The sequence below is a fragment of the Ictalurus furcatus genome, chromosome 10 (genome assembly GCF_023375685.1).
Source record: "Ictalurus furcatus strain D&B chromosome 10, Billie_1.0, whole genome shotgun sequence".
NCBI lineage: Eukaryota > Metazoa > Chordata > Actinopteri > Siluriformes > Ictaluridae > Ictalurus > Ictalurus furcatus.
This window is the reverse complement of record NC_071264.1, coordinates 30,680,847-30,825,025: the sequence shown is the minus strand read 5'-3', so window position 1 is coordinate 30,825,025 and position 144,179 is coordinate 30,680,847. Positions and strand designations below refer to the sequence as shown.

Here is a 144,179-nt window from a genome sequence, read left to right as displayed (position 1 = left end):
ATTTGTAAGTCGCTTTGGATAAAAGCATCTGCTAAGTGAATAAATGTAAATGTAAATGTAAAGCGTAGGAGTAAGTCAACCTCTGAATTCAAAGCAGAAGTGTCAGTGAATAATCCAACACTTTGAGAAGAACATTCCCCAAAGACAAATCGGTAGGATTTTGGGCATTTCAGCTTCTACAGTGTACAATATAATTAAAAGATTCAGAGAATCCGATCAAATCTCGGTACGTAAAGGGCGAGGCCGAAAACCACTTCTGAAAGCGCGTGATCTCCGATCCGTCAGACGTCACTGTCTTAAAAACCCTCATGAGTCTGTAATGGAGATCCTGACATGGGCTCGGGAATACTTTGGTAAACCTTTGTCAGTCGACACCATTCGCCGCTGCATCCACAGATGCAAGTTAAGGCTTTACTATGCAAAGCAGAAGCCGTACATCAACACTGTCCAGAAGCTCCACCCACTTCTCTGGGCTTGGTCTCATCTGAGATGGACAGTAGCACAGTGGAATCGTGTTTTGTGGTCCGATGAGTCGACATTTCAAATAGTTTTTGGACAAAAGAGCCATCGTGTTCTCCGGGTCAAAGAGGAAAAGGACCATCCGAGCTGTTATCAGCGTCAGCGTCCAAACGTTTAATAATGTTATTAAAAGAAAAGATGATGTTACACAGCGGTAAACAGTCGACTGTCCCAACTTTTTTGGAGTGTGCTGCAGTCATCAGATTAGAAATGAGTGTATATAATACAACAGCTACCAAATCAGGAAGGAGAAAGGCTGTCACATACCTCCTCTGAGACACATGAAGCAACCAACTTTTGCTCACGCTCTGACACGGGGCAGCGTAACGCACTAGGAGGAAATCGCTATGTACCCCCTTCTGCATACATGAGCACACAGACGCCCACGATTGATTAGTGATTGATAGGGGAGAGAGAGCAAGAGAGTGTATGCCCCTCCCACCCTGAGAGCACGATCGCTTTTGCTCTCTTGGAACTCTCGGAGATCGAACTTGCGATCTCCGGACGATAGGGTCAACGCTTTTCTGTTGTACCACACAGGACTCCATCGTTTTTAGTTTAAACTTTCACACTGGTTAACGGTTTCCTACGTTACTCACAATGCCATTCAACTACCCATCTCGATATATAAACAGATCGATGCAGCAGCGCTTTAGTCTTTTAGTCTGCACCTTTTATCAGTACACTCTGCTCAAACAGATCATCTTCAAAAGGCACAAGTTTCACACTAATACTACCCGCCGTCAAGACCATCGCTCTCGTCACCTCGTAAGTCGCTAACTAGCTGAGGCGAATTCGGTGCCTTCGTATAGCCACACTGCATTCTGGGGCATTTGAATCAGTCCGACATTTGCGTCAGTCAGTACGTTTACATGGACAACAATAATCCCATATTAACCCGATTAAGACGATACTCTGATTAAGAATCTAGCATGTAAACAGAGATTATTGATGACCTTAATCCGATTAAAGTCATACTCGAAGTAAACACAAATGGAATTAAGACAGGTGGAGTATTCCTGTTTTAGTCGCATTATGGACGTGTATTACAGACATGTACACACCTTAATCACACTATTAACGTCGTGTGGGAGTTTTCACCGCATTTTGCGACAGGACACGTACACACACAGCAGCGCTCAACCGAGAGCACGGCTGTGTCCCAAACCACGTACTTACCCACTGTATAGTAGGTGAAATACATGCATTTCGGTAAAAATGTGGTTTGGGACGCAGTCCACGGCTTCAAGCAGTCGTCTATTTGCACGTATAGCATGACAAATAATTAACTGAACATGAAGCCTCTGTAAAAATTGTAAACAAAACCGTATACGGTACCATAACGAAGACAAAGTGTATGTTGATATGTGAAATTCTGGAGGGAACGTCGGACGGCGTGGCGTGGGGATGTAATGACGTGTGCCGTTGATCCATCTACGTCCTATAACATGTAAAACGGGAACATGTAAGGAGTATTCTAAAAGCGACTCATGTAAACACCTTAATCAGAATATTGTCTTATTCAGAATAAGGTTAGTAACTAGATTACTGCTGTCCATGTAAACGTACTGATTGTCTCCTCCAGACTCCGTTGTAACTGCACTAGCAATAACAAGGTCTCCCTGTGACATCAGAGCGACACACAAACCGCTAACCTTTTACACAAATACACAAATGCATCATTAACCCATAAACACACATGTTTTTATCCACATGGGTGGATTCTTTATTTCTTTTTTCTTTGACGCCTGTCCCTGGGATTGAAGTTCTTTGAGCTGAGCTGTGTGTAGGCAAGTTATGTAATGTGTCATAAGTCATGTACTGTGCCGTTGAAGTCCCCTCCGTTTCCGGTGTAGGGGGTTCACGGTTAAAGCGTGAGCAGGTGTCGGATCAACTCGTGCGAGCGCGCGTGTGATGACTTCCTACGCTTCCGTGACGACCATCAACCGCTTGGTGGAGAGCGCGAGCGCTTAGTTCGTGGGTTAGTGAGTTGAGTTCAGCGGACTGCCACATTGTGCATGCGTGTGTTGGTGTGTGAGGGAGTGTGTAAGAGTGTGTGAGAGTGTGCGAGTGTTCAGTAGTCACCCAACAACACGCTACTTCCCAAGGCTGGTTACAGCGCGCGACTGACAGCTGTTGGACTCTTCTCTAATTTTCTTTCATCTGCAGCAACAACAAAAAAAAACAACCGACACCCCCCCCCCAAAAAAATATAGGTGAGTATCACAAACAGTCTGAGACAACAGAAAAAAAATGGAGGATTTGTTTGTACTTTCGGAAAGCTTTTTGTTTTCAGCTCGTGCATCTCTGACGTAGAAAATCGTATCCTGTTGTGTCGCACGCGCTTCGTTTTCGTACCGCAGATGCGTCCTCGTGAAGTTGTGTGTGTGTGTGTGTGTGTGCGCGCGCGCGCGCGCGTGTGTTGGAGAGAGAGAGAGAGAGACGCTGATGTGGCGCGAGCTGCGCTCGAGGCGCTGAGTGATCTCTGAGGTAAAAAAAATAACGACGGAATTTTTCTGACTGAAAACTAATCTGGAGCTCGACGTGGAGCTCGTCTTCCACAACGTGGACTTTTTTAATAGACACAGAAGACTAGAATATCAAACAGTAACCTAGTTTTGTGGAGCTTTATTTTCATTTGTATTAGTTTTATGTCAGAGACGACCCCAAATTCGTGCTGAAGTGGATGCGAGTGGGTTCGTCAGTTTCCCTCAGTTAAAACACACACACACACAAAACTAATCTTCTGTGTGAAACTACCAATTTTTCATTAACATTTGTACTAAAGTTGTTAGACGATATCATTTGAGCTGTCGGTTATCGATTATAACCATGAAAACCATCCCACTGTAAGCAATGCTAGGATTTAGCTGATATTTTGCCCTGGCTGATCATATCGCGATACTCTGAGTCTTCAATACATGGTATGGATCACGATATTCGGTTTCCTAACATGATTTAGCTTCTGTGTTGAAAACTGTAGCTAAGTCCAGAGGTTTTATTCAGCCGTATTAAAAAGAAAGTAAAAAAAGGAACGGATTGAAAATGAAACAACTGGTACAAAGACAAACAACAAGTTTTTAGTCAACGTCGCTTGAGATGACTGTTATGGATTACAGCTTTCAGATTCTTCTGAGGTAATTTACCTTATGTCCTTAACAGGCGAGGGGCCAGCTGGTATTCGTTGTACTTTTCTTACGTGGATATCATAAAGATCATATCACAATACTTTGAGTCATCGGTACATGATACGAATCGTGATATTTGGTTTTGCTAGCATTGTTAGCGTTTATGGGGGAAAAAATGTATTCAAAAATGAAAATAATGCTAGATGTGTATCATTAACGTTTCTACGTTGTTCGTTCGAAGTTATAAAATCTCTGACGATACTTTTTTAAAAATATTGTTAACGTTTTAACGGATTAAAACCTGACCTAAAAAAATAAGTATTTAACTGTTTAATTTTAACCCCCCCCCCGCAAAGAAAAGTTTGATAATTCATTTGTAGTAATGTTTTTTTAAATTAACATTTATTCGTTATAAATTTAATAATAAAATCTATGAATTGTAATAATTGAATTTTATATAATGAATTGTATTTTTTGTTGTTGTTTTTTTTTGTGTGAAATTTTGCACTGAGTTTTTCTTTACCGCCATTGTGCCTCAGTTTCTTGACTCCTTGTTAAGGTTTATTTGTGGTCCATCGGGGGTCGTAAATATAAATTGTGCTAGCTACTGAACTACAAAACTAGCTCTATTTTCTATTTGTGAGCTTGACAAGCTTTTGATTTAATCAACACCGCAGCTAAATTCCGGCTCTGTGTGTCAGCTTCTTTTTTTTTTCCCAGTGAATTAATGGGACATCTGTCACTGGGGGTTAATGCCCTCCTTATGAGGTGGTGGTGGAGGGAATGTTTTTCTGAAATGTAGGTCAGATCCGACTTTCCAGCCGAATCTGGTGTTGGTTTTGCTGTGAAGTTCTAACGTGAAACACATGTTTCGCTGTTGAACATGGTTAGTGGTATTTTAAGGCTGCGCTCTCCATTGGCCTGATGTAAACTGTGTACGTTTCAGTAAATGTTTCCTAAAATGGTGTACACTTTAAGCTTGTGTTGTCATCTTTCAATAGAAGTTGACAAGGCTATCAACAAGCTTTCAACAGCGAGTGATCCAGTTCGACTGCATTCCGTGTTTGCCTTTATTCCCACAGGAAGTTTAGTTTGAGCGCCTCTTTTATTCAGTGTAACTGCAATCTTCTTTGGAAAGACTTTTTTTTTTTTCTCTTTTATGATTATGCAACAAAACAAAGTGCAAAAAAAAAAACAACATACTTTTTTCGGTTAAACCTTTCTCCATACACTTGACTAAAATGAGGAGCTACAGTATTTAAAACCTCATTTAATGATGTCACTAAATAAACCCTTCAGCTTGGACCAACCGTGTCCGAGATTAAAGTATGACGACGTGGTGCTCACAAAACCTACACGCTAAGCTTGCTAGCTAGCTGAGCTAACGTCGTTACATTGCACGTGATCATCTAAATACTGAAATGTTTACTCGAGATTAAGGTGAGCTAGTTCACTAGCAGTTAGCTAACCGGCTAGGTATGCTAGGTAATGGTAGTGACATTAGGCTATTAGGGAACGCAGTTTCTTATTTGCATATTCATAGAATGTGACTTAAAATATGATGCAGTTTATTATTCTGCAAATATTATGCTTAATGGTTTAAACGGCGTGTTCCTGGGTACGTGACTAGCTTGACTACAACTAGCTCTGTCCCGTGTTCACGTTCGCACACGAGAAAGCGCCAGGCAAATAATGTATGTTCACTGCGATTTCAGCGACAAGCTGTTTCAATCGTATGCAAATTAGGTATGATGCTGTAAAGCAACAAATCCAAACGATTGGCTCGAGCGATTCCTCGGAGCGATCCTGTGGAGCGTGTGGCGCGACTTTTCTTTACTTCTACACTTAGGTCTTATTCTTTATTTACTATCCGGAATTAATCGCCACAAAAATGCAAGGAAAATGTGTAACTGCAGGTTCACGTTATCCTGCCGTGTAACATTATCTCACGTTAAATGTGTATAGAAATGTCGCGTTTAGAAGGAAGTAGTAGCGGAGATCGTTAGCGCCTCTGGTGCGCGAACGTAGCTAGTACGGATAGCTTGCTAATCTGAGAACAAAGCTAGAACGTGACCTGCAAACCCAAACATCGATTTTCATACTCGTCCATGCATGAGATAATTCGCGTCTAGATAATTAGCTTTAGAAACACTCATTTATATGTTGGAATAAAAAAAAAAACGTCGGACGGTGCACGTCCACACACAACAAACCACAAGTGGCTTGTCGCTCGCTGGTATGAACGGATGCAGGGTTAAGCTTTTCCTCTTGGCCTTTTTAAGGACCGCTTCGAGGACCCCACTTCATCTGAGTGATTATGAGTCGTTGTGTTCAGGTGCCAGATTTAACCCTGTGGATCCCCCCCCCCCTCACCCCCTGCTCCTGTTTACATGCCATGGAGCGTGAGAGTGTTTGCTTTCTCAAGAGGATCCACTTGTGCGCCTCGTTCTTTACCCTCCCGTTCCTATGGTTGCCATAGGAACCCGTCTGGCATTCACGAGACTGAATTAAGTCGTCTGGGATGGAAATAAAGAATGGGCAGGCTTTATTTAAACGGCCATGCGGTCGCATGGCTTTCACCAGGAGTCCGGTCGGGTCGGGACGGGACAGGTCGGGACATCTGCGACGCCGTTTGCTGTCAGGTTTAGCAACCGTTATAAAGCGGTCTCGTTTGGCTCGATGGAGAAGCTTGTTTTCTGGATCCTTGAACGATTTCACGCTGCTCGTTTTGGAAGGGGGGGGTAAGGGGGGAAAAGCAGAACTTATTGTGTGGCATGGTACATTTCAGCCAGTGTGGGTCTTTAGTGTGTGTAGAGTTTCTCCTTTTGTAAGCTGTGAAAAGCGTCGCTGAAAGCTGCCTTTGTTGTTGTGGGAAATCAAAGCTGGCCTTGTCTCTCAGCGGGGTGTGCGTACATGTGTGCGTGCGTATGGTGTGTGTGTGTGTGTGTGTGTGTGTGTGTGGAGGGGGGTTGGAAAGAGGAAAGGCCTTGGGGTGTTAACCAGCGCCTCTGTGTACGTCGCATGCAGATGAACTTCAGTTCTTCTACCCCCCCTTTGGGATCTTCTAACTCTCTTTCCAGATGTTTTTAAAAGTCCAGATGTTCTGACAGGCGCACCTGAAACATATCACACATGCTTTAAGTGGCTTCATTAGTCCTTCCTTAATGAACACCTGTCTAACTACTATGACAATATCCAAGAAGAGAAACATGAACTTCTCTCGCTCTCTCTCTCTCTGTCTGTCTCTCTTTCTGTTTGTCTCTCTCTGTCTGTCGCCCTCTCTCTCTATCTCTCTTTCTGTCTATCTCTCTCTGTCTCTCTCTTTCTGTCTGTCTCTCTTTCTCTCTCTGTCTCTCTTTCTGTCTGTCTCTCTCTCTGTCGCCCTCTCTCGCTGTCTCTCTTTCTCTGTCTGTGTGTGTGCGTCTGTGTGTGTGCGTCTGTGTGTGTGCCTGCGTGTGTGTGCCTGCGTGTGTGTGCCTGCGTGTGTGTGCCTGCGTGTGTGTGCCTGCGTGTGTGTGTGTCTGCGTGTGTGTGTGTCTGCGTGTGTGTGTGCCTGCGTGTGTGTGTGCCTGCGTGTGTGTGCCTGCGTGTGTGTGCCTGCGTGTGTGTGCCTGCGTGTGTGTGCCTGCGTGTGTGTGTGTCTGCGTGTGTGTGTGTCTGCGTGTGTGTGTGTCTGCGTGTGTGTGTGTCTGCGTGTGTGTGTGTCTGCGTGTGTGTGTGTCTGCGTGTGTGTGCCTGCGTGCGTGCCTGCGTGCGTGCCTGCGTGTGTGCCTGTGTGTGTGCCTGTGATTAACCTGATTAATTTTGTTCCTCTCGTTCTTTTTCTTTTTTTTTAATGAACTGATGCTGACACACTTTTCAGAGCGTGTCTTCCCCAGAGGTTGGTTCAGTTTCAGTTGCGTGTCTGGTTTATTCGCTCACAGAAGAATAACGTTCAGGATTTCAGATCCGTTTCATTCAGTACGGGATTAGACCTGGTCACGTGTGGTGTTTTTTTTTTTTTTTTTGCTTTGTCTTTCCTCTTTTGTGTAGTTTTCTTCTTGTTGTGACTGGTGTGGAAGAGTACAGTATGATAAGGAGTAAGGAAAGTGTCCTACTTCTTCTGCAGGAGTGTCCAAGATAAGCGAAAGCCGAATTTCAGGCGGTAACGTGATACTTCAGACCTTCGCTCTTCCCTCGCTCAGCATATGGATAAAAATAGCAGCGCCGTTAAAATTCTGACATCGCTGTGGAAACGAGCCAATGAGGTTTTTACGAGGTTGGAGTGAACCGGTGCGGAGTCTGTTAACTCGACATTTTCACTTGCGCTGCTGTTTGCTACATCAGAACAGAATTTTTCGCACTTTGTGGGAATTTTGAGCTTCAAAGAAGGAAATCTTCCACAGGACGACCTAAACACGCGATAATAATTATTACTGATGGCCTACTTTTTATATTCTCAAACTGTCTTTGCTACTATAACCCCTCCCCCATCATCATCATCATCATCATCATCATCGTCTCCACTCTTTCTAACTCTTTAAAATGTGTTCATCAGAAGCATTTATAAGAAACATCCACAGACGAGCCCTGATCGTTCATCGTCTTTCGGAACAAGACGAGGATTTTAGCTGTCCATCAAACGAGGGGGCGGGCAAACAGGAAGGACTGATGTGTGTCGTGTTGTTCTTTCTGTAGCCGATATACTGCAAGATGTGTTAATTATTCGTTTTTTAACCGGTTAACATACTGCATTAGTCGTAAGGTACTGGTTCTGTAAAAAACAAAAAAAAACAAAAACGACTTCCTACGAAATTTTGTTTGTTCGAAAATGTACAGGCTACTCGATTTAAAGGCGACGTTTCCACTTTCACCTGATCAGACTCTAAAATAAACTCTGCGAAGAAACGAAATGACTTTTGTATTTCTCTACAGTACGCACTTGTGATTGTATTAAATGCTCTTTTTAGTCACAGATTAGACACCATTAGACTTTTAAACCGCTTTCAGCACACACGTTGGAGTTTGTTTACTGGGACTTGAACGTTCGATGTGAAAGCGTGCATCCCAGTAAAATCCCAGTAAAATCCCAGTGTCTCATAGATAAAAGGTAAAATGCTTATAACGTCGCAGGCTTTGAGTGTGAACTCTTCTGCGCTCTGACCCTTCCTAGTGTTTGACTTTGCTCTGTCCGTGCCTCATACCCAAATCTTTCTACAACGTTAAAATATAAAATACAATGTCCTGAAACTATTTGTTTTTCTTTCTCTCTCTCCATTTTAGAGTCGGCAAAATGGGCAAAGGTTGCATCTCCGCCACCAAGTACTTTCTGTTTCTCTTCAACCTCCTGTTCTTCGTGAGTACGGCTCTCTTTATCTTTGAGACTCCACGATCTGTTGACTTTGACTTCAGTAAATAAATAAGGAAATGCTGTAGCTGTGGGTTGGCGTGAGGATAAACGTGTTGATAGTAGGAATGAATAATGAATGTTTAATGAATGCAAACACTTTTTTGATTTCTTTTTTAAGTTTAGTATGATTAGTAGTAACGAGTCATTCGATTCAAAAAGACTGAACTAGCGTTATTATTATGAATCGTTATTAGCTTTCGGTTATTTCTGGACATTTTTGTGTATTTAAACTGGTTTCGGGTGGGCGGGGCTTTATCGTGACTGGGTGATGTCATGTAATAGCGTGTATGAATCAGAGTTAATGTGTTTGCATCAGCTTCACAAACTGATTTGACCTCTTCCTTTCTCTCAACTCCACCTTTTTGGACTGGCCGTGACTTTCTAACAACTTAGTGCTTCTAGTCCTTTATTTATTTATTTATTTATTTATTTACCAGGAGCAGGATATAGTAGCCAGGCTAGATTATAAACTGTGTTAATGCTAGTCTTAATCAGTGTAGGTTTTTAAAAACCAGCTGAAGTTTGCACCCACCTTGTTGCGTTTTGGTTTTTTTTATTTTGGTTTCACCCTGTCACTTTGTTTTTCTAACTTGCGCTTCCAGAGAAACGCCAACAGCTTCTATATAATCCGACATGCCCCGACATGCCCGGACCTTGTGGGTACTGTAGGAAAGTCAGAGCTGAATTATTAAATAAATCTTGGACGCCGTTGAAGATCACACGTTAATTATGCAGATTAATATGCAAATATTTCCGGGTGGATTTTTCCTTTCTTTTTTTTTGTCTCATACGAGTCGCTCGTATGATTTGCAAAAAGAACAAACTGGTTTTTTGTTTTTTTGTTTATTTTTTTTGGGGGGGTTCTCCAGTTTGCGTAACTGTTGTATTTTGAGGAACTGCTCTTTTTTTCTTTTCTTTTTTTCCCTCCAGCTTTTAGGCAATATTTATGGTTTTAACATAAGTGTTCTCTTTATCAGACTCATCTAGCCATCTCTATCTCTCTCTCTCTCGCTCTCTCGCAAGACATTCCTGTAATTACAGAGATGATAAGCGCCCGGTTCTCTGTGGGTCCCTGCGTCTGCCCCCGCCCTGAGTAAATGAAATCTCTTACCCAGGCGTACGCCCTCCAAATCACAGGCCTCCATCATCAGGTCCAAACAAATTCTGCAGGAGCTGTAGCATTATACACGTACAGTATGTTCGGATCAAAGCTGTGCCACCGGAGGACGATAAAAGCCTCGAGCAGTTTAGGCTTGAAGTCGTACCGGGAACGAAGGCGCGGAAAAGTGATGGATTACAGCCTTCGTTACTACGAGGTGTAGCACCAGTTTTTTCAGGAGCGGCCATTTTATTTTCACCGACCGGGATCTGATGGTAAATATAACGGGGCCGAGTCTCTCCTGGATCGGTACCGTATCAGTCTCAGCGTAGCGTCCCTGACCCGACCCGATCCTGCTCACTATGTTTACCCAGCATGTATTTATTTATTTACGCATTTATTTTTTTACTGGTAACACGTCCCATAAATGCTTATCAGCATCTTATTCCATTTACACCACGGCTCTCTTGAACTCTGCGTTCTGATTGGTCTGTAGTTTCTATAGTAACGGCTCATTCATACGGACGACACGCGTCATAGCCGTAATAATATACGTATAAGAAAGTGCTTTGTTTTATTTAATAGTAGGAAGGAAAGCGTGTGTAATCGTTGATGTGCTGAAGTTTTCTGTATGGAGAGAGCGCTCTGGCGTCGGCGCTTTGGAACAGGAACACGTCGAACTTTAAGCGAGAACAGGAACGAGCATAAAGAGCGCGACATATCGTTCAGCAGTGAAGGAAAAATGTTCATCGGTGGGGAAGTGCTGTGGTGTAATTGGAATAAAACACTCCGAGATACGCCGTTATTGAAAAAGGCTGAAACAGGAAGTGCTCAGCGCAGGCCCGGGTTCTCAGCTGAACTATGAACCAAATGTTAAGATTGATGGCGTGCGTTTAGGCCAGGTTATGGTGTACTCGAAACAGAGGCCACATCCGCTGCAACCTCCTCCTCCTCCTCCTCCTGCTGCTGCTGCTGCTGCTGCTGCTGCCACGCAGAACCATGGCTCGATCAATCCCAGATGTTTTAGTGTTGTACTACAGAAGAGAGAGAGAGAGAGAGAGAGAGACTGCTCTTGGAAAAAGAAAAAAAAAAAACTATGGTTAGAACTTCTTAGTGTCTCCAGTACACTCTGGCACACACACACACAGACACACACACACACACACTTTCCTTATCTCGTCCTGTCCAAGTGATTTGGAGCGACCAGCTTGCAAATTTAAAACGTGAGGCCCTGCTTTACCCTCTTTCTCTCCAGTTTGTGATTAATTTCTCTCTCTCTCTCTCTGTCGTTTCTCTCTCTCTCTCTCACTCTGCAGATCTTCGGAGCCCTGATTATGGGCTTTGGACTCTGGATCCTCCTGGACAATCAGAGCTTCATTGCAGTCCTGCGTAAGTATTTCCGTTCCTCGGGATCTTCTCCGTGTGCGAAACAGAATCTATCGTTTTGAATAAGCTGGTGTTTTGTTAACCCGAATAAAACGAGCCCCTTTTCATTTGCTCTGCGCGTCCTTGTAATTTCATTCTCGTCAAGAAGTGATGAGAGGACCCACTCCTTTTTTTCCCCTTTTTTCTCTTCCATCTTTCTTTTTTTCTTTACTCTTTCATTAGCGGCAGCTCCCGTTAGCTCTCGTCCTGCCTCTCTGACTCACGATGTTGTGACTCGGCCTTGTGTAGGACCGTTTTACACGACCATCTGTGTCTGATTTTTTGTTTGTTTGTTTGATGAGTACCGTTGCTTGCGACGTCATGTGATGTAGGCTGCAGGAGTTTCTCATCACCCCCTTTGTGCAATAACACACAAGCACACACACACACACGCTGATCTGTTTTCCATCCTGAAAGCTGTTGCAGAGAGGTCAGTGGGTCTGTGTTCTAAGGAGGCTGTGAACTAGAGCCTGGGTTCACGAGTGGCGCGGATAACTGGGCCGGCAGCACAAGTGTGACGTAACGCTACAGTTACAATCAAAATTATTCACCCCCCCCCCCCATCACAAATCAGGTTTATTGTGAAAATGTACAGATTTTCAGATGTTTGCGATGAACAAATCAAACAAAAGCGAGTGAAATAGTTCGACACGACGAACGCTTCAAGCGGTTTCCCCAAATTCAACCGAAAATACAACTTATAATGACTTCTCCAGTTTCATAATTATTTACCCCCCTGAATAGAATCCCTCACAACAGCACAACTATGCGGAACAGGTGTTGTCTGAAGCACACCTGATATAAACTGATCAAGAGCTTCATTAGCTGCAGCAGGGGTGCTTGAGCTGGAACACATGAAACACCTGAACTGGCTCGGGGCAGAAAATGTATGGAATACCTGGACGGGGCAGAAAAAGGAAGCTACCGACGGCTGCAAGCAGATTTGTGAAGGCAGGTTGTGAAAAACCTGTTACTTGGTGTAACAGGCGCTGAGGTTTCAGTGAGCACAGTAAGGCGCGTACTAAACGCAGAAGGTTCCCATGCCAGAACTCTACCCGAGGCAGTGCGCAGGTGCTCTGGCCGCGCCACACTGGTCTCATTTAACCGCTCGCTCATTAGCATGCGTCACGTCAGCTCTCGGATCCATGTTAGTCATCGGCGTGAACGAGTTTGGTGAGCGACTCTGTCTGAGCAGGAGAAGAACAGAGCCGTCTCTTTTCCACACATCAGCTAGAGTACGGCTGAAGGCTCGGTTGGCACGGTCGACGTTACGCTTTTGATGATGGCTCTGGACTCAAACTGAAGTTAATGCAGAACATCTCAGAGATCGAAGCACACTTATGAAAAAAAAAAACAACGTTCATGTTCTTTCATTCTGAACAGAACTGCAGCGTAACTGAGGCTGCGTCCACGTTAATCCGGATCGATCCAGAAACAGCATTTTTGTTTTAATACGCTCGCCGTCTATCCGTAAATCCATAAAAAAAACGTTATTTTATTTTATGTAAATGTAATAATTCATGCAGTAGAGGGTTACGTCAGGTTCCTCTCAAAAAATTTTCCACATGTCCTCACGGCTTCAGTTCTTACCTGCCGTTAGTTATATAGTTATAACCCTGGTTTATCTTACAGTACAATATGTGATTAAATGTCTACAGAGGCATTACGAAGAAGTTTCGAAAGTTTGTGCACCCCTGAACTTTACACACGTACTATGCGCTTGTTGAACATCTCATTCCAGATTTATCCTACCCTCCCCCCCATCCCCTTTGCTTTCCCACTCTTGTGGGAAGGCTTTCCACTAGATTTAGGAGCGTGGCTGTGAGGTAAAGAGCATTAGTGAGGTCGGGCGCTGATGTCGGGGGTTCAGTCGGTGTTCCAGTCCATCCCAAAAGTGTTCAGTGGGGTTGAGGTCAGGGCTCTGTGCAGGAGTTCTTCCTTGTGAAGGTCAGGTGCCAACATACTTCATATAGTGTATTTATAGCTGTTCACCATCACAACTTCAAATATACTCTGAACAGGCCACGGTTATGAGCGGCAAACTACAAGTGACGCGACCGAACATACGGTACACGTTGTAATCTTTCTCCTTATTAATCGACGAGCAGTGATTAAACCGACGTGAGTGATTTCCTCCACTGTCATGATTGGAGCAAAAACGCCTCCGTGTCTCCACGCGCCAGACAGACACATTGCTGCAGTCAGCGATAGCTACCGGACGTTTGTTGGTTCTCTCAGGGATCCCTTGTCTGTTCTCTCAGAGCACCCCCCCTCTCTTTCTCTCTCTCTTTCTCTCGCTCTCTCTCTCTCTCTTTCTGTCTCTCTTTCCATGAGAGGAAAAGAAAGCAAGTTTACAGAACGCTATTGTTTCTCTGATCCAGCCGCTAGCAGCCTTCGCAGTCCTACTGATCCCCAGAGAATCGCCACGTTTCCGCTACACACCGAGCGACCGAGGCTGAACACACACAAACGCAAAGAACACGTGTGTGAAACTGCGGACAGCATGGGAACATGGTCACGTCTGCAGATTTCCCTCTACAGATTCAGATTCTCTCAGCCATAAATCTGAGAAAGAGCCCTGCGAACAATTTTTCCACTAAAGCTCGTTTCCCGAATGCTCCGAGGTCGTGGCGTTGAATTCGGCGGTTAAGCTTGCAGAAAGCAAATTGCTTTGTTGAACGAGTTCTCAGAAGGCTTTAACAGTTATTTGGCTCTTGTTGCTGGAATTTTATGGAGACAAACTCTTGAGAATAATTAGTACCACATGTTTTTGGGGTCCCCTGCCCCTCCCCTCCATGAAACGTTGTTTAGACCAGACAGTAACACGTTCTGTCATCTGTAACGAACTGATCTAGAGCTGGACGATATAATATCGATATCATGATAAATTATATCACAATACGACTCTAACATGTTAAAACACATCCCTAAGTGCAATTACATGAGTGGGAAATGCCTTATAAAGGCTCCATAACATGTTGAGCATATAACATTAAGGCTATAACAGTACATCTAGCAATCTTTTATTCCTCTTACACCACAGCGGTTTTCCCAAGGATTACAATTTGTAACTTATTAATAGCTAACACATTGTACTTTTTATCCATTTATGGTTACTTATAATGTCTGTAAAACAAGTTCATTTCTGTCTCTCTCTTCTCGGAAAATCAGACACCAGAGACTCCTTACCGAAAACGTCACCATGGCAACAATTACGGGTTTGTCTTTGTTAAACAGTGGTACTTTAAATAAATAAATAAATAAATAAATAAATAAATAAATAAATAAATAAATAAATAAATAGGAGTTTATTATTAGCTTTAGTTTACGTCGATCCCTGTGAATGAGCTGTTACTATAGAAACTGTTAGAAAGCGCGCAGTGTGATTTGCAGCTGCGGAACTACAAATGAATCAACACCACCTGACCAATCAGAATTGAGTATTTAACTATATATATATATATGGCTGGCGATCTTTGTCGTCTTTTTAATTACAAAGTACATTTAGTCAACGTTTTTTAACGTGCTGACCGACTGGCGCGGAGTTCCACGAGGCTCTTCAGACCCGTCGCCGTGCTCGATCGAATGCATCATTAACGCCTCCTCGGTGTTTGCACTCTCGTCGGTGAGATAACCGGATAAGAGACGCACTTTGGACTGGTACTGCAGATTACATCAGGTGGTTATGTCACACTGTTGTGTCGTAGCTCTTTTATAGAGCGACTGTACACTGCGCTATTGTTCAGAGAGGCAGCGGTGGAGATGGTGCTGATGTTCTCACCACGGAGCAGGCGTACAGGAAGGCGAGTAGGAGTGACCGCTAACTGAATGCGAAAGTGTGACGTCATCGGGGTTTAGCAGTGAGGTTTAGGGGCAGCCCCACACTTCCTGCTTCTTTGCCGTGGAACCACCGTCATGTCCTCAGCTGTTTGTTTGTTTGTTTGAGTCATACACAGAGATATCTGGAGCTCTGACGTCCCTTTGTGGACCTGACTGGATGATTACCTCACCACTGACAGTCTACTGGTTCTCATCTCCTTTGTGTCCAGTTTTCGACTTTCTTGGCCAAACACCATGTTTCCTCGCAGCCTCTGTTTGTAATCCCCAGGTGATTCATGCTGACGGTTCGCGACGGCACTACACAGACTTTTCCTTACAGATAATGAAACTGAAACCTTCAGAATCAGCCGGAAGCGATTGTTTTCTTTAAAAGGGGTCTTTTGGGGTTGTTTGGTTTGTTTTTGGTAACTTTACAGTTAAACTCTTTCACTTGCACACACAAATCACTTACTGTGCAAATATAAGAAAATATAAAGTGTAAATATGATTAAAAATCAATCCCAACAACAACACAAACAGTCAAGTCTCTTTGTATGTAAACATTTCCAGTTCCAAAAACACATTTTCCAAATTCAATTCCAAGTTTGCAGTTTGTTACAGGAATTGATATCTGATATGTTTGGGGGTTTTCCCCTCACAATATCCAATCTAATCCAATCCAATCCAGTTTTTTTCCCAATATCCGATAGAGTATCCGATCAGTTCCATCTCTACTAACAATTTTAAAACTTTTTTTTATTTTCTAAATTTTTTTTTAAAAGAGATGAGAAGGTCATTCCCAGAAAACTCTTTTTAAGAAAGAAAGAACAAATTGTGTTTCCTTTTGTTTTTGTTTATATATAAATATAATATAATATATAAACACACAGATACTCGGAGATATCGTTTTAATAAATAAATCGTTCCCTTGAGTGTTTTTTCATCAGTCAGTACCCTGGTGTCAGGAAATTGTTCAGCTAGGTTATCGTACATTAGAAAAAAATAAATAAGAAGAATTAAACCAAGAATTAAACCATAAACAATATGTTTAATATTCTTAATAAAGGATCGAAAAAGAATTTAAGTGAAACTAGGACTCGCTGTGAAGATGCATGGTACAGTACGGCTGGGGATTTCAGTAACATTTCATAACACAATCCAGAATTAGTCAAATAAATATTTCTATGAAAAATTTTGAAAGATTTTTCTGAGTAGCGGCCGACTGAGCCGCCATTAATCCTGTTTATTGATGATAAACCTGTCACCGGTTAAATCCTCACAACACACTAAGCTCAGATTAAACTCGGATTAGGAACCTCAGCCGTCGGTATCTCCTCAGAGCGTACAGTTTAATTTAACGCACGATCCGTGTCCCTAGAAGGCGGCCGTGACCTCCTGATCCGGACCCCCCGAGCGCGGTTTGTATTCTAACCGTACCAGATGTGGACAACAGAACAAAATAACGTATCCACAATAAAATAGTGGCTGTAATAAGATCGTCTGGAACTTCAGGAACGTCACATGGAAACAGATTTCATTTCCACAGTTGCTCCAAAGGGCCTATGGCCTCGCTTTTTGTTGGTCGGTCAGAGAAAAATCCAACCACAGCGGTTAAAATAGTGACACATCTGGGGCGTTAGTCACTTCAAACATTAATATTCAAACGCGTTCAATTATTAATCCGGTTTAAAATTTGTATGGATTTTATGCTAGCGTCGGACGAGCGAACTTTCACGTTTGTGTCGTAACGTATGGGAGGCCAAAACTACACGTGTATATTCTGTTTCTGTAAATTTACATAAATTTGAACATCATTCAAATCACGAACGTCATAGAACTGTCTAACACTAACCTACCCACGCTAGCTTAATGCGTAATATTCGACTGCATTCGAAAATTAATTACGTGTCAAATTTGCATAAATCTTGTACTAGCCTCAGTGGAGTACACGATCACAACACGGGAGGTGAAACTCACCCGTTTAAACGGCGGAAACACGCACGCCACTTTTCAGCTGTTCAGCTGGGAGTTGCGATGTCATCGCGTTGGTTAGTAAAACGGCAAAGGGGCGTGTCTCCAAAACTTTGACTAGAAGTCTAGTCAGACAAATTCGAATTTGGATTTTCACGTTCGATTATGTAAATAAAATAGATCAAATAAATAAAACAAAACTTTTCTGTAACTTTTAACTGGTGTATAGAAACGCGCGAATCTGAAACAATTCGAATATGCATTTCATACCTACCTTTTGAATGCGTAGATATCCAAGAAAACTCTGACATTTTGTATGGTGTAAAACGTATGAAGTGAAAATTGCTTGTTTAGACAACGATCCGAATATTTCATGAATAGTTTGCTACTTACGTGGTCACGTTTATTTTTTAATTTGCTTGCAATAACAACAACTGGAACATGTCCGTGGGCTTCTGTGGTTGTCTTGTGACCGATACTGCCCCCTGTTGACCGGCCACTATAAGTACATCAAGTGACAAGGGGGCATTTTGCTAAAACCTTTGTTGTTCTAGACATGTGTTAGTCAAGTAGAAGTAAAACATTTGAACGTGATATTTTTTGAATAAATTTGCATATTGTTTGAATATGGAAATGAGTTTGAACAGCCCTGTTGTCTGTTCCCCGCTCATTTACACCTTTGTACTGTTTTGTTGTTTTTGTAGAAGATTCCTCTACAGAACTGAAGGTGGGCTCATACATTGTGGTTGGTGTCGGTGGCTTCACCATGCTGATGGGATTCCTGGGCTGTCTGGGAGCAATCTACGAGATCCGTTGTCTGCTTGGACTGGTAACACACACACACACACACACACTCACTCACTCACTCATATAAACAATATACAAATGTTTCATAATGTTAAAGAAATCTCTTACTATGAATACGAAGAGATTTAGTGACTTTTTTGAATATGAACTCTACTGAGAGAACGATTCGACTCTGAATCGACTCCTTGCAGGAAGTGAATCACTTTTGGTTTGCTGCTACTTTTTTTTGTGTGTGGACTCATTATTTATAAAATAATTTATTGAGCGCAGACTCCATCTTTTGTATTCTGTTGATTTAAAAAAAATAAAAAATTTGATCCCTTTTTGTTTCGCTTGCTAATGTGCATTGTGAAAGCAAACCAACCTAAATAGCAAACAAATCAAAATAATCAAATTCTCTCTGAAAGTGCTGTTCGTGCTTATCGGACCAGTTTATATACAGAAATTGCATGAATTAATTATCAAATGTGGTCTGCGTAGTGTGACGCAACTTTGAAAAGACCTGTAGAACCTTGTTTAGCAGCGATACCATCCACCAGGTGATGCCTACAGCAGCTAGTCAGACTTGTACGTCGGTGTGGGGGAATTTTAGACCTTTCCTGCCTTAAAAAAAAAACCAAAGCATTTTTCACTTCATCAGTGTGGAATTAAACGTTACTTATTAACGAGCGTATCATAAAAACGCAGGTCACACACAGGCGCGAGCTGTTCGTAATCTAAACCTGAGCGGATCAGATTACACGCGAGACTTTCTGTTTGGGACTTCATACACAGACACGCATCGTTAATCTCCTGATGTGTCTCTGATCCGCAGTACTTCACTCTCCTGCTCCTCATACTCCTCGCTCAGGTGATTACTGCTGTCCTCATCTTTCTCCAGCGTGACCAGGTGAGTGACCTCATCGCCCAGGCAGCCATTTTCTGCCTTGTTTGTTTGTTTGTTTATTTATTTTTATACCCAGAATAAAAAATGCTCCACGTGGACAGATGCTTCACATGTGCCTCAGCTGGAGATGTTAGAGTCTCAGGACTGGATTTTCCAGTATGGCTTTCATTGCTTGGCTTTGTTTATTCAGGTTACAAGAACAATGGAGGGGAGGAGGGAGGAAAGCGCTCGAGGGAAAACTTGCTTTTGTCCTTGCTCAGAACTTATAAACACGCTGCCCCCTATTGCACACATGGGGTAATTACACTAGCACTCCATGCCAGCGAGTTGGACGTTATGGTTTTGCAAACAGATCTCCGATCTCTGACATTATCAGCATAAATTTCCCCACTTTGGACTTTCTTCAAACTTTCCACTCAAGTGTTTAAGTATGGGATTTAAAAAAAACCCATCATCACCACCATTGTTTTCTTCCCCCCCCCTTTTCAGAATGCCACAATACCTCGTTATCTTTTCGATATTGATAACCGATACTACAGCCTTGAGTCTCGGGTGATATCGATATCCTGTGTGATGTGTGTTTTTTTTAACTTCAAAAACTATTAATACAGGAACAATACCTAGCTAAAAACACTAGGATTGATAATCAACAAGACTGCTTCCTGTTTCCTGTTATAAATTGGCTTCCGTTCATACTTGAGCTCCCCAGTAATCGTCTGGGAATTGTACTTTGCTTCGGTTTCATCTTCTTGGCATTTCAGTTCCTTCTACTTGATGAATTAGTCAGCACTGAGGTTTCAGGAACATCTCTCTCTCTCTCACACACACACACTCACACTCTCTCTCACACACACACACACACACACACACGTAGTGATGGTGGGATTCTGCCAACTTCATGTCTTTCCTCGTCCATGAAGGGAAACATGTGGCCAGGATCTCCAGTAAGGCGAGTATTCATCTTAGAGACAGATATTATTCCAGATTTATTTAGCTATTAAAGAAGGATTTGGATTCAAATGTAAGAGTTTCTGCCAGCTGGAGACGCGTAACTGCAGAGCAGGAGATTTTCCAGTGTAAATATCCTTCCAATATGCTTATTTTCTCTCATGTTCACATCGCACAGAGGTTTACGTGGTTCAGACCGAGTTCATGTTAGGTCAGATTTTTTTTCTTTCTTTCTTTTTCTGAGTTTCGTCTACAGTCAACTTTCTTTGGAAACTGTAAAAGAATGGAAAGTTTTTTTTTTTTTTGTTAAAAAAAAAAACCCCCAAAGTTTTTCATATCTAACTAGGAAAAAAAAGTTCTCATAATCACTTTTAATACACTAATTTTATAGTATTTTCTCTCAGAGGTATAAAATGAGTCAAAATCAGTGGTCACTCTCTAAAAAAAAAAAAAAAAAATATATATATATATATATATATATATGAGCTGCACCGATGTATCGGCCGATAAAGGTTATTTTATAGTTTAAAAAAGTCTGACGATCAGGGCCGATTATATCCTGTCAATCAAAAGAAGGCGAGAAAACCCGTGGATTTGGTGCTGTGTGTGAAGATGATGTCTCGTGTGGAATGACGATAAATCTGCAGTGTGTAATCTCTGCACTGATAACATTTTACACCGGAGGGGAGCAGCAGTGAAGCGAAGTTTCAGCGTTGAGTCTAAATTTTTACATATTTATTTATTTATTTATTTTTACTCTATCTGTGTGTGTGTAATGCTTGTAAACGTTCATTCATTTAAAAGAAAAACAGCTTACTACTTTAAAACTTTGTCTGAGAATCCAATTTTAAACCTGTATTGTGCAAACAAACAGATAGATAGATGACAACACTATAAACACATTTTTAATGTTCTGAGTGGGATTCGTTTACTTTATGTATTAATTGTTCTGCTCATTTTCATCACGGGTGCCAATAATTCTGGAGTTGGCTCTATTTAAGCTCGCAGTTTATTTCGGATTTATATTTAAAACATTGTTCTGTTTTAGTTTTGTTTTCTTGCTTCATAATAAAATCATTTTCCTCGTGTTCAGGACGTTAAATTCTGCAGGACTTGAACTTGATTCTTTTAGCACACTCGTAGTTTTGAATGTGAACTAAAAGGTGAAGTAAAAGTCGATGGAGCTTCTGAAAGGAACGCAGCTGGTCTGGTGCGGGTCTGGTGAAGTCACTTCTGGTTTTTTTCCCCGTTCTTACAGCTGAGGCACACGACGTCCGACATAGTCAACAAACTTGTGGAGAACTACCAGGGACAGAACAAGACCGCAGAGCACGCCTGGGACTACATCCAGAGGAATGTGAGTAAAGAAGAAACAAAGAGGAAATGTCCGTTTCAACGACGGGCAACGACGTGGCGATACCTTTCAGTCGAAGTTGAAGGCTAAGTTAGCGTTCTCTTATAAATAAGAGATTAATAAAATTAGTGATGTGCAGAGAACGTAACGCACTGAAAAGTAAAGCCGTTGCGCTGCTCTTTCAGAGAACGGTGTCTATGATGAAAAAGAATCAGCAAGGGATGGTTTTTTAAAAAAAATTTTTAAAGAAATAAAAGCTGACTTTTTGTCTGAAGTGAATGTATTTCCCTGTTTCATTATCGCATTGTAGTTGTGCTACACTGAAATGCGATTGCTCTCCTAATCACAGCACTAAGGACCGCAAAAGCCCTGATATACAAGCTGTGAAATGTTTTTTAAAGGGCTGTATAATTGGTTTGACTTAGTAACTTGTTATTTCAAGATATTACCTTGTTATTTTGACTTTAAATCGTTATTTTGACTTAGTAACTCGTTCAGTTATATTCTATACAATTATTATTATAAGTCAAAATAAAGTGAAATAGCTTGTGAAATTTGTTAGTAACGACTTAGCAAGTTAAAATAATGAGTTAAAAAATGTTAGTAAGTTAAAATAATGAGAGCGTAATTTAAAATGACTTGGTACGTCAAAATTACAAAAGCCAGAACCTTTCTAAGCCAAAATTATGAAATACTTAGTAAGTAAAAATTAGACACTAAAATTTAGATACTTAGTAAGTTAAAAGCGAGGTACTAAGTCAAAATTATGAGATCTGTGTTAAGTAAAAACAAATACTAATGTTATGAGCTACTTAATAGGTTAAAAGCAAGATACTAAGTCAAAATGATGAAATACATATTAAGTAAAAACAGATACTAAAAGTGAGATACTTAGTAAGTTAAAAGCAAGATACTAAGTGAACATTTTGAGATACTTAAGTAAAAAGATACCAAATTGAGATATTTAGTAAGTGAAAAGCAAGATACTCAGTCAGAATTACGAAGCACATATTAAGTAAAAACAGATACTAAAAGTGAGATACTTAGTGTCTTGCTTTTAATTTACTATCTCGTAATTTTGACTTGGTAAGTTAAAAGCAAGATACTAAGTCAAAACTATGACATACTTCTTAAACTTAAAGAAATGCGATATTAAGTCAAAATATTGAGATACTAGTAAGTTAAAATTGCGAGATAATATCTTGAAATAACGAGTTACTAAGTCAAAATAATGCCAGCAGTGTATATATATATAAAAAAAACTTGCAGTCCAGTGCTTCCATAAAGAAGAGTCTTGTAGAATATTATGTTTGGTTTTATCTGGAAGTCTAGTTACTGGGTTTAAAGCTTTTTTTTGTTTGTTTGTTTAAACTTTTGTTGTTGTGGTTGTTTTATATGAAATAGCTGTTTTAAAAACACCCGAGATCCCAGTTATAAAAAAGGAAGCAAGTTTGAGAGCTTCACAGCTTTGATGAATTATGACTGATGATAGAAGTTGACTTTTTTTGTCTAAGCCTTTACTCTATTTTCTTTGTATTTCTGTCTTCATCCTGTGTGTGTGTGTGTGTGTGTGTGTGTGTGTGTGTGTGTGTGTGTGTGTGTGTGTGTCCCAGATGCACTGCTGTGGCTGGAATAGCCCTAAAGACTGGAACAGCAACCCTGTGATCACCAACAGCTCTCTGATGTTGTACCCCTGCTCATGTCAGAACAACTCCGTCATGGGAGAGAACACCACGGACGGCAGCTTCTGCAAGGCTCAGTCTCCTGATTGGCCCGTTTACGACTCGGTATCTTCCTCACACACATGCCATAGACGCGCACGCACACCATAACACTACATTCAGTTATTCATTAATAATAATAATAATAATAATAAAGTTACAGTAGTAATAAATTACAAACAACACAACTTTTTAATACAATTTTTAATGTTTAAAATATCACTACTCAATCAACATTTCATGACAGGTGCCAATAATTCTGGAGTTGATGGTATTTCAGCTCACGCTTTAATGCGGCGTTTCTGATTTCCTGCTCCCCTTAAAGTTACGGCTTTTACCTCTGACACTGGAGACTCCTTCCGTAAACGTCTCCGTACGGAATCATATCAACATGCACGTCACCACGAAAGAGCTGTTACTATAGAAACGGTAACGCGTTAATATAAACCTGTGATGTGCAGCTGCACTAGTCAGAGCCGCTGTTATAGAAAATGAATCCACAGCTTCTGACCAATCAGAATCCGGAACTCAACAGTGATGTTAATTTATCAAACCCTTTATACCTGCCTTCATGAACTTTGTTTACTTAACCTGTGACAAGTCTATAGTTCAGGATCATTGAGAGATTTTTTTTTTTGCATTTACTTTGTTGTTTGTTTGTTTGTTTGTTTGTTTGTTGTTGTTGTCATCATAGTCATGTTGAATGTCTGCTCATCTTTGTGCTCCACTCAGGGTTGCGTGGACCAGGTGGAGAGCTGGCTCGTCACCAACTACGGAGTCATTCTGGGAATCTGCCTCGGGGTGGCTGTTATTGAGGTATTGCTTACGTCCTGTTCTCTCTCACACACACACACACACACACACACACACACACACACACACACACCCTATTCAGATCAACTTTATTGTCGTTATAATTTAGCTAGCCTAACTGTAATTGTAAGTGTAATTTAGCTGTATAACTAACACGGGATAGGACATTAAGTGAGTAGTTTTTAACATTTAGCTCAGTTTTAGGGGATTAGTGGGATCTGATCATCATTCACTGTGTTCAATAATGTGTGACTGTGTTAAATAATAACCGAAATTGTAAATGGTCTGCACTTATAGCACTTATATAGCTCTTTTATCCAAACCGCTTTACACCGTGTCTCATTCACACACACCAATGGTAGCAGATATACCATGCAAGGCGCTAACTTACCATCAGGAGAAACTTGGGGTTCAGTGTCTTGCCCAGGGACACTTCGGCATGTGGAGTCACGTGGGCCGGGAATCGAACCGCCAACCCTACGATTAGTGGACACCCCGCTCTACCACCTGAGCAGGAAACGCACGGAAACAGTTCATTAATTCACTTTGTCCTGGGTGAAAATGATCATAGAACCATTCTGTGTGCCTGCGTGAGTGTGTGAGAGTCTGCGCGAGTGTGAGTGTGTGTGCGAGTGTGAGTGTGTGCGCCGTCCTCGTTTCTTCTCGGCTCGGTGAATAACGATCGTTTCTCCCGCAGCTCCTCGCCATGATCCTGTCCATGGGCCTGTGTAAGAGCGTACACCAAGAAGACTACACCAAAGTGCCGAAGTATTAAAGAAGAAAGATACACACACACACACACCCTTTAGATTTAAAATATATTGACCTTCTCTGCGTAGTTTTTTTTTGTTTGTTTCTTGTTGTTTTTTGTTTTTTTTTAAAGAAACTTGCCCCAAACAAACCCAAACGAAGCTCTAGAAATTGTGGAAAAATCCTAAACGTGTGCAGAGCACGGTGACGTGTGTAACGTGTTCTGCTTTGTTTATTTCACTACGTTAGCCTCCAGTAAGTTAAAACGTGCACCTTCTGTCATGAGCTTGTGTTCACAACATCGTCACCTAAAACTTCCTGGACGAAGGAAGGAAAAGCGTTGGAGCCTTTCTCTCAGCGCTCCTCTTCACACGCGCTCCAAGCTAACGACGTCGACTGCATGACACGTCTTTTCTTTTTTTCCATTTCTACATCAGTAGTGGTGTTGTTATTGTTGTTGTTCATGTGTATATAATTTTGCGATGCTTTAATTAGCATGTTTCGTGGTTAGGACGGGCTGTCACTCTTTAAAAATCTTTTCTCCAGTTATAGTTGTTGTTTTGTTGTTGGATTTTTTATGTACAGATTACGTATTTTTTACATTTTGGATTTTTTTTGGCCTTATTATTATTATTATTATTATTATTATTATTATTATTATATATTTTTTCTGATTTCCTGATTTTATCTGTGATTTCATCGCCTTGTTTCTAATCCTGTTGCTTTCGTGTCGCTCGCTTTCGCTTGTGACTCCTTTTGGTGTTTTATGAAAGAAGACGTTTTGAAGATTAATCTCTTAAATTGTAACCCGTACACTAGGACTCCTATGTATGCACTCTGTTTTGAGGGAAAGAAAATATAAGCAAACAACAAAAAAAACCTGATGAACCTTAAAATGAAGTCTTATTATTATTAGTATTATTGTTTGAGATTTTTCCTTTTTTTCTAGACTTTTTTTGTATATTTGAAGAAAGGAAATGGATGGAAATACAGTCGGAACATCTCGTGTTTTGTTGAGAAATTATCCTAAGAAGTAAATCCTTCGAATTTTTTATGGCAAAGGAAATATAATCATCTTTTTTTTTTTTTTTATAAACCTCGAATACAGTTTTGACCGAGTGTGACTGTTAAACAAGAATAAAATAAAAATCTGTTACAATAAAGTGAACTCACCCAGATTTTGTTGTGTTTATTGTGTTTGTGATGATGGATGTTGTGTAGGTGATTCCACTGACACACACTAGATGGCAGTACTGGATATTCAGGGACATTTAAGCAAACGTACAGTACGTCTCTTTACTGAAATGTATTTATTTATTCCTCTTAATTTTAACCACTTTGTCCTGATTTAAAGTTGTTTACACAGTACAGAGAAACCTCACTGAAATGATCTGAAGCACTAACTGTCTCCGGGTTTTATTTCTAAAAATGAAACCATGACTTCACACAGTACCATGTGAAACTGCGAGATGAGCTAATGGAGATTTAAATAAAAACACACATTACAATTTCTAGACACAGCTTTATGAAGCAATGAGTTTATTTATTTCAGAACTAAAAAGTTTTCCTCCAGTCAAGGCCATTGTTAAATCACTGATCTTTATACATTTGATCATTAAACTATGTTAAAATGTGTTAAATACTTCTCTATGTCATATATATATATTTGTCAGAATTCTCACATCGTCTAATTATTTATCAATATGTAGCTATTATTATTATCATTATTATTATTAAAGTGGACGATGTGCTTGAGGTTAATATCAACCAGGGTTTACGGATTTCAGCAAAATTTCCAGCCCAATTACATCTGGGGAAAAAAAACACACCCAAAAGACCTGAAACTAGTCCAATCATTTGGTGGGAGTCTCTTTGCCCTTGCATGAAAAAGTATTTCATTAACCACTCCATAATCCCCCTTACTCTCTCTTAATATTTGCAATATAACTTACAATAGAAATGTTTCTCTACATCACAGACACACTGTCTGAACTTACGCTTTACCAGTTTGTGTGAGATTTATTACATTTAATTCAGATTATTGGCTATAAAACAAGATCTTAGTGGGAGATGAGTGGTTTTAAACTTGCTCAATCTGGCAACCCGGTCATTAAAGTTCCAGTCAGCGTTGGGCAGGAAATATCCTGCCCCTATGGATCGTTATTAGCACTTGTTGCAGTTCCACATTTGACCACTAGGTGCAATGATGATAATCGTCTTATATCTGTCAAATAGCAACATTTATTACATCACTGGTGACTCAAAGCAGGTAATTATTATTGTAATAGAATGTAGAATGTATGGAGTTGTGAATCCGGACTTTATGAAGATTAATAATTGTTGAATGGCGAAACACGTAAATGTTGACGCTCTGCATGTCTCTATGGTCGAGACGCCACTGGACAACGTGTTTAGTTTTTTTTTTTTTCTTTGTGGTTTGTATTTTAATGCCTCTGATGGGACGGAACTCTTCCCCTCGTCCTGCTGCAACTATAAAAGTAATATTTCCAGTGGTGCTGGCACACTTCACCCCTGTCCTGCACACTTCCACATCCTGTTTTCAGACAAGAGTGACCTTGCACACACACACACACACACACACACACACACACACACACACTCACACTGTGTTAGTTGACAGTCTTGGTGTATTGCAAGTTTGACAAGAATATTTTTTTACAGATTTTTTAAAAAATGGCGTTTTAAAATAAAAATTGAGATAAAATTGTTTATTAAGAAAATCTTTTCCACACTCCATCATCAGGATTCGAGTTAACTCTTTTGTGTCACTTTTTCGGGGGGATGGAATGGGATTAGAATTTTTCTCTGGTGTGTTTTTTTTTTTTTTTAGAAATAAAAGAAAAGAAATGTCAACGGATGAAAAAGAAAAATTTGGTTTAGAAAAAAAACAAAAAACCTCGAGTGATACTCAAGATTTAAATATCGTATCGAGTGATAAGGTTTCAGTATCGTATCGAGTGATACTCAAGATTTAAATATCGTATCGAGTGATAAGGTTTCAGTATCGTATCGAGTGATACTCAAGATTTAAATATCGTATCGAGTGATAAGGTTTCAGTATCGTATCGAGTGATACTCAAGATTTAAATATCGTATCGAGTGATAAGGTTTCAGTATCGTATCGAGTGATCCTCAAAGTTTCAGTATCGTATCGAGTGATACTCAAGGTTTCAGTATCGTATCGAGTGATAAGGTTTCAGTATCGTATCGAGTGATAAGGTTTCAGTATCGTATCGAGTGATACTCAAGGTTTCAGTATCGTATCGAGTGATAAGGTTTCAGTATCGTATTGAGTGATAAGGTTTCAGTATCGTATCGAGTGATACTCAAGGTTTCAGTATCGTATCGAGTGATAAGGTTTCAGTATCGTATCGAGTGATAAGGTTTCAGTATCGTATCGAGTGATACTCAAGGTTTCAGTATCGTATCGAGTGATAAGGTTTCAGTATCGTATCGAGTGATACTCAAGGTTTCAGTATCGTATCGAGTGATAAGGTTTCAGTATCGTATCGAGTGATAAGGTTTCAGTATCGTATCGAGTGATAAGGTTTCAGTATCGTATCGAGTGATACTCAAGGTTTCAGTATCGTATCGAGTGATAAGGTTTCAGTATCGTATTGAGTGATACTCAAGGTTTCAGTATCATATCGAGTGATAAGGTTTCAGTATCATATCGAGTGATAAGGTTTCAGTATCGTATCGAGTGATAAGGTTTCAGTATTGTATTGAGTGATACTCAAGGTTTCAGTATCATATCGAGTGATAAGGTTTCAGTATCGTATCGAGTGATAAGGTTTCAGTATCGTATCGAGTGATACTCAAGGTTTCAGTATCGTATCGAGTGATAAGGTTTCAGTATCGTATCGAGTGATACTCAAGGTTTCAGTATCGTATCGAGTGATAAGGTTTCAGTATCGTATCGAGTGATAAGGTTTCAGTATCGTATCGAGTGATACTCAAGGTTTCAGTATCGTATCGAGTGATAAGGTTTCAGTATCGTATCGAGTGATAAGGTTTCAGTATCGTATCGAGTGATAAGGTTTCAGTATTGTATTGAGTGATACTCAAGGTTTCAGTATCATATCGAGTGATAAGGTTTCAGTATCGTATCGAGTGATAAGGTTTCAGTATCGTATCGAGTGATACTCAAGGTTTCAGTATCGTATCGAGTGATAAGGTTTCAGTATCGTATCGAGTGATACTCAAGGTTTCAGTATCGTATCGAGTGATAAGGTTTCAGTATCGTATCGAGTGATAAGGTTTCAGTATCGTATCGAGTGATACTCAAGGTTTCAGTATCGTATCGAGTGATAAGGTTTCAGTATCGTATCGAGTGATAAGGTTTCAGTATCGTATCGAGTGATACTCAAGGTTTCAGTATCGTATCGAGTGATAAGGTTTCAGTATCGTATCGAGTGATAAGGTTTCAGTATCGTATCGAGTGATACTCAAGGTTTCAGTATCGTATCGAGTGATAAGGTTTCAGTATCGTATCGAGTGATAAGGTTTCAGAATCGTATCGAGTGATACTCAAGGTTTCAGTATCGTATCGAGTGATACTCAAGGTTTCAGTATCGTATCGAGTGATACGCAAGGTTTCAGTATCGTATCGAGTGATACGCAAGGTTTCAGTATCGTATCGGAAGAAAAAGTGTTATAAAGCCATTTTTTAGATTTATTACGGTATGCAGTGACAGTGATGTTTGAAGGCCGAGCTTTAACGAGCGCTGTGAGAAACTGTAGTCGACAGGAAGGAACAGACACACACATGACTACAGAACAAGGCTGTCCCACACACACACACACACACACACACACACACACACACACACACATAGCGGTTATCCTGTCTGAGTTAATCTAATTTCTCTGCACAGACATGACTAATGAAGGAGAAGAGGAAGGTGAGTAATAGAAGAGAAAGTGAAGAACAGAAGAGCTGATTAGAGGAACTACATTAAAGACGATATTATTCTTGGAATAATTTCAGTCTCAGTCTATTACACACACAAATCCAGTAATGGCCAATTTCAGTACAAATGTTTTAGACATGAGAAGTTTTTGTCAGTACCTAAGCGATCCACTCTGTGTTTCTGCTCTCAGGCACCGACGCGTAGGTTGCACCGCATGAACACGTGGATCTGTAGGGACTGGAGATGTTTATCTCATGGAGAGAGTGTGAAAGGTGAGCGGGAAGATGTCCAGCAACAGAAAACCCCTCCCACCAATTTCACTCCTTAAAGCGACACTTATAGTCCATGAAAAGTGTTTTATTCCTCTTAAACGACAGCAAATGACCAATCATTACAATATCTTTCATTTATTAAGGAATGACAACATCATACTTTTTATCCATTTATAGTAACATTTAATGTTGTGGAACGTCCACGGGACAATTTCTCACGCCAGCCTCTCTTGAAGTCGACAACACTTTGTGACGTTACCAAGAAACTGCAAAGAGTAAAATCTGTGTATAGAATCCTCGTCCATTAGATGCACTCTGGATCTTTAGATCTACTCAGAAGGTTGTGAGTTTGAATCCCAGCAAGTTCTCTTTATCATAGAGATTCATATCGCTCTGACCTCAGCTTTCTAACAAGCTGGAAAATGTGAAGAAAATTAAAAAGTACATTGTACTAACAGGTATCTATACTATACGGCCAAAAGTATGTGGACACCTGGCCATCACACTCTTATGTGGTTCTTCCCCAAACTGTTCCCACAAAGTCAGAAGCACACAATGGTGTAGAAAGCCTTCGTACGCTGTAGCATTACAGTTCCCCTTCACTGGAACTAAGAGACCCGAACCTGTTCCAGCACGACACAAAGCGCACAAAGAGTGCGAGCTCCATGAAGACGTGGTGTGTGAAGGTTGGAAGAAGGTAGAAGAACTTGAGTGTCCTGCACAGACCCCTGACCTCAACCCTACTGAACACCTTTGGGATGAACTGGAACTGGAGTCTCCTTACATCAACATCAGCGCCTGACCTCAACCTCACTAACGCTCCTGTAGCTGAATGAACACACATCCCCACGGCCACGCCCCAAAATCTAGTGGAAAGCCTTCCCAGAAGAGAAGACTGGAGCGCGTATAACAGTAAAGGGGGGATAAATCTGGAATGGGACGTTCAACAAGGACATATGTCTGTGATGGTCAGGGTGCACAAACTTTTCGCTATATACTGTAGTGTATTACTGGAAAGGAAGTTAGTTAGTTAGTTTACTCAGACTACGACAAACTTACGACAGAACTGAAAGACCATACACTTTAAGACCTGCCTTTAAGGAAGCTAAGAACCATTAACGAGCCCTCGAAGAACCATTTTTCCTAAAAGTCTACCGAGATAGCTTAATGTTAAACGGACAGGTTCTAGGTGTTCAGAAGAAGATAACGAGAAAGAATTTGGACTGGATTTTGTACGGCAAGTTGATAAATACACTCTTTGGATTCTTTAAGGGTTCTTTAAGGATTTGTTGGATGATTACAGATATTCACTCGGAACCCTTTCTGGTAGGAAAACAGTTTACTCTACAGGCCACTGAGGTTTAAGATCTAGAAGCCTTAAGTTTCTTCAGTTGTCCCTCTGGGGGAACTCTTTTAGAAACGGTTTAAAGTAGAATCATTTTTAAATGCTAAGAACCTTTCATTGGTCAACAAACCTAATGGAGAAGCCTTCGTTTCTGTGGTTGTGCCGGATTATAGGGTAATTAACTGCTTTTAGCTTATGTTCTTACCTTGCATGTAGCATCACTATACTTAATGGGGACAAAATGTAAACAATCAGTGAACTCATTGCGTGTTTTTAGTCAATTTTATGCATTTTTTATATCACTGAATACTACTACTACTACTACTAATACTACTACTACTACTACTAATAATAATCCCAAACCCAGCTAGTTCTCCTCTATTTATCTCCATGCTCTTCCTCGCCTTCATGTCAGGGTTATTATAGTAAAAAATTAAAAATATATATTGCTAGTTTGTATTTTTATTTGGTTTTGTATTTTGGTTGATCAATTTCAGTTTCATTTCAGTTAGTTTTAATGGTGTGTAAATAGTTTTGCTTGATTTATTATCCTTCAAAAATCATTACTTTTAGTTTGGATTTAATTTTAGTATCGTTTCAGTTTTTAGTATCAGGGTAAGATCGTACAAAAAAAATTGTACTGACGCCATTTCACGCTGGGTTATTATTTGGTGTATTTGTACTTGTGTGTGAGATGTGAGGGATTTCTGTGTGTGTGTGTGTGTGTGTGTGTGTGTGTGTGTTTTGGCTGAGTTCAGAGACAGTACTGGTGCTTCACGGCTGCTGTAAAGTTTAACACGAGCGTCAGTGGCACGTCTGGAATTCTCATCTCCATATGCACTTAGCAGCAGGACAAGGGTTTGGCCCAAAGCCAGGAGCTCCAGCACCAGCTCAACCCCACCCTTCGAACCTCCTCCACTTTCCAAATCTCCTCCACACACACACACACACACACACACACATCCTCCAGTTAACCTCTTCAGGCGTTTTTTCCCTGTTTCACTGCATGCCTTTGCCTTGTTAAAGCTCTCACACTGAGCGCTGAGAGGAAATAGACAGACCGTTAAAGGAAAAATAAAAGAGGCCTCAGACGTCGTAGCTAGTCATACTTTTCTGTTCTCATTCAAAAGCTGCCGCTGCATAAAAGATAAACGATTATTTACTATTTGATATTCATTTTTAAGACGCATCTGATAAATAACAAAGAAAAGAAAAGAACTCTAAGACGTCTTTTGGGGATGGGTTATGGGGGGAAACAACCTTCCGAAGGTTTTCCGGAACTGTGGTCACTGTACGTATTTATAAACATGTATTCATAATAGGATGTGTTTATCAGAATTATTCTATCAGTATTAATCTGTATAAATTCATTACTGGGTGGTGCAGCAGGTATCACTGCTCCACACTGCTCACAGCTCCAGGAGGTCTATTCCGGTTGACTTTTGGAGTTCTCCATGTATCCATGTCTGGGTTCTCCCTGTGTGGGTTTCCTCCGGGTTCTCTGGTTTCCTCCAACCTCCCAAAAACATGGTGGTATGTTGATTAATGACTCTAAATTGCCCCGAGTGTGAACGAGTGTGTACGTGATGAACCGGCGTCTCATTCCAGGGTGTATTCCCGCTTCACGCCCGGTGTTCCCGGGATTCCGGATCCACCGCCACCCTGCCCATGATTCGCCACGGTAACATCTCATTTCTCTTTGAGGGAACACAGTTTACAAGTCGGCCATCTTGTGAAAATCAGTAACAGTTTTTGTTGCCATTGAAACGCACCTACACAAGCTTTTACACAGAAAATAATACAGTACACATACTTGAGTGTATTTTTACTGTAAGGTTAAGGTTACTATAAGTGCATTAGGTATTTAGGATTTACGACATTTACAGGAACAACATGGAGGATTATGGGTAATTTGCAGACACTACAACCGTCCAGTAGAAAAGTTCTATAACGATTAATTTCGCACCAAGTGTACTTAAATAAAGAAGATAAACTCTAAGTATACTTGAGACTGTCGTGTATCTAAACACGCGTACGAGGAAATGAGGGCCACTGTATGAGCGATGCTTTAAAAACAGACACGTTTAAAGCCCACTGATGAGACGCCTCAGTCTGTGTATGTACGCACTTCATCTCCAAGCTGTATTTCTCCGCTCGTGTTAGGAATGCAGGATTAAAATATCAAGTCGAAAGTTCATCTGATCCCAAACACGGAGACTCAGAAACATCCAATTCACATCACTGATTTCAATCCAAGTGTGAGCTGGTGAAAGAAGCGTTTAAAAAGTCCTTAGCGGGGAGAAGACAACGAAGACGTCTTTGAAAAAGTTTTACAACTAAGAGTATTTTGGGCATTTTTTAAATTTATTTTAAACGATGATGATGATGATGATGGTATTTTTTTTTTGGGTACTAATACAGCGGTGTACATTCCAGGTTCAGCTCCAGTGCTCCGCTTTCAGAGCTTCATGCTGTGACGCTCTGAGGAACACGTGTGCAGGTATGTGAGGACCAAATGGACTGTGAAGAGCCATAGTGAAAGACGTGCCAGAGGTTAATGCAGTGCCTTTACACACACACACACACACACACACACACACACACACACACACATCGCCAGACAGGATGAGAGTGATCATGCTTTTCACACCCTCTACAAAGTTCTCACAGTTTCCTCACAAGTCTGGACTTGTTAGAACTTTCAGGCAGAGCTTTAATTCAGCTCCAGTCTCAGGTTTACACAGTAGGATATCATTATATGAACATTATAACACCTGTACAAGCTCGAGAGTCATGCTGAAGTACACACCTTAACCCTCCTATTACTGTGTGCTGTAAAGAAAAAGTTGCATCCATTATATTACAGGTCAAAACGCCTTCCACGGTATACACACAACAAACAGCAAAGAACAGCTTACAACTGTAAACCGTTATTATGGCTCGTCCGAGACGGACCACATGAGTATTTGCGTACAAGTTCATGATCCTGAATGAGGAAACGTCAAAAACATTTCAAAGAGAACTAGAGAGATTAACCAGAACTTCAGACGTCTCAAATTTGGAAACAGGCCAAATCGACCCGTAACATAAACAGTTTCATCTATTGTATATCTGCGTGGAATGAGTCCACAGTTAAAAAGAACAACTTACACGTTCTGAATGGTTGACACTTTTTGAGATGTGTTCAGAAAACGGCATCATCTCAAGAACAGCGTTCTACGATTCAGAACCCTGAAGCGTTCTTCAGTTCCTCTGGATTTCATTTGGCACCATTTTCGGAAGCTCAGAACCCAAAATTACCCAAAGAGGCCTTTAAGAACCTGTTGAAGAACCCTTTTTCCGCCCTAATCATTTGATTTAAAGGTGTAATGCAGTTTGTAATGTTGGTAACACTTTATTTGAAGGGGGCGTAACTGGGCGTTTTTAACACATTCGTAAGAAATGCATAAATATTTTAATGATGCAAGATTATTATTATTTTTTAAAGTGTATCACTTTGTTTTTACACAAAAGAGAGAAGAACCTGAATTATCATTATGGGTCGGCTGTTTGAGATCTGGATCAGTAATCTCTTCTTTACTGACAGCATGTGAATGAATTTTTGAGAAATCTTCTATTGAGTGTCTACCTGGTGTATGTATATATATATATATATATATATAACTTTTTTTTTTTTTTTTTAGAGCTGTAGTTAGTGTTTCTGCTTGTTATAGAAAGCACATGTATAAAGTCCATTTTCAAAACAGTGTCACTTATGTTTGAAGCCCATATTCCACCAAAAGGAATGCTTTTCATTCCCCAATTTTGCATTTACAGTCCCCTCCGAAACTATTGGAACGACAAGGTGACGATTCATTGTTTTTGCTGTAGACTGAAGACATTTGGGTTTGAGATCAAAAGATGAACATGAGAAAATTACTTTATAATTTCAGCTTTTATTTCCTGGTATTTCTCTGTAGGCGTGTTAAACGACATAGAACATACGCAATCTTGTATCAGACCACCCGATTTATAGGTGAGCAAAAATATTTGGACATGTGACTACAGGTGTTTCTTTTTACCCAGGTGTGTTCTGTTAGATAAATAGCCCAGAACGTCTCCTCGGGGTTTTAGACTTCAGTTTCATCTTTGTTGTTAAAAAGGATAAACCAACGTGAAGATCAGAGAGCTGTCTATGGGAGAAAAGCAAGCTGTTTTAAAGCTGAGAAAATGGGAAAATCAATAGGAGGCAGAAAAAAAGAGAGAGAGAAATGAGAGAGGGTTTTTTTAATGTCAAAATGGCAAAACTACTTTACTGGATCCATATAAGAAGTGTCTGAATGGCAGAGGTAGCTCAGTGGTTAAGAAGGTGGACTACCAATTGGAAGGTCGTGAGGTCAAACCCCAGCACTGCCAAGCAGCCACTGTTGGGCCCTTGGGCAAGGCCCTTAACCCTCAACTGCTCAGATGTATAGATGAGATAAATGTTACTCGCTCTGGATAAGGGCGTCTGCCAAATGTCTAAATGACCTCTGAAAGAATGATTTTAATGGGATATTTAAATTTGTTCACAATGTTTAACCTCTCAGAGAGATGAAATACAGGAGCTGCCCGTGTTCGCTGTTTGTCTCGGACATGTCTGACCAAAACTCTTCATCACACAGAGACCGTGAGCAGTCGAGCTCAGATCTTCACTGCAGTTTGTTCAGGACTCTTACAGGCTGCCAGGGAATTCCTCTCCCCCACAAAAACCCAGATTCCTCTTTTTATAGACGTTCCTCTTTCATAGCCATGTCTGGATATCTGATCTTTTTCTGTGCTCTCTCTCTCTCTCTCTCTCTCTCTCTCTCTCGCTCTCAGAGGCTCTGTGAATTTTCTTCCTCCTTCACGTCACGGTTTTGTCTTTGAGAACTGGCAGAGCTGCAAACGTTTTATCATTTCTTCAGGGAAAAAAAAGGATAAGAAGTTTGCTTTCCAGATTGTAGAGAAGAGAAGCGTCCTGGCTGGCGTTCTGTAAGACGTGTGAGCAGGTCAGGTCCTGGAGAGAGAAGCTGAAGCGTTCGGTTTCTGGCTCGTCCTCTGGGCCGCACCGAGGGAACGGAGGATGAGCTGGAGAGGGACGCAGGAAGGAAAGAGGAGAGTCGAGCCAGAGCTGTTTAAACAGCTGTACTGAATCAGAGAACCTGGCGCCATGGCCTGAGAGCTCCAGAGGTGGAGTGTGGATCCAACAGCATCTAATCTAACAACCATCATGAACCAATCTGCGTTCGTATCTAGTGGACAATGTGGATTACATAAAATTACGAGAAATACATAAAATAAATGATACATGCAATGAGTGATGTAATATTATTATTATTATTAATATTATTATTATTATTATTAAATATGAACATACCACTATGCCCTCCATGTAGAAATGGTGTGTGAATTCTGAAAGTCTCTGACAGTTCCTCAGCCTCAGCTACATCACTCTATTTCATGATTAGACTCAACTCGAAATATCTGCGAGACTATTTTAAAAATTCTTTTTGTAACTGGTTATTATTTTGATTGTACTTGCCTGCCATATTGTCCAGTGACGTCTGGTCCATAAGGGGCAGGTGATGCATTTTAAGTGCCGTTAAAATACTAATGACCTCTTTTGAGTCAGCGATGACTGAAAATGTTTTTCTTTAACAGGTATAAAACGATTTCTCATTGATATGATCGTGTTTCTAAATGTCGCACAGACCTGCCCCACTTCGCTTCCTTCGAGTCGTTATCAAACCTAGTGGTCAAAAGTGGGTACTGCGACAAGTTCTGATAGAGATCCATAGCTACACTTCCATCCACCCATCCATCTTCTATACCGCTTATCCTCTTCAGGGTCACGGGGAAACCTGGAGCCTATCCCAGGGAGCATGGGGCACAGGGCGGGGTACACCCTGGACAGGGTCATATGTACACTTACATGTGCATTTTCAGTGGAGTGCTTATATTCCTTACACGCACCTCTATAGTTACAACACAATCATCTGTGTGTATTTGGGATCATTAAGTTGTCGAAAGGTTGAAATATTGATTTTATTTGATTCATAACATTTTTTTACTTTACGTAACCCATTTCTACCTGACCTGATGAGAAATTTGCCTGGAATTGGAAAGGGTCATCGGTTATATTTTGCTGGATTTCATGTACAAATGATTTTTGGAAGAAAACGAGACTTTAATACAGAAGTGTGAAATTTCCTGTCTTTTGTCGCAGGGCTGCTTGTGCACAGATGAGCTGCATACTCAGTTTGTTTTCCTCCTTCGCATTAATACAGTCGTTCATTATCTCAGCACACCACACCACACCACACGAGAACATCCAATTTGTTCCTGCGCTCAGCAGCAGCTGTTCAGCTACTCAGTTTGATTAAATAAAGATCGCTGGACTGTTCAATCATTTCCGGCGACGCTAGTGCACGAGCAAGCACTAGGACCCAATCTGGCCTGCCAGGATGATGTATGTGTGAGCTGAATTTTTCATAAATTGTTCAATTTTCATGCAAAATACATGCAGTACGCATGCAGTGTGTTATTAAACGCCGTTTCAGTGTTGGAGACGTGGTACAGGTGGAGAAAATCTGGCGTTTGTGTAATCATTGAATCCATTTTATTGGAACCTGCTCACATAAATATGACTACATTGCATTGAAAAAAAAGTTCCTTTATGTCTCTGCAGTATGTCGAGATGCTGAAAGCGTTAAGAAAATATCTCAGTGAGCTCTTTCCAACACGGGCAGCTGTGTGAACGAAACACACTGCGTGTGGTGCTGTTACAGTAAAATAATCAGTGACTGGATGGTGTGATGAAGTGGTGTTACCGTTAGCACAACCGAACGTTGATTACTTTTCAATAACTGCACGTCCCCAGGTCTTTCATTCCTGTGACACCACAACAATTACTAAAGAATGATTCGTTGTACTTTTTATCCATTTATAGATACGTTTAATGTTGTGGAACATCCGCAAAAACAACCGGTTCCTGCTCTCACTTACACTATAGCAGCACATTATCGGCCTTTCTTTCTCTCTCTCTCTCTCTTCTCTATATAAATGTCTCCTCGCAGATCAACGACTGCGCCGCTCTTGTAATCCGAAGCATCCTCTGCGTGCGTCCCTCTGAACGAGCCGTTACTATAGAAACGATAACGTATTAGAAAGAGTGCATTCACGTATACGGTCCTGTGATTTGCGGCTGCGCTACTGTCAGAGCCGCTGCTATAGAAGTTTAACCCTTTCATGCATCAATAAGAAAACTCCAGGTTTTCTTTTTCTTTTTCTTTCTTTTTTTTTTTTTACTTAAAATGGTACGATATATGAATTTTGACTCTGTGTAAATATCGAGTCTTAAAAAGTGAAAGTTCCATGAGTTGAAAAGGTTAAAAACAGTTAGAAACAGTACGCCAGAAAAACACACACACACACACACACACACACACACACACAAAACATAATCTACCAAAAATTTACCAAAATGTCCAAAACATTTTAACATTAAATGTAATGCTGAAGACAAATTTTTAGACGATATCATTTCTGAACATACACAATTCACACAGAGGTAAAAATATATTAATAATAATAATAACAAGAAGAAGAAGAAGAAGAAAAAGAAGGGTAAGAAGAAGAAGAAGAATACATTGGACTCCAGACTCCCAGTAGTTTAAAACAACAACAACAACAATAAAAAACCCTAGATTTGTTTTGTTTTAAATTGTAAGGTTTTCAGTGGATTCTGGCACAAAACACATTTTTGCTTAAATTATTTATTTATTTGTTTGTTTGTTTTGTATGTAGAATGTTAGTATAGCTTGAGAAGGACGACTCTAGATACAGAAGTTTACAGTAATTTAGAGTAATGCTCTAAAGTGATTTGAATGTGATTTACATCTTATATTTTCCTAAAATATACTCACAAAAAAAGAGCCTTAAATTTACTGCCCATGAGAGTGGACACGCTCTTCTGACCAATCACAGTCCAGAACTCAACAGCACTGTGGTGCAGAAAATGAAGCTGTAAAGGTGTCGAATCACTCCATTGTGTCGAATCACTCCATTCAGAAACGGAACTACTTTTTCAGAGGGAAGAGTTTGTGGTTATGTTGGAGTTGTGTAGTTTGGCTCTGATGGTGTATGGATAGCACAAGCCACATCTACTACTTGACGGTACTGCTCTAGTGTTGGAAAGTTGGATGAAATTCCACAAGAACAATTTTACTGAGATTTTCTGTCATGTCCGACTCATCCAAACATCTTTAGTTGAATTTTGCATTATAAAGTCGCATATTTTAATGTTTAAAGTGTGTTTATTAACTTTGTTGAACTTTGATGAATTATTGTTTTCTGCATCCGAGACGATGTAATGTAAATGTTTTTATTGAAGCATTTTTGGCAGAAGGTCTGAGAGGTTTTACTGAAAGGTCAGAGGAAGTGACCTTTATTTTAGAGTGCCCCCTCCTGTGTGTGTGTGTGTGTGTGTGTGAACGCATTACAGAAATTAAACAGAGAGACAGAAGGAAAGCGAGACAGAGCTGAGCTTCACACAGAGGAGAGAAACGCTGCCAAATCCTAACAACATGATGTACAGTCTGTACGGCTCGAGGGCTTACGAGGGCTGTACCAGGGAGCTCCGAGCACTGCAGAAGACACACACACACACACACACACACACCAGCGATATGGACCAAAATCTATTCATGAATAAATTCATCTTAGATAAAATGAGAAAATATCTCATTCACAGAAGAAATGAATTTAAACCCTGAGCCGAGGCCGAAGAAGCTGCGAGTGTAATAAAGAACTGATTTGCTTTTCTGTATTGAAAAATTATTCAAATGATTAAAACATTTATACGAAAGCATTTCAGGATGAGAAGGAACTTGGCTGAACGGCTGAAGTCAGACATCTGCCAAAAGCCCGTATGAAAAGAGCAGGAGAAAGGAGCGAATGTTTGTTTTGGAGACAGTAAAATTGTCGCCATGACCCAGAAATTCAGCCACAGTTTACGTCAAAACACTTCAGAAACGGCGCCACGTTCCTGTCATCAATCTGTTTATCTACATACTGTAAATTATAGAACTCGGAACTAAAATATACAGTTATAATATACATGCGTATATAATATTTACGTATAAAATCAGTCATGCAATAACACTTCCACATTCATCCACACTGTATTTATTTACTCATTTATTCATTTTATACAGTATGGACCATCACACTACAATCACATACACTACAATCACTTACACTACAATCACATACACTACAATCACTTACACTACAATCACTTACACTACCATCACATACACTACAATCACATACACTACCATCACATACACTACAATCACTTACACTACCATCACATACACTACAATCACATACACTACAATCACTTACACTACCATCACATACACTACAATCACATACACTACCATCACATACACTACCATCACTTACACTACCATCACATACACTACAATCACATACACTACCATCACTTACACTACCATCACATACACTACAATCACTTACACTACAATCACATACACTACAATCACATACACTACAATCACTTACACTACAATCACATACACTACAATCACTTACACTACCATCACATACACTACAATCACTTACACTACAATCACTTACACTACCATCACTTACACTACCATCACATACACTACCCTCACATACACTACAATCACATACACTACAATCACATACACTACCATCACTTACACTACCATCACTTACACTACCATCACATACACTACAATCACTTACACTACCATCACATACACTACAATCACATACACTACCATCACATACACTACCCTCACATACACTACAATCACATACACTACCATCACATACACTACAATCACTTACACTACAATCACATACACTACCATCACTTACACTACAATCACTTACACTACCGTCACATACACTACAATCACTTACACTACCATCACATACACTACCATCACTTACACTACAATCACATACACTACAATCACATACACTACAATCACTTACACTACCATCACATACACTACAATCACTTACACTACCATCACATACACTACCCTCACATACACTACAATCACATACACTACAATCACATATACTATGATCACTTACACTACGATCACATACACTACCATCACTTACACTACCATCACATACACTACAATCACATACACTACCATCACTTACACTACCATCACATACACTACAATCACTTACACTACCATCACATACACTACAATCACATACACTACCATCACATACACTACCCTCACATACACTACAATCACATACACTACCATCACATACACTACAATCACTTACACTACAATCACATACACTACCATCACTTACACTACAATCACTTACACTACAATCACATACACTACAATCACTTACACTACCATCACATACACTACAATCACATACACTACCATCACATACACTACCCTCACATACACTACAATCACATACACTACCATCACATACACTACAATCACTTACACTACAATCACATACACTACCATCACTTACACTACCATCACTTACACTACAATCACATACACTACAATCACTTACACTACCATCACATACACTACAATCACATACACTACCATCACATACACTACAATCACATACACTACAATCACTTACACTACAATCACTTACACTACAATCACATACACTACCATCACATACACTACAATCACTTACACTACAATCACATACACTACCATCACATACACTACCATCACATACACTACAATCACTTACACTACCATCACATACACTACAATCACATACACTACTATCACTTACACTACCGTCACATACACTACAATCACTTACACTACCATCACATACACTACCATCACTTACACTACAATCACATACACTACAATCACATACACTACAATCACTTACACTACCATCACATACACTACAATCACTTACACTACCATCACATACACTACCCTCACATACACTACAATCACATACACTACAATCACATATACTATGATCACTTACACTACGATCACATACACTACCATCACTTACACTACCATCACATACACTACAATCACATACACTACCATCACTTACACTACCATCACATACACTACAATCACTTACACTACCATCACATACACTACAATCACATACACTACCATCACATACACTACCCTCACATACACTACAATCACATACACTACCATCACATACACTACAATCACTTACACTACAATCACATACACTACCATCACTTACACTACAATCACTTACACTACAATCACATACACTACAATCACTTAGAATCTCGTTATTTTGACTGAGTATAGTATCTATAAGGATGTTAGCATGTAAACATTTGAAGTGATTACATCTTAAGTAATACAGAAGACTGGCAGCTTTTTCCCCTCCAAGCACCTGGTGTTCTCTAGTCAAACCTAATGTGTCCTAGTGAGATGCTCTGAGCTCAGTTGAGAACCAATAAAAATTCCTGGAATGCCGGTTTTCCCTACATTCTGCCACCACAATTTCAGCACATCACTGTTTCCACATTGAATTTTACAAACGGTCTGGACGTCTGTGTCCTCATGCTTCCAGTGATCTTGATGATATTCCACAGAGGATTAGATGTTATTCTGTAATTGTAATTATTAATGAATTAGCCTTGAACTATGAACTATGTAACCATGTCTGCTTGTATAGTCTGTTGATGATGTAATGATGATTCTGTGGTTCTCTGTTATGGTTTTACGTGACAGCACCATGAGTTCACCAGCTCATGACTCATCCTCCTGCTCGGGTCACATGCTGCTCTGAAGAGTAACTACGTGATTAGTCCATTAATCAGCTCACAATGTGGTTTTTATCTCTTTAGATAGTAAGGCCTTTCATTTGGACTTCTAAAATCCATTTACTCTCTTATCTGTCTTATCTGGGTCCAAACTAACCCATCAATAACACACCTCAGTCAGTTCCGTCACGTGGTTCTCTTAAATGTCATCAATTTCTCAAGCTGTTTTATTTCTTCCTACGATAACACGTGACTTCAGCAATAAAATATGCGAAAAAAAACCCCCAAAAACCCAAATACTTATCTATGAAATCCGCATCGGTATTTATATTATATGATATGCTACGTTATGCTTCATTTTATTTTACTCGTACAGAACATGGTGATGAGTGATGAAGCAACTTTTTGTTTCTGGAACACATTACCAATAAACATTCAGCATTATTTATTATTTCGGCATTTGTTTTTATTATCTACTAACACATGGCTTTAACATTAGTTTTATATTATTTTAATGACTGTACTGTTATTATATTATTGACACATCTCAAGTATCAATTTTTTTTATATTTTATTTTGCTATTATTTTCTTTTCTTTTTTTTTTCTGTCACAGCTATTAGTTGTTGTATTTGTATTAATGTGCCTATTATTATCTAATTGCACAGACTAATGAGGACTAACAAGCAACAATTGACACTCATTAAGTGCCATGGCAACAGGGCGAACAGGAAACACTGATCCTATAAGGAAGGTGGAAGGGGAAATGAGACCGACTGTGCACAGAGTATGAAGGTAAGGCATGTGTACTTTACATAGACAGCAAGTTAAAGAATTGCATGACATGTGCAGGGCAAATGGGGACAAAATCAGAGCAGCCATGACACTGTAATTCCAAAATTCTTTTAGATTTGCTTCCTTTTTTTTTTCAAACTCTGATTAAAGCGCTCACTGAGACATTGCAGATCATTTCTGAGTCACTGGACCTGATAAATCAGACGTTTGTCATCTCAGTGAGTGGAGGAGTTAATGAGGGCATTTCAGCAGAGTCTCAGCGTTTGACACACGACTCCTGACGAATACATCAACGACAAACCTCTGACTTGTTGCGACGCCTTTGCGTTAATATCTCTCTGCTGAGACGTGGCTCCGGAGACCAAGGAAGCTCTGGGGGCTTTGAGGAGGATGATACATCGGCTGGAATATTTACACAGCCTACTTGGACATGCCACTTTCATGAAATATTCCTGTTATATATGAGTTCATTTCCATACTGAGGTATAAAAAAAAAGAAGGTATTCAAGGTGTCATGTCACGAGTGCTTATGACAGTAAAAAACGAGACATGTTAAGCTAGTTAGCTGCATCTTTCCGGACCGCTGCTCGTGCTGCGTTGCAGGGTGGAGTAACACACTCAGAAGAAAGCCCTACTTTCTTCCGCATACATAACCTCACAGACGCCTGTGATTGGCTAGTGTTTCTGTGATTGACAGCGCAGAGAGAGTATGCCCTTCTCTACCAAAGCGCATGGCCAAATTTTGCTCCTTTGGACTCCCATCCAAGGATGACTGTGGCATCGTCGGAATTTGACTTCACAATCAAACAGATGATAATGCAAACGCTTTTCTTTTGCGACAAAATCGGGAGACTCTTTAAAAAAATTAACATGACCACAGGCACTGCATATCCTAACGGTATAATTCAAGTGAGACTCACCAAAAGAGTGGTTCGAAGTTGACATCAAACGGCGACACCCCTCTGCGTTGACGTGATTAGCAGCGCATCCATTCAAACATTTCACATTTTTAAAAACAAGTTTCAGAAAAGGTGGCAAAAGAGGATGTGAATAAAACTGTGTTTCCATCAACTACTGTCATAAATTATTATTATTATTATTATTATTATTTTTAAAAAAGCTCCTGAAGATTCGCTACCTTCTGTATTCGTTAATTAGCTAGCTAGCTTACTGTATTATAGCAGACTGGTTAGCAAGCTAGTCAGGTAGTTAGCTCTCCTAGTAAGACTAGCTACCTGAAAATATTTCAATTATGTTCATGTTTCTATAACATTCATAGTTACAAATGTAGATACATTACAGTAAACATGGTGGTATCTCAAGCCCCGCCCACATTTGGTGACAGCTGCTGAATTGGTTATTCTTTGTGAATCACTTGCAAAACACAAATTAGTACTTGTTACTTTGGGTCTAAATTAATCAGGGCCTGAATTTCAATGCGAATTAACATTTCGGTAGCTGATATTTACTGTCACAAATCGTTTTTTAATGTTTGTCGCTGCTTTAGAAGTTAATCGTTTAATTTCTAATCTCTTACGCAACGCTGGGGATCGTCACGCTCTTCTGCTTCTGGTCTTACAAACTAATCTTTCTTCTTCCTTTCTGCCGCAGGAGGGTCGTCTGTTTCGAGGCCATTTCGGAAATAAGGACAGGGGGCACGACAGATGGTCTCCCACCTGCTGCCTCAGCACTCTGGATTTTTTATTTTTTTTAAAAAAGGGTATGTTGCAGCAGTTCCTGTTCCTGTGTCCCTCTTCCGCTCACACCAATCATTTAGTTACTCAAAATATTTTACTCAACTCAACAAATATTCGACTTTTTTTTATTAATTTATCTGAAAAGACCTGGGAGTATCGTGTGTTCCATCACCGGTCATGTCAGAAATACAGGAATCGTTTAAATAACTGTAATGAAATGAATTAGCTCATTTATTATTCGACATGCAGTAAAGAATAAAGCACTCCGTGTCACGCTGTTAGAGGAAAATAATCAGCTGCAAGTCAATTATTTTCTGAAAACAGCACGTCCTGAAATGTTTATTCCTCTTATAACGCGACGATCTGATTTTATTTTTTTATCCGTTTAATGTTACAGACAGTAAACTGTTCCTGTTCTCACTTACGTTATAGCAACTACAAAAAAAAAACAAAAAAAAAAAAACACCCCGCAGTTTGTCGTCTTTTGTTGTGGAAAACTTACAGCTTTACCTCTGACTGTTGCAAAGCGCTGACACTGGAGACTCCTTACTTAAACGCTAAATAACCGTCTCCTGCACGCATATCGATTACGATTACGCGCCGTTTTTAAATCCGTCTCTTAATAGTTGAGCGTCCAAGTACAAGTTTGTGTGAATGAGCTGTTACCATAGAAACGATAACGTATTAGAACGGTCGCGTTAATAGCTGCTTTTATAGAAACGATATATAGAAAAACACCCCATAGTAATACGTTTCATTCAGTACGCAGAAGGCTGATATTTTCTGCGACGTGTCTTTCCCTCCACGCTGACTCCGACAGCTGCATTATTTATTTAAAAGCAGCTCCGAGCAGGTAACGCTTTCCTCCTGGGTAAACAGCTCCATAAGCCGGCTTTTATAAACCATAACGTTTTATTAACACTGACGGCACTTAAGCTTTAGTAATGCAGGTTCAGCAACGTGATCAGGAATCAGAACGCACTTTAGTCAGAGACGTGAGGGAAAACACAGCTCACTGCACAGTGTACAAACACCTTATTTCCATGTTTCCCCCAGGCTCGACCGGATTGAGCCAGTTTTTGTTGCTTCCTCCAGTTCTCTAGGTCCATTAACATCCTAGAGAGCGAAAAAAAAATCAGCATTAAAAAGATAAGACAAGAACAACGCAAAGACCGGAAGTTTTTTTATTTTATTTTTGGATATGCTGAAGGCTTTGAATGTTCTGTTGTTCATAAGAATCGCTCGATGAGTCACGGTGCCGCTTTTCTACTTCGACTAAACCGTCAAAGCGCTTGTTTTTCAGATGAAAAGGAAATTAGTGTGCAAGTAAGTACAATGCGCTCTGACACGTCGACTGGCTGAAATTCCTGCGCTCTGTGCTCATGACTGAGTCACACGATTCGGCTTTTATTTACGTGAAAACGTTTAACAATAGACGTCGTCAGAAATCCTGATGTAGATTTGGTTCCCTGATGAGCAAGAGAGATGAAATACGGAGCTCGGAAGCTGGTATGAAGTCTGAGGTGTAGTTTGTAAATGTACATTTTCACCGACGTTTGACGAAGATTTGACGTAGATTAGATCTGAGGTCAGCGTGTCCGGGATTCCCAGGAAAAAAGTAGGTTTTTCTTTCAAAAAGTTTTTAAAAATTCACGTTCTACTCAAATGGCGAGTTTTCTACAGCGATGTTTAAACACTTGATGCCCAGCGTAACTATTTAAGTAGCATCCTAGCTAGTTAGGCTACGCTAATGTTAGCTTGCTGACCATCTTTAGCTAGCCAAAGTTAGCTCCTTGATAGGAATTTCGCTGTTTCATGAAACATGAAAACAATGATTTGCATTCTTTTAACATTTTGTCTCCACTTCACTCTACTCCTCTACTCATCGCGTCACTTGATGAATGAGACGTAACGTTTAATTTGTATTTTTTTGAGATTCAAATTTATATTTAGGGTTCTGATTTCGTAAAATCTCAAAACATCATTTCAAATGATTTGGATTTAAAGGCAAGTTGTAAATGTTTTTACTTAATGTCATATTCTAATAAACAAAATGAATGTCGAAATAGTTTTGTCACCTTCCAAGCGGCATAGTAAAACTCCCTGAGGGGACGGGAATTCAAAATGGCTCCCGGCCTCTTCTGCGTGACCCCGGATAGAAGGATTGTGAATCGTTACAGCAGTAGTACAGGCGTAGAAGCATGAAGACAAAGAGTACTAAGTGTAACTGCGTGTGTTCACGGGATGAATACAGTGTGAGCAGATTGTGAATGACAGTCCTGGGACGAGTGACAGAAGAGTCCTTACGATTACAGCAGCAGCTCCACAGAGAGATGAAACACTGAAGAAAACCGAGCAACGTGGAAATCCTTGGGAGTATTTTTAGGGTATTTGTATCAGACCATCTGCTAGAGGAGAAGGTGAATCATGGGTGGGAAAAAAAAATCAGGCAGATCTTCAGAAAGTGCCTCAAGATCAGGAGAACGAATGCAGCTTTTTCAGACTAAAATGTGTAACTCAGAGTTTCCTACAATTTCGTATGACGAGGAAAGACCAAAGAAAACACCGGCTCAGCTCGGAAAGCCTGGAATGTCTCCTCGATCCCGAACTCAGCGCGTGACGTCAAATCAAAATGGCCGCCCACATCAGCACGAACAGTACACACAGAAGCAGATCTTCATTTTTAAATGAGTAATGCTGTATACATTCATATTTGCTTTACCATACGAACACTAGTTAAATCTTAAATATACATCACTCATCACGCTCAGCTTGCGAGATTTCTGCTCGCAGTGTCCTGCTGTAAGTTTTTACCCACTTTGTTGCTCAAAAATTGCATAATTCCGACTTCCTTCTACAGAGTTAAGCTGAATGCAGCAAATGATGCAGGTTGTGTGTGTGTGTGTGTGTGTGTGTGTGTGTAAAGGGGGGGTGATGTTAACCAGCAGAAAGGTCAGCTTCAGGGTCAGGATAGTGATGAGATCAGCACAGGTGGCTCACGTTTTCGAGCTCGGCACACAGGAAACCCTCTGAGACGATTCTCTCTCCACAACATTCCTCACAACTGCGGAGAGGACGATCATAGGATGGGCCGGGAGTGAATTTTCAACTTTTTTAATCCTCTTAATGCACAGGTTAATAAATTAAGACATCTTAATGAATCTTAATTGTGAAATCAGGACATCTGAAGTCAACTTCCTTCATATCTACGGTCAGGACCATAAGTATTTGGACAGCGACGCAATTTTTTTGTACTTTTGCCTCTGTACATCACCACAGTGGATTTGAAATGACGCAATGGGGTTGAAGTGTAGACTTTCAGCTTTAATTCAAGGGGTTGAAGAAAAATAATTCATTAACGGTTTAGGAATTTCAGCCATTTCCCTCCATTATGAAAATTGTGTCACTGTACAAAAAACGTACGGCCCTGTCTGTATCTGTATTCTCACAAGAACAAAGAAGCACAGGTAAATTGTTTAAGGTATTTCTAAAGGAATTATGATTATGATCATGTTCTGTTGACGTCCTGTGCTCAGTGTGGGTAAATAAATGTGAAATAAAATAAAACAGAACAGTACCATTCGATTGATGAGTTCTTATATGGAGTTCTCAGCAACAACATCACGGAAATGTTATCAAATCTGATCAAACCAAACGGTTTAATATTTCTGTCTCGGGTCCTGAAGGCGATCAGAGTTTCAGTTTTTCAGCTTTTTCTCGTTTGTGTAAATACCTTCTGAGTCTATTTTTGAGTCTGTTTACGCAACAAGACGTCCCACTAACGCCATGCGTCCGAACTGCTTAAATTCTGTTGATGTTCCGCCTCTAAAGACGAACAACCGACTCATCACAAGATTTACACCAATCTTTAATTCATCTGCATTACTAAGCATGATAAATCTAACCGAGATAGCTAGCTGGGATAGTTTGTTAGCCGAGAGTAGTCAGGACCGGTTAGCAGTCCCTACGGGATTTCGCGATAGTAGAAATGATCGCAATTTTTTTTTTTTTTTGCAGTTTTTCAAAATGAATGCAGATTTTCCGCAGATTTGGGCCTCGATGCATCACGTGACGTCGTCACAATGCGCATTCAGAAAAGCCGCCTTCGATTCACGTGTGTCGGACACGAGTACAGCTAAAAGGTCTCGATTACTAACAAACATCACTGCGAAAAAGCGCGCAAAACAATTTCTTGCGATTGCGAGTTCGCCGTTTTCCGCAGAAAAAAAAAAAGAAGCAAAAAAAGTTGCATGCCGAATTTTGAATAAAGGCCGCAGCAAAATCAAGCGTTAGTGCGGGCATCGATATGGTTATTATCGTGACGCTAGTTTGATACTAGGCGTACGCTTAGTGGTCAGCACGTTCGCCTCACACCGCCAGGGTCGGGGGTTCGATTCCCACCGTGGCCCTGTGTGTGTGTGCGGAGTTTGCATGTTCTCCCCGTGCTGCGGGGGTTTCCTCTGGGTACTCCGGTTTCCTCCCCCAGTCCAAACACATGCATGGTAGGCTGATTGGCAAGTTTGATAATGCATGCTTGTAAGACCTAAATTCAGCATTAACAAAATGAGGACACCTGGCTGGAACTCTCCAGGTAAATTTACATCGTTGTGCATGATATAACTCTACAGTAAACAAACTCCTCATTTTTGGGGCGCAGATGTTTATTTCTCCTGAATGGACAGGATTAACAATAAGTAGACACTGAGTCTTCGTGATTGCCTTAGGGGGGAAAGCGGCTCTTCCTGGAAAAAACGATAATAATATAAAGTTAGCTGGCAAAAAAAGCCGAGGAAGCTGGATCCCAAAATGAATGTGTGTGTATGTGTATGTCTGAAACAGCTATTGTTTGGGCTTATTATCTGTGATTCTAGTGCTGCCAATGGGATAAATGAGATAATTATAATTGTATTACTGGCCACTGAGAGACACGGCTGCAATTACCTTCTCAAGCTGAGTTGTGTGAGTTGTTATTGAAATGCATGTATTAACGGTTAAATCGTTACATTTCCACGCACGGTCACAAAGCACGTTATGTTTTATCATAAACACGCAGACCGTATTCCTGGCACGGTCACAATTTTCCATAAAGGAAGAGAATTGGACATAAGCGTTTCCCTTCCCGGGGCCGGTGTCAGGATGGAGGGTGAAGGGGAGCCGTGGGTGGAGATGGACCTCATAGCCTGGCGATGATCCCAGCTGTCACATGGATTCCTTCATGGTGCTTCTCTTTGGTTTGCTGATTTAATGAGGCAACTGCTCTCAGACTCTTGGTTTATCCATTAGTGGTGAGAGAGAGAGAGAGAGAGAGAGAGAGAGAGAGAGGAAACAGGAGCACAGCTGAGCACCATGAGGGTCTGAGGAAGGAATAAAATACCAGGTGTGGTGCTGTTATAGGAAAATAACCAACGACAGGGTGGTGTAATGAAGCAAAGTTGATTATTTCACTCTAACAGAATGTCCTGAAGTTTTATTCCTCTTATACCGCACACACTCGCTCTTTAAGTTAATAAGACAAAAAAATTCAGTTTGTCATATTTATAAAAAATTAAAAAAACACAAAGCATGAACTCTTTAAAGTTACTTCAATTTACAGCGTTACCTTTGACTGTTACCGAGCGCTGACACTGGAGACTCCTTCCATCAATGTTAAATAAACGTCCTCTCACAGATCAACAGTTGCACGTGTTTTTAATCTGTAATCTGTTTTTTTTTTAATGTGCTGTAATGGGCTGGGCGATATGGCCAAAATATCACATCACGATACTTGAGGACATTTCCACGATACACGACGCGTATCACGATATATAATTTACAGAACAAACCGTCTGCAAAACTGTAGTAAAATAAACAACAAAAACCATTCAACTGCGTCTGACGATACTTTTCTTTAATGCCTACAAAGACAAAGAAGATTAAGTTTTTTTAATGTAAAAAAATTGTCATGTTTATTAGAAACATAAAAAAATACATCTAATAATACATCGGAATATCGCCCAGCCATAGCTGTTACTATAGAAACGCTAACGTATTAGAACGAGTGCATTGATATACACCTGCGATTGCATTTCTGTCCAATCAGAATCCAGAATTTATACAAGTACATTGGTAGAAAATTCAGAGTATATCGTGAATCATTTTAGGGATCCTTAAATACTATCCTTAAATACTATCCATCCTTATGTCCTACAGCTACATCAGCATTACATTAGATAATTAGCATATTAAACATGATTGGTTCGAAAGCTGTGGAGTTTATTTTGTGACATCACGAATATGAATCAAGCTCATACATAGCTCCGCCCCAAATCCCTAGTTTTATACTGAAGTAATGAGGTTGGTTTTTTTTTGCTGTTTACAAATGGAAAAACGTGACTTTATTGGTTTGTGCTGTGCGATTTAAATTCTACAGTCTTTAGCTTGCCTTCTACATAATGGGCATTTCTTTTTTTCCCCACATTTCCCCCTGAATTTGGTCTTATTCCCACCCACAGGCCAGCTACCAACCAGGCCGGCATAACACACTTGGAGGAAAGTGCTATCTACCATCTTCCGCATACATGAGCTCACAGACTCTCATGATTGGCTAGTGCTGCTGTGATTGATGAGAGAGAGAGAGAGAGAGAGAGAGAGGAGAGAGAGAGGGAGAGAGAGAGGAGAGAGAGTGAGAGAGAGAAGAGAGAGAGAGAGAGAGAGAGAGAGAGAGGGAGAGAGAAGAGAGAGGGAGAGAGAGAAGAGAGAGGGAGAGAGAGGGAGAGAGAGTGAGAGAGAAGAGAGAGGGAGAGAGAGAAGAGAGAGAGAGAGAAGAGAGAGGGAGAGAGAGAGAGAGGGAGAGAGAGAGAGAGAGAAGAGAGAGGGAGAGAGAGTGAGAGAGAGAAGAGAGAGAGAGAGAGAGAGGGAGAGAGAGAGGAGAGAGAGAGGGAGAGAGAGAGGAGAGAGAGTGAGAGAGAGAAGAGAGAGAGAGAGAGAGGGAGAGAGAAGAGAGAGGGAGAGAGAGAAGAGAGAGAGAGAGAAGAGAGAGAGAGAGAGAAGAGAGAGGGAGAGAGAGAGAGAGGGAGAGAGAGAGAGAGAGAGAAGAGAGAGGGAGAGAGAGAGAGAGAGGGAGAGAGAGAGAGAGAGTGAGAGAGAGAAGAGAGAGAGAGAGAAGAGAGAGAGAGAGAGAGAGAGAGAGAGAGAGAGATAATGAGATAATGCTCCTTCCACCCGGAGAGCACATCCAATATTGCTCTCTTGGATGGTCGTGGCAATAACAGGCATCTCTGCTGTGGGAATATAAAGCAGGTCCGAGGCTGAAAGTGCCCTGTGACAGCAAGGAACGAAACTCAAGTAATGTACCTGTAGCTGTGTCTATAAATATCACTTTCAGGTCCCGAGCAGAACGTCTAATGATCCAGGCTGGGTCACCTTGCCTAGAGGAATTATTCATAGAGCTCTCCCTGGACCCTCTTAGAGCCCAGATCAGTCAATTAAAGCAACTGCAGGCAGCATGGAGCTCTGACTGAATGTCACGATTAATACAGAGTCCACTGGTCAAACACACACACACACACACACACACACACACACACACACACGGACTGTTGTTCCATCTCACTATAGACGTGTCGTGATGATGTGATTAGTAAATATCCAGTCAGGGAATTCCACCTGCGCATGCTGTCCATCACTCAGTACCTTCTTCTCCTTCCTGTGTCCTGTTTCCTGCAACACGGATCCAAATCATTCTGGGTACATAACTATACTGAACACGCCCCCTCCCCAAGTCAACCAATCAGCATTGGCCTATAGGCTTACATCAGAGCAGTTAACCCGTAGCTAGCCGGCTAGTCAACTGCAAGTAAACTAGCTTGCATCACTTTCATCACATGAGTGAGAGTTCACAGACTCGAGTCTCGATTTACATCATCTTTTTCTCGCTGTTTTATTTAACAGCAGCCAAACCTGTAAACATATAATGTTACCATGGCAACCACCATTTGTTCTTCGCTAACGTTAGTTCGGTCAGCTAGATAACAAGCTGAGCGCGCCGTGTCAGTGGTTTAAAGTGTGCGGGTACTACGGTGTTGTCTTCGGTTAATTAGCATATTAAACGTGATTGGTTCGAAAGCTGTGGAGTTTATTTTGTGACATCACGAATATGAATCAAGTTCATACATAGCTCCGCCCCAAATCCCTAGTTTTATACTGAAGTAATGAGGGTTTTTTTTAGCTGTTTTCGAATGGAAATACGCGACTTTAGAGGTTTGTGCTGTGCGATTTGAATTCATTTAACGACAGCAAAACACCCAAAGGAGATAACTATTTTAAATGTGTCATTTTTGAGCTCAAGGAGGTTTTAACGATGTGTTTGTCTAGAGTACGCGTCCGTTTCAGAGTCCGAGATCGGAAAATACCAGACGGACTTCAAAGACAACACACTGCCGATGGGTGGAAGTTACATTTATATAATTAAAATGGATATAATTACTAATACAATCTTCTTTATCTGCTCAATGTGATAAATTACACACACAGGACAGCTGCACACTATCTACACTAATGCCCCCTGACTCCACCCCCTCTAATTTCCATTATCATTCAGATCCATGTGTGTTTGTATTAATGTGCTCATTCTAATATGTTGTCGTTTCTATAGCAACCGCTCATTCGCAGGGACTCGTACGAGTGGACGCTCCATTAATCAACAACAGATTTAAAACTGAGGAGATGTACAGTACCATAAAGGGTTAACATGTAAGAAGTAAAGCTAAGTCTTCAGGACCTTCAAGAGAGAATAAAGAGAGAGAATAAAGAGAGAGAGAGAGAGAGAGAGAGAGAGAGAGAATAAAGAGAGAGAATAAAGAGAGAGAGTTAAGAGAGAGAGAATGGAGAGAGGGAATAAAGAGAGAGAGAGAGAGTTAAGCGAGAGAGTAAAGAGAGGGAATAAAGAGAGAGAATAAAGAGAGAGAGTTAAGTGAGAGAGTAAAGAGAGGGAATAAAGAGAGAGAATAAAGAGAGAGAGTTAAGAGAGAGAGTAAAGAGAGGGAATAAAGAGAGAGAATAAAGAGAGAGAGAGAGAGAGTAAAGAGAGGGAATAAAGAGAGAGAGAATAGAGAGAGAGCAAAGAGAGAGAGAATAAAGAGAGAGAGAGAGTAAAGAGAGGGAATAAAGAGAGAGTTAAGAGAGAGAGTAAAGACAGAGAGAATAAAGAGAGAGAATAAAGAGAGAATAGAGAGAGAGTAAAGAGAGGGAATAAAGAGAGAGTTAAGAGAGAGAGTAAAGAGAGAATAGAGAGAGAGAATAAAGAGAAGGAATAAAGAGAGAGAGAGTTAAGAGAGAGAGCAAAGAGAGAGAGAATAAAGAGAGAGAGAGTAAAGAGAGGGAATAAAGAGAGAGTTAAGAGAGAGAGTAAAGAGAGAGAGAGTAAAGAGAGAGAATAAAGAGAGAATAGAGAGAGAGTAAAGAGAGAGAATAGAGAGAATAAAGAGAGAGAATAGAGAGAGAGTGTAAAGAGAGAGAATAGAGAGAAAGAATAAAGAGAGAGAGTTAAGAGAGAGAGAATAGAGAGAGGGAATAAAGAGAGAGAGAATAAAGAGAGAGAACAGAGAGAGAGAATAGAGAGAGGGAATAAAGAGAGAGAGTTAAGAGAGAGAGAATAGAGAGAGGGAATAAAGAGAGAGAGTTAAGAGAGAGAGAATAGAGAGAGGGAATAAAGAGAGAGAATAGAGAGAGAATAGAGAGAGGGAATAAAGAGAGAGAATAGAGAGAGAATAGAGAGAGGGAATAAAGAGAGAGAATAGAGAGAGAATAGAGAGAGGGAATAAAGAGAGAATAAAGAGAGAGAATAGAGAGAGAGAATAGAGAGAGAATAGAGAGAGAATAGAGAGAGGGAATAAAGAGACAGTGTAAAGAGAGAGAATAGAGAGAAAGAATAAAGAGAGAGAGTAGAGAGAGAATAGAGAGAGAGAATAGAGAGAGGGATGGTGAGGGAACGAGTGTTTACAGCTGCTATAACACAAGTGAAAACAGGAACTGACTCGTTTCTCAGACGTTCCACAACATTAAACGTAAGTACAAATGAATAAAACGTTTGATGTGTCGCTCTTTAATAAATAAATAAATAATGGTAAGAACTGGTGAACTGGTGAATTGCTGTGGTAACTATAAGAGGAATGCAGCACTTCGGGATGTACTGTTACAGGAGAATAATCCACTTTGTGTCAGGTCACATCACACCACTCCGTCACTGATGATTTTCCCAGAACAGCACGGTCACTTCTAGCCTAATGATCACCCTCCCAACTCTACCTAGCCTTGTCAGTCAACTCTTACTAGATATAAGCCCCGCCCCATAGTGTGGGGATTAAATAAGCCCCACCCTGCAGACTGGAAATTAAATAAACCTTGCCCTACAGTGTGGGAATTACGTACATCCTTCCCAGCACCTCACAGTTGCTCACAATTAAATAAGCCAATCCTGTTCAAAAGTTTACACCCCCCTGGATCTTAATGTATCATGTGTTGCCTTCTTGAGCATCGGTGAATGTTTGCACCTTTTGTAATAGTCGTGTACGAGTCCCTCAGTCATCCTCGGTGTGAAAAGTCGGATCTCAACATCAAATAGTCGCTGTTGGAAAGGTGTGAAATATGCAGAAGATGCTGGAAAAGTACAGAATGTGGAGGACCTGGAGGATTTTTCTGAAGAACAGTGGGCGGTTTAACTGCTCAGGACAAACAAGGGCCTCGTGAAGAACTCTCACTACACATAAAAACATCACGATCTTCCAGGTAACGACACACAGGATTAATAATCGAGCGTGTGTAAATTTAGAACTGGGTAATTTTTTATAAACTCAGCTATTATTATCTTGTCTTGTGGGGACCATGTGTAAACATCTGCTATGTGAAATAGCTTGTTCAGGACAGAACTAAATACCAAACAACATGGGATTTTTATGATCCAGTGTTAAGATTTAGCCGATTCTGCAAGGGGTATGCAAACTTTTGGGCACAACTGCAGTTGTGCCCAAAAGTTTGCATACCCCTTGCAGAATCGGCTAAATCTTAATACTATCTTAATACTTAATAAATACTTAATAAATCTTAATACTATATATATATATATATATATATATATATATATATATATATATATATATATATATGTATTAGTGGATTCTTATAACAGAGTTAGGTTGTCTAATTGTCTAAGCAGTAATGATTAATTTGAGAAATGTTCAGTATGACACAATTTGCAGTAAGAATGAAAAGTTAACATAAAGCCACAAATCTTTATTTATTTATGTATTTATTGATTGATTTAGATGAAATGTCCATGTGAAAAACTAACACTTGATCCTGAGCATGAACATAAACACCTTTTGTGGGAGAATCTGTGAATGTTTATGGACCACTCCTTTACTGAAACATGACCATATGTGTATGATGGGATGCGTCCCCGCCCACTGAATCAGTCACACACACACTCACACACACACACACAGGGCTGAGCTTGCAGTATCCGTGAGATGATCAGGAGCTACAGTGTGTTCACGCAGCCGCTACATTTTCACGCCGTTTAGTCTGCGTTCCTCTGCGGTTCCTCTGCGTTCCTCTGCGGTTCCTCTGCGTTCTTCGTCGCAGACCCTGGAGCGGATTAAAGCACATGGTGAGTGGAACACTTTCTTCACTCCTACAGAAAAACACCAACCACTGTAACATGATCAGACTGGAGAAAATTCTCCAGCTGAACTTTTCTCCTGACTGCGACACAAAAACGAGGACTTCACGTTCCACCGTGTGCGTAAAATCAACGCAGACAAACTCGGCGAGTTGCGCAGAAACGCGTCTCTCTCGCTCTCTCTTTTTTTTTCTTTGTTTTTGCGCAAAACGCAGACCTGAGTGTCGCAGCAAGTCAGTTTTGTGCTTTTGTTGTTCAGGCTTGTTGTCAGTGGAAATGCTAAACTCAGCACTGCTGCTAGCTCGGGGTTGGACAGCTGGAGAGAGGATTATAATCTCAACAAAAGCCTAGATGTTAAAAATACTAGCTTTTAAAGACGCGCACAACGGCGTGTGGTGTCTCCTGTTCCTCCACTAATCCCCACACCGAGGGCGAAGTTCTTCATGACCACATCATTCATTGTTCTCTACAATAAAGACTGTTGTGTAGTTAAGGATAAATATCAATTGTTATTTCTTTCTTTCTTTTTTCCTTGCACTGATGACTTGAAGTTGTTTTGCGCATGTTATAACGCGCAATTAAATCGCAATTACACACCTGTAATTAACACCATCACTGAGTGTTTACAGTGGAAACGACTCCCCAGGACATTAAACTTTCACATCTTATTAAAAACACCACGCACCGTGAATGCCCAGTGTATGAATATGCAAATTAGGAAACGCCCATTCGGAACAGCCTCCTACTGCTCCGTTCTGCTTCCTGCAACATCCGTCGTAACTGAGCTGACCACGCCCCCTCATCGCGTCAACCAATCAGCGTCGACAACCATCCAGTTTAGTTTATCCGTGGACATCATGTTAAGTGTGCTGCTTTAAGACAGAAGTATAAACCAGGTTAGCTAACCTGTAGCTAGTCAACTGCTAATTAACGAGCTTGCATAACTTGCATCACATGAGTGATTTAACAGCGGCCAAACCTGTTCAAATCTAACGTTACCATGGCAACCGTTCTTCTGAGGTTAGTTCGGTTAGCTATAGAATCAGCCGAGCGCGCTGTGTCAGTGGCTTACTCCGAGGTTGTTTTTGAATAAATTAGCATACGGATCACGATTGGTCGAAAGCTGTGGAGTTTATTTTGTGACATCGGTTTATACATAGCTCCGCCCCAAATCCCTAGTTTTATACTGGTGTGGAGATTTTTTTAAAAGCAGTTTTAAATGGAAAAACGTGACTTTAGCAGTTTGTGCTGCTTGTGTTCGTGCTTCATTTAACGACAACAAAACACCCAGAGGAGTATTTAAAAAACTCAAAAAATCTTTGAACTCAAGGAGGTTTTAACCGACTAAAAGCACTTGAGCTGCAACTTTCACGACTGATTTCCAGCCCTCTGTGAAAATGTTTTCTTTCCTAAATACGTGCTCTCGTCACCCTCAAGGCCCGGGTTAACGGCCTGTCTTCACAACAATCCCCTCATCTGGGAAGGAAACTCAGAAGGGCAAAAGTTCCCGGGTTTATCACGCGGAAACAGGCTTCGCGTCGCAGATCCGAGACGCTGATAGTTCACGTTGCACGACTTCCTCTCATCGCTTTCTACCAGTAGTCGTGATGAGCGCGTAACACCTTCAAGCTGACCCCGTGGTCTGAAACTTGGGCGTGTGTTTTTTTTTGGGGTTTTTTAAAAACGTTTTACGGTCTGCTTCATTGTTGAAACCTTCCGCCAACAATCTTCTCATCTGCTCATCATTTACAGGAGGGGAAAAAAAGAAAGTCAGGAAAATCCCTTTCACAGCGGAATGACTCTCCGTCTTCATTCCTGCTGCTGTTCATCCTCGGGCTTTAGCCGCGACAGGAGAAACTGCTTAAACGGAGAAAGCCGAGAGCTGATTGGCAGGCGACGGGAGGGACTTAGAGTTAGCAGGATTACTGAAGTGTGTGTTTGTGTTTGTGTGTGTGTGTGTGTGTGTAAGAGAGAGAGGAGAAGCTTATTTCTCGAGCTCTTTTCTCCCCGCGTTGATTAAACAGATTAACCGCGTTGACTCCGAGAGGAGGAGAGGTGAAAAAGCGTTGACATGCCAATACACAAGCTGATTTTGTTCCACCAGACACCAGCAGCCTTCCTACAAAATCCACACCTGAACCAACGGGAGCTTATAAACAGACAGTTACACACTTTAGGATGAGTACTGACGAAGCAGACACGGTGTGGGTCAGACCCGAGTTATAAAGTGAACACGGATCTGCTGCTGATGTCGGTGCTGATACTGCAGTATAGCGGCGACATGACAGAAATATCACAACACGATCCTCAGAGGCGTTTCTACGATACTTCATACATATCGCGATATATTCTGGAGATTTGCGGCACAGCGGTGTCACGTTACAAAACACGTCAATGAACACTTTTATCCGTGAAAAAATGTAACATAAGTATAAAATTTGCACATCAAATTACCATCTGTTAGTCAGTTTACAGTTATAAAAAATGTAATAAAAAGATATAAAAATATCCAGGACACCTCAGAAAGTGTACTCTAATGCACTCTAGTTAAAAATTAGACACTTTTTTTAAAGCGTTTAATACACTTTGAAAAATGCAAAGCAGCATTTTTATTTATCTTATCTTATCTTATCTATTTATTTATTTATTTATTTAAGTCCCCTCTCAGATCAGGAGATCTTTTCTGCCTTACTCTTGCAGTAGAACGTACCAAGTGGAAGGCCACGAGACTGAAAAACGGCATGTACCAGAACTGACAAATATGAACAAATAAACACAAATAAATATTATTATTATTATTTTTCCGCAATGAAGAACCGTAGAACCCTGAAATATTTCTATCTTCTGTGGACCGTTTGCGCCTTTAAAAAAAATTCTATTTATTTAGCAAGAGGTAAAATTTGAACTGGTTTTTAGAACGTGAAAGGATTTTTAGCATTTGGACGAGAATGTGAACACAATGAATGATCTGGAGATTTTATTTTTGGCCTTTATTTTTACAGTTTGTTTTGCTCTCTCTCTCTCTATATATATATTCTGTTTCCTTCGCTCTTGTTAGTCAGGGCCACACGCCCACACACACACACACACACACACACACACACACACACACACACACACACCACATTCTGTATCTGGTGTTCAATGATAGCATTTAAAAAAAGAACCAGCTTTATATGGTTTGATCTTGGATACAAAAGGTTCCCCGTCCGCCTCCGAGCCTCAGAACTAACGCTTTATTAGAGAGCTCCATTGTCCCGAGCTCCACCTGCCTGTAGCCGCTAATGGTCTCTCCTCGGCCGGGATGAATAGCGACTCGGCTGTAGCCCGTTTCCAGTGTTATAAATGCAGAGCAGGGCCGTGAGGAAGCCGGTGAGGGGCGTGTGTACGGCTTTGTGAGAGCTCGGTATGGGGGAGAGTGCAGATAAAGCCCACAGGTGTCTCTGCTCCCGGCTGCTTTGAGGCGCGAGTCAGGGAGCCACAGCACGCTGTGTGGTGGCTAATTAGGGAAGTGAAAGAGACGACGTGAGCACCGTGTGTAACAATCGCACGTCTCTGCTCCTGTGCGTCGAGCCGAGGTTCGGGGCGGGGAACTTGCGAAATGTCTGGGGACAAACTGCAATCCCATCTGTTTCGCCTTTTGTGGTAAATGGTAAATGGCGCACTTATATAGCGCTTTTATCCAAAGAGCTTTACACTGTGTCTCATTCACCCATTCACACTCACACACCAATGGTAGCAGAGCTGTCATGCAAGGCGCTAACTTGCCATCGGGAGAAACTTGGGGTTCAGTGTCTTGCCCAAGGACACTTCGGTATGTTGAGTCACGTGAGCCGGGAATCGAACCGCCAACACTACGATTAGTGGACACCCCGCTCTACCACCTGATCCACAGCCGCCCCATCTGTCTCGCCTTTTCATCTGGTGCGTGCAAACGCCACAACCCTTTTTTTCCCCTCAGGAATCAACAGGATCTCGAAGTTCTTTACCATCCGATACCATACGACGTTTATATATCGATCTCTGAAGTACATTTGTTTAGACTATTTGAGTATCTGCTCCGAGAAAATATTTTCGTATTGCTGTAAATTAAGAAGGTTTATCGTGTTTAGACTGTGCGGGCCGTCTCTAAAAAACACCAAAAAAACAAGCAAAAACCTCTTTAAACACATTTGTAAAGTGGTCTTTTCTATCACGTCTACCGTTAATCAACGTGACGAAAGTTTGAGATGATTAGCAACGCTGTAAGTACAAAACAAAACAAAAACAAACCTCTGAGGTGGGACGGAACCAGCTGGTAGCTTAATACTGCTCAGTGTTTTATATTTTATGCGAGCGGACACTTCGGTCATACTCGACGTTCATTTGGTGAATTTCTTCGTGGGGGTGGAGCTCAAACAGGCGGTTGTGTGGCGTGTTTCTGGAGGGTTGTTGTAGTGGTGGTTTCCGTGAACAACTAGCCGCTAGTTTGTTGTTTTTAAGCTGTAAGAGACGTTGTGTTGTACTAATCTTGCACAAATATTGTTTCAAATATTTTTCGGAGGTTGGTTTGTGACCGCTTGCCAGCTCCAGGCAAACAATTGCTTTAAAAAAAAAAAAAAAGCATGTACTGTATGTGTTGCTGTTGTATGAAACAGGGCGCTCTGAAACAGCCATGTTTATGTTGAGTCTTCCAGAAAGACATGACCTCAGCCTCGTGCTCGTTTTCCAAGATTGTCAGATAAAAAGTTGAGCAAACTCAACATGGTTATCAGAAACGAAACTTTTTTTTTTTTTTTTTTGGCGTACTGCACCCATTTCCATTTGACTTCATTCTGAGGTACTGGCTGGCTTTTTGGCCAAACTACCCTAAACGAACATTATGGATTTTCTGTCAGCCCTAGCCTAGTCTGCACTGGATCCTTCTTTTAAAATTCTTTTTAAACTGAATTTAGGACTGCTGTAACATTTTGAACATTTTATTATGCCCATATGTGTAACGTCGAGTGCCTAAAACGTATTGGAATATTCTGCGCACTCACTTGCCTCCTTGCTCAGAACATCCCTAAGTCGAACTGTAAAATTTAGCACGTAATCGTCACGCTCCGAAACCTTAAACACAATGACGAGACGCACCCTGGCTCTTCTGAATCTTCCTGCTGTTGTCGTGACTGATGTCATGATCTGCGGGTCAAATCTGAAAACTCTTTGACCTTACATCGAAAAGTATTCACTAATGTTAAAGATCCAGAAGGCTGGTACGCAAGGCTACATGAGAGGCGTATTTTAGAATTCAAAACGCTAAGTGTAATATGAAACCCGGTTAGTCTTAGTACTCAGTAACAGTCTAGAATAGTATGAGATTGAAGAGAGAATGCTAATTTCTCCATTTTTTTTTTGTAGTTGTTGAGCTCTTATGCTAATGCATCGTGTCCAGGTAGTGAGAAAACTTCTATAGCATTAACACTATTGATTAAAATGTGTTTTATTTGAATGCAATATTTATATTAATATTTGAATGGTAATATTTCAAAATAGTAGCACAGAAAATCTGACTTCGTAGAGCGATATTTTTAACCACAATTTGTCAAATAAATGACTGAAACAAAGGGTAAATCAGCGACCCCTGGTTTGTGAACACCCTGTCTTGTCATTGGTTTGTTGCCTGATTGTGTACACCTGTTCCGTGTTTAGTTCTGATCTATGCCTCATTTCGAACCCTCGTTGCGTGTATTTGTCATTAAGCCCAAGCCTTAGTTTTCTATTCAGAGTTCCTGTTTTATGTTTACGGTTACCTCGTTTTTATGGATATCTCTTGTGATTGCTCTGGTGGACTTTAGCTACGAAAGCTCTGATAAGTTTACGCACTTCCTTACATCCTGCAGCCTCACGATAGTGCTCATGATGACGATATCGCTCCAGTTATCGGTACAAGGCGAAATTATCTTACGGTCTGTTTGTTCTTTAAACACAGCAAAATTGTTCATGCTTGTCGCGGGGCTACTATAATCTGACTACAGCAATGAACTTTGTATTCTTAGGAAAATCTAACGATATCATCCCAAAATGTGTACTTATTATTATTATTATTATTATTATTATTATTATTTGAATATATTTTTCTGGTGCACACTGTTGATGTGAGAAGATTGTAGTGTTCTGGCGCAGCAGCGCGTGAAATGTAGCCTCATTATCTCACTAGGGATTAATTAGAAATCATTATGATAATAGTTGTTTGTGAAGCTCGCATCCCAAAGGAATTAGAGACAGAGAAATGTGCGCAGTGTGAGCTTTAAAAAAAAAACAAAAAAACAAGTAAACCGATAGAGATGTAGAGATGTCCGTTTCCTTTTCTTGTTGCATTGCGTTTGTATCTTACGAGCCGTCATATAGAGCGAGTTGCGTAGGGCTTTCATGTGGAGTAGAAGGTCTAATCCGATTATATCCTCCTCATTGTTTCCTCCAGTCTCTGCTCTTCTTCAGCCTGTGACGGAGACCTTCGTGTTTAGGTTTGAAAGTATTCGTGGGGAGGTTCTTTGTGTTTCTTCTCCCAGTTGTTTACACGAGAAACCACGAAACAGCAGGATCGGGAAGGGAGAAGCCAGAACGATGCAGTGTTTTAAAAGTGAAGCTCTCCGGGTGTTCGGAATTATTTTCAGTCTTGGCAGCGGCCCAGAAGGCCTGGAGGTCTCTCTTGGGTCCGTCTCCCGTTGCAGATTTGTGGAGGATTTGCAGTGGATCCAGAAATCTCTGCGCTGTTTTGCTGCCTAACCTTTTCAATGCTTTCGTGATTGCTCTGCGTTTCATCACGAGTTTGTGCAAAGCCTTGATCCGGATCAGCTGTGAAATGTCTTTGATACTCTTTTAGCCGTACTAAATATTTTATACCCATCGCAGATGGGTTTTTGCACTTTGGGAGGCTGTAAACGCTTACGTGTAATAGACTTTTATGCTCTGTAATAATGGAGCAAGCATTTGGAGTGAAAATTTCGTGGTCTGTGGGGAATTTTTTTTTTTTTTCCAGAGACAGAGCGGTTGGTGATGTAATAGTGTAACAGGTAGGGGGCGTGGCTTGGTGTTGTTCTTCATCATGGTGACCTTTTCTGCTTTTATAGCTGAAATCGGAATAATTCCGTGTTTCCGAGCTTTATCTGAACGCACCCGTAAGCCTACGGAGGCCATTTTATGCTCTCGGTTAGCGTCACATTAGCATTCTTTTTTTTGTTTAGTGCACTGGCTGTACGTGAACCTCTGAACTCTTTCCTTTCCTGCTCGGCAGAAGGGATTAAAAATCACCTCATGCTTCCTTTTGGTTTGTGTGCATTTGATTAGTTAGCTTTTGGATTAGCTTTAGCATCCTAGCTAGGCGACTCACGATGGTAATTACACAGAATGAGCTGCTGATTTGGTTTTACTAAGTTGAATGCTATGAACAGCATACAGTCGATGTGTAGATAACTTAGCTAGCTAGCTAGCGTAATCACCACTAGTTACCAAGGCTTACACGGTCATACTCGAACAACTAGCTAACAGCGGTGGCCGTTAGCAGTTAGCTAATACACCGTTAGCTAATACACAGTTAGCTTTGAACACGGCTTTATATTTATTTACGTCTTCTGGAATCTTCCTCAGGTTTTCTGTCCACAAAGTGACGAGAGGTTTCTTTAAACACAAACACAAAGCTGAAGAGATTCTGTAAAAGGTTCACCTTTTTATGATCAAGTAAACTTTTATGTTGTCGCTTTGGCAACCGCGGAACCACATCTACACTTAAATAAAGGAAGCAATAATTCTATCCAGCTAAAAATAGGTGAACGCAGCCGCCTGGTAGTCAGAATATCTCAAACACGCCGACTCTCGTGATGGAACACAAGGTGCATGACGCTGTCTCTGTTTGTTCTGTTATAAATTCCGGCCTGGCCGTTAAAAGCAGCTCGAATGCATCATGCGTGCAGGAATGTGGGTCATTTGCAGTTGGGTTTATTGATCTATGACCAATGAGCCTTTATCATTAAGTAGGACATGCGGAGAAATCGAATCCTGGCCTGTCTGTGATGGAAGAAGAACACGGATGAGGTAAAAACGTGTCGTGCGCTCAGCATCAGACCCACACTGAGCGGGAGTCGAACCCACCACGAGATTCCTACAAACCGTTCTCCGCTTTTATTATTTCAAGTTAAAGTGTAGTTAAAGTGGGCGGGGTCGGGTAAAATGCTGTTCTCTAAGTTTAAAACAATGAATTTATTTGTCTGAAGCATGCAAGTTGTCTAATTTGTCTGACGCACCTATGTTTAAAACGGTTTTTATGTGACTTCCCGTGCAGATTTGTAACTTTAATATTAGTGGCGCTGTAATCATAGACGTTACAGGTGATCAGCTGATCAGCTCCTGAAATTCTCGCCGGTTTGCCGGAGCTCCTCCTTCAGCGCCGTGAAGAGAGAATAAACGACGGCCTGGTATGAATATAGATTGCAGGTCAGCGTAAACGTAATAGTTATTGATTGTTGTGGTTCTGTTTGTCCCAGTGTGCAAAGCTAATGAAGTGATTTATACGAGCGCTAATGGAAGACAGCGTATAGACATTATAGAAGGAGGTGAGTTAGTTATGTCCTGACGCCGTGGGAAATACAGCTGACCGGCAAAATCATAAATCACACATACACACACACACACACACACACACACACACACTGTACGCCAAGGTTTATTCCCTGAGTGTGTAGAACGAGTTCATGTTTCTGAAGTCTGTTACTTTTTGTTCGCCATTTTTAATGGATCAAACCGCACTGTATCTTTATGGTGGAGAGGTGGTTGTAATTTTAGATGTGTGTGTGTGTGTGTGTGTGTTTCCATGCATGTATATAACCATTAGCGAGGACTAAAAATGTCCTCACAATCACTCAGCCCTCAGAAAAATGCAATGTTTTCACAGATTTTATTCGATAAATTAAAAGAACCAAAATATTTCCTTCAAAAGCTTATGCTTTGGTTTTGTTGAAGGCATACACTCTGAGAACTTCTTAGGAACCGTTGAAGGTTCTACAACAGAGTAGTAGAAACACTTTTGGGACCTTTAATTGTGTAGTGAACTGTTAAAGAATGCTTAAAGAACCTTTTTTTAATAGTGTACCAAGTGCCAAGACTAAATGTTAAACGATCGACAGGTTCTAGGTATTAAAAAGAACTGTGAGTTCTTCACAGGTTCTTTAAGGGTCCATTGGATAATTAATTAAGCTTTCTTGGCTTCTTGGGTTGTTCCTCTGGGGGAACCCTTCAATGTTCTTTGAGGGTTTCCAAGTAGAACTCGTTTTTGGAAGCCAAGAACTCTTCACTTAAAGAAGTGTACCCAGGTAGCTAAACGTTACTCCTGATGGGTTCTATGTATTTTAGAGAAAAAGGGTTCTACGTGGGATTTGTTCTGATAGAACTATTGTTATTTAAAACCCAAAGAACTAAAATATTTCCTTTTGGTTACAGAAGGTAAGCTTACGCTTTAATTGTAGGCATACACTCTTAGAACTTCTGGGTTGAACCGTTAAAGGTTCTATGTAGAACCGTACAACAGAGAGTTTCTCTGTCGTAGAAGAAAGTAGACATTCTTTCGTTCATTCGTTAACATTCTTTCAATTTCATCCAGTGAACCCTTGAAGTCCTAATCGTGTGCCTAGCACCAAGACTAAATGTTAACCGAATGACGGGTTCTAGGTGTTAGAAAATGAGTTCTTCAAACGTTCTTTAAGAGTGCGCTGGATAAGTTTTCTTAGTGTCTTAAAATTGAGAATGTTTAAGGGTTCTTCTTAAGGGTTGTTCCTCTAGGGGAGTGTGTACCGCAAAAAAAAGGGTTCTTCAATGATTCATTAATGGTTTACTGGATAATCAAGGGTTCTTTGGTTCTAAAAAAAGGCTTCTGCGTGGAACTTCTGATAGGAAACATTATATTGTAGGATTCACGATAATCCTCTTATGGGTTTCCTGAAAGGGACAAACAAAGAACCCTTAAAAGTTCTAAATTAAGAATGTAGCATTAATTAGCTACAGTAATCATTATGTCAATTGAAGGTCTTCATAATAATAGGGGGAAAATATCTATCTGTCTGTCTACCTCTGTCTATCTACCATATTTATATCTATCTGTCTGTCTCTATCTGTCTGTCTATCTATCTATCTTATCTGTCTCTATATGTAATAATGTTTTTGTCACTTTATTTACCAGTTATGATCTGTTTATTTGAAGTTCAGCTTCAGGACCAGCTGTAATATTTCCAAATAAAGCAATAAATCGATTCAGATTTACAAATTTAAAATCTTTATAGTGCAAATATGGAATATCGTTCTCTATCGATATCCCTGATCCAACATTGGAAACAGTTTAAAGGTTAAAATTTACTTGAACAATGAACTTTATACCGATCTGCACATTAATTAACACTGCGTAAAGCCAGAAAACCCAGGAGACTACCTTTTCTCTAGTTTTAATCAGTTTAGGTTGTTATATGGGTATTTTGCGGTAACAAAATGCTAACAAAGCTCGTGTGTGTGTGTGTGTGTGTGTGTTTGAGAGAAGTCTGTAAGAGGAGAGCGGTGTTAGTAAAGTATGCAGGTAGAATCTGAAGTTCAAACCTGTATATTTCACACACATGTTGTGACGGTGGTTTAACTGGAGGATTATGACCAAAAGAAAACTCCAGTCTAGACAGGAACTCTGTGTTTAAGCTCCGGAGGGAAAACACTCCGAACAGAAAAGGTCTTCTGTCATCACGTGGTCGTCAATAAAGTGATGTCCTGCTTAGAGGAAATAAAAATCTGACATTAATATGTAGAAAATAACTTACTATTCACCACAATGCTGTAATATAGTGATATAATATTTATTAACATCATGCTGTGCTTTTATATATATATCATATGTTCTGTAGCTAAATCTAGGTATGTTCTATAACTCTATCACTTCTCACTATAACTGGGAATAAAACTGTCCATGTTCTGCTGTAGTAAAATAATCAACGGCAGGGTGGTGCGACGAAGCGGAGTTACTGTTCCCACCCTATAACGGGAAGCGTTTTATTCCTCATACGTCTTTTATCCGTTTATAGATACAGTTCATGTTGTAGAATGTCTTGTGAAAGAAGTTCCTGTTATACTGGCTGTATCGGTTCATGGAGGATTGTGTGTGGGTCATTTTGTGTTTCTACCTAAAAGTATAAAATGTAGGGTGGGGTCAGGAGTATAAATAAATTACTCCAGCACTTTCATTGTGATTCACACAGCCTGAAAGTTCTGAATAGATTCTGCCTTAAATAAGTCCCAAAGCCTCGGATTGTCTTTGGAGCACAGCTCTGCTCTTGTCCCGTTGCACGTGCTCTCTGAAAAACAGCCGAATCGAGCTGGCTCCGAAGCCTGGCCTGAATCGTCCCGTGACTGAACACAAGGCCTCTTTTGGAGACGAGACTCATAAGAATAGAACACATTGGCCTGATTTAGGAAGAAAACCTCTAACGGAATCTATATTACATCATTGCGTGTGTTTGGGAAAGCAGCTGCGTCTGTAGTTTAAGCCGTTTGTGTTGACGGTAAAGCTCAGACGGTTAGGCAGCCGAGGGAGGTGTCTGGACTGGACGAACGATTCAGACACGAATCGAGTGAACGAATCAGTATCAGTAACGCTCATCTGCTGACTCGTTCCTTTTGTTCAGTCGCCACGGGTGGACTTTATTATTAATAGTTAGAAACCAAAGCACAAAATTTTCATATATATCCACAACCAACTTCCTGATTATCAAACACAGGTTTATTTTACCTTATATTTTTTATCTGTGTTTCATGAATTGTACGAGTTTTATTTGCAATTTTGTGTGTACTGAACCCGATCTCCTTGACTCACTCCTCTCTCGTTCAAACGAATCAGTTTAATGAGTCCCGTTCAGAGTCATTCGGTCAGAGCTGGGGACTGTTTAGCATTTATCTAAACAAAGACCTACAAATATCTAATAAAATGATGCAAAATATCAGCAGTTATAATCTATATTACACTATTCTAAAAGGTTGTTACATGATCAGGCTGACTCAAATGACTCAAGTCGTGCAACTGAGTGAATCTGAATCAATCATCTAACTGAATCGACTCATGGCTCAATGTTTGGTGGTTCCTCTGTGTGTAATAGAATAATATTATATAATATCAGTGCACATGCTTTGAAAGACTTTATGCTTTGTATTGAAATGAAAACTACACTGTTGGTGGTATTTGATGAAGACGAAGATGATTTGTGTATGAACGTTGGAGTAAGATTCCACAGATAATATCGGTGTAAACATAGCAATCCGGGTTGTTGTCTATTCCTGTGCCAAGAACTCTTCTGTCTGTAAATTTAAAGGTAGCAACGTATCATTATAGTAAATCCAGTGGCACCACTGTGTCCACAGTTGTTCATGTTTATTTGTATTTAAGCACAAGGGGTGATGGGATACTGGAAATATCTTCACAACATCCTTCACAAAGGAACAGTGGAATTTTAGTCTTCAGATGTTGAGGATTAAGTGAGGATCAAGTACTTTTTGCGCTTCTTAGCCAATGATATAATAGAAAAGAGAAAAATAGGCAGTCAGGGTTTCATTTAATATCTGTTGATATTTGAGAGTCCATGATGCCATGTGTCCTAACAAAATGTCCAGGTCCTCTGGAGAAAAACAGCCCAAAACATTAAAGATCCTCCTCCATATTTAACCGTGGCCATGAGGTACTTTTCCATACGGCTACCTCTCTGTGTGCTCCAAAACCTCCTCTGGTGTTTATTACCGAAAAGCTGTATTCTGGTTTCATCTGACCATAGAACCCGATCCCATTTGAAGGTCCAGTCGTGTCTGCACACTGAAGACGCTCGAACTAAAATGTCCCATCAAATTTACACGAGTTTCAATACAGCTGATTTTCTGCGTATGTTCTTAACGCACCCATAAAGTTCAAAACGCGTTCACCTCACAGCTCATTCGCATTCAGTGACGCCCACAAAACTCCATAAAAGGCAAAGCTCGCAGCGAGCTGGTGGCGTGGATCGGGGACGAAACGCCAAAAAACCCCAGAATTTCCTAATTAATCAATCGCGCTTCAAATTGACACAAACTCGCGATCAAAACGTGGGATACCAATTCTTTTTGTTTTCCTTCTGAACTAACTGGATTTCCCTGAACACCACGTTTCTTGTGTAAATGCTTCTACAAATGATTCACAAATAAACGAGGCCCGTTATCATGACGATTCCGTGATCATGGTCTTTGACCAGTCAGTGGCCTCTGAAATTTCTCGCTCCGCCCACATTTCCCTATCCAATTCCCCGAGTCAGCGCCAGTGTTTAGTTACAGTACGACTCACTCATCAACGGAAATAACGACTTGTAATCGTGAGTGTAACGTCTGTCAGTCTATAAATGTAAAAAAAAAATGTTTTTTAGCTATTGTAAACACACTTAATATTTTGTAAACATATTCGGTGTACCGGTACGGTCATGGACGCAACCACAACGGTTGTGTGTTTGATCGTTTCTAATTATCCGTGTCTGATTAACACCGTGCTCCAGATTGAGGTGTGGGCGAGCCGGCTGGCTGTGTGGGAGTTTGTGTATGGAACACACTCTGACCCACATCTCTGATGACATCCCTTCTGTCTAATGAATCATCAGTGTGAAAGAAATGACGGCTACATTCAACCCAGATATCCAGGGGTGCTAATACTAAACGAACTCCAGCGTTAGGAGGAGTGTGTGGAGTGCGAGGAGTGTGTGGAGTGCGAGGAGCGTTGCGAGTGATGCGCGAGTGATGCGCGAGGAGTGCGCGTGATGCCATGTCCAGCTCCGGCGTGGGTTTTTCTTCCCGCAGGATGCGTCACTCAGCTGGAGCTGGACCAGAGGGTGAAGTTCAGTGAGGCTTCACGTTAAAAACGCAGTTATTTTCCACCACCTTTATTTCTAAGCTTCAGGATTTCAAAATCATTTCGTGAGACATTTTTAACACAAATCTACTGCAATGGCACATTATTCAAAAATTTCATTAGAGATACCTCACAATGTTTTTCAACCAAACTTCCATTTTAGAGGAAAACAGGAAACTTTACCAACCACTGCTGTCTTGATAAAATAATCAAGATATTTCAGGTTTTAAAAAAAGAAAATTACTGGGAAGTAAATGAATCCTTTTTTTTTTTAAATTTTTTTTAGCTTTTGACGGATATATCCATGATGATGTCATAATTCCCATTCGGAGACGTCATGACAAAGTAGGAAGCGTTGGGCCGCCGTTAAAATAAAAATATCCATAATAGTGTGGAACTGATCAAATATTTCTCATCATCGTGAAGCAAACACAAGATTATTAAGTCTAGACATTTGCTTCAGCTTGAAAATAATCGTCTTCTATCGGCAAATTATTCGCTTTTTTCAAGACCCTAACCCTCTCGCTCTCTTTCTCTCTCGTGGTCTCTCTCTCTGTATCTTTCTCTCTTTCTCTCTCTCTCACTCTCTCGCTCTCTCTTTCTCGCACTCTCTCTTTTGCTCTCTCGCGCTGTCTTTCTCTCTCGTGCTCTCTTTCTCTCTCGTGTTCTCTCTCTCTGGCTCTTGCTCTCTCTCTCTCTCTCTCTCTCCCTCTTTCTCTTTCTCACTCGTGCTCTCTCTCTGTATCCTTCTCTCGTTCTCTCTCTCGCTCTTTCTCTTTCTTTCTCTCTTGCGCGCTCTCTCTCTGTCTTTTTCTCTTTTACTCTTGTGCTCTCTCTCTTTCTCTCTCTCTCTCACTCTCTCTCTCTCTCTCTCTCTGTCTCTCTCTCTCATGCTGATCAGATTAACAGTAAGTCGGATGGAATCTCCTCATTATCAGTTCATCTGCTGTTACACGTTTATGGCTGTAGGAAATTTAGAAATGAATGAACATCTTCATGCACAAGCGAAACGTGATAAATGACGTGGTATGCATAGAAACGTGCGTGGGCGTGGCTTACGGAGTAAACGATCCTGTTACGCACGGTCGATAAACGAGACACCTGAATTATTGACTGATACTTTGTCATGTAACAAATCTCACTGCAAGGTGTGAGTCCTGTCCATTTTACTAAGTGTGTGTGTGTGTGTGTGTGTGTGTGTGTATGTGTGTGTGTGTGAGTTGCGCCTTTTAATGAAAACAGTTTTAAAAAAAATCACACCCGTTGCCTTGGATATACCCTGTAGAGTCTGTAGGGTCTCAGCGCTTATTAAAAAGAGCATTTATTCTCGTTTCACGCTCAGCGGCACTGAGTAGAACGATGAAGATGGTTTAGACCATTGGCTCGGTAATGCAAATCCCATAACAGTTCCCGTTCAGCGCCGCCGGTTCTTCCTCGGATCTTCACTCCGCCTCCACCGAGCGCTTCATTGTCCTGCTTTCGATCCACTCTACTAAGCTCTCCTCACATTTTATTTGCCCCTCTCTCTCTCTCTCTCTCTCTCTCTCTATATATATATATATGTGTGTGTGTGTGTGTGTGTGTGTGAGAGAGAGCGAGAGAGAGAGAATATATTTTATATATATATATATATATATATATATATATATATATATATATATATATATATAATATACTTTGAATGGTCCTTCATTTTTCCCCTCCTGTTTGTTACCATGGAAACTGATGCCGGTGCTTCAGTGAAGCTCCCTGAACGAATCCCGAGCGTTGTTAATAAGCTCCACGTACAGTACGTAGTGCTCATGAGGCTCAGATTAAAGCCTGTTTTCAACCTCGTCCATCGTGCGCCCGAGGGAAAAGTGTAGATCACGTGTAGATCGAGGCCTTCATCGAACTTAATAAACGAGTAATTAATACCCGCTCCGTATGCGCTCGCTGATTTAATGGTGTGCGCACAGATTTGAACCCTGCGGAGACCTTTATGCCATTTTTTACTGCTCGGGACGCTGGCGTTCACTCTCTCGCTACGTTGTTTTAAAGGTTACGTGGTGTCAGTATTGTGTAGGAAGGGCTTCGTGACCTTTCCTCAAGTCCCGCTTTCAGACAATTACACTGACAGGAAGACGAGAGAGGAAGTACGGACGTACGTATATAAACGTCAGGGTTCAGACCTCGGCGCTGTTGAGTTCCGGATTCTGATTGGTTAGATGTTTCTAGAACAGCAGCTCTGACAGTAGTGCCGCTGCGAATCGCAGGTTTGTATACGCGAAGGCGCTCGTTCTAATACGTGATCGTTTCTATAGTAACAGCTCGTTTACAAACAGACAAAAAACGTGTGCAGTTGACAGATGAGATGATCTGGTGAAGTTTTCCTGAAGTAAGGAGATGTTTATTTAACATTTATGGAAGGAGTCTCCAGTGTCAGTGCTTTGTAACAGTCAGACGTACAGCTTCAGGACGGGGGGGTTTGCAGTATTTCGGCTGTTTATAGCTAACCGTGAGCAGAAAGTGGTGTGTGTTGATGCTGTTGTTGTTCTTTAATAAATAAAATTGTAATCGTTGGAAAATTGTTGTATATGAGGATTAAAACTCTTCAGCATGTGGTGTTCTAGGAAAATAATCAACGATGGAGGCCAGTTAAGTAGGCGCACCGAATTTGTATTTACACTTAATATTAGGGATGCACTGAATGTTCGGCCGTACAGAACCCAGCAGAACCAGTTTCTGCACTCCTGTCAATGCACTTTTTAATGCACTTCTTTATTGTAGGCTGCAGAGTGTTCCATTCTTTCAGCAGTCAGTCACAGGACTAACATCGGCTGTTCAAGGGGCTCAGAGATGACCACATCACAACATTTTTATTTTACTCTTTTATTTATTTAAAGTTATATCGTGCCTTGTTGGTGGCCTGTGCCTGCTGGAATGAAAAAAAATGTTCAGTGTTAAATAAATATTTTGAAATTGTAGTTTTTGTAATTTTTTTTTATTTGAAAAGCAAGACAAAACAGTAAAAAGCACATTTTGATAAAATGTGGCAAAATAAATGGAAGAATCGGCTTCGGCTTTCGGCCAAGCTTTTCATTATATTCGGTTTCGGCTTCGGCCGAGAATTTTCATTCCGTGCATCCCTATTTAATATACAAGTCCATCTGTTGCACAGTACAAAGTATTGGCTCCCCTCTACCCCATCCAGCAATTGAACATCATCACCACTGAGCAGATATTAGTCAAGTGTTGATAATTGCTTATCGTAATCTCTAATTTGACCTGCATGTTTGATGATCCTAATAAACCGGCCACTGAACAGCGTCTGCTCTGCTCTCACTCACAGATACACAGGCGACGTGTGACGAGAGCTTCTGAGAAACGTCACGGCTTCTCACAGGGAGAGACATTTACAGGTACATATGGTATGGAGAGATTTTTTTTTTTTACATTTATTTCTGTATTGATTCAGAATCATTTGCAAACAGCACGGGAATGAACAATGATTCCCGATTCGTTTCTGATTCACCCGATGATTCATTTTCCACTCGCTGAATCAGACGCCTGGTCGTTTCATAAATATCGTACCTTAGATTGGATCCTGACCCCAGGATACGTGTACACTTTAGACAGATGCATCAGAATGAAATCAGATTTCCGTATTGCGTGTGAATATGCAAATCAGCTCATTAAATTCCAACTCCAACTTCCTGTTTCCTTGTTTTCAGTTGTTTCGACAGGCACGGACCACGCGTGTAACGTGTTAAGAGGAGGTTCGGTCGCCCAGTTTGTCTCAGAGCGACGTGTGTATTTACACGTGTATAACCCTTTAACGTTCACGCAACTTTTTTTCAGTTCTGTTGAGAAGCTCTGTATAGAATATCATCTTAGCAAGCGAAAACATCGTTCTAGTCAAATTTAAAACGTCATATTGTCAAATTTATCTACTGTTTCCTTTCGAAAGATGACAATAATCCAAATACGAGACGATTAAACTTTCCTCCGGACATTTTTTACGCAGTCCCTGATCAGAGTAAACGCCGGTTCTGTTCATCCGTGATGCGGCGGGGTCGCGTTACGCTTTTGCTGCCTCCAGAACAATACAAACCACAGAAAAAAATGAAGTCGTGGTCAAGAGGAAACAAGAAAGGAAAAAAAATAACAACGCACGGCCTCTCAGGGCTTCCGTAGTATACACGTTTGAGACGTGATGTATGACGGGATAAGAAGAATCCAAGGTTATAAGTTTTGCGTCCATTTAGCTGGAACTAATCAGAGCTAGCTCTCTGCACGCTCTTTGGATCGATGCGAGGAATCGTTTGAGAGAATTGTTTGGATTTGTCGCGGATTTGTATAGGATTGAGTTTCAAAATCTGAAATTGCGGTTTCGTGTCACGTGCGTACGTAGAAAATCGTCAAATATGGAACGATCGCTTCGCCACTCGCCGGCGTGAACGTAGGACAGGACTGAGTCGCGACGGGATTTGATTCGAATCCTGATCCGGGTTCGAGCGTGATCCGCAACACACGACCGAGTGCGAATTGCAGATCCTACAGATCTCTTCTGGTTTATGATGAGTCTTTACTCCTACATGATAACGCTCGTACCGCGCGCTCGCTGATGTAGCCGTCGCTCGCTATTGATTACTGCTGTCCTCCAGCTGATTCAGCCTCATTGAATAAATTACTCATCCATCTTAATGCCATTTCCTCAATCGCTTGTTAAACCTTATGGGCAGAGTCGTGTAAACATCTGTCATCAATCTGGAGGTCATTAAACCAGAGTCAAATCCAGGAGGAAGTGCTTTGTCCAGATTATATTCCTGGACTAACGCGAGTGGATCTGCAGGATGCTGAGATCATCCAGAGCAGCAAAATGCTCCTTTCTGCTGTTAATAAGAAAAAATGTGTGTTTTTGCTACCGCTGCAACTGACGATTATCATAATCGATTTGATCGATTAGTTGTTGCAGCTCTAGTTTTTTTTTGCGTTTTATGTCTTTTTAATAGTCGGATAAATTGTATTAACCCTGGACGGTTCTTGTTGTTGTTTTCGCTAGCCTCATGAGCTCATGAATGTATGAATCGTCACATCCTGTCTGCTTGCAGGCTTTAACAGTCCAGAAATCTCCTACAGCTCTTTTTTTTTCTTGCAAATGAACAAGGCTGCTGTTCAACAACTGCACAAAAATACTGCACACACACACAAAAAAATTATGCAAATTTGTGGCTCCTATTTTAATCCTGTCACTTATTGTAAAAGCGCAAATCTGACTTCCACAGAGCGAGCGCTGTCTTTTGCGGCTTTGGAGCTGTGAAAAGAGCAAGAACGCAGTTTCCATGGAGAACTTAATCTCTTGTTTCTACCTCATCAGCGAATTAATGACACGTCCTCACAAAAGATTTTAGATGTCGATCTGTCTGTCTATCTATTTCAGTACGGTGTAGTGTTCTGGAAACTCACTTCCTGTCTGTTCTTTATCTCTTAACATCATCCAGGCGAACACGCCTACCTGGAGTCGAGTACGCTCTTTAGATCGGCGGAACGTTTCTTCTCGTGTGATGTTTTTTTCCATGTTGTTATTATTCTGGAGGGCAGCCGGGGCGGGTACAGAGCGCTGCGTGCGAAATTCTTGCCGCCTTTTTCCTCCTCAACACGGCGTCACTCACCAGCTGGGCGTCTCATTAGGACTCGGAGGCCTTGCTTTCCTCTTGAGCTGCGGATCGTTAGTGCGGTTTGTCCGTGCGGATCAGAGTAAGGCTCTGACGGATGCGTAACTCGACGCGGTCGCGGTTCGGAACAAATTATTGTTCACGCTTGCGGTTTCGGCAAAAGGACGCCATCTTTAGACGTCACAGAAGCCCTCGTGTTGTAAGGAGGACGTAAAGGTTTAGAGGTCACGTCAGTATTTAGGCCTTGCTCAAGGGCCCAACAGTGGCAGCCTGGCAGTGCTGGGGCTTGAACCCCCGACCTCTGATCAGGAACCCAGAACCTTAAGAGCCAAGCCACCACTGCCCCTGATGATGATGATAATAATAATAATAATAATAATAATAATGAATGCATGGATAGTCCTAGTTGTAATTATCACATTAATAACAAAATGGCTTCCACACTCATTATTCAGAAGCACATAGAATAGCACTTGGTCCAGTACATCCTGTTGTTTAGCATTTTATTTAATATATATATATAATGGCGGTTAATTGTGTGCACAGTTAATGTAGGTATGAGATACTAAATCGAGGTCGTGAAATCATAATGTGTGCGTGTGCAGGATATAACCGTATTCTATTGCACTTTAATGTACTATTTTGGGTTGTTGAATTAATAAAATAACCCCAAACGCTCAACTGTGAAGAAAAACACGCCCACAGTAGGTACGTTTACACGCGGCCATTTACGTCAATCCGAATGAATCCGGTCCGATCGCAGATTCCGAAAGTACTGTTTATAGGTACCCTGAACACTGCAATCCCATTCAAATATGCGTTTACGTCTGTCGTCTGTCGTCGCCGTCACCAAACGGAGAAAAGCTGTGTGTGTGTGTGCGCGAGGTATTTTTGAATCCGATTAAGAAAATAGTCGTATTCGAGCGTTTACATGGCAGATTTTTTCCCGTTTACCGGATTATTTCAGATCTACGCCGCCCCTTTCAGTCCGGTCGGAATTTCATTGCGATCGAGCTCATCTGCATCCATTGAGGTGTTTACATGAAGACGACTGCGCTACGCTATCAATCCGATTACCAACGGATTATTTGCTTGCGTGTAAACGTGTCTAGTTTGAAGGATAAGCTGACCGAGCACTCGTGTTTAATATCAGCCTCGAATGGCGTTCCCTGTTTATTTTTTGAGAGAATTTAGAGACAGAAGGTGAATTTCAGGTGACATATTGTGGGTACGTGAAACTGTCCGACAGCGGCGCTGGACTTAATCCTGCTCTTCACTCGAGCCGATATCATGCAGGAAAAATCCGCTTGGGTTCACAGCCAGAATTGAGCGCAACTGAGACACGCCTCTGTTTTACTCAAACTCCGCCCCATGTACGTAACTTCTGAATAGCGCTTAAGTCTCTAGGTATGTCTCAAAGCTTTGTCACCATGTAATTCTATCTGTTTGGGTCTCTCTCTTTCTCTCTCTCTCTCTCTCTCTCTCTCTGTCTCTCTCTCCTTCTCCTAAGGTACTGAACCTGTCCTTTCTCGTCTCACTTAGCTTTGTCTCTCTACAATATATGACTTTTATCCTCAGGCGAGAGGAAGCATGCAGTCCAGCATCCATCACTCATTTACAGAAGATAAGCCAGCGCTCAGACTCCGAAAGCAGCTCTGTCCAACACAAACAAGCTCTTTTTCCCTTTCAGAATAGCGAGGCCTGGGAAAACGGACAGCGCAGCCGTCTCACACTGTTCCCGGGCTTTGTTTTTAGGCTTTTCAGCATCGCCTTTGCACGACCTCCCGTGGTGAACGAACACCGCAACACAGCGCTCATGTCGGACGAGGATCGACTCCGAGAGCTAATTATATTTTACAGTCTGGGCTTTTGGGGAAAATCGAAAGCAAACACTGCACGTGAGACGTCAGAGACGTGAATGTGTAACAGAATAATTCATAATAGTCACTGAATAGTGAAATCTACCATGAATAGTAAGATTTTAATACACAGTCTCGTAGTCATGTTAGTTTTGTTGCTGTTCTGGTGCTCAGACACGGTTTTTGCTAAACGAATGGACATGTTTGGAGTTTAAAGTCCTCTCGTGTACTTTTTAATGAGCTTTTCGATGAAACCTGTAATGCTGCACTAGTGTCTTCTCAGGTAAACGATTTATACCTGATGGTACTGCTCCAGCGACGAGGAAAGGTGTACGGTTTAGTACCGAAGGTTTCAGGTCACGACGTGTCGTATCCGGTGCTGTTGAGGTCCTTTTGAAAACTTTTGTCAGGTTGTTGCGTTGGCATGTAGACGTCACTGTCAATCATCATGTGATCTGACACGCCCACACACTTCTGACTCTTTCAGTTGTAGTTAAGGGCGTTCATTTCTTTTAGCTAACAATTATTGGTTTCCAGAATATTCTGGGAACAGATCATTCTTAGTTCTTGTTAGTTTTTTTTTGTGTGTTTTTTTATTTTAAAGAAAAGTTTTCCTTATAGCTATATAACACTCAAGTTTTGTTGTGCAATATGGTTCAGAAAAAGTTCCCCTAACGTTGTAGGAACCTTTTAAATCATTTTAACCTCTCAGAAACCTTGTGGTAGCTCATAATGTTTTAGAGAACATTCCCTCAACATTTTAGAAACATTTAAATAACCTGAAAACCGTTCAGAAACCTTGTGGTAACCCCATGATGTTTCAGAGTATGTTCTACTAATGTCGTGGTAACCTTTAAATAATTTGAAACCGTGTGGTAACTGTGATGTTTCAAAGAACATTTCTTTAACATTCTAGTAACGTTTAAATAACTTAAAACCTTTCAGAAACCGTGTAGTAACCGGTGATGTTTGAGAGAACGTTCCCCTAATGTCGTAGTAACGTTTAAATAATTAGAAACCTTTCAGAAACTTTGTGGTAACCCGGGATGTTTGAGAGAACGTTCCCCGAATGTTGTAGTAACGTTAAATAATTAGAAACCTTTCAGAAAGTTTGTTGTAACCCGGGACGTTTGAGAGAACGTTCCCCTAGTAACGTTTACATCATTAGAAATCTTTTGGGAATCTTATGGTAAACCGTGATGTTTCGTAAAGCGTTCCTCTGACGTTCTAGTAACCTTTAAATAATTTGAAACCTCTCAGAACCCATGCAGTAAGGGAGAACATTGTGCATTCTCAGAGTGACGCTGACTTTGAAGAATTCCTAAAAAAGAGAAAAACCCCAACAAAAACCAGAAGGGAACTAAATGCTAACGTTAAGGAAATGTTGCGTCTCTGCCGTGTCTTTTTCCTCCACAGATTTTTTGAATCATAAACCCCGTTGCCATGGCGACAGAGGCTTTAATAATGCAGTATAAGCGGCGGCTTCTGTGGCGAGCTCGCCGATAAGGCTCAGGTGCCGCGTCTAGAGTGTGGAGAAGAGGATTTAACAGGAGGAACCGTGCGTGAATTTTGATCAGAGCGGAACGCTCGTCTTTTTAACGAAGGATGACGGTGTGATGGGCGGATATATCAGTAATTAAATCTACACAACCTTCTCCTTTTCTTAAAATGCCGCCGCAACTCACCCACGTGTGTGCGTTAACTAAAGATAAAACAGTCATAGGTCTGTCTTTTTTTTTTTTCTTTTTTCTTGGCGCTCAGGTAGGGGGCGTGGCCTGCCTGAGAGTGACAGGGGAACTGAATGTTAGAATTAAGCTTGACGGGTATTCTCTAACTGAAATATTTGGCGAGAAGGCATTCAGTCGCTCAAATTAGTGAAAGACAGATGGCTCGTAGATGCCGAGTCGTTCCCTGATTGCTTCCAAACATCTGAAATGAGAGTTTATACAGAACCGAATGAGCTGAGATGATGAGAAAGCGTCAAAGCTCTGTGTGTGTGTGTGTGTGTGTGTGTGTGTCGCTTCTTGATGGATGGAGGTCGTCAGAATCGGCTGTTTTGCGAGAGCTGTGGGAAATCACTCCAGCTCGCTGCACTTCCCCCGGGCCGCACTGACAGCGTGATTTATTTGGAAAGAAGCTGAACGTGATCGGTTCCTAAGCCTCCATTCTCTCCTTCGCCGGGTTCCTCGCTCGGTGCTCCTGATTTTTCGGTGACTTCTGGAGTGGTGCGTGGTTTTGTTCCGATTCATAAGTTTCCTCTGTAGTGTGAAACACACTGCTTTTGGACCTGGGAGTTATTTCTATGGATTGAATTCTGAACGGATTCATTTCCTAGAACAGCGGCTCTGAGAGTCCTGCAGCTGCAAATCCCAGATTTCTATACCTTACTGCCCTCACTGGAATACGCTATTGTTTCTGTAGTAACAGCTCGTTCACAGGGACCGGTATGGAAGACTGTCGTGGTCCTCTCTGACCTTATTAATGAACAGAGGAGCAAAAAGAGGCGGAGGCTGAGGGAACGACTCTTTACAGCTGCTGTAACATCACTGACAGCTTGTTTTGCGACTGTTGCACAACATTAAACGTAACTATTAATGGATAAAAAAGCAACATCGTTCTTTAACAGATTAAAAATTGGACCAACAGAGCGTCGTTGATTTATTTTCCTACAACAGCACCACACGGAGTGTTTAGTTCCCACGGGCTATTAATACACACGCTGGAGTTTGGAGACATCCGCAGTCTTTGAGTAAAGCTGGCGAACCTGATCCCTTCAGAGACAGTGACCACACACACATGTACACACGTACACACACGTACACATGTACACACATACACACACACACATGTACACACGTACACACGTACACACACACACACACATGTACACACGTACACACACACACACACATACACACACGTACACACACACGTACACACATGCACACACGTACACACACGTACACACACACATGTACACACACACGTACACACACACACATGTACACACACACACACGTACACACACACACATGTACACACATACACACACGTACACACACACACATGTACACACACGTACACACACATGTACACACACACATACACACACGTACACACACACGTACACACACACACATGTACACACACACATGTACACACACATTTACACACACACATGTACACACACATGTACACACACACATACACACACGTACACACACACATGTACACACACACGTACACACACACATGTACACACACACACACGTACACACACACACATGTACACACATACACACACGTACACACACATGTACACACGTACACACACACATACACACATGTACACACACACACATGTACACACATACACACACGTACACACACACACATGTACACACACGTACACACACGTACACACACACATGTATACACACACACACAAGCATACACACACACACATGTACACACACACATGTAAACACACACGTACACATACACACACACGTACACACACACATACATGTACACACACATGCACACACACACGTACACACACACACACATGTACACATACACACACGTACACACACACGTACATGTACACACACACGTACACATACATGTACACACACACACACACACACACGTACACACACACACATGTACACACACACGTACACACAAACATGTACACACACACATACACACTCACACAAACATGTACATACACACACACATGTACACACACACATGTACACACGTACACACACACATATACACACACACGTACACATGCACACGTACACACACACACATGTACACACGTACACACACATGTAAACACACACACACGTACACACACGCGTACGTACACATACACACACATATACACACACACATGTAAACACACACACATGTACACACACATGTACACACACACACGTACACACACATGTACACACATGTACACACACGTACACACACACACACACACACACACACGTACACATACATACACACACACACACACACACACACACACACACACACACACACACACACCTGCTGGATTAACACAACTCAAACCCAGCCAGGCTTGATAGAGCTCCTCTCTCTCTGTCTCTCTCTCTCTCTCTTTCTCTCTCTCTGTCTGTCTGTCTCTCTCTCTGTCTCTCTCTCTTTTTCTCTCATCTCTCTGTCTGTCTCTGTATGTCTCTCTCTCTGTCTCTCTCTGTCTCTCTCTCTGTTTCTCTCTCTGTCTGTCTCTCGTTCTGTCTTTGTATGTCTCTCTCTGTCTCTCTCTCTCTCTTTCTCTCTCTCTGTCTGTCTGTCTCTCTCTCTCTGTCTCTCTCTCTTTTTCTCTCATCTCTCTGTCTGTCTCTGTATGTCTCTCTCTCTCTGTCTCTCTCTCTGTTTCTCTCTCTGTCTGTCTCTCGTTCTGTCTTTGTATGTCTCTCTCTGTCCGTCTCAGTCTCGCTCTCTCTCGCTCTCTCGCTGCTGCTATTGTGCCGTAAATGACTTTTGGAAAAAAAAGCCGCCAGGGAGGATTATTGAATTACGCCCGTTCCGTTTCATATGAAAAGCGGTGGAATGATTCGCAGCGATCTCCATCCAGCTACGTTGGGGTTATTTTTGTTGGGATCTCCAGCAGCAGCCGGTTGTCAGAGGCAGCAGTAAATCCTGACCCTCTCTCTGTGACGGCGTGAGAGAATTAAAACCTTCGTGCTGGAGGCAGAACTGAGAGCTCTGTGCACTAATGAACAGCCTCACCATTAACCTCAATCTCCCCTAATGCCCTGTCATTACCCAGAGTGCATCATCAGACAGGGGCGTCTATTATCAGACGGGCCGTGCACCTTTTACTTTATTAACGTTGATGGGCTCGTGCAGGAAATGTAATATAATAATGCTTTATTACAGCTCAACATGCTATATACAGACTATTACTGAAAAATGTCGAGCGGCCGAGACTACGATTTTATTTCTTTTATAACCAGCAAAAATAAATAAATAAATAAATAAATAAAAGTTCCCGAGAACACTATGCTCTTGAGTCCTACCTAGCATCGGCTAACTTGCGAGCTTAGCTTGGACTCTAGGTTAGATTTATATTTCTCAGATCTTCAGAGATTTATCTTGTAACGAGTCGACGTGACAGTTTCGAGGGCCGAGGGATTTATGCTGCGTTCGTCGTACCTCGTAAACAGTAATTTGCAAGTTGTAATGATGCCATTGTCCAACTCGGGACGTTCGGCGTGCAACCTGGACGCCTCTACTTGTGTTGTTTGCTCTGTTGGACTGGGATAAAGTCATTTAAACGTAGAGAAGGGGAACTTGTTGAGCGGCCATGTTGATTTGACGTCATTCCGAAGGAACCGGAAGTTGAGAATCCTACCCCAGGTTGACGGTTAAAAACATTTCTGCGAATTTTACTGGCTGTAGTCTGAAAATGACTCGAACGCGGCATTAGCCCTCGCGTCATCTGTACCCGAAGAGAACAATGCCATCAGTAGTATTATGGGCTCTATAGGACCTACTCTATAGCGCCACCACTAGTTCAAAAATTCACTTTTCAAATGGTTAGAATTGTCCTTTGTGCTAGAGAAAAGAAATTCAGTTCATCAGATTGTTCTCGTCATGGAGATCACAGTCCATCTCTTACATTTAAGACTCCACCCGTTACAGTAGTCACCATTTTGAAATGTACAGTATTCAGTTTTTTTGCTCCTCCTCCTTCAAATTTGCGCCACTTCTTTACCGACATCGGCTCAGGTGATCACAAATGACTGAAGGGAATTTTGATATTCATATTTGTTGAAAGGTTATGATCCGGTATCTGTCTAACGAACACTCTAACTAACTAAACTCATTCTCACCGTGGAAGTTCTCCTCCGCATCAAAACAGACGTGGGTTCTCTGTGTGGCGAACCGTGATAAACGACACGCTTCAGTCCTAAAGGTCCTGGCGGCGATCCCCATGCGGTGCCAGTTCTTAAAAGCGTCTGTAATCTTGTGTCATTCGGGTCCTTTCTTTTTCTCGCTCAGCACTGCAGTAACCTTTCAACCTCTCGCCATGCAAATAAAAGCCTCTGTTCTGTTCGTTTCCTGTTCAGTCTTATTCTCAGCTGTGCTTCTGAACGTATCTTTTATTCATCCATGTACAGTCTGTTTCTCCTCGTCGTGTTCTTCAGGCTCCGCATTGAGCTCGCTGCGCCTTTGGTGCTTGGCCCCTTTAATCGCTGCTCACAGCTATATTTTTATTTAAGTTATTTGGAGCGTTACCTTTTTGGTTCGGTTTGGATGTCTATCTTTTATTGACTTTAATATTTATTAATAGTAAATATATATATATATATATATATATATATATATATATATATATATATATATATATATATATATATATATATCAGTATTTATATGTTCATTTCATTTTTTTAAAAAAGTACAGGACAGTTTCATGGTACTGTTTAAGTGAGTGTTATGTTTTCATTCGGTGTTAATTTTAAAATCTAGCGGTTGGTTTAATGGGTTATCGGCAGGTAAATCAGGTAGGCGGGTAATATCCACAATGGGTCGAACCTCTAATACACATTATGCTGGATTTGACTGTAATTCCACCTTCTTGCTTTATACATGATGTAGAAATGATTTCTGTAAAGCCTCGCGCTCGTTAAACCCCCGGATTCGATGATTAGGATGATTGGCAGGATCACATGGCCAGGCTGTAACATGCAGCATGTGGTCCGAGGAGGTGGAAGGACATGTTTATTTAGTTTGCCGAGTCCTGCTCCTGGTGTGAACAAGACCAAATGTGCTGCTCCGCCCGTCCTGATGGTGTTTTTTTTTCCTTTTTTTCTTTTCTACTCCCACTCATCTTCATTTTTGCATTTCTGTATTTCATAACTGTGCATAAATAAACTCGTCATGCTCCAGTGCATCAGCTCTCTTTATTTCTTTCTGATTACACCAGACGTGAGAAATCTGATTAGGAGAATTCACTTAGCATTTCAGTGCCAGCGGAACCCGGAGCTGTCAGCGGCTCGTTTAACCGGCTGATAGATTTCATTTTTTCATGAACGCAGCGTCTGTTCCCATGCATTTCTTTCTTTTTTTCCTACTTTTTTTTTTTTTTTTTTAAACCGAGGAAGTCGTAGAGAATGAGGTCATTCGTTTTAATTAAGTTAAGAGCACAAAGCTGCTGCTTTTCACTCGGTGTCTAGAGAAAGCCTCGTGTCTTGTGCGCTGATGACCGTCTCGTTTTGTGTCCAAAGGGGCAAGGAGACGCCTCTGCGAGGAGCACGGCCATGGAGGGCGACTGCCTCAGCTGCATCAAGTACCTCATGTTCATCTTTAACTTCTTCATATTCGTAAGTACCTCCTATTTTTCAGACCTTTCATCTGGTCTGGAGTCCTATCCTCGTGTCTAACTTCATACGCTCGTTCGGTCGCAGGAGGAATCCACAGAGAGGATCGGGACCGTGATTTAAGGCGTGTTTGAAGGGGTTTATCACCTCCTGTTTTCTTAAGCGAAGTTAATAGCTGGTTTGGTTTGAGTGGCCAGCAGGTCTTGTTTTCTTAAAACCATATGCGGTTCAAAAGAGTCTGTAAAAAGCCCTGGACGATCCGTGTTGCCACCTACAATAAACTTTAAAGCTACATCATGAGGAAGCACATTCATCTTGTGCCAAAGAATCTCGGTTTGGCCCACGAACTCCAGCGCACTTCCTCTGCTCAGGGCTTTACATTTTTTTTCTTTTCTTGTTAGCGATCTTGTGAACTTCCTTTTCCTACTCTGACGGCAAGAAAGTGCTAAGTCAAGACGTGTACAGCGGACTATCGATGCTACGCGAACGATCCTAACGCATATGTATCTATATGTCTGAAAAGAGAAAAAGCGATTTAAAAAAACACTTTGGGAACTCGTTTGTTTGTATTTGGATTGGCCTCTTGTCAGTCATTTTATAGACACGCCCCCAGCATCCTGTCAAATCCTCAAAAGTCGTGATCAAGACGGTGTCCGAGCGCGCTCGAAAGTGGTGTCGTTACAGTCCTTGCTAATGTTAACTCGCCGTAAGTAACTTGAAGCGCCGTAAGTTCTGTAGGCGGAACTTTGTGTGCAGGGGTGGAAATATGGGCGGGTTCACTGAGTTAAAAATATGTTGTTTTTTAAAAATTTTATTCAGCTCCACCCATTTAACCATTAGAGACCTTTTTTTTTTCACCTTTAAAAACATATCCAGATTCTTTAGACGATTTTTTACCTACATCATTTCATTCTTTTTACTTTTTCTATACATCACTTATTAAAAATGAACAGGCTTTGTTGCTTGTGTAGAAATATTATGAAGGGGGAAAAGGGTAAAACATTGTACATGGGGGAAAAAAAACATCCAGTGTGTCTATAATAAAAGAAAAAAACTGTTAAAACTCGGGTCTAAAATAATGAACGCCGATGAGGAAAATGACAGAAAATAAGGGGAATAAAACACTTCAGGACGTGCTGTTCTAGAAAATAATCAGCTTCAGGGTGGTAACAGTGACTCCGCTTCATCACAGCACCCCGTCCACGTGTGTTTTTTAATTCCTGATGATAACGTTACCGTTGCTCTTCTGCGACAGCTCGGGGGAGCGTTTTTACTCGGCGTGGGAATCTGGGTGCTGGTGGATCCTACAGGTTTCCGAGAGATCGTCGCAGCCAATCCTCTGCTCTTCATCGGCGTCTACGTGATCCTGGCCATGGGCTCCATGCTGTTCCTGCTCGGCTTCCTGGGCTGCTGTGGGGCCATACGGGAGAACAAGTGTCTGCTGCTGTTTGTGAGTCCATTTCCTGTCTAGCGGCTCTTCGGAAGTTTCTGGGATGGGTACTAGTGCGATCAGTTATAACGTTTTGAATCTTTAAAATGTTCCAGAAGATCATAAATATAAAAAGCATGACATGTTCGTTCATTAGTTAAACAATGATGATCATCGTGGGAGAACAGCGGCCGTGTAAGAGGAATAAAACACTTCAGGGGGTGCTGTTGGAGGAAAATAATCACCTTCCGGGTAGTAACAGTAACTCTTGATTCGTTGCTTCACCCCAGTGTTGATTATTTTTCTATAACAAAACCACACACCGTGCTTTATTCTTAACATAACATGCATGGAAGCGAAAATGCTCAGTTCAGGATACGTATAAATAAACAGTTCATTCAGAATCAGTCAGGATTCACTGGACGAAAAATATATATATATAAAATGCCACTCTTGATTCACTAATAATAATAATAATAATAATAATAATGATAATAATCTCTTTCCTGTTTCTGTTTTTCCGTGCAGTTCTTCCTGCTCATCCTCATCATATTCCTGGCAGAGCTCGCTGCGGCCATTTTGGCCTTCATATTCCGGGAGCATGTGAGTATCTCTCCGTATCTCTACCGTTCACCATCGTATTATTTCATTTGCTCGGTGATATACCTCTCTGGTCGCTAATCGTATTCCTGCATCAACAGCTCACCAGAGATTATTTCACCAAGGAGCTGAAAGCACATTATCAAGGCAGCAACAACACGGAGGTCTTCACCGCCACCTGGAACACCATCATGGCTACGGTACGCCAGATTATTCCGTCATACCGTACACGTTTATGCTCTGTAATATCGTGCTGCGGTGCTGACGCTCGTGTTCTTGCGTCCCACGGTGCAGTTTGAATGCTGCGGCGTGAACAGCGCTGATGATTTCGATCAGCAGAGCCTCTTCAGACGCCTGAACCCCGGCAGAGCCGTTCCTGAGGTCTGCTGCCTGAGGAACGAGCAGCTGATGAACGTGGACGAGTGTCTCAGGGGCAACATGCCCTTCCGCATCAAGGTTAGCGCCCTGCGTTTCATTAAAACGGTTGCAGAAACGATGCGAAATAATGTTGATGTCCAGAAACGTCTCGGAACATCTCTAAACCTTTATCATCAGTAGAAATCAGGATTTATGATTATGCATGAATATGCTAATTAGGAAACGCCCCCGTGTCCTCCTGCCATGGTTGCTAGTGTAATATCGCTAACATGGCTAACCAAGACACTTTCTCATTGATTTAATGAACATTAGTCAAACCTGTCAAAATATAACGTTACCATAGCGACCACGATTTTGTTCTTCACTGACATTAGCGACATTAGGAATGCATCTTTGCATGCATCGTAATAATTACATCATCGTAATAATTTGCATATCAGACACGATTGGTCCAAAGCCTTGCTTCTTACTTAGTGACATCACGAACTGTTCTCATATTTAGCCCCGCCCTAAAATCAATTCGTATTTCACTGGGAAAATGTGACTTTAGCAACAACAAAAAAGCTTTCACGAAAACTTAGCGTAGACGTTCTACAACAATAAATGTAACTCTAAATGGATTTTTAAAAAAGCGTGATGCGTCATTCTTTGTTGCTGTGGTATAAAAGGAGTGAAACTCTTCAGGATGTGCTGTTGTAGGAAACTAATCCACTGCAGTGTGGTAACGGTGACTCTGCTTCATCACACAACGCCACCACTCATTATTTTCCTCTAACAGCGCGCCATGGAGCGCTTTACTCCGTAGATATTGTACCCTCGTGTTATTGTGAAGTCGTAACTCGGACTTGTATTAGATTTGTGAATGAGGTCATCGTGAAAAGTCCTGCCAAAGACACGTAATTCTGTGTGATACTGAAACGCGTTTTCTTTTTTTGTTTGTTTTAAACAGGGCTGTTATTCGGCTGTGGTGGATTACTTCGAGGCGTACATCTACATGGCAGGAGCTCTCGCTATCGTCGTCCTGACCATAGAAGTAAGATCACGGTTCTGATTTCATTCCTGAAAGATATTTCACTGTATGTTTCGCAGCTGGTGCTACAAACGCACGATGGTGAAGCAGTTTATTGTGTCTCACTGCCACCTGGTGGACAAAATGGAAACAGGACGTGAATCTGCTCTGTTTTCAATATCATTTATAATCCTTACATTAAATTGGAATATTTGAATTTTTTAAATTATGTGTTAAATAGCAAAAGACTTTAATGTTGGTCATGATTTTAACAACAGTTTTTTGTTAAAGGTGCAATAGTCGACTTTTTTCTTCTTACTTGTATGTAAAACATAAAAATAAATAAATAAATAAATAAATAATAAAAAGCAATGAGTTGCGCAAAACTGTGTTCAGTGTCAGCCATTTTATAAACAGTCTACTCTCAATAGCTATGTTTCCATCCACGTATTTTTCTGTGAATTTTGGGATATCACACACAAAAAAAAAACACACTGGATGGAAATAAACACCTGACGCGAATAAAATCTCCAAAACACACTTTAAAAACTTATTGGCTCAATTGATGCGGATAATTTTTTTATTCGATAAGAAGACGCGCATAAACTATGATGGAAACGCATTTACCGAATAAATTCATCGATGCGCGTCATGAAAGTCATGTGACTTTGCTTCAACAAATCATTGTGATTGGATAATTGGCTTAAAAATGGCGGTGTTTGGATAGACGACTTTGTTCCAGTTTCCCCGGAAGTGGCGATTTTCTTCTCTTGAACGCACGGGATGGAAACGGTGCTTTATTCACAGATGCTTTAAGATAGTCAAATTTATTTGCATAAGTTAAATTCACAACTTGGGATGGAAACATAGCTAATGTAGCTCCAAAGGGGCGGAGCTTCAACATGTTGAATCCACCCTTAGTTAGTGACCCTAATCTTGAAAAGAAAAAAAAAAAAGGCTAATCTTACCTAAAGTACCTTTAATGTTCAGGTGAAGGAGAGAAATATTTACTAGCAAGCACGATGACCACGTGATAAACCACACCGTCTTTGTTTGTTCACATTACTGCTTTTTTGTCATGCGCAACGTTAAAATAACGTTTGTGTAATAAAATGTTTCTGTAGGCTATTAAAAATCTGAGCTGTGTTCAATACCACACATTGGTTTTCAGGGTGATTAGATTTCGATTTCAGCGACAGCAGCAAGCGACCATGTGACATTCTGATGCTCTCAATCCTATGCAAATTAGCTATGATGCTGTAAAGCAGCACATCCAAATGATTGGCCCGAATGATTTCTCCGACCAATCCCATGGTGCGTGTGGTCTTCCTTTTCTCCAATTCCCCACTCACAACTTCAGTTCCTATCTGCAGTTATTTCCTGTTTAGACGTGGTTGAAAAACAGCCTTTCGCAGTGATGTTTGTTGGTAAATGAGACCTTTTAGCTGTACTCATGTTGGAATTGAAGGAGGCTTCGGTTGAACGCACGCGTGTTGTGATGACGTCACGTGGTGTGTTGTGATGACGTCACGTGACGTGTCTTGGCCCAAATCTGCAGTAATTTAGGAAAATTGCAAGCTCCTCCAAATATTGCGTGATTTTGCGTTAATTTCTGCAATTGCAAAATCTCAAAATCCTGGAGGGACTGATCTGCCGCTGCTACTGTTTCTCGCTGAAAAAACAACAACAAAAAATACGCTGGACAGGCCCCGCCCACAAGCGATAAGCAAAACGAGAAACTTTTTGCTTTTGAACGTTAACGTAGCTTTAAAACACGGCTTAACCTTACTATAACCTGCTTCGTACGTACTGAACATCCTAAAGATGTTCTGTGTTGGCTAGGAAGGTGTGTTTAAAAAAAGGAAAAATAAGAAAAACTGTGTTTTTAACTTGTCTGTTGTTTTTTTTTTGTCCTCCTCAGCTCTTCGCGATGGTGTTCGCCATGTGTTTGTTCCGAGGGATCCAGTAATCCGTCCGCGTTCTACAGAAGGACATTTCAAAAGACAAATGGCTCAAAAGAAGACACGCTTGTGTATATATACATCGTCTGTCTGTTTCCGAGGTGCCCACTGTGACCAAATTGTACAGCTGGAACTTCCCTGGTTTTGTGAAAGGAAGGAGAACGTTAGAGCAGGAGATTTCACTCCAGTGGTGACATCGTGTCGTGGTGCAGCCCTTTCACACGGATAGAGGAAGATCTTGCACTGACGTCTGAATGGATATTTATAGAGGAGAGTTCATGTTTGTACGGAATTAAATACACGTTTTACCTTCTTCTTCAGCACCGCATCGAGCCACACTAAAACTCTTTTCACAGTGTGTGTGTGAGAGCACGTTTCTGTGTGTGTGTGTGTGTGTGATCAGAAGCCTGCCTCTTCTATAGTGTAAAGTGCTGTGTATTGCAACTGTGTATATTTTATGTGATTTTAGTAATGTGTTGTAAGCATTTGTACTTATATCCATGATGCCTGTTATATGTGACACTGATTGGTATTAAAAAAAAACGAAAAACGAGAGGCAGTGTGATGTGTGCTTCCTTCACGATAAACACTAAACATTCAGTTCAGTGCTGTTGAATTCTGGACTGTGACTCTGAGTTTCTGATCAGAAGGTCAGGAGAAGGTCAAGCCCCAGCACTGCCAAGCTACCACTGTTGGGCCCTTGGGCAAGGCCCTTAACCCTCAATTGCTCAGATGTATAAATGAGATAAATGTAAGTCGCTCTGGATAAGGACGTCTGCCAAATGCTGTAAAAATGTAAAAACAGCAGCTCAGACAGTTGTGCAGCTGCTAATCGGGTAAAAAAAGGTTTATGTTAATGCGCTAATAATGCGATGACGTTTTCTGTATGGATTCGTTTCTTTAACATTGATGGAAGGAGTCTCCAGTGTCAGCGCTTTCTAACAGTTGGCGGTAAAGCTGTAACTTTAAGTTTTGTGACATCGGCAAGAAAGAGAAATTTAAATGCTTTTCGGTTTTAGTAACAATACATGACAAGCTGTGTTGTTTTGTCTTATTAACTTCAAGATGGGGGGGGGGGAGGCTGGTGAGGCAATGTAAATGAACAGGAACTAACTTTGCAGGTAAACTATAAATGGATAAAAAGTATGACAGCGATCTCTCTCTATCCATTAAAATTGTTAGTGTTGTGTAAATTGCTGCGGAATAAGAGGAATCAAACACTTAGAGAGATGTGCTGTTAGAGGAAAAATAATCAACTTTGGGGTGTTGATAGTAATTCTGCTTTATCACACCACACAGTAATTTTGTTAATTATTTTACTATAACAGCAAGACAGAGGGTTTCGTTCCTAGCTTAACTTACCATGGACAAGGATCGATTGAGGCTAAGGTCTGTTTACATTAGCATGTTTTAAAAAAATTTTTTAGCAAAAGTTAATCACTGTTTCGTGAATTAAAAATCTTGAGATCTTTACTCTGATATTTCATCATTCGTCAAAGATTACACATAATCTGAATAAGTTTAAGATGGCTTCTGTGCAGTTGTACATTAAGCCTACATAGACCACTGATCTCAGGAATTTATCTCAGTCATTATCTCAAAAATGCATTTATTTATATATTTACATGAAACAGAAAATGTATGAGGTTTGTAACAAAGCGCGTTTTGTGAAAAACGCAACGTAAAGTACAGCTAATTTGATCAGGCTAGTCACACATCTCTCCACAGACTTGCAGTGATTTAGCAAATCATGACCCTTCCAATATGGCGGACGTGTTGGTGTATTGTCCTAGCTAGCATCAGTTGCTAATCCGGTATCTACTGTTTACCTGACGCCTGTACAGCAGGAGGCTCGGAAAAACTCTATTTCCCCCCTTCCTATCCTTGAAGCTGTTCCCTTTCCACGGAATAGTTATCACTGAGATGATAAATATATAAACCAGGCAGTTTATACTGTCATTTTCTCTCTAATTTAATTAAAACACTATGAATTAATTTCTCTACGCCTTTTTTTTTTAAAGCCGCAGTGACTAGACGAAGCTAAGGTAAGCTAAGCTAAGCTAAGCTTCTTTTAGCTAGCTAGCTAACTAGTTTATAACATGTAGAATATAACTAAAGTCCATGTTTCGGTTATTTGGTTATTATTCGAGAGTTAGATTCTTAACTAGTTTCCATAATATCTAGTAAGGTTCCCTTAATGAGTACATTTGGCTGGTCTGTAATGTGTAGTTAGCATGCTAGCTAGCTAAGACACAAGCTATGAAAATCATCAAATTTGTGTTTAATTAGTCATTAATGCCTTGGGATTATATTATTGCAAGTGATATAATCTGTATAAGAGCTGTAAAATTATTTAAAATGACATGAAAATAAAAATGACATTAAATGAAAAAAAATCTGACATAAGTTTTAAAAAAAAACCAAAAAACATCATATTTTATTTTACAGTTAGTGAACTGTTCATGCATCAAAGACATACCAGAAATAAAATGGTAAAAAATAAATAAATGAAATGTATTATTTATTTATTTGTAAACAAACAAATAGATTGACTAATTAATTAATTAGTAAATCTTGCTCATAATTGATTTCTCATTCTTTATCAATTATATTATTTCTTCAGATTTATTAATTTATTTGTACATTTGTTTATGATTTCTCATTAGTTTCCTCTTTATTTATTCATTATTTATTTATCCTTTCTTTCTTCCTTGTCAATCTATTCATCTATCTGTTTACTTGTTTATTTATTTTTGTATTTTTTTGTGAGTAATAGGGTGTAGGGGGGGAGGGAATACATAGTGAGGAAAGATAGTAAGGCGTTGGGAATAGTGAGTAGGGAATATGGAGAAGGGAATAGTGAGTAGGGAATACGGAGAAGGGAATAGGGATTATGGAATAGTGAGTAGGGAATACGGATAAGGGAATAGGGATTATGGAATAGTGAGTAGGGAATACGGAGAAGGGAATAGTGAGTAGGGAATACGGAGAAGGGAATAGTGAGTAGGGAATACGGAGAAGGGAATAGGGATTATGGAATAGTGAGTAGGGAATACGGAGAAGGGAATAGTGAGTAGGGAATACGGAGAAGGGAATAGTGAGTAGGGAATACGGAGAAGGGAATAGTGAGTAGGGAATACGGAGAAGGGAATAGTGAGTAGGGAATACGGAGAAGGGAATAGGGATTATGGAATAGTGAGTAGGGAATACGGAGAAGGGAATAGGGATTATGGAATAGTGAGTAGGGAATACGGAGAAGGGAATAGTGAGTAGGGAATACGGAGAAGGGAATAGTGAGTAGGGAATACGGAGAAGGGAATAGGGATTATGGAATAGTGAGTAGGGAATACGGAGAAGGGAATAGGGATTATGGAATAGTGAGTAGGGAATACGGAGAAGGGAATAGTGAGTAGGGAATACGGAGAAGGGAATAGGGATTATGGAATAGTGAGTAGGGAATACGGAGAAGGGAATAGGGATTATGGAATAGTGAGTAGGGAATACGGAGAAGGGAATAGGGATTATGGAATAGTGAGTAGGGAATACGGAGAAGGGAATAGGGATTATGGAATAGTGAGTAGGGAATACGGAGAAGGGAATAGGGATTATGGAATAGTGAGTAGGGAATACGGAGAAGGGAATAGGGATTATGGAATAGTGATTAGGGAATACGGAGAAGGGAATAGTGAGTAGGAAATAGGGATTATGGAATAGTGAGTATGAAGGAAGCCACTATTTGAGACACAGCCCTATTGTGTGTGTGTTTCAGTGCTTTGTGCTCAGGATGTGTGCGTCAGTGAAATACAGCTCTCGCGGTCCGGCTCTCATCCCTCGCATGAAGACCAAACACCGGATCTACTACATCACTCTGTTCTCGGTGGTGCTGCTGGGTTTAATCGCCACCGGAATGTTCCAGTTCTGGCCTCACTCCATCGAGTCTTCGGCGGAGTGGACGCTGGACCGCCGCAGTGTGCACGATGCTCCGCTGGTCAAACTGCCCACGTCCAGTCCCATCCCCGAGAGAGGAGACCTGAGCTGCCGCATGCACACCTGCTTCGACGTCTACCGCTGTGGCTACAATCCCAAAAACCGCATCAAGGCGAGTTCAGGAACCATCTGGAACGTTCCATATCATCAGAGGCATGGCTACCAGTACACCTGTACCTGTACACCAGCGTGGTTTAACATGAACTACTGGTTTTTAAGTGATTTACCCTCGACACGTCACATCACCAGAGATAATCACTATCTCACATTCAGTGCTGCGCCTAAGCATCAATTATTCCGATGCAATCGAAATAACATTTTCAAATTCAATTCCAAACTAAAATAAAATGTTAATTTCGAGATTTAAAAAAATGGAATAAAAAGTACATTTAGGGAAAATTCCATTATGTTAAAATTAGATTTAAAATATTAAATATAAAAAATGAAGTCAATTTAAATAAATTATACATTTAAATAAAATTTAAAATTCTAGATAAAAAAATAAGTAAAATGAACACTTAAAAAGTAAGTAATTAAATTCAAATAATAAATAAATACTTTTAAAATATGGTAAATCGACCTTTAAATAAACTAAAGCTATTAAAAAGGTAAATAAAAAGTACATTTTAAAATGCTTTAAATTAAAATTACAATACAATGAAAGGAAAACAGTATTTGAATTGAAATTTACATTAACATTAAAATTCGTAAATAATTCATTTGTTCTTAATGATGTCTGATTAAATTAAAGGTTTTAATAAAACCAGTTCTCATTCAAGACTGCATGTCGATAATTCAGACTTACATCCCTAATAGATTTAAATATCTCGTTTAAAAAAAAACCAGATACCTAAGAAGTAAAATGAGTTAAAATACAAGATATAATAAGATTTTATAATGTGTGTGTGTGTGTGTGTGCGCGTGCAGGTGTACATCTACCCCCTGCAGAGGTTTGTGGATGAGGTGGGTGTGCCCATCAGCAGTAGCGGTCTGTCCCGTGAGTATAACGAGCTGCTGAGTGCCGTCTCCGACAGCGACTTCTACACCGATGATGTCACTCGCGCCTGTCTGTTCATCCCCTCCATCGACGTGCTGAACCAGAACTCTCTACGCATTCGGGAAACCGCTCAGGCCCTCGCCGTGTTACCCAGGTGAACACCTCAGAGTCTAACCTACAGCGCTCTCTCTCTCTCTCTCTCTCTCTCTCTCTCTCTCTCTCTCTCTCTCTCGCTGTCTCTCACACTTTATAATATATGTTTTTATTTTATTTCCTCGCACTCGGGATTTTCACTTAATATTATGAATGTAATGCGTTTGAAAAGTGCACAATTAATATATTTTTAAATGATACTAATACTACTAGTAATAATAAGAAGAATTAAATCCGGAAGCATCGTTTAAAGGGGCCAAGCACCAAAGGCGCAGCGAGTGCAGTGTGGAGCCTGAAGAACTCGAAGAGGAGAAATAGACTGTACATGAATGAATAAAAGATAAGTTCAGAAGCACAGCTGACAATAAGATTGAAGAGTAGCGAAAAAACTGAATATCGTAAATTTCAAAATGGTGACTACTGTAATGGGTGGAGTCTTAATGTAAAAGATATCAGTTGTGATCACCATGAGGAGAGTAATCTGATGAACTAAACTTCTTTTCTCTAGGGCAAAGTGTTCAACAATTCTAACAATTTTTTGAACTAGTGGTGGCGCTATAGAGTTGATCCTAGAGAGCTCATCACTGGTCCAGATACTATTCATGGTCATATCTATGATTGTGCCAAATTTCATCATTTTCCTGCTTATGGTTCATAGGGCTGCCTAGACTCCTAGTGAGTAATAATAATAATAGAAGAATAAGAATAATATTAAGAAGAAACTAATGAAAACGACAGGTGCCTACACACCTTTGGTGCTTGACCCCTAAAGAGGAGGATGAGACGTTTTGGAGGTTTATCCAGGAGTCCAAGAGAGACAAATTGTCCGTGTTCTGTGGGTGGGAGGGGTATACTGTCTCTCCCCCATCAACCACAGTGAGACTAGCCAATCACAGGCATCTGTGAGTTCATGTATGCAGAAAAAGGCAGATAGCGCTTTCTTCTGAGTGTGTTACACCGCATCAATACCCTGTGTAGACATGATAGAATGCCGTTTGTGTGTGTGTGTTTTTACAGATGGGATAAGGGGATGAATCACTTACTGTTCAACATGTTACCCGGAGGACCTCCGGACTACAACACGGCGCTGGACGTTCCCAGAGACAGGTGACTTTCTCAACATGGTTCAGAGTAACGCTAAATTATTTACAGTACCTATATCTTCTAGTTCACTTTTTACCCCGTAAGTGCATGAGCGTATCACACTCCGTTCACACACGCCATGGGGTGGTTAGGGTAACCAGTGCTTCTATCCGAACACAAAAGAAGAATTATTCATACAAATGATTATTTATTCAAATATAATGGAGGTGTTATTATAGAAACGTGTTTTTAAAATAATAACATTTTAACACTTTAAGTAAAAATTTTACATCGGATTGACTACTTCCAGTGCAGTAACGCGTTTATTAATAATACTTGTTTATTTATTCATTTATTTATTTAACTGTTTTTGTAAGTTTAGTTAGTAAATTGGTTGTTACTCATGGGTCATTAATGTAGGACGTTTGTTAAAACGTTGAAGTCTTAAAACATTTAAATTCTTCTTTATTTTTTTTTAGAAAGTGCGGGGATGTGATGTTAGCCATTCCAGTCCACTCAGGGGCAGCAGCGACTCGCGCTTTGTCTCTCCTGAGCCAGCTGATTTATGGCGCCGAGCGATTCAGGCGTTAATGTACCGCATGTGTCCGAGTGTGTTTTGTTAACTCTTATCTATATTTAAACACACTGAGTGTCGTGTTCGTGGTGACGCTGCACCCGATAAAAACCCGGTACGATACCCCAGTGAGCTGTAATTCTTTTAGCATCAGACAGAAATCTGGATCTGCTGTAAGCTTGGTTTAAATAAAGTTAAATCTTATTGAGTATTTTCTGCATGCGCTGTAAAGTTTGGTGCGTCTGATGCTCGGTTTAGTTGATGTTTACTGTATGGATGGGAAACCATATGACAGCTGTGATACTTTAATTTAAAGCGGTATGTTCTGAAGGAGCGTGTAAGAGAAGAGAGAGAGAGAGAGAGGATCAGACAGACGAGTGTAATCTCCCGGTATTTACTGCTGCGTAGCGCTCAGGTCTCAGCCTCTTCCTCGGCCTCCGAGTGGAAAAGGTGAGTTTTATGCACTCGAAAGCCCTGAAATAGCCAGCGCTTATCTGGAGCTGGAGGGAATTTCCTGGATTCATCCAGCTGTGCTCTGTTTGGTCTGTTTCACCCTGAAGTTGATTATTTTCCTGTAACATCATACCCCCCAACTGCTATTTTATTCTTCTCATACCTCAGCAATTCACCAGCGATGATATTCTGATTTATTTATTTATTTATGAAAAAGTGATGTCATGCATTTAACTTGTTTAGAGAGTGATTGGGGGGGGGGGGGGGGGTGAAAGAGAGATGACATATTTTCCTTTATATATGTATATATAGAGAGAGATGGCATTTTTTCCTTTATATATATATATATATATATATATATATATATATATATATATATATATATATATATATAAATATATATATAGACAGAGAGAGATGGCATTTTTTTTCATTTGTACAGAGAGATGACATTTTTTGTTGTGTGTGTGTGTGTGTATATATATATATATATATATATATATATATATATATATATATATAAAGAGAGTGAGAAATGGCATTTTTTGTTATATATGTTTGTATATATACAGTGCGAGAGAGGGAGATTAAAATGATTATTTTTAAAAATAAAGCAGGAAACAATGCATAGCTAAAAACAGGACTTACACAAAACCACAACTTTTTTTTATTCAGTTAAACTCTTTTTCACAAACATCACTTACATTTCAAATATAATAAAATATAAATATTATTAAAAATAAATCAAATCTCAAATCTTTCCCATTTATTACAGGATCAGATCAGATTCATTCTTTTTCCCCCGATATCCGATCCGCCGTTTCTTGCTGGTACCGACCCGATACCGAGCCTGGATATCAGACCGGTTCCGTCTCTAATTGACACTTACGTTTAATGTTGAGGAATGCCCAAGAAACGTGTTTTTTTTTTTTTTTAAAACACAGAAAACTTCACCGTAGCAACGATGACACGTGTTTTTAAACAGTGTGTTTATTATTAGTGCAGTGTCCACGCGAATGAGCTGTTACTATAGAAACGATAACGCATTAATGAACGAATCGCTCAAAACCTTTCAAAAGTGTGTGCAAAAACACATGCCTCATAATTATTGGCACCCCATTTGCATTTAGCACTGCATCTGATGAGAATACAAAGCCAAGGATTCTGAGACAGAACGATATAAATAAATAAATAATGTATCTCGTTGCGTAGAGCTTTGCTAGCTGGAGGCGGTTTCTCGACGTGGACCTACAGACAAGGCTACGATGTCAGCATCCCCGTGTACAGCCCCCTGTCAGCTGAAGTGGACCTCCCGGAGAGACAGCCCGGGTGAGTTCTGTTCTTACGCTACGTGTTAATAGTACGTTCGCAGCACGTCGACGCGAGCGTCCCGACTTTGTGTTTCAGCCCGAGGCGATACTTCATCCTGTCGTCTCAGACCGCCGTCCATCGGGAGTACCGCACAGAGCTGGAGAGGCTGAAGGAGGAGAACGGAGAGTCCATCCTCCTGCTGGACAAGTGCAGTAACCTCTCTCAGGGCGTGGCCTCGGCCCGGAAACGCTGCTCCAAGGGCCAGACGTACGACTACCCCCAGATCCTACAGGTAACTCACCTTCTCAATGAGCGCCTCGTTTTAATCTCGCTGGCCGTGCTTACGGCAAAATCATTTCAGTAAACTGCATTTGAACGTTTCAGGGAGTGGAAATTTTTTTCCTTTTTTCCCTTTCATGTGTTCTTCCCTGTTTAGCTGTTTATTTTTTATTTATTGATGTGCACATGCATGTTTTATCTAATTTATTTTTATCTTCATTCATTCGTTCACTTAATTTTTTTTTCTGTTATATATTAGGCCCTGTTTTCATTTTTTAACGTTTATTAATTCATCCATGCATCATCTTTTTGCATTTTTCTGTCGTGTATGTGTTTGCAGTTTAGTTTTTCTTTTATTATTTGTTGATGTGCACATGCGTGTATTTTATTTTTTTTCCATAATTATTTATTTATTTAATCGTCCATTCATTCATCTTTGCATTTTTTCCCTGTCATGTATTCACCCCAGTTTGGTGGTACTTTCATTTAATTTGTTAATGTGCACACGAATATTATTTCCTTATTTTCTCATTCATTCATCTTCTTTAAATAAGTTTTTGTCCCTGTTGTGCTGTTTAAATGTTTTTATTTGTTGACGAGCGCTTGCTTATTATTTCTTATGTATTTACGTATTCATTCATCCATCCGTCCTTCTTTTCAAATGTTTTTTTCTGTCGTTTCCTGTGTTCATCCTTGTTTTTTTAAAAATAATTTTTAAAAATTTGCTGACATGCTGCATGCATATTTTTTCTTATTTATTTATATATTTATTCAATCATCCACTTCATATTTTTCTGTCCTGTACTACACCCTGTTTTGTCCCGGTTCTTTTCTTTTTTTCCTTTTTTTTTTGTTGTTGTTGTGCACATGCATTTTTTTTTAATTCATCTATCTATGTATATATTTTTCTTTCCTTCTCCTTTTTCATAGGAGCCACTTTAACGGTACATAAAAATATTATTTTGTATATTGCTATATTGTTTATATCTCGGTGCTTGTTGTTCTCTGTAGAACAAGGTGTAGTGGGGCTTAAAAATAAATAAAAAAAAAGGAAAAAATTCAAAAGAATACATTTTCTCCCAGATTGAAGTGATCAACTTTACAAGTAATGTATTTCAGCAGCGTTTTACTTTATTTAATGCCTTTTTATTTTTATTTTTTATCTTTTTTAGACCAAGCGGCTAACGCTCGGCAGCTGATTGAATAAATTAAATAACACGTTCTTGTTTAGAATTATTATCACTTTAAAAATAGAATTTTAAAGTCTATGGACATCTACAACGGGACCGATCACAGCGATAAAGTTTCAGAATATTTAGCATTTACGTTTTTCTTACCCGTGATCCATGTAAAATCCTAACGCTAACCTCAAATTCGTTCCGCGGCCACCGAGATTGAAAGTATTGGCACCCCCGTCTTCATCGTGTCGCGCCAAGTAGTGACAGAGGCACGTGTTTTTACTCTGAGACGTTGTTTGCTGTTATCGTTGCCGCAGGAATCGTCGTTCTGCGTGGTGTTACGCGGCGCTCGACTCGGCCAGGCCACTCTCAGCGACGTGCTGCAGGCAGGATGTGTTCCCGTCGTCATGGCCGACTCGTACATCCTTCCCTTCTCTGAGGTGCTGGACTGGAAAAGGTACGCATGTCAAAAATTAAACATATATACGTTATAGAGGAAAATGTTGTAATTTAACCCTTTCACATGCACTCGCACACTGTTTCAGCTTGTTTTTGAAGAAATAGATTAGATTTAAATGTTAAGTGTTGCTCCTAACAATCCAAAATGGCTTACGGTGGAAGAAATGTCCAGACTTTACCAAGCATTATTATTATTATTATTTTAATTTAGATGTATAACATCTGAGCTAATCTTCACAATTACTAAATGATCTATAACTTTTCTAACATGTTGGACATTTGAACAAATATTTTGTTTATATTTGAAACCTAAAAATGATATTGAATAACTTTTATAAATTCCAGCGGTAATGTTTTCACCACATTTTTATTTATTTTTTATTTGTTAATGTAATAGATTTTTAGAAAAGAAACTAAACTTTTGCACACCGTTTTTCGCTTCGTGAAACCATGTAAAAAATATATCTGTGGGTATGTGTTATAATAATAACCGTATAAATAGGAAAAGGGTTGAATTGTCGTGCTTTTATGTTTTCAGAGCGTCGGTCGTCATTCCGGAGGAGAAGCTTCCGGAGATGTATATGATTTTGAAAAGTATTCCTCATAGACAGGTGGAGGAGATGCAGAGACAGGTAAGGAGGTGGATGCTAGCGTTATTAAGAAGGAAAGTATTCTGTGTTAACAGATATATGTACAGAAACTAGCTTTTTATACAGAGTTTAACTCTGAACTCTAGCACCGGCTCATTCGCAGAGACTCGTAATGGTCGATATGGTAATGTTTTCTGTACCTTTAACAATTATGGAAGGAGTCTCCAGTGTCAGAGGTGAAGCTGTAGCTTTAATTTTCCGACGTCTGCAGGACAGATGAGTTACGCGTCTTTGCAGTTTCTCAGAATTAACGGTGAGCGAACGACGGTGTATCGCTGCTCTAGCGTGAGTGAGAACCTGTTTCGTGGACGTTCAGCAGCGTCACACGTAACTATAAACGGATAAAAAGTATAGTGTCGTTTTGTAAGAAAAAAACTTGTAATCGTAGACGGATTGCTGCGATATAAGAGGAATAAAACACCCGTAGATGTGCTGTTATTGGGAACAGTAGCTCCGCTGTTTCCGCAGCATCGCTGATTATTTTCCTGGACCAGCATGACACACACAGGGTCGCAGTCTACAGCTTTAAAGTGATAGTTCACCCAAAAATGAAAATCCTGTCATCGTTTACTCACCCTCATATCGTTCCAAAACCGTATCACTGACTTTGTCCTGTAAATGATGTAAGTAAATGATGACAGAATTTTCATTTTTGGGTGAACTGTCCCTTTAAAAGCAGAGTTTAGTCCTAGAGGATTGAATTCCAGACCAGTTTAATGAATTTCAGTCCTTTAACACACCGGATAAACCTGGTAATTAAACCGTGGAGACAAATCGGGTGTCTCCGAGCGCTACAAATCGCGAAGCTGTGCTGCTGCTGCGCTCCAGGACCGGATCTGACTAAATCCCGAGCTGTCGTGTGACGTTTAATCCAGCGAGAAATTATGACCTCTGTTCCGCTGCACTAACATCCCCATCTGTGCTTCTTCATAACGTGTCTCCCTCAATGACGCGCCGGGGAAATCATCCTTTCAGACAAGCAGCGGGCAAAAATAATGAGAACATGCTTCCCCCTGACCCCGCCCCCCTTAATGCTGTACATTTAAATACGTTTTATCAAAAGGTGAAATTACTGACACACTTCCTGTCTCCGTGTTTCCGCTTTTAAATGAAAACTCCATCCTCAGACACATGAAGCATGTTTATATTTCAGTATTTCTCATGTGTTTAGTGCTGTGTTTTTGTTTTAGCGGTTGTTAGATTTCGTGGAGACGTTGCTGCGAACGCTGGGCTGAAACTCCCAGAATGCACTGCAGCTAAAAGAGGACAGACTCTCGACTCGGCTAGTTAGCGATGTACGAGATGAAGTTTCCGGAAGCTGATCAGTTTGAACAGAGTGTACCAGATGAGAGAGCTGGACGGGCTAAAACACTAAAGCGCCGCCGCATCGCTTCTCTTTAAGTAGAGGTAGAGCGAGGGAGGAATTCCACCGCACCGCTGTAAGCAGGGAGACGGAAAGAATCGTGCGTAATGTACGGAACCGTTCATCGAAGTAAAAATCGAGCACCGATGGAAAACGTCGACCTGAAACGAAGACCGAGTTCATTATACAGATTAATAGGCAAATTGTCCGGGGTTGGGTTTCCTCACCCTTTTAATCGAGCGCTGAGGTTAAGTGGGAACGTAAATCTTGTCCCTGCTCCTCTTTTGTTTTTTCTTTCCTTAAAATCATGGGTCATATGACTTGATCATGTAAATATCACTTATATTAAACATTCAGATCGCAAATATTTGAAACAGGTGACCAGAATTATAGATTTAAAAAAAAAATAAATCTTAAATTGCATGAAAGGGTTAAATTCAGATATCTAATGTCATGATTAAAACCTCTAAGGCAGAAATTAGAGCGTTTATGGACGATTCTTATTTCACCAACAGAGGGCGCAGGTGTCAATCATCCACCCAGTGATGTGTAAAGTGTGTGTGTGTGTGTGTGTGTGTTTAAAAACAGCCTCTTGTTTAGCCGGGGTTGCATGTTTCATAGATCCCTTTGCACCTACTTTTTAAAAAAGTGCGGTCTTGTCCTCTTTATTTTATTGTGGACTGTAATTTGCGGCGCCCCGACCGATCGTCACAGCGCTTCAGAGAGGGTCGACTAGTGCGGGGGGGGGGGGGGAAACCTCTGTACCCCTTTTTTTAAGGAGGTGTTGTTGATTTTCAGGTCAAACAATTTGTTAGCTACGTGTTAAACAGCTGCTTCTCGGTTTAACGTCGGTTTCTCGGCAAGCTTCTAGGAGCAGACCGAGACCCCCCTCAGAGCTTTAGACTCTGATTAGATTAGATTAGATTAAAGCACAAAACGAGGCTTCGGTGACGAGGAACTGAAAGTCTGAGGGTTATTTATTTATTTGTCATATTAGTAATGAGAGAGTAGAGATATTCGGGTGTAGGCCCGAGTGTTTCCGTCACGACGAGACACTTGTTTTAAAATACTCAGAAGTAATCCAAAAATAATGCAGAATGATTTATTATTGTGGTGTAGTAATAATAATAATAATAATAATGCCAGAATAACATAGTGGATGTTTTCCTTACAGCGTTTAATGTAATGCAGTAAATATTATTGTTATTCCTGTTACCTCAAGCGGTAAGAATTCTCATTTTCCTGTGAAAGTTTTAACGGCGTTTTAACGACCCGGTATCTTCCTCATCCTGCAGCTGCGTCTCATAAAAACGCGAGAGTTTGAGAAGCGTTCGGAGCTTCGAGCTTGGCGTCCCCCCCCTTCTTATTCTTCTTTCTCTCCGCTCTCTTCCCCGCTCGGAAAGGAAACTTTCATCATGACCCTGATTTATGAGCGTCCACGCTTCCCTCAACCCCCCTCCCTCCAAGTCTCTTCGAGTCCTCTTCCCTTCTCCGTATAAAGAAAAGCTGTTTTTTGCGTCGTCGTATTTCTTTTTCGGCGTTTAAGGCCCGAGAGCCGTAGGGGCTGGGGACGGGACGGGTGCAGGGAGGAGAGAGAGAGAGAGAGAGAGAGAGAGAGAGAGAGAGAGAGCGCTTCTGCTAATGCGGCGCTCTCTGTAGACCATGTGACGACAAACACGGCGGTCAATAAAACCGATAACGTTGTGGACGAGCGGAGGGAAGCCGCCGACAGAGCGAATAGAGTTGGCAGACTGAGAGACGGGATCGTTTCTCTCACAGTCTGACGAGTTTTCGGTGTACGGTTTTATCGCTTTCACAGCGACGTTCTTGCTTTTTCTCACCAGAGGAGGGAAAAGACGCAAACTGTATAACCTCAAGCTACTGAAACAATATTTAATGTCGTCGTGAATTGAATTCTTTCTCTCACGCCGATCGATATCCGATCTGACAGGCGCTATAAACTAGCCTGGGAGGGTTCATCGTGTAGCTTGCAGAGTGAGGGAGATGACGGAAAACATCACCGTGGTTATATGGAGATTAGTTTAGCGTAGTTAATCCTAAACTGAGCCGTCGGTGGAACATTTCCGTTCACGTGCACGTTCTGTACGGAATAAAACACTGTGTGTTGCGCTGTCGTGGTGAAATAATCAGCGACGGTCCGGTGTGATCATCCAGAAGCTGATTCATTTTCATAACAGCACAACCACAAGTGTTTTGTTTATTCCTCTCTTACACGACAGCAGTTTACCAATTACAGTCTTTCTGTTTATTAAAGAACGACACGTCCGACTTTTTATCCGTTTATATTTACATTTGAAAGTTGTTCGTTCCTGTTCTTGCTGTAGACAGTCGTAAAGAGTAAATTTCTCCGTCCCGAAGATGTCGGAAAACATTTTTTTTTTCCTTTTAACTCTGTCTGTTATGAAGCGCTGACGCTGGAGACTCCTTCCATTAATGTTAAATAAACACATTTGTCCTTACAGAAAACTTTATCGCTATCGCTGTTGCCTTACTGTTCAGGATCTTCAGTGGTAATTAGGGGGCGATGATGATAATCGATTAATTTGTAATCCTGAAAGGAAATGTGTAACTCGTGAATTGAGATGTATACAACGCGAAACTTAAAAAAAATAAATAATAATAATAATTCTTGGACATCATCATCAAGTGGTACGATCCTGTCCGACGTTATGATTTAATTACGTTAATATAGTGGTATCGTAATTTATAGCACGTAGGTGACTTAATTTTGACGAGGAGTAACACGGCGTGACCTTTGACCTCGAGCCCGGGTTTTGGAGCTGCCGAGCCTGTGGTACTTCAGGGGAGGAAAAAAAAAGAAGGTTGAAAGAGTGATGGGCTGAAGAGCTCGTAACCATCCAGAATGTTCCCTGCAGTCGTGTCACCGGGTTTTAATGACGCTGAGCTGCCTTTGAAAGTGTTGTGGAAGGTCAGAAAGGCACCAGGAGGATTCTGGGAGTGCGGAGGAAGACAGGAAGCGGCGTATGCGGCGCTACTCGGAAAAGGCCAACCCTTCTGACGCGGAAAAGCGCAGCGGAGAGGTCATTCAGGTCGGGAAGTTCTCCGACGTAAACACACCTGATGTCAACAAAATGGCGCCCTCAGTAAACAGATTTCCTGTTCCGTGATTTTCTACTCGGTTTTACTTCGCACATAGCGTGGGTGTTGTGAAAGTGTGTTTTATACACCACAGCGTGGTTGAATTCTCCATTCTGATTGGTCATTAGGCGTGCATTATTTACGTGTAACAGCACTGAACAGTAGGTTAATATCAATGCTCTCGTTCCCGTTAACAGCGCGTGCACAGGGATGTGTGCGGCGGACGCACTACGTAATCTAAGACTAATAATAAACGGATGATGTTGCTTAAGAAAGTAAAATGTATCATCATTGACGTGGATGAATTTTTTTTAAATTTATGTTATTTATGGAAGGAGTCTCCAGTGTGAGTGCTTTAAACGTTTCTCAGAACAGGAAAATGTTCAGGACAGGGACGTTTACGCTTTCAGGTTGCTCTGTAAAATGGATAATTGTGGTTTTTTTTGGGGGTGGGGGGGTGAGGGAATTACTGTCGCTATAACGTGATTAAGAACAGGAAGTAGCTTGACTCACGGACATTCCACGACGTTAATTATAACAATAAACCTTTGAAATGCGTGCTGTGACGTCCTTTAATAAATACTTGTACTAAGTAATGTACTTTCACGCAGAAATAATCCATAAATTCAGAGATTAACCGTACAACTGCGACCTCGCTCTGGGAATTCCCCAATTCCAGCTCTGAATTAGGAAAAAGCAACTTTCCGAGTTTCGCCTACGGCGGATTGCCGCGTTAGAACTTTTACTCCTTTTTATTTCCTTGAGTGTTGGTGTGTCAGTCTGCTGTAGTGGTGTTAGAATACATCGTGATACGATACAGCGCCATGTAAAAACGTGACGACGCTGCAACGTGGAAATCTGCGTTCTGTTAATTATGCGTCGACTGCAGTTGCACTGTTTGAACACCAGAGGTCCCAATCGGCGAAACCCATAGAGTTCAAGTACAGAGAGCGAGAGCACGCTGGTCACGTGATGGCGGTCTGGCGTGGAGCGCCTGCGCCGTTACGGAGACGGGAATCACCTGCACGTGTGAAGTGACCTCTGGATCGCGACGTGTTACAACTGTCTTCAGTAACTTTCAAACCATCTGCAATTTTTATCTACCGTGATCTACCGTCTGTGAGGCAGAGGCCACGGAATTAATTGTTTTTAGCATATAGTTATCTTATCGTAGGATTTGTTTACATTAGTAAACCTCTCTAGCTATTTTAAAATGTATTTACAGTTTTATCCAAATAGAAATAAATAAAGAGTCTTAGCAGTCATCATTCTTCGCGAGCCCGGTATTATGAATCGGATCGGATCGGGTCGTGAGCAGAGCGTATGGTTACACCCCTCAGTCCTCAGTCTTTATCTCTACCTAGTGATGTTGTTGAAGGTTATGTCTTGTGTTGATTGTCAGGCTCGCTGGTTCTGGGACGCGTACTTCAGCTCCATGAAGGCCATCGGCTTGACCACGCTGCAGATCATCAACGATCGCATTTACCCCTACGCAGCACGCACGTACGAGCAGTGGAACAACCCTCCGGTCGTGGTGAGTAAATACACACCGCACTGAGCATCAAGCTCATCAGTGCTAGTTCGTACACGCGTTATATATGAGCTTTCTGTTGTCCTTCCTTAACTGGGTTTGCTAGTGCAAGAGGTCCACTGTCGTAATAATAATAATAATAAAAATAATAACAAATTATTAAGAAACAGCAGAAGGAGGAAGAAAAGAGAGAGGAAGAAGGATGAATAAAATCATAAAACTAGATTTAGTAAAAAAAAAACCCCTAAAATTAAAACAGAAAAAAATTAATTATGAGAAAACAACATAAATAATAGAATGTGTAAAAAAAAAAAAAAATCAAATGGAAAGAATCATAAAAATTGTTGGAAGAAGTCATTAATACAGATAAAAATAAAAAAAAGTTTGTAAAAAAAAAAAAAAGCAAAAATAAAAAAGAATATAATCATATAAAAATAAAATGAATGCGAATAGAAGAATTTATTTTTAAAAATAGAAATAGTCAGAAATAAATAGAATTTGTGTCATTAAAAAGTAAGAAACCATAAGAATGAAGTTTGTAAAAAAAAATATATTAAAATAAGACATTTAAAAAAGAGGAAAATTTAATTTATTTAAAAAAAAAGTCAGAAAAATACTTAAAAAAAAAAAAATTATAGTTTAGTCCATCAGCTAAATGCTAACCAGAATGGCCGACAAGCAGCTGATGTGCAGTGTGAGTTATACCTGAGGCAGTGGACAGGCCGAGTGTGTTTTTTAAAAATAAACACACGTGACACGTTTGTTGACGGAAAGAATCCGTCCAGTCTGATACGTTGGTGTTCTGATGTCTCCGGTTGCACAGGGACAGTCTCTCTCTTGCTAAAGGTGGGGGGTGGGGTGGGGCTGGGGGTGGGGGTATTGGTGGGGGGAGGGGCCGTGTTTTATTTGAAAACGCAACCTTGACGTTAAGCAGTGAAGACGTATAAGCAGCGAGGGTTGAGCTGAACGAACGTCTGCATTGTTCAGTTTAAACCCAAGTCACGTGTGTGTTCTGCGTCTGAGAATCCGCTTTACGCTTTACTGTGAAAACACAGACGTGCCTCAGGCGTGTTGTTTATCGTGCCTTTAGGGTTGTGTGGTTCTTGATGAAATACGAATAACGTTTTTTAACGAGTAATTTTATAAGGAATGATGTGTGGAAGTATTACATTTTTACGTTACTATATCAGCAGTTTGCTCTAGCTCCATTTTCCTAGCGCTAAAGTCCTGAAGATAAAAGTTTGTTTTAGAATTTTTTTTATTTGATGAGTTGATGTGAGTTTTTGAATAACAAAAGGCCATTTTTTGAAATAGAAAATTAAAATGAAATGTTAGTTAAAAAATGTTTAAAAGAAAGAATAAAAACTAATAATGGAAAAATGTAATAAAAGAATTGTCGAATAGAAGAAATCATACAATTAAAAATAGAATACAAATTTAAATCGAGGGAATAAAAAATTTATAGGAAAATGTCATTTGTAGAAAAAGTCATTAAAATAGAAGAAATATGTTTAAAAAATGTGAGTTTTTGAAAAACAAGCAATTTGTTTTAGAAAATAAAAATAACTGATTTGTAAAAAAAAAAAAAAAAATTAAAAAGGAGGAAAATTTAATAGGAGAGAATAAAATAAGAGAAATATAAATTTTATTGGAATAGACAAGAGTTAGTAAAAAAAATTATTAATCTTTTTAAATAGACGAAAAAATAGACGAAAAAGTCATTAAAACAGAAGAAAATAATCCACGACGAGGCGTTGTGACGAGTTACTGACGTTGATTATTTTCCTACAGCGACACCTCTGAAGTGTTTTATTCCTCTTACACCACAGCAGTTTACCAACGAGCAACATTATTTTTATTAAAGAGCAAAGCGTCGTCATTTTTATCTGCTTATAGTTACATTTAACGCCTGTTCTCACTTGCGTTATAGCCGCTATAAACACGCGTCACGTTACGCCTGTCTTTTTTTCCCCTCGCTCTCGAAGAAAATAAAAAGCGTAAACTCGTCTGTCCTGAAGACGTCGAAAAAACTACAGCTGTACCTCTGACACCGGAGACTCCTTTAAACTAACAAATAAAATACCGTGCGTCCTGTTACTATAGAAACGATAACGTGTTAGACCGTGCGCGTTAATATAAACCTGCGCTACCGTTAGAGCTGCTTGTGTAGAAAACGAATCGACACCTTTCTGACCAATCAGAGTAGAGAATTCACCAAGCTTCAGGTAGGCGTGAGGTCATGTGGTACAGCGTCTCTGCACTCATTGGTCACGGTGACTTCTTCAGGTTCAAAGAATTCACAGATTGCGTCGTGATTTTACGACGAGTTTGTCGGCTCGTCAGATGTTGCACTTGACTTCCTGGTCTGCTTTCGTGTCCCGGGCCGCCTTCAGCGTCGCTCTGGTCTCATCGACGCCGCCCGGGACCCTTAGAGAGGTTAATTGCGCCGTGTTCCTGTCCTTTAAACATTCCAGCATTAAAAGAGGGATGAAGTATTTTCCCGTCGAATCACACGGCGCTATTGGAACCGAGCACTAAATAAATCAAGTGCTCTTTTTTTTCCCTTTTCTTTTTTCTTCTGCCGTTCCGTATCCACCGGGACGTAATTGAAAACACATTTCTTGAGCTCCTCGGGTGTTTTTGGAGATGCTGTCAAGTTCGCCTTTTTGTGTTGTGGCTCTGAAGGGACTCGGACGCGAGCGGGACAAGTCTGATCCGCGCCGCGCCCGTTTCCTTACGTGTTCTTTCTACTCGGATTGGCTTTAGGAGCTAATTTAGTTTTCGTTTGACTTTTTTTTTTTATATAATAATATAATGATATGTTACTTGCTTTTCAAAGCATTTTCATCTCTGAACTGAACGCATCTCTGAACATGCAACGCCCTTTCATAAAGGAGCGGGCGCGTTTACTTTACCGTTTACTCTAGTACTCTAGCGACAATGCTAATTACACCGCGTTCACCTGAAAAATGTATTAATTTAAGGCATCGTCGTCAGGTGTACTAGTTAAAAATAGTCAATCAGCGTGTGTTTTTTTTATTTAATGAGTCCAAGCTAGTATCGGATAACTAACTGTCCTAGCTGGCTCCTGTACTGTAGATTAGACTTAATATTATTCTCAGATGAAATAAAGATCGGTGAAAGTACGCTGACGAGGAGGTCATTTGTCTCCGCTGTAGCTTTGGTTAACGTGGGACGTCCCACAACTAATAGACACAGCGGTGTTTTTATTTACGTCGGAATATTGGCAATGAAATATTTTCCTCAAGTTCAGCCGAGTCACTAAGACGGACTCGCGTTTCTGTCCGTGTCCGTTTTTCTCCCTTCACTCTCAAACCTGCGACCTGATTGGTCAGACTGGTTTTTTACGGAAATTTTTTCCACCCAAAAAAAGAAAAATGCTGATGATTGAGGGGGAAGAAAAGTCCTCAAGGTGTTTTAATGCCAGTCGCACCTTGATCTATAGACGTTTCGTGTCTACGTGAAAAGGAATAATGATAGTTTTTAACGTTTTGTTCCGGAAGTTGCTATAAGGAATTGCGCTCGCTCCAATCGGAGCGCTCGTCGGGACAATGTCAGCGTTTCATGCGCCGAGCTCCTTGTGATCGAACAGCGGTCCACACTTTCATCTGGCTTCCATTTTCGCCTAATCCCAAAGCAGCACTCGCATGATTCCAGCTGCAGGATTCGCCAAAGCTTCCTCGGCCCACATGAAACGGCCTGCAATCCCTCACCGTCACTCAGAGCTGCTCGTACGTCCCCTCCTTCACTGAAGCCTTAACAAGCGATCCAGTGGTTTACGATAATAATAGCCTACTTGTACTCCTATACGTTAGCCAGCTATTTAATTTCTCTCGGCGGAGGGAGGGGGGAGAAAAATCACCCCATGGCGATCGATTAAGATTTCTTTTCGTGTTTGCCATCTACGGGATGCGATCCCAACCGGACGAGTAGATGGAGGTTTTTAATGAAAGAACGTTATTTATGTTCCTGACCCATTCCAAATAGCAGGTGAACGTCACACTGATCTTCTCACAAAGCGTCTCTCATAAAAAAACAAAAAAACAAACCTTGTTTATTTTCCCGACTCGCAGGCTTTCAGACGCACACCAAACCACACTGGAGCCTTCTCAAGCAGACCGGAGAGCATTGGGTTCCAGGCAGAGCACTCAAGCACCACTTTACCACTTATATGTCACAGTGGTACTTTAATTATTTCCCCTCGGCTCGCGTGTCCGTGTCAGACACTTCAAAGAAATTTCCATCGGCTAATGTAGTATGTTTTTATTAGTAGGACGGTTGACTGATGCCGAGCGAAAGATGGCTGCGTCTGTGGTGGCAGACCGTGGCAGACGCAGCGAGCTGGTTAACCGCCAGCCGTCTGAGCACCTGCAGGAGGAGGAGCCTCACGCTGGCCTCCATGGAGCGTAGCATGACTGTGAACATTTTAGTAATGACGCTGCGAGCTCTTGCAGATGTAGGCGTGTAGATATATGTTTTTATATACCTGCATTTACACCTCAGTGCTACTGAGATCTGGATTCTGATGTTGATTCATGTCCTGTAACAGCAGCTCTGACAGTAGTACAGCTGGTTTTTATTAATTAGGTTTTTAATAATGTTCTCATAGGTTAGCGTTTTGTATAGTCACACAGGACGTCTGTAGGCGTTTATGTAACGTGTATGGAAGGAGTCTCCAGTGTCAGCGCTTTGTGACAGTCAGTGGTGAAGCTGTAACTTTTACGTTTTCCAGACAACTTCATGAGAGAGGAGTTTACTAAATAAAAAAAGACCGTTATCGTTGGCAAATTGCTGTAGTATAAGAAGAATAAAACACTCGTGGACCTTCGGGGTGTGAACGGGAACTCTGCTTCAACTGAGTTTTTCGTTTTCACTCTAGACAGGATGTAATCGGATATCGGCGGTGTTAAACGCGTAAGCGGCAATGAGCCTTGATAGATGACCATAGAGAATATATATGTATACATATGTGTGTGTGTGCGTGTATATATATATATATATTATGTTATAAAGAAATGAACGGGAGGTTCATGTGTGAGCAAATATAATACGGGGGAAAGAGAATGACGTCTTAATGACTTCGAGATTACTTGAAACATCGAGCTTTTTATTTTTTTTTCTCATTTTGACTTCTCTAAAGTGAGTGAAGATGAAGAAGAGGACAAACTTGAATGAGGAAATCAAAGGAGTTTGTCATTTGTGTTTGAAATTGATAATGGTAATAATAAATGGATGAAAGTGTGCATCATTTGTAAGCGGAATCGGGGAATAAGTACAGAGAGGACACGGGCGAAAAACACAAAGATACGACTCCGTTTATTATATTGATCTTTTTTTATAGCATGAACGATGCTTTCGTATTACTGCGAATGCGTGAATTTCAGTAAAATGCGGTAAACTCTGGACGTTGCTGCTAAAAGACACGCTGATGTTGTTCCCGGTCGTAAATGTAAATGTAAATTGTGCAGCCATTCTCAGCCAAATCTGAGTGAAATTTTCCCATGTTATAAATATATAGTCTTGGGTGTATACTGTACACACTTTCACCCCGACCTGTTCAACTCTTCAGAATGAAATGAATTCTCGCACTGCAGAACATCGTGGCGAGTAGAAATATCCTGAATTTATCTCGTATTTCCAATGAGAAGTTTACGAGAAACCAAAGATAAGTTTTCTGATCTTGAGTATTTCTGTCCGGAAAGAAGAAACGGGATGAAATTGATAATAAGATGATAAGAAAATTCAAAGCTTGAAACCTGTGAAATAAACTAAAGACAGGACGAATCGTTTTGCTTGTTTGATAATGCTCATAATGCGAAATACGAGGTACAGTTTCTCATAAACAAGATATTTTCATTTGCTACGATGCAGACGATCATGGTGACTTGACAGAGTTTCTCGGATCTGCAGCACTTCTGCAAGGCTTCACTCGTTCCTCCTCCTCCTCCTCCTCCTCCTCCTGGAGGCCGGTAAAGAGCAGAGCTGACATGACCGCATCAGAGAGCTTCCAAGCGAGCACTTTGCGATATTTACTTTACAGCGTCACTTGATCTCCGCTCCAGTCCGTGCATCTTTGGGAGTTTATGGGCTGTTTTTAAAGCAGGGCCAGGAAGAAGAGCCAAGCCTCACACTGGCAGCAGACAACCACTGACGCCTACGATATCCCAGCACCCCCAGCGTCACCCGAGTCCTGCCAGGGCACATGTGCACCCCCACTGCACCGTCTCCACAACAGCGCGGCCATAAAATTCAACTCGCAGTAAAAACGTCCGAGACCTTAAGCGTTATAAAAGTGCCGAGTCATGCAACGACGTCTCATCTGAATACGCAAATATTTTATTTCCTTTTTTTTTTTAAAAAAAAAGTCAACAGGAAATTCATTTCATTTCATTCATTTTAACAGGAAATGAACACATAAGAGTTTAAATCACGGATGTCACTTTATACAGCTAATAATAAAAAATAAATAAATACATTTTTTAATACCTGCCCGAATGCCACTTCAACACTTTACAGATAAAGTCAGATTACCTATTGAATAAGTATTTAAATAAACAAATGAGTGTACATTAAATAAATTAATAAGCAAGTAAGCAAGCAGGTAGGTAAACAAGTAAGGAGTAAATAAGTAAGAAAACAAGTGAACAGTTAAGTAAAGAAATGAGTACATTCATGAACAAGTAAGTAAATAAGTAGTTAAGTAGAGAAGTGAATAGGTAAGTGCACAAGTACTTATGTAAATAAGTAAGTAAATAAGTAGTTAAGTAGAGAAGTGAATAGGTAAGTACACAAGTACTTATGTAAATAAGTAAGTAAATAAGTAGTTAAGTAGAGAAGTGAATAGGTAAGTACACAAGTACTTATGTAAATAAGTAGTTAAGTAAAGAAGTACGTACGTAAACAAGTAAGTAAATAATTAGGTACAGTAAGTAAAGATGTAAGTAGGTAGTTGAACCCGTACAAACACGAATAAGTAAATAAGTAGGTAAGTGAACAAGTATATACTGTACATAAACAATTAATTTCATACATAAATAAATAAGAAACTAAGTAAGTAAAGGATTAAGTACGTAAGTGAACAAATACAAACGTAAGCGAATAATCAAGTCAACAGGTAGGTAAATAAAGAGCTAAGTAGGTAAATGAATAAGTGCATATGTAAGCGAAGCATCAAATAAAGATAAGTAAATACATGGGTAAGTAAACACGTATATATGTAAACAGTTCAGTGACTAAACAGCTAGGTAAATAACTGAGTAAAGAAATGAACAAGTACATACGTAAACAAGTAAATAACGAATTAAGTAGCTAAGTAAAGAAATAAATACTTAAACAGGTAAGTAAGCTAAGTGATCAAGTACTTATTTGCTTACATAAGTAAACAAGTAGGTAAGTAAGTAAATAAGTCGGTAAGTAAAAACCAGAGCCAGATTTCTCCGTATATCGAACAGAGCGCTGGATTCGGCTCCTCCCGAAGCTTCACACTTGGAGTACACGGTGAAGAATGTAGCGCTTATACAAACAGGGCATTAAACGGATTAGACTCTGGTAGATCTGCGGGTGCTTGGAGAAGACTTTTTCCATGGCAGAAACACTTTACGGGCAGCTTCGGGTCCAACGTTGGGCGCATTTTCTCCAAATTACTGGGAGGAAGGTCTTGGCTCTTACAGGCCGAGCTGGATTTCTTTGCTCGCTGGCACTGATGGTGTTTGAAAAGTTTCCCAAGTTTTGAAGGAGAAGGTTTAGACAAAGGTCACAGCACACTCCTCCAGCTGCTTGTTACCTCCGTTTCAGTCTCTATTGTGTGAGCTCGAAGCTCCTCGCTGTTTTTAATCGTCCGTTCGGCACCGCGAGTTTGTCGTTTTCGGCGCAATCTTTAATTTTAATTCCCATTTAAAGCCATTTTCTGGGCTGCGGTTCACGTTACCTCACTGTGCTTCAAACCGTTTAGTCATGGAAAAGGTTTGCATTTATTCTAATGAGAAGAACAGTAAAACATTCGCATCAAATTGTCCATTTTCCTACTATTTTTTTAAAATCTGACAAAAGCAAGAACTGTGCAGTGTTACACCGTCTTAAAGGTTCTGTGTAGAACCCTACAACAGAACGCCTGACCAATCACAATCCAGAATCCAACAGCGCTGTGCTTCAAGTATTTCATATTTCAGGGAGGTGTTCAGTGACACCAACATTGTCCTATTATGATTATGATTCTGTTCGGATAAATACACCCTGTGTTTGCATTACGTGTCCTCTTGTCCTCTTTAACAGAAGTGGTCCAGCGTGAACAGTCCGCTCTTCCTCCCGCTGATTCCTCCACGGTCCCCGGGATTCACCGCCGTGGTTCTGACCTACGACCGGGTCGAGAGTCTCTTCAGGGTCATCACAGAGATCTCCAAAGTGCCGAGTCTGGCCAAGCTGCTGGTGGTCTGGAACAACCAGAACAAGAGTCCACCTGAAGGTTCGGATCAATTCTACATGAAATATAATTAGGGAATTAAATCATCAAACAAACTATTAGGTAAACATATAAATAGGTAGGGATGTAAGTAAACAAGGAAGTAAGCAGGTAAGTAAATAAACAAACAACTAAGTAAACAGTTAGGTAAATAAGTAAGTCAGCAAGTAGGTAGGTAGTTAGGTTAATAAGTAGGTAAGCAGGTAGGCAAGTAAGTAAGTAAACAAGAAAGAATGTAAGTAAACTAGTAGGTAACTAGTATATAATTAAGCAAACAATTAACTAAAAAGTACATAGGTAATCGGGGTAAGCAAGTAAATAAGCGAAGAATTGATTAAGTAAACAAGTGGGGAGGTAAGTAAAAAAAATAAGTAAACAAGTACATATGTAAGTGAGTAAATAAAGTAGGCAAGTGAACAATTACGTAAACGAGTATGTAGGTAGGTACGTAAGTAAAAACCTAAGTAAACAAGTTCATAGGTAAGTGAGTAAGTATGTAAACAAGTAGGTAGGTAGGTAAACGTAAAAAAAAAAAAAAAAAAAAAAAAAGTAAATAAAAGAATGCAAATAAACCAGTAGGTAAGCTAACAGATAAGTAGGTAAACAATTAAGTAAACAAGTACATAGGTAGATAGGTAAACCAAAAGTAGGTACGTAAACGCTTATGTAAACAAGTAAGTAGGTAGGTAAGCAAATAAGTGAGTTAGCAAGTAAATAAACAAGTAAGCAAGTGCACAAGCAGAAGATAAAATAAAAGCATAATGATTGTGACCTCTCCAGGGGAACTAGCTAAAACGGCAGAAATCAATTCAGTATAAAGTATATTTAATGCAGATTTGATGTTAAATTGATTTAAAAAGTAGCATTCTGTTTTTACAAATCATTTTGTGCATTTTATACTCCACATGCACATTATCAGCACATCTGTCATCTGAGTTGTTCCTGAATTTCTGCACCACATACAAACTTTCTGTTCCGTTTCGGTCCTTCACTACGAACGAGTGCGACGTTGTTAGTAGACACAGTTGTTGAACGCTGAGAAAGGGAGTATAAATTTCTTGTTGTGAAGTAGACTAAATTAAATCAGATTTCATTTCTCTGAGAGTCGAGAGTCATGCCATGCGCAGAGCCGGAGCCAAACTGCTTTTCTGGCTCGTGTTTAGTTTGTAAATGAGAAGCAACTATTTGGCCCCTGGACTGGTAAAAGTGTAGGAAAAAAGGCCAGTGGAAAATATTTGCGCTCTTGAGATCTTAGTGTGTTGTGTTTTAGTGTTTCGTGTTCCATCAGTCATTACATACACTTTTATGTTTTATTACAGTTTACCCACTACTGGCAGTTAAATAAAGAAAAATAATTAAACAACTACTACTTCAAATTCCTAAATCTTTATATTGCAGGACTTCATGCTCCATTCTCAGATTGTAAAGCAAAACGAGTGTTTCATTAAAGTACTGTGAGACCGTAAGTTACTATGAGCTGAGATTTGTCTTACGGTTAATATGAGACAATTTTAGCATCAAAGGATCGACTTTTTTCCAGTTAGTTTCTCACTTAAAGGCGCTATACAGTCAGGTCCATAAGTATTTGGACAGCGGCACAATTCTGGTAACTTTGCCTCTATACACCAGCACAGTGGATTTGAAATGAAGCAATCGAGACGTGATTGAAGTGTAGACTTTCAGCTTTAATTCAACAGGTTTAACAAAAATATTGCATTGAACCGTTTAGGAATTACAGCCACGTTTTTCAGAGTCCCTCCATTTCCTCAGGCTCAAAAGTAATTGGACGGTCGCCTGATCGGCAGTTTCTTGGCCAGGTGTGGCCTGTTTCCTCGTTATTTCATGACCGATGAAGGAGATAAAAGGTCTGGAGTAGATTCCAGGCGTTAAATTTGCATTCGGTAGCTGTTTGTTGGAACTTTCACTATGCACAAAGAGGTGTCGATGCACGTGAAGGAGGCCATCATTACGCTGAAAAAACAGAACAGACCTATCAGAGAGAAACCGGAAACTTTAGGAGTGGCCAAATCAACAATTTGGTACATTCTTAAAAATCAGGAAGGCCCCGGTGAGCTCAGGAACACCAAAAGGCCTGGAGGACCACTGAAGGAATGTAAAGGGGATGATCGCGGAATGCTTCACTTGTTGAAGGAAAACCACTTCACAACATCTTGCCAAGTCAAGAACACTCTGGAGGAGGTAGGCGTATAAGAGACGATCTCATGAATATAAATACAGACGTTTACCTCAAGATGCGAATCACTGGTAACACTCAAGAACAGAAAGACCAGATTAAACTTAGCTTCAGAAAACATCTTTAAAAAAAGTAAAAAAGAAAAGCCTGACTGGTTCTGGTACAAGATTCATTGGTCAAATGAAACCAAGATTAACTTATACCAGAGTGAGAAAGACAAGAGTATGGAGAAGGAAAGGGATGGCTCATGATCCAAAGGATACATTTACATTTATGCCCTTATACACAGCGACATATGTTTATCTCATTTATACAACTGAGCAGTTGAGGGTTAAGGTCCTTGCTCATAGGCCTTGATTTGAACTCACAACCTTCTGATCAGTAGTCCAATGTCTTAACTACCGAGCTACCATATACCACATCGTCTGTCAAACCTGGTGGAGGAAGTGTTATGGCATGGGCATGTACGGCTGCCAATGGAACTGGGTCACTGGTGTTTATTGATGATGTGACTGCTGATAGAAGGAGACGGATGAATTCTGAAGCATTACAGCGCTATACTTTCTGACCCTAAACATACAACAAAAGCAACCCAATCGCTTCTTAAGGCAAAGAAATGGCTTGATCTTAAATGGACAAGTTAGTCACCTGACCTCAACCCAGTTGAGCTGCTTTTCACTTTCTGAAGACAGGAAGACCTACAAAGAAGCAGCAACTGAAGGAGGCATTGACTTCAAAGGCTTTGCATCCAAGTATTAAACATAATGTTTATATGTATGATTGATAGTTTGTCCAGTTACTTTTGAGCCTGTTAAAATGGAGGGAAGGGCTGTAATTCCTAAATGGTTAATGCAGTATATTTTGTTAAACCTCTTGAGTGTAGCGTTAAAGGCTACACTTCAATTACATCTCGATTGCTTCATTTCAAATCCATTGTGGTGAAAACTCTCACACTGTCCAAATACTTATGGACCTGACGGTGTATATATATACAGTGAATATGGAACCTCAGTGTGTTTCTGTTTCAGGCGGGAATGAATTTATGGGTCGTTAGAGACGCGTCACGTAAGCCGATGTTAGCCGTTATTTATTAAAGCTCTCTCTCTCTCTCTCTCTCTCTCTCTCTCTAATGATACGTCTTAACAAGGCAATTAGCTATGTGCTTGTTTATGGAGCCTTTACACTAACGGCTCGGGGAAAAGGGGGAACAAGAAATTAATTATATCCTCGGCGTAGATTTTAGTAATGTAATTACGCCGAGGAATACTTTGAAGTGGACTAATGGGCGAGCGTTGCCTTTGATTAGAGGCGTCAGTGGAGCCAAGCTGGAGCTTTGTGACCCATTACGACTAATAAGGTCCTCTTCACAGGTCAAAGCTGAAGCCCAGGCTGAAATAAGAACGGATTTCCTCCTTCTTCTTCTCCTCCGTCTCCTTCTCCTCCCCGTTGCTGTTGGTTGTCGTGCTTGTTTACATCGAGCAGTTTTGAGATGCTTCCAATGTCGGTCACTTTTAAGTATAGCGTTTTTTTCGAGGGACTTTTATTAACCGAGGTGATTTGTGAGTGATGTTTCTTTTCTGGAAGCCGAACGCTAGTAACAACGTACGAAGCCGATTACAGTCCCCGAGAGCCGTCTTTGAGAGCCTGGCGGTTTTCTACTAATTCTGCGGACACAGAGAAATGATGTGTGAATCATTTCAGTGTTTGGTTTATTCCCTGAATGCCTGTGCTTTACTAGACAAGAAAGTACACGAGAAGCTCTGTAAAATCCGTATCGGTACGGTCTCAGAGTTTAATTACACACTCCCCCAGTGTCTTAGTAAAGCAGGACCTTCTCTGTAGCTTTATTAGGTGACACGATACGTGCCATCCATCTTGGCCGTGCCATGGAGCGCTCCCAAGCTCTTACACGACTGAAAATACAGCGGCTTGTCTTTCTTGCCCTGCGAGGAATGTCGTTGTGGTCGGATTCGTACGTGCTCCTTGTGTTTGGACGTTTCTCTTTGACCTCGCCATGACCATCTTTTATTTCTCAAACATAAAATATATTAAACTGACAAAAGAATATTAATAAAACTCTCGGTTTTTTATTTCTTCTTTCCTCCTGTGCAGAATCTCTTTGGCCCAAAATCACCGTTCCTCTCAAAGTGGTGCGCACCAAAGAAAACAAACTCAGCAATCGCTTCTTTCCCTTCGACGAGATCGAGACCGAGGCGGTGCTGGCCATTGATGATGACATCATCATGCTGACCTCTGACGAGCTGCAGTTTGGATACGAAGTAATGAACGACGCTTCTCGGTTATTCTGCGTTTCCTTGCTTCTCTTGTTTGCCTTTTAGCTCCTCCCTCTGAGGATGTGAGTACGGGCTGTGCGATATGGCACGAAATTAAATAAAAACGTATTACGATACGTAGACAGTTCTGCAATACGTATCACGTTATGTAGCTTTGCTATTATACTACCAACAAAACAGTCCGAATTTAATGACACTTTTATTTAACGTCTACAAAAAAAATGTTTAAGCTTCCAATCAGTGTTTGTAATTGTAAAAAAAAAAATACTTACGATCTCAGAAAAAAAACATATCGTGACGTAATTTATCACGATATCGGTATTATCTTGTCGTATCGCCCGTCTGCAAAACACACTTTTGCAGACTTTTTTTATTTTTTATTCCACACTGAAAAAAAAAACCTCATTTAAAACATTTCCCCTTTCATTATCCTATATACACTTTCAATACGTTGGTGGAAGGAGTCTCCAGTGTCAGCGCTTTGTAACAGTCAGAGGTAAAGATGTAACGTTAAGTTTTCCGACATCTTCAGGACGGAGGAGTTTTAAACAAAAAGCAGAAAATAGATATGCTAATTAGGATTCCTTCGTTAGGAGGAAACCTGTCGTTATTATTAGTGTTCTTCTTCTTCTGCTTATTATCATTATTCTCCTTATCTCCCTAAAGTGCCCAATAACTCAAGATCTGAATGGTAAACTGTTGTGAAATTTGGCACATTGATACTACAGCCCACGAGTAACTCCCACACCACAAAGGGCCCACATGAGTCCATAGGTGGCGCAACAGGCCACGCCCAAAATCTACAGGATTTTCCCTCTGCCCCATAATTCCAAAATGTCTGAAAATTGGTATACATGCCTTATTTCTCATGGGGAATTAAAAAAAAAGGCCATCGGGACTCATAAAGTCCACCAGGATAGATTTTCCAGTGCATTGAAAATGTGTCCAAAGCTACAAAAATCATCAGCTCATGAACCGTAGGTCCGATTGACTTGAACTGTGGTACATATGTGTGGGATACATGTCTTTCTATAGGGTGATGAGCAGTAAGGAATCAAATAAAAATTGGCCGAACTATTTACATATTGGTGAACTGACAACTGTTGCATGTATTTCTTGTGTCCATAAATCTATGGAATATTAACCTATGGACTCGATCTGTGCCACACACAAAGAGGACACTACTGTATGTTACCGTGTGCGATGGCAACCTCATATCTCCGAAAACAACGACATTAGAAGGAATATTATCCTTGATAATATCTTATATTATGGTTAACAATATCTTAGACCGTTAGATGGCGCTGTTTGCCTTGGATCGAGCAAAAATACATTTTGTTCAGATTAATGTTATAGCAGCAGGAACAAATTCAAAATAATGTGAAAGTAGCGATGTATCAGCACGAAGTAATTCTCCAAAATTCTCACTAACTCCTGATTTTTCTCTACAACGATCATATATATGTAAATGTACTTCCTGCTACTCATATATAGTGAGATTTCCCGGGTCGAATGCTAAGTAAAACATTAACTTGGGTTTCGAAAAGGCGGGGTGGGCTCAAAGATTAAAAAAAAAAAATCCTAATTTTATTCGGATCTTTTTTAGCTTCTCCTATTAAACCGACAGAGACCTAATCTTGACAAATCTGACAATTTACCTAATGCACCTTTAAAAGTGTTTATTTCAGAACCGTGGCCTCTTTTCAATCATTCCTCGTGTCTGGACCCGAACGCAGGAACGGTATTCCGTGATATCTGTGGGATTTCGTAGTTTGGAGTATAATACGTCGTTGAGTATTAATGAATGATGTTTTCATTCATTAATTTATAACGGCGCACAAATGGTTGGTTTGAAGTAGTCCTTTGTGTCGTATAGGTGTGGCGGGAATTCCCGGACAGGCTGGTGGGATATCCCGGTCGACTCCATTTATGGGACCATGAGATGGGGAAGTGGAAGTACGAGTCAGAGTGGACTAACGAGGTGTCGATGGTGTTGACCGGAGCCGCGTTTTATCACAAGGTACCATCGCCCGAACCTCTGACCTTTTCGTTCAGTTCCGATCATCTCAACACGCCTCCAAACACTTTTTAATCCGTCTGATTCCATTATCCTTCCGTATTCGTTTTGTCTTGCAGTACTTCAATTATCTGTACACGTACAAGATGCCGGGAGACATTAAGAACTGGGTGGACGCTCATATGAACTGCGAGGATATCGCCATGAACTTCCTGGTGGCCAACATCACGGGGAAAGCTCCTATAAAGGTAAATACCAGGTCGAACTGAGTTCGGTTTCTTTCACTCGTTGCGTTTACAGCGCTTTTGTGCGTCGTAGTTAAACTTTCCAGCATCGACCGTAGATCACAGTGACACTATGAATTAGATTTGATTATATTTCGTGAGATTTGGTGTAAGCTGCGTTTTGGTGCAGAGACTCGTGGCCTTTAACACCTGCTGACTTGTTGTGTTTACATTTCACTATTGAATTCTCAGATCGTGATGGAGTGGAATTTAAAGGCTTTTTACAATTCGGACATTCTTTTGTCCTGAAATTCAATAAAATGAAAATAAAAAACAACCTCCAGACCTTTTTGTTTTTCCATAAACAGAATGTCTCTAAACCAATCAGAGCTCTTGATATTCAAGAGTGTACGTGCGCTTCACAATAAAAAAAAAAGTTCCTTGTAATATTTTGTATTAAGCTTTAATCTGAACTAATCTAATTCATGAGCATGAACAACCTTTGTAAGTATATCCTGACTCGAAAAATAAGAACGAGACTGAGACGTTTGAATAAACATTTAAACAAGGGTTTATTGTCGGTATGAATTGTTTCGTTTTCGAGTAATTTTATTAATAGTGCAGTCTGTTATCAGATCGTTTATTGGAATTTGAAAAAAAAATCATCATAAATTTTAGCACATTGGAAATATTCAAATAGTTATTCCATAATTCCCCTGACAGAACCGTTTAATTACAGAAATACTGCATTTCACATTAATAAGCTGCTTTTTTATTCTTTTTTTTTTTTACTTATTAAGTTAGAGAAAGAAAAAAAGGCTGGTGAGGGAAAGACTGTTCATAGCTGCTGTAACATAAGTGAGCGTTTGTTTCGTAGACGTTCCACAACGTTAAAGGTAAATGTAAACAGGTAAAAGGTGCGACGTGTCGTCGTGTAATCATTAATAAGCTGCGATTTGGCACGTTGCTGTGGTGTAAGAGGAATAAAACACGGGGACGCGCCACTATAGGAAAATAATCAACTTTAGGGTTGTCACGGAAACGCTGCGTCATCACGCCGATCTGTCGTTGATTTTTTAACTGTAACAGCACCATGCATACACACACACACACACACACACACACACACAGTGTTTTATTCCTTTATGTCACACACGGTAGTTTTTCTTCGTCAGAACTTTTTTAAACCTCTGACAAGGTGTTTCAGAAGAATGAAGGTCATGAAAGATTAGTTATTGTTATGAGTTTATTTGAAGCTAACGGTCAGATTCAGGTAAACTCCTGATCCACGCTGACCTGCCCTGCTTCCTGTGCAGGTGACGCCGCGTAAGAAGTTCAAGTGCCCCGAGTGCACGGCGATAGACGGGCTGTCGTTGGACCAGACGCACATGGTGGAGAGGTAAAGTATAAACCGGGGGTAGGACAGAGCGGAACGCTGGGAGCTCTCAGGACCTGGCATGGCTTCCGTCTGCATCTGAAACACATTCTGTACGTTCTCCCCCAACAATAGCCTCATTGTGGCGCTTCACAGGAGACATGTGCATTCATCAGCCAAACACTGAGGAACTTCGTCCAATTTCAGGCTGCGTTTGCGTGCCAAGCTCGAGTCTGATCAGCACGCCGACGTTCACGCTAAACCAGAGAGCACAAAACAGCGCCTCCCGTTCCGACTAGCTCCTTTACAGAAGAAAGAACGTACTCAAGCGGACAAATCACTACACGCACACACACATGTTTCTAAAAATTCTTCTATTAGTTTCTATTTCAGTTCAGGAAATACACCAAAGGCAGTTCTGCAGTCTACATTCCTTCTGTGGGAACCTTTAAATGTCTTACATAGTGTGTTCCCTGTTAGCTAAGAACCCTTAAAGAGTGTACCAAGATAGCCAAATTAGCATAAACTCCTGACAGGTTCTAGATATTATGTCGAACATAACGAGCAATGATTTGTACCACACTTACCCAATGATCTTCAAGTGCTCTTTAAGTCTCCATGGGATAATGAAGGCTTTCCAGAAGGGGGTTCTTCGAAACCATGTTGAGAGGAAAATATTTAGTTGTAAGGTTCTACATGGAAACTCTCCTTCTTAGCTTTTTATTTTATTTTGAAAGCCAAGAACCTGTGAGTCTCCAAAGGAGCCCTAAAGAACTCTCGAAGAACCGAAGAACCGGCTAAGTGTGTGATATTGCTCATTATTTTCTTCTTGGTACTCAGAACCCGTCAGGAGTTTAACGTATGAAAAGAAACTTAAAGAACCCTCGAAGAACCTTATTTTCTAAGAGTGTGTGTATTAACTGGTTATGTATATGATGCAAACTCCAAATGATTGCTCAGTATATTCTTCTTAATGTCTAGAACCTGTCAGGTGTTTGATCTCCGTGCACTCTGAGGGAAAGGGTTCTTGAGGTTTTAGGTTTCTTGAATAATTAAGGGTTCTCAGCTTCAAAAAAAAAAAAACAATAATAAAAATAAAAAAAAGTTCTTTTAATGCTAAGAACTCTTAATTATCCACCAGATCCGTAAACAAACACTTGAAGAACCTTGTACTGCCTGGATAAGTGTGTGACACAAACTCCAGCCATCTGCTAGTCGGTACACTCTTAGGAAAAACGGGTTCTTTACGAGTTCTTTACGTTTAGGTTGAATTATTTAGGGGTCTTGGTTATTTGATAGGCTTACTTTGGAACCTTTTTGAGTGAAAATTATGCACAGGAACTTTAAGGGTTCCAGCAAGGAGCCTGAAGACCCTAAAGAGTCAGTTAATAAAAGGACAGATAGATGGTTCTAGAGAAACGGCGCGAGGCGGAAAGTCGAGGTTCGGCTGCAGAAGAATCGCGTGGCAGTGCAGATACGTAACTGCGTTAAGAAAGTTAATTGCGCTCGGTTACGTGCCACCTCTGCGTGAGTGATGGCTTTAACACTTGAAAGTGAGCCGGGAGCCCGCGCTCCGCTCCGGGCCTGAACAAGTGCGTGACCTTGGAAGTGAATAAAGAGTGTTACTAATAGAGTCTGGCTCCACAGACCATGCAGCCCTTTGACTGGAGGCTCAACCGAGATTGATGGGGTCTTTCTGGTCACGCTTCTCGCTCTGAACACGCTTCCTGCCATAAAAGCCAGGCTTTGCACCACTCCCCCAAAAAAATAAAAAATGCCAGTGCTCAAACAGTGGCTTGCATAAGTATTCACCCCCCAGCCTTTAAAATTTTCCTCATTTTGTAGTGGGAATAATTGGGATTTTATATTACAAATACCTCAAAATATTGCCGTAGAGGGAAAAACGTATATAGTTAGCAAAATTATGTACAAATTTTAAAAACTGATCTTAGGATATTATGATATCTCTTGTTTTGGTGTCGTTTGGTCCCGATTTGCGTTTCTCTCTCCATAAATTAGACTAATTTCACTGTACTTGCTAAATAATAATACCTACTGCTGTTTTAATACAAACTGAAAATGAGGAATGTTTTTTTTTTAAAAAAAACAAAGATTTATTGGTACAAAATTACACACTACAGATCATTAAAGGCTCTTAGTTTCTTTTTAAACAACAACTAACGGTTCTGGGGAAAGTTCCTACATAGAGCCACACAACCCGGCATTTCCTATCAGAAAGCAGAAGCGTTGTTATGGAGGATGGGAACCCGTAATTATCCACTGGACCATTAAAGTACTTCTGTAGGTTCTTTGGTGCGTTTGTGATGGTTCTTGGGCTTTTTATTACGTCCTGAAGAGGTTCGACTGGCGCTCGAGCCCGCCTCAAAACTCGACTCTAATGTGAATCGAGGTCGGGGTAAAATCCGCGTAACGTAATCCCCTCCCCACTCGGTTGTCTTTGCTTGGACTCGGAGGCTAAAAAATACATCTGGTCAATCAGGTAAGAGTTTATTTCAGAGGTACGGGCGCAACCAATAAGCCGATAAGTTCACTGGAGTCCGTCCATAGTGTCACGTGATCTTAATATAAATACACCTGTTCTTGGAAGATGCCACAAAATTTTGTAAAAGTATAAATCATTATTTAAAGAAAAAAAACTTTGAGCATCTCTGAGTGCTATTAAATGAGTTATTAAAAAATGGGGAAAATATATGCTGTAGAGAACCTGCTGAAGAGCTTGAGCGTAACTCTGAGCATGATACTACCGCCACATGCTTCACAGCAGGGACGGGTTTCCCCTTGCACATTAGAAACTGTAGATATCCCAGTGCAACGTGCGACGTCTCATTAACGCACACCTGTAGTATACACATAACGGTTCTTTTCTTTTCCTTCCTCTCAGGTCTGAGTGCATAAACAAATTCGCGTCTGTATTCGGCACCATGCCTCTGAAGGTCGTGGAACACCGTGCTGATCCCGTTTTATACAAGGATGACTTCCCGGAGAAGCTCAAGAGTTTTCCCAACATCGGGAGTTTATGACCGAGTCCCGCTCCTGTTCTTTACGAGACCTCCGTCTCGTAAAAAAAAAAAAAAACACATCACAGAATGCTCTAGGACTCATCGATGTCGTTTAACTTTTAAAGATAAGAGCGCATAAGGGGAATCGTCCTGTTGCTGTATCTACACGTGTTCTTTTATCCAGATGGATCACCAGGAACTTGGAAAGAAGAACCAACAACTGGAACGTCACAGAGCAGATTGTGTCTGTCGATAACACTGAAAATTCGGGTCCACTGAAAAACAATGTTTGACCTTGAGAAGCCCAAATCGTGTCTTTTTATATGTTTTTATAGAAAACGAGGGTTGGATTGGAGAGTCTCAGAGCAGTGTCAGTATATTAAACTTGCCGGAGCTCTCGGTGGTCCGAATTTACATTTCTCACGCTGAATTACTCACATTTTACTGTATTTACTGAATAATACTTACTACTATTCAATACAAACATGATACACTAGAGCTGCTATGCAAGTAAATGGAAAAAGCTCATTTTCTCTGCCGCAAGCAGGAACTTAAATCCTGTCACATTTTGGTTCCTACACTCTCAGAAACAGTGAAACGTTAAGGGTTTCCCAGAACCATTAGATATTTTATTTAAGGCGCTAAGAACGTTTAATTATCCAATTAAACTTAACGTTTCTAGGTAGAGTCGTACAATAAATTGTTTCCTGGCAGAAAGCTTTCCAAGTAGAACTGTTTTAGAAGCTAGGAACTCTTAAATTATCGAACGAACCATTTAGGAGCCTTTGTAGAACCCTGTGGGTACCAAGATAGCAGTGTTAAACTCATGACAGGTTCCTGGTGTAAAGCAAATAATGAGCAGTAATTTGGAGCTTGTACTGCACACTTACCGATTTAATACGTGCGCTCTTAGGAAAAAGGGTTCTTTAAGAGTTTGTTAGGTTAGTAAAAAGTAAACTAATTTAAAACCAGTAATGGTTCTTTCGTGCTCACTCTCTTTCTCTGGGACTACGTATAGAGAACGTTTAGGATGGGAAGAACCATTTATTTTCCAAAGAGCCCTTTGTTCTAAGAGTGTATTTATTACCTGAGTAAACGTGCAGCTCAAAGCCAGGGTTCTTTCATGGTATTTTAAAAAATTAACGGTTCTTTAAAATATTTTTATTGGAAATTACTTTGTTGTAGAGTTCTACATGGAAACTGAGTTCTCCCAGAGACATAACCAAAAAAAAAAAAGTTGTTTAAAGTTTCGATGTAGAACCCTACAAGAAAATATTTTCTCATCAAAAACTTTTTAGAAATTTAAGAACCCCAAAAATGAACCATTAAAACAGTTGAAGAACCCTGTAGTACCTGGGTAAGTGTGTGATCCAAACTCCTCCCACGTAGTACTCGGTACACTCGTAGAAAGAAAGCGCTCTTTAAGGGTTCTTTGAGGGTACAGTATGTTGAACAATTCAGTGTTATTCACTTTAACTACAAAAAAGGGCTCTGTGAAGCTGAAGCTTCAGATCTCCAGAGAATCTCCAAATTATTGCTCGTTATTTTCTTCGTAATATCGAGAGCTTGTCAGAGGAGTTTTAACGTTTAGCTGTTGAGGGACGAAACCGGGTTCTTGAAGCTTCCAGCACTTTGTTATCGGGGAAGCGTGTTGTAGGGTTCTACATTAAACCTTAAAGAATTCCCCCGTGAGGGAAAAGCTGAAGAAACAACCCTTAAGGCTTCTAACTTTTCTGTACAGTGTAGAACATGTCCAGGTTTTACAGGTTTACAAGTTTTTTTTCTTCCCAAAACACCTTTAGAAAAAAAAAAGTCGTCACATTTTTTCCAGCAGTTTCCAGTCAAATGTTTAGAAACTCCTCAAAACTTCAGAAATTGGAATCTAAACAAATTAAGAAACACCGTGAGGGTGTGGTCGAAGATGTATAAACACTGTCCTTGTTTTTATCAGAGGTACGTTCACTTAATTTATCTAACAGTCAAGCGTTCTTAAAAGGATGTTTGGGTTTTAGGCGTGAGCTGCGGAACAGAGGAACCCGATTTGTACAGTAAACACAGAGGTGCCAACATTTATGGTTAACTACAGCGTTTATGTAATATTTGACTTGTTCCTATGGCGATACTGGAGCTGAAAAATACGTGGTTTTTTTGTTTGTTTGTTTGTTTGTTTGTTTGTTTTTAACTAAAGCAGAAAGAAACGAAATAAAATTCACCTGGAGTCGTGAACAGTCGAATTCACCGAAGGGGAAAGGACGCGGACGTGTACGATGCGTCTTTTCTTTTGTTCTCGTTGTCTTTTTGTCCTTCACTACAGCCCGACTTTACCTACGTTTTGCCCCAGTCTCGTGAGCCAATCGGAAACGAGTAGGCGGGACCACCGACCCTTTGACGTGTATACAAATGGAGTAGATGCTAATTATTACCTAGCGTTCACACGCGTACGATTTTTTCCGCCACGGTTCTTTCTCGGACGTCATGGGGAAAGATTCGCCATCGTAGAAATAACATAAGCTTAATAATATACGTTTTTGTGGTAAAATACCAAGATTTTCACGTTCGCCGTCAATCCCGGCAGCTCCGTAAATACCGCGGTCTTCAGTCAGTAGTAGCGTTGTGCGTTCATGATTGTAATATATCAGTCTGTGTGAATTTTAATTTTCATTTTTAAATATTATTTTTAACCAGTGAGTAGAATAAATCACGCATTGAGTCGTGTGTCTGCGCTGACATTTATGAATATTCCTCGGTAACAAAAAGTTGACAAAACAATGCGTCAGCTACTAACAGTTTCATCTAAATGTACATTTTTTGCTGTTTATTTGAAAGATTCCGGCTGTGTGTACATTCTCTCTCTCTCTCTCTCTCTCTCTCTCTCTCTCTCTCTCTCTCTTTCTCTCTCTCTCTTTTTAAATAAAGAATTAACGTTACATTTTTGGCCTTTTTTATGTTTCAAGCAACTTCTTTTCTAAAGCATGCCTATGTGACATTGTGAAGTTAAAACTAAGCAGTGGTGTGTGTGTGTGTGTGTGTGTGTGTGTGTGTGTGTTTTTATGGTTTCTGTTGTCTAGGGATGGAGCAGATGTCTGAGCTCTGTGAATGATTTAAGTGCAGGAGCCTGCATGTCTGAGATAAATGCATTTCATCTCTATGGGGAGTGAACTTGTGAAGAGAAATGTATTCCTGCTCGGCCTGTTCCCTGACAGAGAGAGAGAAAATCTGGTAAGGAGGAGGTTTTCAGCAACGACTCGGGTATTGGAAATGTCAGCGGATGACCAATTACGTAGCGAGAGCCAGATTGTCTGCAGCTCTTTCGCTTTATGAAGTGTCTGTTATTTAGTCCAAGCGAGCGTCTTTGGGAGTGTTGCAATCGCTCCGAGTTTAAACGGGTCTACTTTATGAGAAGTGTGTGTGTGTGTGTGTGTGTGTGTGTGAGAAATAGAGAACACACCGAGGCAAGCGTTCTCAGTTCTCCGAAGCGCTTCTCATCGTTTCTATAGTAACCATTCGTCCGCAGGGACAATATATATGTATATATACTAATAATAAACCAATAAAAAAAGCGTTCTTCTTGTTGATATTTTGGAAGGCGATGCTTGTTTAATGTTTGTAGAAGGAGTCTCCGGTGTCGGGTAAAGCTGTAGCGTTAAGTTTTCGGTTTCTGTGTAACATGACAAGTCTTACTAACTCAAGAAAGATTTAGAGAGAGAGAGAGAGGTGAAGGAACTACTGTTTATAGCTGCTATAACAGGCACTAATTAACATCAAGTGTAACTATAAACGGATAAAAATTGCGATCGGTGGCAAATCGCTGTCGTATAAGTGAAATAAAACGCATCAGGATGTGCTGTTCATTAGCTTCACCACGTGGCTGCGTCACACCGGACTGTCGTTGATTGTTTTCCTGTAACGGCACCACGCAGAGTGTTTTATTCCTTTAAGCACTTCTCTAGTGGCCCGAGGAGGAGGGAGGAAGAGCACGACCAGACAAAGCGAAAGGTGAGTCAATGTTAAGGTTTTTATTGATCAGTATCTAAAGGGGAAAAAAAACAAGCACACACACACTAACACTAACACACACATGGATTCTCTCTCTCACACACACACACACACAGATATTCAAAGCCTGAAATAAAAGCAGCAGAGCTCCTTCCTCTACAGTACGTGGGTCAGAATGTAATGTTCTTTTCCCCGTTGCTGGAAGACGGTCAAACCCACGCTGCTTCTTCTCTCCACTGGTACTCCATTAGTCCAATTTATTAGAGAATGGAAGAGGAATGATGGTGCTTTGAGAATGCATGCGATTTCACAAGCCAAGATCTTAAAATAGTCTGTTGAGTGGGAATTGTCCTGGGGCAAAAAAAAATAAAAAAATAAAGGCTCACATAAAACCAGTGGGAGCCTTGGACGGTCTTTCAGAAAGGCTGTGATTTGTAGCTGAGTCATGCGTAATTACTGTTGTGTAAGACAAGTTTGGGACAATGGGGGGGGGGGGGGGGGGGGGGTGATCAATTAGACCAAATGTTGGAGCTTGATTATAAACCGCTTATTAGTGATATCAAACCCAGGTCAGTTACTATGAGCAAAGCTTTTGTAAGTGCAATAACTTACTGTTGTAAATCACACACACACACACACACACACACACAATACATATATATGTTTATATATATATGTATGTAGAATATCAACAAGCCTGGAAGTAAATAATTAATTAGAACGCCGTACATTTAGCTTGAAGCTTTGGGAGGAGAAAAGAAAATGAAAAATGTATCACACCGGGGAAGGGTGGGGGGGGGGGGGGGGCGTCGAGAGAGAGAGAGAAAAAATCACATTTAAATCCTAAAATCCAAACACAAACCCCAACCTCACACACGAAATAATATTAAATTCCTCGCAAGGATAATTACAACAAATTAATTACATTTTCAATTCTTAAACAGCAAAAAAAAAAACAAATTAACGCACAGAAAATTGTACATGCCCGCACACGCACACACACAAAAAAGCATTATATTATTATTCTAGAACTCGGATATGCCTTCTTCAGTAGTATTAGAAGTGACAAGGGACGATGCAGAGATGGACTTCTTTCATGTTTTTTCTTTTTTGTTTATTTTGTTTGCACGAATCACACTGCTACCAGTTTGAGTTTAATGCTTAGTAGAACCTGTAGGTTTATTTTTGTAAAGAAACCAAAATTATCCCACGACTATTTTAGTGACCTGAGTTCTGAGCTGTGAGCTGAGAGCTGAGATAGCCGCCTAAAGCCAGTCGTAAAATAATCCGCCCAACGAGAACCGGCATCTCGGTTCTGTCACACAATCCCGATCCGCAGTTGTCCAGGTGATAATTAAGGAAACTTGACGAATGTCCGCGAGTCGATGGTTTAAACCGGGAGAGAGCGGGTCGAGTCGTGCAGCGTGCGACTTTGTGAAAGAGGAGCCTTGACAGCTGAGCACGAGCATGAGCGAGGCATGTTTGTTTTGCATTTGCTCGTCACACAGCTGTGCGTTCTGTCCTTTCTCAGAACGCCGGAACGTGAAACCGTCGTTTTCACCCTCTGAGTAACCCAAGAGCGACAAAACCGGTGTTCTACGCTGTACAGGAACGCTAAGAGGGCTCGAGAGAAGTGCAAGCTCTCAGGAACATCTATATGCTCATGTTTAAATGCAGAAAAGAAACTGGATCCGGTGATGGAACTGGATTTAAGCCTTTTTTGAAAGCTAAGAACCCAGCTAGACTCTTAAAGAACCCTTTTGTACCAAGCTTAAATTTATTTCAGAAAACCTTGTGTCATCATACTACACTCTGAGAAAATCTAGAACCCTTCTAGGTTCTGTATAGAACCCTACAACAGAAGAGGGTCCAAGCAGAATCTTTCAGGAAGATGAGAACCCTTGAAGACCCCAATTTTCTAAGATTGTACCAAGCACCAAGAAGCTACATGGTAAAGCTCTGCCAGATTCTAGGTAACAAATAATGAGCAGAAAAAAAGGGTTCTTTATGGGTTCTTTAAGGGGTCATTGGATAATTACAGGTTGTTAGCATGCAAAAAAAAGGGTTACACGTGGAACCCTCTTTTAGAAGCTAAGAACACTTCAAGAACTGATGAACTTGACTTTTATTTCAGAAAACCTGTACAAACCTGGCCATGGTGTCCTTTCGAAACCTTCTTGGTTCTAAGGAGTATTTCCCTCTCAGAACAGGTTCCAAGCAGAACCTTTCAGAGAGCCGAGAAGCCTTGAAGAACCCATTTTTCCAAGAGTGTCTCAGTACCATGCTGAGGTGTAAACCTCTGACAGTTTCTAGCTGTTCAAAAAAAAAAAAAAAGAGCAAGTAAAAAGGGTTCTTCAAGGGGCCACTGGGTAACTACGGGTTCTTAACTTGCACTTAATTTTCCGATGACCCCTTAAGGATCTCTACAAGAACCCTTTTCTCTAAAATAGTACCAGGTGTCAAGCTTGAACCTTATTTCAGAAAACCTGTACAAACCCTGGACGTCACGTCCTCATACTGATTCACTCTTAGGAAATCTAGAGAGCTTCTAGGTTCTACGTAGCGTTTCCCTGTCAGAACGGGTTCCAAGCAGTACCTTTCAGGAAGCCAAGAACCCTTGGAGAACCCTTTTTTTCTATGAGCGTACCGAGTACCAAGCTGAATTGTAAACCTCTGACAGGTTCCACGTATGAAAAAGAAAATAACGAGCAAACGTCTGAAGTTTGTAGCGGACTCCGCTTACCAAGTTGATACGTAAAAGGGTTCTCCAAGCGTTCGTTAGATAATCATGGGTTCTTCGTCGTGTAATTCTTTCATTACAGCTCGTTAGATCAAGAGAGTCTTTGGCGAAGACGCCAACACGAGGAAAACTTCACGAGTTTGCAACATCATGAACCTTTGAAATGATGAATTTCACCACATTTCATGCGTTTTGTAAAATACGTACGACACTCATGCACACGTCATTAACGTCTGTTTCTGTTGTCATGGCAACACACCCAGTACGTGAAAGAAAGAAAAAATACTGCAGGAGAATCAACGCTAGTTTCCTAAACATGAACCTGCCTTCTGTACCAGATCCTCTGCTGCAGCCAATCACGTACCGTCGTTCAAATTCAGTTATTTAGGCGACGGCATCGAGCAAGGAACGAGTTCTCACACAAGTTCGAAGATTGCTCGTTTTATTCGCCTTCTCCGGTCTGATTAGTGAACCCATGACGTGGCTTGTCCGAAAAAGTAAAAATTCGGATGACTGAAGCAGCGTTTAAACGCCGGTGTGAAACAAAGCACAACTAAATTCATGTTTTCTTCATAGCTATGAGCTAATCGCTAATGGTTGAGCTAACGATTAACAGGTCGCTGTTAGTCGCGCTCTGAAATTTCATAACGAGTATGCTTCCTTTTCTCCCCTCCTCTTCGATGTTTTAGTGTCATCTACTTAATCCTTTGACCTGTCGAAGTGTTGAACACCGGCGTCAGTCGCTCATCTCCATTTATGAGCGCGATAAAACCTCTTTGCGTCTGAAAACGAGGAATTCCGTAAAGCCTCCCAGTAAGATGACACGAACGTGGTTCTCGTTTATAAACTGGAAACGGCCTGTCTAAACACGTATCGGATTCTTCCGCAAATTTAAAACAGATTTGTTTTTATCTGATCTATATCTGGAATCCGGAAGGAAGGAAGAAAGAACGAACGAAACCCAGAAATGCTGTAAAGCAAATCACGATGGAACTCCGACTGCTTTTAACTCGCGTCGAGTAAAATGTCCGGTGATAAAGGAAAGTCAAACGTCCACGATGAGCGTCAGGGTGTCAGACTCGAGTGTGGAATGCTGGGCATTTTCTGAGGGACCGCTGCCAAGAAAATCATGAAGCGAAGATCAAACCCGAGCATGCATTTAAATGTTTCTGCGTATCGTGTTCGAACCGGCCGTCTCTGGAAGATCATATACCCGGATAACGCACCGAGGTCTCGGCTAAATCAGCAAAATTCATTCTTTAGTCAGTATTTGGGAAATCTGGCACGGACAGCGGGGTATAGTTTGCTGTTATATTGTAGCTTGAGGTTTTTTTTTTCTGCCTAACGTCCCGAATCGCTGCAGGATTACTCTTCGTCCACGATCTCTCCAGAAATCTTGCCTCGCTACAAGGTGACCGTCGCTAGATGGTGTTTGACGTTATTGTTATTGCCATATAAAGCATGTAGAAAACCCTGACCGAGCTTTCAGACACACTGTATTGTCACTTCAGGTTAAATATCTTGCCCCGAGTCTCTCTGGGAGAGAAAATAAACGTGGATTGAGATGTAGAGGGTAATATATTTCAACAAATCCATCAACTTGCTTAACTCTCACCTGGGAGCTCTTAGAACGGGAAAATGGCTTTAGCTCTTTCTTGTGTGTGTGTGTGTGTGTGTGTGTGTGTGTGTGAGAGAGAGAGAGAGAGATTGTTAACTCTGCACAGAAGGGGAATACATTACATGTGGGTTTTTTTAAGATGCAGCGTTTTCTCTGTGTTTCAAATGTCAAAATTGATCAGAAACCAGACGTGTAAGGAAGCCCTTGCTCGATGTGATGAAGGTTTGCATGACGCGCGGTACGACTTGGCAAATTACCCATAATCCTCCATGTTGCTGCAATTTCCATGGCTATGACGTGTACCCGGGCTGTATCTGGTCACATTCTGACGCAGGTACCATGCAAGCTGAGCTAGGAGATGTGGGCGGGACTAGAAGAAGCGTGCGGATTGGTCGAAAAATCGTCCTAATTTTAAAAAGTAGGCTCGTGTAGCGTCTCCCAGTCTTCTCAAAAATCACTGTCTGCTGGATTTATTTACAGTTGTATATTTCAGACGGTCCCGTCAGGATTTTCTGCGATCGCAGAAACGAACGCAGCATCGACCGAACTCCACGTGACGTCGTCGCCAACACGCGTCCAGCCAAAGCCCCCTTCGATTCACGTGCATCGAACACGCGTACAGCTGAAAGGTCTCATTTACCAACGAACATCACCGCGAAAGAGCACGCACAACTATTTATTGCGATTTCGACAATTCGAGTAGTTTTCTGCAAAAAAAAAAAAGTGTCACACAACGAATTTTGAAAAACGCCACAGCAAAACCAAGCATTTATGGCCCGCAACGATCACGGAAAAACTTTGCGAAATCCTGTACGGACCGAATCCGATTAGATTGAACTCGTCTTAATCGTTCTCCGGGTCAGATTATACGATGTGATGATCGTCTAACGGTAAGGAACATGTCTGCGTACGATGCCGCTCGGGCCTTCAGTCAGCGTGATGGGGAAATCAGCTGGTGCAGAAAAGGGGTGCGCTTAAACGTACGCTCTTCGAACTGCGCTTGAGGTAAATAAGGAGATAGTCTTTTCTGTGCGTTAGCACGGTGTCGTTTACGTTTCTCCATCGCCGCTACCGTATTTGTTGCCGGGTTTGCTATCTTGCTACGTCTTTGGTCAAATTGCTAAATCTGCCACTGATACCGCGAGCTCGTCAGATTCTGCGTTCTTACGGCGCCGATCTCGGTTCTTCTGACATTTTCTGTTGGCTTGAAAGTCATAAAGTGTGAACTGGTTTTCGTCCACACCTTCCCGTAAACTGTCTCGGGCTCCTTAGGGTCCTGCACGTCCAGGGTCACTCTTTCACCATCACACGCTGCGTACGAACGCTTCCTGCTCCGCGTGGCCGCACTGCCTGACGAACACAGCGCTAATAGATGTAAGAAGATATTCTTCAGTGCAATGTAGAATGATTTAGACTAGTCGTGAGCATAAAGTCATCATTTTGCTCAAATGGAAAGGAAAGTTACGTTTCTTTTTTTTTTCTTCTTTATATGCAGATTAAGTATGTAAATGTTTTTGACTTTCACCAAGAATGTCCAGTTTTGGACTTTCGGGTAAAGACGCGTCTATGACCGGGGCGTCCGATCTTATCCGCAAAGGGCCGGTGTGGGTTCGGGTTTTCATTCCAATCCGTTCCAAGCAGGAGCCACGCCTGAGTCCACCTGCTTTCAGGTGTGCCTCTGCTCGGTCGGATCGAAAACCTGCACCCACACCGGCCCTTTCCGGATCAGATCGGACACCACTGGTCTGTGAAGTAGTGAAAATGTTCATATTCTCAGGCCTGTTTCTGTATAATTACTCGTTACAGCTAGGACCTACAGGTTCGTCTGATAAGTGCAGGGGTTGCTTTTATTTTAATTCGATTTATTCTTAGCAAGTTTTATCCCAGGAACTACCAATCCTTAACCACAACTCACTTTGGTGATTTCTCATTTCTCAGATCTCAGATTATTCTCTTCCTAAAGAGGATTTCCTTCACAGGGTTTTATTTGAATTTTTAACAATAATAATACTATCGGTTTTCTGTTCTCCGAGTCAGTCCACTCCCTCACCGTCTTTGTCCTTCGCCACACGTGGCATCGTGGTTGCTCTGGTATTCACCCATGCTCGTGTTGTTTTTTTTTTTTTTTTGTCCTCTTCACCGTCTCGTTCTCTCACTGCGTTGTTAAAGAACACCACGAGCGACTGTGCCGGTGCGTCTGGGCGATCATGTGGCCCAGGAGATGGCTGCACTGTGTTCCTTGGCTTTCATGCGCAGAGCAGCAATGCTGGACGACTTCCGGTCAGGGTCCATGTTCAGGTCGTATCCGTTGATGCCACCGCTCATGCCTGGACTCCCGAACAGACTGCCCATGTGGCTTTGTCCCATGTGACCTCCGGGACTGGGCACGCCCAGGAAGTCGGACACTCCGCTCGCAGCGTGGGGGTGAGGGGTCATGCAGGAAGTCACCGAGTCGCACGGAACAACGCAGCCTGGCACCGGAGACGCTGCGCTGCTGCCTCCGATCCATGAGGGGTTCTGGATCTGTGATGCAATGGAAAGAAAACACACGCCTGTTAGTCTTATTATTACATCTCTGCAATCGATAGGCGACTCATTCAGACGCAAGCAGTGTAAATAGTACAGGAAATGGTTTTTAAATAGTACAGGAAATGGTTTTTAAATACCTCTAAACAGTACTTTTCAAACCATTTAAAATAATACACAATTTCATACGACTGTAATACTAATGAAATGACCAACATAAGGTCCCAGGAACATCTCTACAGCTTTATCCTCATTTCTGATGCCACCATATATACATATTCATAAATATGCAAATAAGGAAACGCCCCCAGATCCTCACGCCACCCAAATGAATATCACGGACATCCGCCGAACTTAACTAGCTCTAATTAGTGCCACGAGTGGTATTCCAGGATTAATCTCCGTTTACCTCACCCAAACCTGACAAAATATATGTTACCATGACAACCACATTGGCTACGTTAGCTAGCTAGTTAGCTAAATTCACGCCGATTTATATACAATTTCTATACGGAAGCACAGAGAAAGTCTCTCATTTTAAGACTCAAAACTTTGAACTTTTATGGGAAAAAAATGCAACCCAAACACTGATCTGTGTAATCGGAGGAGTGATGAGTCTGAGTCTGAGTCTGATGTTGGTTTGTGATCGTACTGCGGTAGACAAACGTTTTTTGCACAAGGGTATAAGTACGTTCGTATAAGAGTTTATATATAAATAATATCTACGTTTTCAAAACATTCTCGTCATTCTAACACGAGTCTATGTAGAGACGTTTCCTAAACATTCTGGTGAAACGAACGTAGAGCAGTTCTCACCAACCCTCATCATCTCCAACCGGGATCTAACACCTGTTTTTGCTGATCAAGAACTTCTAAAGGCTCCTAGTGATTAGATGGTCAGGTGGGCACCATTACGGTTGGAGCTAAAGTCTTCAGGAAGGTCGATCTCCAGGAACCGGGCTGGTGACCACTGACCAACAGGAAGTGGGCTGCCAATAGGGGGCAGTATCAATCTGTGACCATCCTAGACCACTAGAACTCTGCCTACAGTTTTTCCAGCTTGCTAGCATAACCAGCGCTAAATCATATAAAGGTTCCAGCTAGTAAACATGATGTCATCACGACAACTCCCGAACACACGAAAGGCCGTGTGTGGAAACGGATTTCTTGTCATTTCTGCGATATAAATGGGAATGCATTTGAGTAACTGAAATTCGAATGCGATTCATCTGACAGCTGTAGACTTTTAGAAACAAGTTCAAATCTAGGCTCTCGAAGGGTTCTTTGGTTTTATGTGGAACTCCACAGGAAAGTGTGTCTTTAACAGGAACTGGAAACACTACGAAGAGCACTACGAGTGCAGTGCGTGCAACATGCTTTAGTTCTGGCATTCCTTTGTTTCCAAAAACTTGCGCACGTCGTCAAAACTCTCGTCTCGGCCGTGACGCCGGGTCCCGGGGGTGCTTTTTAAAATAAAAAAAAGAGAGATTTATCAGGCACTTTGAGGTTCTCAGCCTCACTCAGAAGAGGAATGTCTGTCTGTGCTTCTCTTCAACACCTAGCGTGACTCTGTGGATCTGTCTTTTCTGCTGAGAGGAGGAGCGTGGAGGGAAGTGAAAGGGCAGCGCTCTGTGTGTGTGTGTGTGTGTGTGTTGAAGTGAGGGGATCTGAGGGAGGGCTGCCTCGGAGAGAGATGAAAGCCCTCTCAGGGAGATGCCCCAGATGTGCGTCGAGTTGCATTCCACAGCTGCAGGCCTGCTCCCTGAAGAGCCTCCTCTGCTCTCCCACTCTCCTGCAGATTCACAATAAATCCGGGGGAATCTCTCGCTCTCTCGTGAGGGCGTGTCTCGCTCCGGCGCGGCCTCCGATCCTGACCCGACTCCCGGGACACGAAAAACCTCGAGATTTTCTCCGATCCCACGCGGTGTTTACGACACACAGACCCGCTGGCATTATTTACTCCGTATTCATACGACAGCGCCGATCGAGTCGGGAATAACACTCTCCGTGTCCGTCTGTTAGAGGAAAATAATCAGTGACGGCGTGGTGTTGAAGCCGAGTTCCTCCGACCGTCCCGACGCTGTTTATTTCCCTATACGAGCGAGCCCTGAAGTGTTTTATTCCTCTACCACGACGACAATCTGACAACCATCACAAATCGCGTTCATTCTCATCCAATTATAGTTACGATGAATGCTCTCCGAAATGAGTTCCTGTTCTCACTTACGTCATAGCAGCTGTAAACAGTCACTCCCTCACCGGCCCTCATCTTACCGAGAAACCACGACGAAGCGTAAAAACGCCCCCGTCTTAAAGACGTCGGAAAACTGAACGTTACAGCTTTACCTCTGACTGTCACGACGTATTATACTATATATATATACTATAGTGACTATTTATCGCACGTGATATTTTTAGCTTACTGTAAATGGACAAAAAAAAAAACAAAACCCCGATGATGTGTAAACACTGGCATGTTGCAGTAGTATAAGCGCAATAAAACACTCCAGGAAGTATGGCATACCCTCTCTCTCCTCTGCTATTTGCTTTAGTTGAGACAGTTAGCTGTACCTGGGCGTAGTTCTCCGGCCGAGTGAGGAGTGGAAGCTCGTAGGCGGTGGAGAAGTGCGTTCGGACCTGCTGCATCTGTCCAAAACGTTCCCTCTTCCTCCACTTGGCTCTCCGGTTCTGGAACCATACCTGCAGGAAACGGAGGTATTTAAGAGACACGTTATAAATACTGTTTATTTTTCGTTGTTTAATCGACGATGTGATGGTTATCTGCGCAAATCGAACTCCCAGCAAGAAAACTTGGACACGGATTCATTTAAAAAAAAAACAAAAACAGAACACTTTTGTCCGTTAAGAGCCAGGATGTTGCAAAACGTTCCGTCAGAAATCCTCTTGGCTGTTGCAGAGCGCCGTATTATTTTTCAGCATCTCTTCCCTCTTCCTAGAAGAATAGTTCAGTGAGACCTGCGTGGTGTTTGATGTTGTAGGAGATGACGGATTGCGAAGGCCTCCTCGGAGGTTTTTTTTTTCCCTCCTCTATTGGAGCCGTCAGTAACAGCAGGAGGTAGAGAGGGGGGTGCAGGAACCCACCGGGGCCATAGGTCTCGGAGAACCGTGTCACTCCTCCACCTTCGCTCGTGATAGATTGGAAGAATGTGTTTTAAAAAACGGAGTGGAACAGCGTCTAAGTGATTTCACTCCACAAACACTCGTACGCTAATAATAAATGTTTAGTGACGTGAGGTGTTTTGGCGATCGGTCGGGCTCGAGTTGGTGTGGGGTTTTTTTTATTAATTTTCTTTAATGATTGTATTAATATAATGATAAATTGTCACGGCGCACTTTTCAAGAATATCGCACGTGTTTCTAAACGTTTTTATGACGTTTTTAGTAACAGTAACAAACTGAAGTTGAAAATTTGTGCTGGATCTTTCCCCCCAAAAGCATCCTACATTTTATCGACTTTTTTATTTTATTTTAATGCGGCACTAATGACACTTTGCTAGCAAACCTTTCACGGGCGTGACGCCACGCTAGCATCGGTTTCGTGCTCCAAAGATCCGTATACGTATTTGGATTTAAACCGGACGTGGGTGTGGCCTTAAACTGGAAGGAGTTTTTCTCTTATTTTCTTGGCGCTTATGTTAAATTTTTGGATCCCAGTCCTGAGGTCTATCGAGTCTCCTCCTGTGAACCTTTCTGTCAAGTTTTCCAAAAGAAAAGACCCCACGAGCAGTACTTCTCTTATTTGTATCTGTTTAAAAGACATTATCTGTTCACATGCGAATATTTTCACCAGGTTGCATCCTGAAAGCGTGGTACTATTATCGTACAGCTGTTTTCAAGGATCGGGGTGTATTTTTGTCACGTTGTCCACCCGTATTTGACAGATCGTTGTCTCTCGTATCTTTTATTAGTTTTTGAATTTCTCAAATCAGACAATCGCAGGCGTTGGTTTTTTTTTTTTTTTTTTGCCCCAGACAAAAGAGTTCCTTTGGAGTTTGAACTCAGGGCTGGAAAAGAACATTTGGCCCAATCATCCTGCCGATCTTTGGTCCACTGACATGCAATTTTCCCCTCGGTTTCCACACGTGCGTGCAACTCGCACGCAATTAAAAAAAAAACCGAGAGCGAAAGAAACGAAGCCGTTCTTCTAATTCCGCAGCGGCGCAGACAATCAAAGACAAAAGATGGAGGGGATGGTCCTTAATACAGACAATGTGGAGAGAATTTCACGTCAGTTCCTCAAACAAAATGCTAGCAGATCCTCAGCATCCCCCCCCAATCCCCCACCACCACCCCCCTTCACCCCTTTGTGCTTAGACTAGCGTAGCACAGCGTTCTCATGACAAAAGTCTACCATAATTACCTCTGACAACTGATCCTAAAAGCGTTGTTTATGAGAGCATTATTATGTTTAAACTGCCATCAAAGGCTGAGAAAGCGATCTAAATACAGGCCAAGTCTCAGATGGGTTTAAGTCTGGCATTTTCCACCGCAGCCAAACAGAGAGACGTCATCTCGCTATCTGCTCTCTGAGAAACCCGATCGCACTGCCACTCTGATTGCACTTTATGTCATGTCGGATCACGGGGGTTCTGTAGATTAAGGTTCTCTAAAATGACATCGTTTTACCACGAATAAACAGTGAACCTCGACATCAATACGTCCTTAAAAAAACAGTAACGAGCACCTTTTTAAAAATTACATATCAATAACCAACACATGCATTCACCGACAGGTCCATAACGATCATGACGAGCACGTTTACGGTTTTCACTGGCAGAGAGGAAGAATCGTGAAAAGCAAGTCGTAATTATGAAGACTGACACCGTGGATCGTCGTGGAACCAATCAGCAGTCCACACGTGTGTTTCGTGTTGGATTCTGGATTCTGATTGGTCAGAAGGTGTTGATTTTAGTTTTCTTTAAACAGCGGCTCGGACAGTAGCGCAGCTGCGAACCGCAGGTTTGTATTAATGCGCTCATTTGAACTCGTTATCGCTTATATTTCTTATTAAGTCCAAGAAAGTAAAAAGCAGCTGGTGAAGGAACGACTGCGTCCACAGCGTCACATGCAACTGTAAATGGATAACAAGTATGACGTGTCATTGTTTAAGAAGAAGAAGAAGAAGAGAAGAAGAAAATTCTAATTGTTGGCAACTTGCTGAGGTGTAAGAGGAATAAAACACTCAGTGAGTAATAAT

The 144,179-nt window shown here is 41.0% G+C and overlaps 4 protein-coding genes across 7 annotated transcripts in view; 3 read left to right on the top strand and 1 right to left on the bottom strand.

Moving 5' to 3' along the window:
- Positions 1-2,483: 2,483 nt before the first annotated feature.
- On the top strand, positions 2,484-25,807 carry cd82a (CD82 molecule a). 2 transcript variants are annotated; one of them, XM_053634692.1, is made up of 9 exons: positions 2,484-2,735; positions 8,910-8,982; positions 11,452-11,524; positions 18,055-18,179; positions 18,972-19,046; positions 21,250-21,348; positions 22,959-23,132; positions 23,799-23,882; positions 24,577-25,807. In XM_053634692.1, the coding sequence occupies exons 2-9, from the start codon at positions 8,920-8,922 to the stop codon at positions 24,652-24,654; spliced, it is 771 nt and encodes a 256-aa protein (XP_053490667.1). In that variant the 5' UTR covers positions 2,484-2,735; positions 8,910-8,919; the 3' UTR covers positions 24,655-25,807. The 2 variants fall into 2 exon arrangements, with proteins under 2 accessions (XP_053490667.1, XP_053490668.1); XM_053634693.1 differs by lacking the exon at positions 2,484-2,735 and adding an exon at positions 2,889-3,009.
- A 31,279-nt stretch (positions 25,808-57,086) lies between these two features.
- On the top strand, positions 57,087-91,894 carry tspan18a (tetraspanin 18a). 3 transcript variants are annotated; one of them, XM_053634107.1, is made up of 9 exons: positions 57,131-57,159; positions 74,406-74,484; positions 85,871-85,966; positions 87,219-87,413; positions 87,921-87,995; positions 88,094-88,192; positions 88,287-88,448; positions 89,320-89,403; positions 91,301-91,894. In XM_053634107.1, exons 2-9 carry the CDS (start codon positions 74,482-74,484, stop codon positions 91,346-91,348), a joined length of 762 nt encoding a protein of 253 aa, XP_053490082.1. In that variant the 5' UTR covers positions 57,131-57,159; positions 74,406-74,481; the 3' UTR covers positions 91,349-91,894. The 3 variants fall into 3 exon arrangements, with proteins under 3 accessions (XP_053490083.1, XP_053490082.1, XP_053490084.1); XM_053634109.1 differs by having other exon boundaries at positions 57,142-57,159; positions 74,406-74,475; XM_053634108.1 differs by lacking the exon at positions 74,406-74,484 and having other exon boundaries at positions 57,087-57,159.
- A 1,227-nt stretch (positions 91,895-93,121) lies between these two features.
- On the top strand, positions 93,122-128,495 carry ext2 (exostosin glycosyltransferase 2). Its single transcript, XM_053634102.1, has 15 exons — positions 93,122-93,385; positions 95,110-95,439; positions 96,255-96,478; positions 97,495-97,584; positions 99,800-99,916; positions 99,995-100,190; positions 101,673-101,812; positions 102,353-102,446; positions 108,350-108,481; positions 116,771-116,960; positions 121,264-121,430; positions 123,322-123,465; positions 123,582-123,710; positions 125,003-125,085; positions 127,964-128,495. Exons 2-15 carry the CDS (start codon positions 95,125-95,127, stop codon positions 128,100-128,102), a joined length of 2,160 nt encoding a protein of 719 aa, XP_053490077.1. The 5' UTR covers positions 93,122-93,385; positions 95,110-95,124; the 3' UTR covers positions 128,103-128,495.
- A 10,145-nt stretch (positions 128,496-138,640) lies between these two features.
- alx4a (ALX homeobox 4a) overlaps positions 138,641-144,179 on the bottom strand; it is a 26,582-nt gene continuing 21,043 nt past the window's right edge. Inside the window, exons 3-4 of the mRNA XM_053634106.1 lie at positions 141,533-141,661; positions 138,641-138,958 (exon numbers count right to left, since the gene is read on the bottom strand). Coding sequence (XP_053490081.1) covers positions 138,641-138,958; positions 141,533-141,661 — 447 coding nt within the window. The remainder of the gene's footprint in view (positions 138,959-141,532; positions 141,662-144,179) is intronic.

What these genes read in the sequence shown, in the direction of transcription:
- cd82a (XM_053634692.1), top strand. Translation starts at nt 8,920, where the DNA reads ATGGGCAAAGGTTGCATCTCCGCCACCAAGTACTTTCTGTTTCTCTTC. An exon ending in TCTTCAACCTCCTGTTCTTC is followed by an intron (nt 8,983 to 11,451) that starts GTGAGTACGGCT and finishes CTCACTCTGCAG; the next exon opens with ATCTTCGGAGCCCTGATTAT. An exon ending in TCTTTCTCCAGCGTGACCAG is followed by an intron (nt 19,047 to 21,249) that starts GTGAGTGACCTC and finishes CCGTTCTTACAG; the next exon opens with CTGAGGCACACGACGTCCGA.
- tspan18a (XM_053634108.1), top strand. An exon ending in CCTTCATATTCCGGGAGCAT is followed by an intron (nt 87,996 to 88,093) that starts GTGAGTATCTCT and finishes CTGCATCAACAG; the next exon opens with CTCACCAGAGATTATTTCAC. An exon ending in GGAACACCATCATGGCTACG is followed by an intron (nt 88,193 to 88,286) that starts GTACGCCAGATT and finishes CCCACGGTGCAG; the next exon opens with TTTGAATGCTGCGGCGTGAA.
- ext2 (XM_053634102.1), top strand. Translation starts at nt 95,125, where the DNA reads ATGTGTGCGTCAGTGAAATACAGCTCTCGCGGTCCGGCTCTCATCCCT. An exon ending in CTCCCGGAGAGACAGCCCGG is followed by an intron (nt 99,917 to 99,994) that starts GTGAGTTCTGTT and finishes TTTGTGTTTCAG; the next exon opens with CCCGAGGCGATACTTCATCC. An exon ending in GAGCCGCGTTTTATCACAAG is followed by an intron (nt 123,466 to 123,581) that starts GTACCATCGCCC and finishes TTTGTCTTGCAG; the next exon opens with TACTTCAATTATCTGTACAC.